This window comes from Rhinopithecus roxellana, chromosome 2 (assembly GCF_007565055.1).
Source record: "Rhinopithecus roxellana isolate Shanxi Qingling chromosome 2, ASM756505v1, whole genome shotgun sequence".
NCBI classification, from domain to species: Eukaryota; Metazoa; Chordata; class Mammalia; order Primates; family Cercopithecidae; genus Rhinopithecus; species Rhinopithecus roxellana.
The window spans coordinates 51,995,163-52,139,341 of NC_044550.1; the positions used below are offsets into that span (position 1 = coordinate 51,995,163).

General features: G+C 41.5%; 2 protein-coding genes and 2 pseudogenes across 2 annotated transcripts; 2 read left to right on the forward strand and 2 right to left on the reverse strand.

Moving 5' to 3' along the window:
* Positions 1-8,370: 8,370 nt before the first annotated feature.
* Positions 8,371-51,871, forward strand: HPSE (heparanase). Its single transcript, XM_010358955.2, has 12 exons — positions 8,371-8,695; positions 21,646-21,791; positions 24,572-24,697; positions 30,752-30,925; positions 32,460-32,628; positions 33,287-33,334; positions 33,871-33,964; positions 34,415-34,521; positions 37,476-37,590; positions 40,562-40,680; positions 41,708-41,854; positions 48,849-51,871. The coding sequence occupies exons 1-12, from the start codon at positions 8,463-8,465 to the stop codon at positions 49,006-49,008; spliced, it is 1,638 nt and encodes a 545-aa protein (XP_010357257.1). The 5' UTR covers positions 8,371-8,462; the 3' UTR covers positions 49,009-51,871.
* An 8,900-nt stretch (positions 51,872-60,771) lies between these two features.
* Positions 60,772-81,643, forward strand: COQ2 (coenzyme Q2, polyprenyltransferase). The gene is given in 8 exon segments (XM_010358954.2): positions 60,772-60,898; positions 60,901-61,173; positions 66,452-66,618; positions 71,853-71,974; positions 73,307-73,392; positions 75,507-75,640; positions 77,723-77,911; positions 81,109-81,643. Coding segments are annotated over 8 exon segments (1,266 nt in total). The 3' UTR covers positions 81,277-81,643.
* A 14,598-nt stretch (positions 81,644-96,241) lies between these two features.
* On the reverse strand, positions 96,242-97,248 carry LOC104658845 (annotated as a pseudogene).
* A 13,531-nt stretch (positions 97,249-110,779) lies between these two features.
* LOC104658844 lies at positions 110,780-111,394 on the reverse strand (annotated as a pseudogene).
* Positions 111,395-144,179: the final 32,785 nt, after the last annotated feature.

Below are 144,179 nucleotides of genomic sequence, written 5' to 3' on the forward strand. Positions count from 1 at the left end.
CTTCAGAAATGAAAACACATTTCACTTCTGTTTTAAATCTTGAGTATCAGACTGAGGATAAAGAATTGTCTATCCTAGCACACTTAATGCTTTTCCACCTGGTTGCAAATGAAGTAAGTTAATGAGACTCATGTTTCTTATCAATAGCATTTTCCATTTTCTATTCATTTTATAAAAGAATGACAAAGTCTAATACGATATTCAAACAATTGAACAATCATGCCTATCTTAGTCTGTTTTATGCTGCTATAACAGCATACCCGAGATTGAGTAATTTATAATGAATAGAAATTGATTTCTCACAATTCTGGAGGTTGAGTAGTCCAAGACTGAGAAGCCCACATCTGGCGAGGGCATTTTTTGTTGCATCGTCCTATGGCGGGAGGTAGAAGGAGAGGGTGAGAGAATGATTAAAGGGAGTTCTACTTGTTCTTTTATAACAAGTCCACTCCTACAATAACAGCATTAATCGATTAATAGTCTAATCGCCTTAAAGTCCCCACCTCCTAATAGTTACAGTGGTGATAAATTTCAACGTGTGTTTTTTTGAGGACACATTCAAACCATAGCAATGCCTGGATCAACTACTCAATTAAAGTTGTAAAAACAATTGCCTATCCAGTTCTTTGGCCACTCCAACAGGCACCTTGGCTGAATCTGGATGCTAAGGGTAGCCACTACAAGGCCTTAGTCACCAGTGATAAAGGAGATCTTTCACCAGCAGTGTTTCCTACACAGTCCACTTCCCTTATTAGCTCCTTATTTGGAGTCCACAAAACCAAAGGTATTTTTGCCCTACTTCAAAGCACATATTTCTTGAGAGGGCCAAAAAACTGACATCTAGCCAAAAGCCAAGCACACAGCAGAAATCTAGTCTACACATAATATCAGGATAGGACACTTTCTCCTAATCTACCCACCCCAACCACTTCTTTATGTTCAACGCACTTAGTAGAATTCTTCCATCTATGCTGTGATGTTATGATATATATTGGTTTTCATTCAAGATTCCTGGCTCATAACTCTGATAGCCCCTCTTAGAGTCTTTTGTTGTAATGTTGGGTGCGTTAGGCTTCAGGGGCAGGCCTCTGACCTTCTCCTGCCCTCTTTTCACCTGCCCCAAGGAAGGACTCTAATTTTTCATAATATGGTTTGGATCTATGCCCCCACCCAAATCTCAGGTCAGATTGTAATCCCCAGTGTTGGAGGTGGTGGCTGGTGGGAGGTGATTGGATCACGGGGCAGTTTCTTATGAGTTGGTTATCACGATCCCCTCAGTGCTGTTCTCATGATAGTGAGTGAGTTCTCCTGAGATCTTGTTATTTAAAAGTCTGTAACTCCTCACCAATCTCTCTCTTCCTCCTACTCCAGTCATGTGAAGTGCCTCGCTCCCCCTTTGCCTTCTGCCATGATTGTAAGTTCCCTGGGTCCTCCCCGGAAGCTGATGCTGCTATGCTTCCTGTACAGCCTACAGAACCACGAGACCATCGAACCTCTTTTCTTTATAAATTACTGAGTCTCAGGTGTTTCTTTTTCCTTTTATTTTCTTTTTCATTCTTAGGTATTTCTTTATAGCAGTGTAAGAATGGACTAATACATTCTGCCTTTCTGATTGTGGGTGTTAAGACCCTCTCCAGAGAGACTTCTGCAGTATACCTTGGGGGAGGGAATCCTGACATCATGAAGTTTCCATAAACACCCAAGAGGACTGTGTTCAGGGAGCTTTCAGATAGCTAAATATGTGAGGGTTCCTGGAGGGTGGCGCCCAGGGAGGGCGTGGAAGCTCTGACCCCTTCCCCGTACTTCACCCTACATATCTCTTCACCTGTATCCTTTGTAATATCCTTTATAATAAACCAATAAATGTAAGTAAGTATTTTCCTGAGTCCTGTGAGCCACTTCAGCAAATTAGTCAAATCCAAAAAGGGGGCCATGGAAACCCCAACTTGAAGCCGGTTGGTGAGAAGTTTCAGAGGCCCAGACCTGGAACTCGTGTGGAAGGGTGAGGCAGTCTTGGGGACTGAGCTCTCAACTTGTGGAATCTCACACTATCTCCAGGTAGATAGCGTCAGAACCGAATTAAAGAACACTCAGCTGGTGTCTGCTCTTGGTGTGGGGAGGAAAACCACACACACCTGTGGTCACAGAAGTGGTCTTATGCTGATGATTGTTGTGGTTTGAGAGTAGAAGAAAAAGCACAGTTAGAGAGAGAGTTTTCCCTACACACATATGCCCTGTGTTTATACTGTATATACCATTTACAGAGCCTGAGGGCAACATAAATAATGTCCCCCTCAATTCACTTTATTATGCTTTTTTTGTAATGAGTATAATTAACATCTTGCAGGGCCTTCATATGCCAGAGACAGGTGACCAAACTCAGGCAGTCAGCCCTTTAGGGACTTTTGAATAACCCCTCAGCCTACAGGATAATAATCTGTCTGGTTAGAGTGTGTGGTCACTGAGTTTATTAGTTCTTGCTCTAGGGACGCTTCCTGCTTTCTCTGGCATCCTCTAGTTCACTTGCTGATACCCAGTACCCAATTGCCCACAGGCACAGAGAGAAATATATATTAACTGTGTGTGTGTGTTTATAAGCTTGTGTGTATAAGCTTATGTGTATATATGTGTATGTAGGCATATATAGAAGCATAATTTAAAAAATAGAAACTCTATATCTATAGAGAAATGCACATCCATGTTCTATGACAGGCATCTATATAGCAGAGGAAACAGAACATTTATAGCTTGCCCTTTAAAAATACGAATCTGAGGCCGAGCATGATGGCTCATACCTGTAATCCCAGTACTTTGGGAGGCCAAGGCAGGCAGATTGCTTGAGTCCAAGAGTTCAAGACCAGCCTGGGCAACATGGCAAGACCATGTCTCTACAAAAAAAACACAAAAATTAGCCAGGTGTGGTAGCATATGCCTGTGGTCACAGCTATTCTGGAGGCTGTGGCAGGAGGATCATTTCATTAATCTGATCCTATCACAGCACCTCTTGAAGCCCTTTCAATGGCTTCTCATTGCTCTAAAAGTACTGCAAGGCTCAGCAATGTTTGTTCCTATATCCCCAGCTGCCCCCTTGTTCTCGCTGATCCAGACACCCCAGCCTTCTCTCAGTCCCCTCACTCTCCATGCTCTCATACACCACAGGACCTTTCCACAGGCCATTCCATTAGCCTTGAATGATTTCCCTCTACCTAGTTGTCTACTCACCTTTCAGATCTTAAGTGTCACATCCTTAATGGCCCCATTCCCCAAATCGAAATTCTCCCTCATACACATGTAAAGCACCATGATCAACTTTGAAGCACCTACCGAACTTGCAATTTCACTTTTGCGTGATATTTTTAAATTTATTATTATTATTACTATTATTATTTTGAAACAGAGTCTCTGTTGCCTAGACTGGAGTGCAATGGCGCTATCTTGGGTCACTGAAACCTCTGCCTCTCGGGCTCAAGCAATACTCCTGACTCAGCCTCCTGAGTAGCTGGGACCATAGGCACATGCCACCACGTCAGCTAATTTTTTGTATTTTGGGGAGAGATGGGGTTTCACTACGTTGCTAATGCTGGTCTTCAACTCTTGGAGTCAAGTGATCCACCTGCCTCAGCAGTGAGATTACAGGTGTGAGCCACCAGCAGCCTGTGATTTTTAAAATACCTTCTACTTCCTCAGTAAAACTTCAGAGCACAGGAACCATCCCTCCTTGCTGCTTACAGTTGCCTAGCTCAGTGCTTGGCACATGGTAGGCACCCAATAACTATTTGAATGAATAGATGAATAAACGAATATGTGAAAGCACCTTGTAGAACACCACGCATGCAACAGATGTTAACTCCCTTCCTTTCACCAAATTTTCAGCAAAAATTTTCGCTTAATTTCTCCTTGCTTTGAAATATAGTTTGATTGGCAAATAATTAAAAGCAAAACTTAACTTTAGAAAGTCATAACCCAGTAACTCAAAACAACACATTTGTAACTATTTATTTGCCTGGAGATAACTACAAATGCCTAAAAGTTTGCCTCCATTCAGAGATTTCTACATTAGAAAAGTCTTAATTTTCTAAACAGACAAGTGATAAGGTTATCATTTTCTGAAAATATCCTGAAATCAGTCTGTTGTTTTACAGGTGTTTGTAATTGTCGACCATGTAAACCTTGTGTGAATCCCTAAAAACCCACTGCCAGTACTGAAAATCAGTCCACAGGCCACATGGAAATGATATCACATTATAATTTTTTTTGTATTTTTATGCATTTATTTTTTATTTATTAATATTCTTTGAGATAGAGTCTCACTTTTTTGCCCAGGCTGGAGTGCAGTGGCATGATCATGGCTCACTCCAATCTCTATCTCTGGGCTCAAGCAAACTTCCCACCTTAGCCTGTGAAGTAGCTGGTATAACAAGTGCATGCCACCACATCCAGCTAATTCAAAAACTTTTTTTTTTTTTTTTAAGAGATGGTGTCTTGCTATGTTGCCCTGGCTGGTTTCAAACTCCTGGGCCCAAGCGATTCTCCCTCCTCAGCCTCCCAAAGCACCGGGATTACAGGTATGAGCCACTGCACCTGGCACTGTAATTAATAAAGAGTTGACATAAACTTTCTAGTTCATTTAAAGTTTTTTATCTCTAAATCATTGTCATCACATAATTTGTAAGTCCGTAAATCTGGGTGAGATAGTGGAAAAACTCTGGGCTTGGAATCAGAAAGCTGTAAACCTACTTTACAAGGTTATTGCAAAGATTAAGTGGGGGTAATAATTTTGTTAAAAATAATCTCTCGGGCCGGGCGCGGTGGCTCAAGCCTGTAATCCCAGCACTTTGGGAGGCCGAGACGGGCGGATCACGAGGTCAGGAGATTGAGACCATCCTGGTTAACACGGTGAAACCCCGTCTCTACTAAAAATACAAAAAACTAGCCGGGCGAGGTGGCGGCGCCTGTAGTCCCAGCTACTCGGGAGGCTGAGGCAGGAGAATGGCGTGAGCCCGGGAGGCAGAGCTTGCAGTGAGCTGAGATCTGGCCACTGCACTCCAGCCTGGGTGACAGAGCGAGACTCCGTCTCAAAAAAAAAAAATAAAATAAAAATAATAATAATAATCTCTCATCTATTAAACACATACCTCACATTGTAGATGGAGCTAACTCTGTTTCATTATTGTCAATTAATTCTTTTAAAAAAGACTATGGGCCAGGCATGGTGGCTCATACCTGTAATCCCAGCACTTTGGGAGGCCGAAGTGGGTGGATCTCTGAGCTCAGGAGTTTGAGACCAGCCTGGGCAACATGGAGAAACCCCATCTCTACCAAAAATGCAAAAAATTAACAGGGCATAGTGGGGCACACCCTTGGTCCCAGCTACTTGGGAGGCTGAGGTATGAGGATTGCTTGAGTGTGGGAGGTGGAGGTTTCAGTGACACAAGATCACACCACTGTATTCCATCCTGGGTGACAGAGTGAGACTCTGCCTCAAACAACAACAACAAAAAAAAAACCTATGAAATATGTATTATTACCCTACTATACAGATGAAGAAATTGAGGCTCTTGGAGATTGACAATCTGGCCCAAGATTGTACATCCCATCAAGCTGCAGGGCTAAGATGCATGAAAAAGGGCTCTAGCTAGGATGTAGGTAGCTGTAACTTGCTATAAAAATTAAGGTGTCTTATTACAAAATATCTCTGAAATGACAGTTCCTATTAATATTCCTATATGTTCCTCCTTCCTATGTATCCATATCAGATATCCTTATCAGACATTGTAAATCAAACCAAATTAGAGGCAGGGAGGAGCCAGATCTCAGCCATCAGATCATCATGTGTGCAAATTGCTTCTCTGTCCCCTCTTTTTTGTTGTCCCAGTTTCTTTTCTTCTCCCTTCCTTTCCCTTCCCTTCCCCTCCCCTCCCCTCCCCTCCGCTCCCCTCCCCTCCCTTCCCTTCCCTTCCCTTCTTCTCTCCCTCCCTCCCTCCCTTCTTTCTTTTCTTTCTCTCTCTCTCTCTCTCTCTCTGTCTCTCGCTCTCTCTCTCTCTCTCTCTTTCTTTCTGACAGGGTCTTGCTCTGTCTCCCAGTGTGCAGCAGCGTGATCTCGGCTCACTGCAATCTCTACCTCCCATGTGATTCTTATGTCTCAGTCTCCTAAGTAGCTTGGATTATAGGTCTACACACCACTCCTGGCTACGCCATGTTGCCCAGGCTGGTCTTGACCTCCTGGGCTCTAGTGATCTGCCTGCCTTGGCCTCCCAAAGTGCTGGGATTACATGTGTGAGCCATCATACCCGGCCCCCAGTTTCCATATTAGTAACTCACATGTAGACCACAAGGATGCACTATTTAGAAAACTTGCAATGGTCCACTTTTCAAATCACCAAAATATGTTAAAGAAATTGGTATGACTGTTGACTCACAACAGGAGGCAGGGGCATGGGGTGGGGTGTAAGATTAATATCGTGACAAATGTGGAAAAGAAACTTCTTCTCCTGTTTTTCCAACTCTATCTCTGCTACCATATTATTACACTCTTCTGGTAGTGTGGTGTTTATGTGTGTTTTTTTTTTTCTTATATATACAGTAATTGTAGGATATGAACCTGATTCCAGTTGCAAACTTCACTGAGCTTAGCTTTTAAGTTGCTTAAGAATAGTTGGATCTATGCAAATAATGATAATTATTATTATTTGAAGAGAGTGGCTCACTTTGTCACACAGGCTGGAGTGCAGTGGTGTGATTAAGGATCACTGCAACCTCCACCTCCCAGGCTCAAATAAACCTCCCACCTCAGCCTCCCAAGTAGCTGGGACCACAGGCACGGCCCACCACACTCGGCTAATTTTTTGTATTTTGTGTAGAGATGGGGTTTCATCACGTTGCCCAGGCTGGTCTTGAATTCCTGGGCTCCAGCAATCCTCCCAACTAGGCCTCCCCAAATGCTAGCATCACAGGCATGATGGCATCACTGGCATCACTTACCATGTCTGGCCTGATCTATGCAAATTTTCAAAATAATCAATTTTTATTTGTTGCTTTATTGGTGGTACAATCTCAAGTGGAAAAATCTAAGGGTTTTGGTGTTATTTGCTTACTCAACCAGTATTTATTAGACTCTTACTAAGCACCAAGCATGGTCACATGCCTGAGCTGTGGCTAGCACAGCGTATAAGACAAACTTAATCTCTGTTTTCGTGGAGCGTATAATCTAGTAGATGAAGCCTATGTTGAGCAATATCACAATACTAACAAACTGAGGATGCTATGAGAGTGTCTAACAAATTGAGTGTAACAAATTGAGGATGCTATGACAGTGTGCCATGGGGACTTCAGCTGCCTGGGGATTGAGAGAAAGCTTCCTTGAGGGAAGGTACATTTCAGCTGAGACACACTGCCGTCTGCTCTAGGTTTTGTAACTGCATTCACATCCCGATTCTGACACTTCACCCAGTTATTGTCTCAGAGCTTGGGTCTGCAGGTGTAAAACAAGGACAGTATGCACCTTGGCAGGGTTGTGAGAAGGGGAGAGAACACAAGTAAAGCACCTGTATCAGGCATACAGTAGGCACTAAGTGTGCAATGCTTGCTATGATTATACATCATTGTAAGCGTCAAGGGAAAGTTGAAGAAAAGTCTGACCAACAGCGAACGATAAATGCGCAGAGGAGAAATTTGTCAAAGGTTCCAAATTCAGGGGCAGTCCGTACACCACATTTTGTTTGGGGGCTTCAGGTCCTGAGTTCCAGACATTGGAGCAATTAACACTTTAAGACTGCTAAATATTGTCTTCATGAGAAGTTGATAAGGAATTTTGGGTGGTTGATCTCTTTCTAGCAGCACTTTAGCGTATGCTGAGGCCAGATTTTTTCAAGCAAAAGTAAAATACCTAAGAAACTGCCTGGCCAGAGGACAATCAGATTTTGGCTGGCTCAAGTGACAAGCGTTGATAAGCTAGATGGGAGAGGAAAGGATGAATACTCCATTGGAGGTTTTACTCGAGGGTCAGAGGGAGACCCGGAGCCACCAGAATGGGACCTGGAAGTGGGAAACGCTGGGTTCCCACGAGAGCGCGCAGAACACGTGCGTCAGGAAGCCGGGTCCGGGATGCCCAGCGCTGCTCCCCGGGCGCTCCTCCCCAGGCCTCCCGGGCGCTTGGATCCCGGCCATCTCCTCACCCTTCAAGTGGGTGTGGGTGATTTCGTAAGTGAACGTGACCGCCACCAGGGGAAAACGAGCAAGGAAGTAGGAGAGAGCCAGGCAGGCGGGGCGGGGTTCGACTGGGAACAGTGGGAGGGATGCAGAAGAGGAGTGGGAGGGATGGAGGGCGCAGTGGGAGGGGTGAGTAGGCGTAACGGGGCGGAGGAAAGGAGAAAAGGGCGCTGGGGCGCCGCGGGAGGAAGTGCTCGAGCTCTCGACTCTCCGCTGCGCGGCCGCTGGCGGGGGAGCTGCCAGGTGAGCCCAAGATGCTGCTGCGCTCGAAGCCTGCGCTGCCGCAGCCGCCGCCGCTGCTGCTGCTGCTCTTGGGGCCGCTGGGTCCCCTCTCCCCGGGGGCCCTGCCCGGACCTGCGCAAGCACAGGACGTCGTGGACCTGGACTTCTTCACTCAGCAGCCGCTGCACCTGGTGAGCCCCTCGTTCCTGTCGGTCACCATCGACGCTAACCTGGCCACGGACCCGCGGTTTCTCATCTTCCTGGGGTAAGCGCCAGACTCCTGGTCCTGTACCCTCTCCTGTCCTCCTGACACCCATGTCTGCCCCGCCAGCCACTCTCCTTTTGCGCGGAAACAACTTCACACCGGAACCTCCCCCGCCTGCCTCTCCCCACCCCACTTCCCGCCTCTCATTCTCCCTCTCCCTCCCTTACTCTCTGACCCCAAACCTCTTTTTGGGGGATATCATTTAAAAAATAGATTTAGGGGTTACAAATGCAATTCTGTTCCATGGGTATATTGCATTGTGGTGACATCTGGGCTCTTAGTGTAACTGTCACCTGAATGGTGTACATTGTATCTAATAGGCAATTTCTCATCCCTCATCCCTCTCCCACCCTCCCACCTTTTGGAGTCTCCAGTGTCTACTATTCCACTAAGTCCGTGTGTACACATTTGTCGCGCCCACTCTAAATGAGCCTTTTTGTTTCATTCATTCTGTAAGTATTGAGTAAGCACCACCTAAGGTCAGGTGTAAGTGGAAATTTGAAAAAAGAAACTGCCCACTTGCCCCAGTACTTCCCTGGCCAGGAGGAGGGAAACCGGGCAGGTGCACCTGGAGGCCTGTGAATGCTTGAATTGCTGTACAGTGTAGGACGAGATTGTGTATAGGCTTCTGTCTTTTAAACTCTGTTAGGTAGATTTCTTTTTCTTTTCTTTCTTTCTTTCCTTCCTTCCTTCCTTCCTTCCTTCCTTCCTTCCTTCCTTCCTTCCTTCCTTCCTTCCTTCCTTCTTTCTTTCTTTCTTTCTTTCTTTCTTTCTTTCTTTCTTTCTTTCTTTTTTGGCAGCTGAAAAGGGCATCTAGAACAAGAATAAAAATCTAAATATTCAATAAATGAGACCTAGGAGACTACTGCAGTGACTTACAAAGTCCTAATAAAAAGATGTCTGTCCAAAATGGGGCTGCGAAATGTGGTGCTGCCTTATTAGCTCCAAGTTTTGTTCTTGCCTGAGAAAGAAGGAACCTGATGCAGGTTCAAAGCTTCTGCCCTATAGCTGTTAGGGAAAATGGGTAAGTTTAGAACTCAATTTAGAATCCAATCCTTAGCTAGGTGCGGTGCCTGTAATGCCAGCACTTTGGGAGGCCGAGACAAGAGGATTGCTTGAGTCCAGGAGATCAAGACCAGCCTAGGCAATGTGGCAAAGCCCCATCTCTACAAAAAATTTAAAAATCAGCCAGATGTGGTGGTGTGTGCCTGAAGTCCTAGCTACTCAAGAGGCTGACACAGGAGCATCGCTTGAGCCCAGCTGGTCAAAGCTGCAGTGAGCTGAGAGTGAGACTGTGTCTCACAAAAATCATCCATTCCTTGAGGATGTGGTCAAAGGTCATCATAGTCCATTTTCTCTCCAAACATTCCTTGGAGTACAACCCTCCTCATTTCTGCATAATCCTGATATCTTCTATATTTTTGCCTTTTTCTTCATATTTTATAATTTCATATAACTGGCAGACTAAGATCCATGACTCCAAGATGGGGAGCTACAGCAACAATCCCAGGTCTTCTAAGTCTCTTATTTAAGCCCTGGGAGCCTCCAGAGTTGGCCACATCTTGACCAGCCCAGATAGAGGGAAAGATCACCACTATCTCACCTCTGTGTTAAATACCTAGGTGCTGTCCTCCCTGAGCCCACACGATAGTTGCCAGTGCTAATTTAATGGGTAGTGTACTGGTTAAGAGATGGACAGACTGTCCTGGCTTGACTCTCAGCTCTGGCAAAGACAAGTGACTTGGTTTTTCCATGTCTCTTGGCCACACCAACCTTGATTTCTTCCACTGTAAAATGGAATTTCTCAAGCTTGCCTCAAGGATTATTGCCCGAAGATTTGATGATATGGTAAGAGCTTCACAGTGTTTGGCCCATAGTAAGTGTTTGACATTCAAACGAATTGTTTCTTCCTAGGACATGGTGAGCATTTGGTAGCCATTCACCAGTTTTCTGTTTTCTTTGGATCATAGTTAACCTCTGCTTTCCCTTGTGGCACTAGAATTTTCTGGTGGGGAAGAATCCTCACTTTTTGCCCTTCCTTTTAAGGATAGGAAGCTGATACTAGGCAGCAACTAGTTAGGGGATAGGAAGATTACTTCAGAGAAATGCTGAACCACAGGGCTCCAGATCTCAGGACCCTGGTCTTAGCTTGCTGGAGTGTGGGGCGGCAGTGGGGGGTTGGGGAGCGGGGTGGGTTTACTGAAAATGGGTGTGAAGTAGATGTCCATTTACTGAAATGTGAGGACCCAAGGCCTCTTCTACTGCTGTAACCAGCATATTCCCCAACCTCTCCCCAAGAAAGGACGATGGGGGTTCACCTCTGGAGTAACAGGTCCAAAAGAAAAAACATACAGTATGACTTCCAGGGTCTGGGCCTGATCATCCAGCAGTCAAGCTCCCTGCAATTGACTGACACCCCTGTAACACGTAGAACTTCCAATCTGCAACTTAGTGAGGATGATACCTTTATTCTTCGTAAATACATCTCTTCATTTCCCAGAGCACCCTTTTTCCCTCCTCCTCTGCACCTTTTTGTTAAAGACTGGAGTATAATGAAATACCAAGAGAGCATAACGTGTGATACATAAAACTTTCTTTCTGGTTTACAAAACAGTTTATTCTTGTCCATATGTGCTTCTCTCCAAGGCTGGCTGCTGTCTAAAAGAGGCAGGAACCCCCTCTCCTCATCTAAGACCTAGCTTCTAAATCGGAGTGTGAGGGTCCGTCTTCCCAGGAGGGGCACAGGGCCCAAGCAGCCCAGCCGTCTCAGAAGACAACACTAAGCTTTGTATGGGTCCACAGTAGAGCAGAGTAAGACGCCTGTTGTTTAATTTATTACAGTTCCTCAAAAGTGAAGATGTGTGGGTGGGATGACAAGAGCTGAGCAGACGAAAGCTGAAGGAATAAGGAAAGAGAGGAGGACACAAACAGCTGACACTTCCTCAGTTCTTGTCATTTGCCAGGCCCTGTTCTAAGCACCTTCTAGGTATTAATCCATTTAGTCTTGGCTACAACACTATGAGGTTGTATCATCCCCATTTTATCATCCCCGTTTTAAACATGAAGAAATGGAGGCTCAGGGAGATTAAGTAACTTGGCTGCCATTTGAAACTAGACTCTGATCACATGAGATAATAGTGCCCATAAAAAGGGAAAGCAGATTATATTTTTTAAAGGAAAGCGAGTAGGATATGGTAGAAAAAGATTGTTTGGAAAGGAATTGAGAGATTGATATAATGAAAAGAAGTATTCACATGAGAGTAACGGTTTCAGGGCCCAAACCTTCATCTAAGGTACTTCAAAGAGGCCTAAGCAAACTTAGTCATATGGTGTGGTTCTAGCCTCCATGAAGGCAAATACATTGTGTACAGTCCAACTGCACACAAAACTGAAATACCAATGATAGAGCAATCTAAAATTTAAAAAATAAAACTTTCAATTTGTCATCTTCCCAGAGGGACTTAATCAAGAAACCAATCAAAATACTTCCTAAGCCCAACTGTTTGCAGAACTCCAAAGAGAGCCTGGCCCTAAATCAACACTGTCCAATGGAAATATAATATGATGTGGGCCTCATATGCAAGGTCATATGTAATTTTAAATTTTCTAGTAGCCATATTAAAAAGGTAAAAGGAAACAAGTGAAATTAATTTAATAATTTTATTTAGTTCAATATATCCAAAATGTTTTCTCAGCATATAATCAATATAAAAATATTAATGAGATATTTATTATTCCTTTCCTCAAACCAATTCTCTATAATCTGGCATGTATTACTTATAGCACTTCTCAGACTATATTTCTTTTTATTTTTCCAAGACAGTTTTGCTCTTGTCGCCCAAGCTGGAGTACAATGGCGTTACCTCGGCTCACTGCAACCTCTGCCTCCCAGGTTCAAGTTATTCTCCTGCCTCAGTCTCCCAAGTATCTGGGACTAGAGGTGTGCGCCACCACGCCTGATTAATTGTGTATTTTTAGTAGAGACAAGGGTTCACCATGTTGGCCAGGCTAGTCTCGAACTCCTGACCTCAGGTGATCTGCCCACCTTGGCCTCCCAAAGTGTTGGGATTACAGGCATGAGTCACTGCACCCAGCCTCAGATTAACTATATTTCAAGCACTCAGTAGCCACATGTAGTTAGTGCTATGGTAGTGGACAGTACAGATCTGCATTTCAGTTAAGACACATATGCAAGCATAGTTCACTAATGCATGGTAAAAAAAAAAAAAAAGTATAGTGCTGAGTTAGTGGTAGAAATACTAACTACTGCAGAGCAAAGTGGTACGAACAGCAATCTCAGTGATAATGCAACCAACCATGTTTGCTTTTCATTGCAATTTGCTTATTTTCCTTCAGCAAAGTTTATCTCTTTTTGCCAATTCAATAAATATTTACTGATAAAAAATTCAATATTAGATTCTTGCATCTTCACAGACAGAGTTGCTTTTCCCATTTGGAAAATTATTTATCAATGTAAACACATGTTTTGAAAACCAGTGTTGGAAAGAGGCGCAGAACCCCCATGTGCCTACTGATGGCAGAAATATCCACGGCCAAAAGGAAACAAAGGGCTGGGGGCAATCACACACCTCATGTCTCCTAACTCCTGGGAAGTGCTGTCCCTCTGATTGAGCTCTTATCATTCCCTTCCCCACTAACCCTATCCACTGTGCCCTGGAGCCCTTTGCGGGGTAACCCTGCTCTGTCCTCCTCACAGAATATCTCCTCTACCTCCTTGTCCAAGCTACAACTTGGTTCTTCTCTGAAGACACTGTCTTCCCTGTAGCCCTTTTGAGTAGCAGCTGCACATTCTCCCATAGTCCAGTTCTTTTCCTGTTCTCCAGTCTGGCTTCTGGATGACAGCCCACTAGTTTGAACTCCACACTGCTGTAGTTCAAATCTCTTTTGACTTGTTACCTTGGGCAAATTACCTCCTTTTGTTCAGATTCCTTGTTTGTAAAATGATGATAATAATGCCACTTGCTTCACTGGATTATGTTGAAATTAAGTGAAAGAAGGCAGGTCAATTCCCTACACACTCAGTTTGGACTAGGCTGATGAGCATTACAGATGACTCCATGATGCGGCGTGTGGTTCCTCATCTCCACATCTGGCTCTCATCCAGTGCTCCTGCTCACAGCACTCTGTCCCCCCCTTACTTACTCCCCCTTATTAACTGAAGACTGGCACTGATCTCACAGTTTCCTCTCCACTTCCAAGTCTCGCCATCATCCTAGATGACTTCAAGTCACCTAGATAAACTGTCTCAGTTTCTTCACTCTCACATTTTTTTTATATGTTGTAACAGATAATGTTACACTCAAGTTGTAACAGAACCAGCTTGTCCAGCTCATGAAATGTATGCGTTTCCTCTCAACTCTGTATTCAGTGACATCCTGTGGGTATCTGCAAATCAGCCATGGTGAGAATATTTACCATGGAAACTGGCAAATACTAAAAAGCAGGGCACCTTTTTTTCTGAGAGCCAGACCACAGCTCCTCTACTCTGTAGCACTCATCATAACAATTTTTAAATACCTCCACTGAACAGCTTCCTCCTCTCTCTACTTCTTCCATATCTGATTTGAGCTTCTTAATTTATCACGTGAACCACTTTTGTGATAATAACCCCAAATCCCTGTTCCATTGTTCTTCCAGCTAAAATCCTAAAATCCTAAACCTGATTTAGTTCAACCGTATTTTCTCTCTTTGGAATCTACAGGGTGGCCCAAAAACCTGGAAATTGAAATATATTACTTATTAATTTTAATGCATATTAATAAGCCATTTTAATGCCTCATTTCCAGTCTCAGTGGCCAACCTGTATAGCTGGGCTATTGAGCTCTGGGGGAGTGGACAGTTTCCCAGCCACACAGACTGATGTTGCACCAAACATTTTTTTAGCTTCCAGACTTCCCTGGCCCTTAGTGTTACCCTTAACTCTCCATTTGTCTGCCTTTCTCATTCTCTACTTTTTAAAAATCTCTGACTCCACCTTCATCTTGTCATTCTTAGCACATCACCATACTTCTGCTTCCCAAAGAAAATGAGCAATTACTTCCTTTTCCTTTTCCTCCTGTCATCAAATCTGCAGACATGTCATGCCTAAGTCCAGCTTTCCTCCTTTCTCTGATCTCAGTCCGCTTCTTCCAGTTCTGGTCTGAATCCCGTCCCCTCCCCAGCCCCCAAGGACTTTGCTCTGTCAGTCACCTCTTCCCTCTCCTGTATCTTCAACCCCTCCCTTTTTTTTTTTTTTTTTTTTTTTTTTTTTTTTTTTTTTTGAGACGGAGTCTGGCTCTGTCGCCCAGGCTGGAGTGCAGTGGCCGGATCTCAGCTCACTGCAAGCTCCGCCTCCCAGGTTCACGCCATTCTCCTGCCTCCGCCTCCCAAGTAGCTGGGACTACAGGCGCCCGCCTCGTCGCCCCTCCCTTTTTACTGGTGTCTTCCTCGCAGCATAGAAGCATCCCCAAACCTTTCCCATCTCAATCACCTCCTCACGTACTGCCTCTGCAGAAACCACCCCATTTCTGCCCTCCCCTTGGCAGCCAGTTCTTGCTGTTCCGCCCTCATGATGCCACCATCGTTGTGTCACTAAAATCAATCTCTCCGACATCATCAATGGCCTTCCTGTATTGGAAAACCTAATAAATACTTTATCTTATTTGGTCTTTGTTATGGGTTGAATGAGGTCACCCGAAATCCATGTTAGAAGTCCTAACCCTGAGTACCTCAGAATGTGACTTTATTTGGGAATAGGGTCATTGCAGATGTTATTAGTTAGGATGAGGTCATACTGGAATGTGGTGGGCTCGTCTTCTAATATGACTGATGGCCTTATAACAAGGAGAAATTTGGAGACAGACACACACATAGGGAGAATACCATGTGATGACAGGAGTTACGGAGTTGGAGTCAAAAAGCTATGGGAACTTAGGAGAAAGACCTGGAACAAATCCTTTCCTGTGCCTTCAGAGGGAGTATGGCCCTGCCACTGCCTTCATTTCAAATTTTTGGCTTTTCAGAACTGTAAGACAATACATTTCTGTTGTTCGAACCAATTAGTTTACAGTAACTCTGCCACTGCTGCCCTAACAAACTAATACAGTCTCTTGGAGGCATTTGGCAAGGTTGACAATGAAAGCACTTTCTTACCTCTTTAGGTCTGTCACCTTTCTGGGGGGGAGTGTTCTCTAACAATTCCTCTCCATCTCTCTCTCTAGCTTGTCTTAAACATCAGTGTTCCTCAGACTTCTGACCTAGACCTTTTTTTCACTTCATGTATTCCCCGGGTGGTCTCACCCACTTCCAGAAATTACTTAAATTACTGGTCATGCAGGGCTATGCTGGAAACTATTTAACAACTGGCTCTCTGGGAGAAGGGGAGACTGGTTGATGGCTTTTGCTGATTTCTATAGTATAAGTACTCCCTCCACGGCCAGTTCCAAACTGCCAACAGTTTAACAACAGGCTCACAAAATTTCTCCAAATTTAGCATTTGGCTTTCACAGGCCGACAACGTGGTACGGCCGACTCCAGCACACCTCTGCTTTCATGTCAGAGAGAAGTAACTTATTTTTGTAAAATAAAAACACCTGCAGGCCCCCCCCTTTTTTTTCCTTAATGAACTGCTCTAGAAATAGAATAGCTGCAGCTTCTTTCATGTGTTCCTCTGTTATTTCCACGTCACTGTGGTGGTGGGATCATTTTTCCTTTATTTTTCTTGTATATGATTGAAATACTGTACCTTTGATCAATTTTAGTTTTATGGCATGTTTTGCAGCCATATTAAATCTAGTTTTTGTCAGAGGGCATCAATATTATTTTTTCAAAACAAGAAAATATTTCATTGCAAAAGAAATAAACACAAAGGTCCTTAATACCCAAACTTTGAAACATGATTTCTTTTACCTGGCAGTGTCCAAGTGGTAAACCCAGACAGCACTGAGTTTTCATTTTGTTCAGGAAACAGTCTTTGTCTGGCCCCGACTTACCCTTACATCAGGCGGGCCTTGCTCATTCATTCACTGAAGTATTTATTCAACACCAGCGGTGTGCCAAGTACTTATCTAGGTATTGGGTGGATTCTGATAAGTCAGTCAGGTCCCTGCTCTCAGGGAGCTTGCAGCAGAGATGGGGGCTGCAGTAGAGAGTAAACCAAGGAAATGAACAAGGAAGCTGATTTCAGAGAGCGACAAATGCTATGAAGAAAATGAAGGCAGGGCAGTGTGATGGAGAGTGAACCAAGGTGGTACAGTTTGTACCTCTAAGGACCAGGCCGTGACCCGGGTCACGCACAGATGCCAGAGCTCATGTCATGTGATGCCAGAGCTCCTTTTCCAGGTGCTCGTTTCCTCCCACTTCCCCATCTCTTGCCCAGCCATGACTGCTTACAAATACAGCTAGAGGAATCTAAATGAGGTTCCTCTATCATCAAACCCAATCAAATGCCAAGGAACAGAATCAGTGCCTGGCGGAAGGCAGTGGAATGGGGCCAGCCTGGAGTGGTTCTCTCTGAGGAAGTTCCTCATCTTGGTTTTAGGGCCATGCCTTGCGACCTGTGAGCTAGGGGTTGCCAGTCCCTGGTATTTCTACAGGACTTGCCTGTCTATATTCCCAGCCTATATGTGTCTCCTGAGTTCAGGCACACAAGGCCAAGCGCCTGATGGATGGAAATACGTTTTTTGGTGTTCCATTGGTATCTCAAATTCTACAAAACTTAGCGCCCCTTCTCCTCCCTGTTCCTCCCCATCTTCAATCTATCACCTATTCCTCATCCAGCAAATGATATTACCATCTTCCAAGGTGCTTCCCAGAAGTAATCCTTGACTCCTCCTCAACATCCAATTAATAATCAAATCTAGGCCGGGTACAGTAGCTCACGCCTGTAATCCTAGCACTTTGGGAGGCCGAAGCAGGTGGATCATTTGAGGCTAGGTGTTCAAGACTAGCCTGGCCAACAAGGTGAAACTTGTCTCATTTAAAAAAAATTATTTGAAAAACCCAAATCTATTATTTCTACTTCTAAGTGTGTCTTGAATTTATCCATCTCTCTCCATCTCTGAGCTGTCACCTTACCTCAGTCCATCATGTTTTGTCTAGATTAACATGACCAGAGTCTTGTTCCTTCTCTTCAGTTATTTGTACTGCAGCCTGTGATTCCTTTCTAAAATAGGTCTGGTGAGGTCACTCCAACTGCTTCAGATCCTTCCATGGCTCCCCGTTGCCCTCATATGAAGCTGGCACTCCTGGACTTGCGGCTTACGGGGCCCTCCATGATGTGGCCCTATTTGCCTCTCCATTCTGTTCTCTCCCAGCCTCTCTGCCCCCCATCTCTAGGTACCAGCTACACCCTTCTGCTCATCAGTGGTGCCAGCTTCTCTTCTATCTCTGGTCTTTGCACAGACTTTTCCCTTCACCTGGATTGCTTTCTTCAATCCTACCCCCCTCTCTTTAATCTAGATAAGGTTTATTCTTTTTGAATGTCTAGCAGTGAAACCATTTCCCCTGAAAAACCTTCGCTAACCAACCCCCTACCCTCGGCCCAAAGTCTAGATTAGGAGCCCCTCTAAATGTGTTCCATAGAATTTTTTAAGAATTGTCTATTTACTTGTTCGTATCTATCACTAAACTATAAATTGTATGAGAACAGCCGCTATCTCTGCCTGGTTCACCATTCATCTCCAGCAACTAGCATAATGCCTGGCGGAGTCGGCCTGCAACAAATATTTGTTGAATAAATTAACAGATGGCTTTACCTCCTTAAAATCTTATTTTTTTCACCTACTAAAACAGACACAAAGGCCAGGTGTGGTGGCCCATGCCTGTAATCCCAGCACTTTAGGAGGCCAAGGCAGCTGAATCATCTGAGGTCAAGAGTTCAAGACCAGCCTGGCCAGTAGAGATCAGTAGAGATGGTGAAACCTCATCTCTACTAAAAATACAAAAATTAGCTAGGCATGGTGGTGGGTGCCTGTAGTCCCAGCTACTAGGGAGGCTGAGGCAAGAGAATCACTTGAACCCAGGTGGCAGAGATGGCAGTGAGCCGAGATTATGCCACCGCACTCCAGCCTGGGGCAACAGAGTGAGACCCTGTCTAAAAAAAAAAAAAAAACCAACACACACACACACACCAACTTGTATAATTTAAAATATCACGTGCTTGTTATGGAACACTTGTAAAATACAGGAAAGCAATGAAAAAGTCTACTATCTAGCTCACCACATAATGACCATTGCTATCATCCAGGCATACTTCTCTCGTATATAAATATATATTCTTTTATTGTTAAAATTACACTACAAGTACTATTTATTTTATTGTGGCAAAATACACAAAACATAAAAACTTGCCATTTTAACCATTTTAAGGTGTGCAGTTTGGTGCATTCACCACACTCGCATTGTTGTGCCAATATCACCACTATCTATCTCAGAAATTTTTCGTCTTCCCACTTGCATTGTTGTGCCAATATCACCACTATCTATCTCAGAACTTTTTCGTCTTCCCAGACTGAAACTCTGTAGTCATTAAACAGTAGTGCCTCCTCTATTTTCCCCTCCCTACAACTTATTTTTATTTGGGTTCATACCAAACTGAAAATAGCTACTTCTTCCTTACCTTAGATCAGCATTTCCATTTATTTAGCCACGGTTTTGAGGATCCTATGGCAGATGCCATCCTTCCTAGAGCTCTTTGGGACTGTCAGGTATTTCAGTCAGGGTGAATTCGGGTTGATAACATTTTAAAATCTCACTTTATTCTGAGGTTCCTAGTGCCAGAGCTCACTGTATTTTTAGGGACTCACAAGTTACAAACAAAAATATGGTAAGGAGGAATCACTGAAGTTTTAACACAAGAGACTTACATTTTGTTCAATTTCTATCTTTTGGTTTATTTCCTAAGCATTCAAAGAAATACTTTGAAATTCTTACATAGCATATTTAATTAAGCATGAGCACATCTTAAAATTTTAAATTTTGGATCAGATCTTTAATTCCTAAGATAATAAGAGGTGCTGGCAATTTGGCCAGGCATGGTGGCTTATGCCTATAATCCCAACACTTTGGGAGGGTGAGGTGAGCAAATTGCTAGAGCCCAGGAGGTGGAGGTTGCAGTGGGCTGAGATCATGCCATCGTACTCCAGCCTGGGCAATGGGAATGAAACCCTGTCTCCAAAAAAAAAAAAAAAAGAAAGAAAGAAAAAAAAGAAAAAAAAGAAGAAGAAGAAGAAGAAGAAAAGAAGAAGAAGAAGTATTGGCAATTAGTGCTCCAAGAATAATTTCCTGACTTGAAATAAACCTACATGTAGACAAACTAATGAGGCCATTCCAAGAGTTACTAGCATTGGTTTAATATGTTTTCAGAACATTCCAGGAAGCAGTGTGGCCAGCCTTGCATGTTTGATATTTCAGAAATGTATGACAGGTGTTTCTCTTACCCAGGTCTTCTGTTCTCTCAGTTTTGCTCATATAAATATTTATGAACATCCTCATCTTTTTGAGGGAGGGGATTACAGATCATTCTAATTCCATTTTCTAGCATTTGGTACCATTCTAAGCACATAATAGGCACCCATTCGGAGCATTTTTGGTTTGACAGAATATGCATTTAGAATTGTTCAAATTAGAGGTGTCAATGATGGGGATTAGAATCCTATATAATTCTAAGTCATTTGACTTAAATACATAATAATGATTTTCCTTGGTGGGGAATGGTGAAGGGAGGTGGGAGTTAAGGAGAGGAGAAGAGATCCTAAGTCATTTATAAACTTCTCTGGAAACACAGGTGTTTGAAGACTTTTTAAAAAGTTTTGCACCAAGTTGTGTGTGTTTTAAATAGACTGTTTTTAGAGCAGTTTTAGGTTCACAGCAAAATTGAATGGAAGGACAGAGATTTCCCATAAACCCCCCGCCCACACACATGCATAGCCTCCCTCATTATCAAAATCCCCACCAGAGAGGTGTTTGTTCTAGTTGATGAACCTACACTGACACATCATTATCACCCAAAGTCCATAGTTCACAGCAGGGTTCACTGTTGGTGTACATTCTATGGGTTTGAGCAATGTACAATGACATGTATCCACCATTATAGTAACATACAGAGTATTTTCAGTGCCCTACAAATCCCCTGTTCTCCACTTATTCATCCCTCCCTCTCTGCATTTCCACCCCCATCCTGTGGTAACCGCTGATCTTTTTACTGTTCCATAGTTTGGGACAATCTGTTTTTCAGACAGACACAGAGCTGTCTTTCCCTTAGTTTCCATTCTGTCATTTCTTTTTCCCCATCAGTCATAAAAGGCTATGAGTTTTTTTAAGTGTTGAACACTATCCTACTTGTCAAGTTAAAACATAAGATCCTGGCTGGGTACAGTGGCTCATGCCAGTAATCTCAGCATTTTGGGAGGCTGTGGCAGAAGCATCACTTGAAGCCAGGAGTTGGAGACCAGCCTGGGCAACATAGCAAGACCCATCCCTACACACACACACACACACACACACGCACACACACACACACACACGAAAGCTCTTGCCAGAGTTACAGCTGCAAGTTGCCCTCAGGTGCCTAGACTATCAGTCTTTCAATTAGATTCAGATTGAGATGCTTCCTGTTTTAAACAATGATTCCCTTTCTATCATGCCCAATAAGAAAAAAGTAAAAATTAAACAATACTGTCTGTAATCTCAGCTACCCAGGAGGCAGAAGCACAAGAATTGCTTGAACCTAGCAAGCAGAGGTTGCAGTGAGCTGAGATCGCGCCACTGCACTCCAGCCTGGGCAATAGAACAAGATTCTGTCTCAAAAACGAAACAATATGATTTCCTCCTCCAAGTCTTCCACAGAGAAATGTTAAGAAATAAGTCCACCAGGAAAGAAGGAAGTAAGAATGTTTGACTAGATAGTCTTGGAAAAAACAGTTATACTTTCTTGCTTGTCTTCCTAACAGTTCTCCAAAGCTTCGTACCTTGGCCAGAGGCTTGTCCCCTGCGTACCTGAGGTTTGGTGGCACCAAGACAGACTTCCTAATTTTCGATCCCAAGAAGGAATCAACCTTTGAAGAGAGAAGTTACTGGCAATCTCAAGTCAACCAGGGTGAAAATTTTTAAGGATTAACTCTATATTTTAATTAACATCAGTCCGTCATGAGAATGCTTTGAGAAAACTGTTATTTCTCACACCTAACAATTAATATAAGAGATAAACTTCCTCTCCCCTCATCTGACCTTTGGAGGAACCTGAAACAAAGGAGGAGGCAGTGGGCAGGTTTTCTCAGCATGATGTTTGTCATGTTCAGTGTGAGACCTCACAAAAAAAAAAAAAAAAGAAAAAAAAAAGGTGTCCTGGATATAACTGAGAGCTCATCGTACTGTAAATATTAATAGAACAGTGATTGTAGCTGAAGGACAGAGCTGCTTGGAGAGAGCAAGTGGGTAGAATCGCATCAAACTAAAGAGAGTATTTCTAGCTGAAGATACAATGATAGATTGAAGGATATTTATTCTAAAAATAGAATGTGGGTGAAAGAGATCCATGATTACCTGGGTGAGTTTAAATATTTGGACTTCTGGGCTCCAACGTTAGATTCTGATTTGAGCAAGCTTCTCAAGGGATTCTGATATTGAAAGTCTGTGGCCTTCACCTGAGAAACCTGTCCTAGGGAGCCATAAAAATTTGTCCTGTTTTTCAGAAGTGCTATCAGACATCAAATGGTAGTTAAATCATATCTTAACAATTACTAGGATGGGCGCAGTGGCTCACACCTGTAATCCAAACACTTTGGGAGGCTGAAGCAGGAGGATCACTTAAGCCTAGGAGTTCAAGCCCAGCCTGGGCAACATAGAGAGACCCTGTCTCTATTTTTCAATAATTTAAAAAGAAAAAAATTACTGAAAATATTGTATACACCATTGAATTATAATAACATGTAAATAATGTATATATTCATTATGAGGAATATTTGAGTATTTCATATATTATACCTTTTCCTTCTGTTTATTTTCTCCAGTTACGAAGTATTTAGAGCAATTCATCAGTAATTGGGGCTAAATTGACAGAACAGTAATTAGAGAAAATAGAAAAAAGACAGATGGGCTCTCCTTGAATACCAGGTTGGAATGTTTATGAGTTTGTGTTTTGTTTTGGGGGTGGTTTTTTTCGACAGAGTCCCACTCTGTTCCCCGGGCTGGAGTGTAGTGGCACAATCATGGCTTACTGCAGCCTTGACCTCTTGGGCTCAAGCAATCTTCCCACTTCAGCCTTCTGAGTAGCTGGGACCACAGGTGCATGCCACCACACCCGACTAATTTTTTAATTTTTTGTAGAGAGAGTCTTTCTATGTGATCCAGGCTGATCTCAAACTCCTGCACTCAAGTGATCCTCCTGCCTTGGCCTCCCAAAGTGTTGGGATTATAGGCATAGCCACCATACCTAACCTAGTTTCTGTTTAGACTTGACCCTTTCCCACCAGCCATGTGTGTCCACAAGATCTCATACGTTTAGACAGGAAATGGTTCTTTGCTCATCAGTTTTCTTCATCCTGTGTCTAGGAGGATGGTTGGTGGGGGAAACTGGGGTTATCCAAGTTCCTCTGAAACATCCTCTGTGAGCCCAGGGATGGTTGAGGCATCAGCCACCAGCAAGTCAGTGTGCAGCTTTCCAGAAAGGAAGTCATCGGCCAGTTAGCCGGCCCTGGCAGCCTGCACCCAGCAACCCTGCTGTCTTGTGATAGAGAAATGATCTGCCTGACAGGATGGGGCGGATTTTTCTTTTTTCTTTCTTTTTTTGAGACAGGGTCTGGCTCTGTCACCCAGGCTGGAGTGCAATGGTGGGATCCTGGCTCACTGCAGCCTCTGCCTCCCAGGCTCATGCCATCCTCCCACTCAGTCTCCCGAGTAGCTGGGACCACAGGCACACACCACCACACCCAGCTAATTTTTTGTATTTTTAGTAGAGACAGGGTTTTACTATGTTTTCCAGGCTAGTCTCGAACTCCTGAGCTCAAGCTATCCATCCACCTCGGCCTCCCAAAGTGCTGGAATTACAGGCGTGAGCCACTGTGCCTGGCCAGGGTGGATTTTTTTCAAGTGCACATGTTGCGGTCCCAGAAGTTTTGATGGTACCAAATTCAAAGGGAAAAAACGTCAACGGTTCCCACCCATCCTACCTCCCATGATGGCAAGAGGAAATCACCACACTGCAGATACAGTCCACATAAAACAAATTGCTATGGATTTTGAAAGTGAACCTTAAGAGAACTGCACGATGTTTTCTTCATTCGAGTTCTCTGGTAATGTCAAGCTTTTTAAATTTTTTTAGACAGAGTCTCGCTTTGTCGTCCAGTGTCACCCAGACTGGAGTGCAGTGACGCGATCTTGGCTCACTGCAGTCTCTGCCTCCTGGATTCAAGCGATTCTCCTGCCTCAGCCTCCCAAGTAGCTGTATTTTAGTAGAGATGAGGTTTCACCATTTGGCCAGGCAGGTCTCGAACTCCTGACCTCAAGTGATTCACCCACCTCAGTCTCCCAAAGTGCTGGGATTACCGGTGTGAGCCACCGCACCCGGCCAGTAATTTTAAGCTTCTGAGGAGCCCTCTGAATTGTTAAATAACTTGGAGCTATGTCCAACATATCCATGTTCAGTGTGTGTTCAGTATTTCTTAGGAAACCTGCCCTTGATTGTTTTCTTTGTGGTGATTCATGAGCCGGCAAATTTGACATGTGTTACAGAATATATCTTTTCTCTGCTCTCCTACCTCATAACCAGAACCTAATTATCCTGCTTTGGTCACATAAATAGCAAACTAAATAAACACATGGGATTTCAGCCTGCTCACTGTGAAAACAGATCCTCTAAATGATCTCTCCCACTTGCAGATATTTGCAAATCTGGATCCATCCCTCCTGATGTGAAGGAGAAGCTACGGTCGGAATGGCCCTACCAGGAGCAAGTGCTACTCCGAGAACACTACCAGAAAAAGTTCAAGAACAGCACCTACTCAAGTAAGAAATGAAAGGCACCCTAGAGGTGTTCCAGCCCCAAAGATATTTGAATAGATTGGACTCGGGCACCAATCCAGCAAGTCCTACAGAAATTGTATAAAACTGAAAATACTGAAGTATTTCCCAAATGGGAAATCCTGAACTCAAAACTTATTTTGTTTTGTTTTCTTCATCTGACATTGCCTAGCAGCCACAGAGTGAAAGATAAATCAATCATTCATGATCTAACAATGACCTTCACTGCTCTAAAAAACTAGGGAGTCAAGGAAAACATGAATATATTCCTTATGTAAAATTAAAATACAGACATATAAAGGGCAAAATGTGAACATCATTCATACCTTGCTGTCCGTCCCCCTCCCAGAAATATCCCCCAGTATGCAGTGGTTTAGAGCATTAGGCAGGAGGGCCCTGAGTCACTCCAGAGAGTCTTGGCCACCAAGCAGCATTCTCTTTTTGTTTCCTCTGTGGCTTCTGCAAACACAGGGCTAGCTCAGCTACCCATTAGTGTATTTTCAGTCACTGAAACAGTCTTCCAGTCTTCAAATTAGGATGACATTGTCACATGGGGCTTTAAAGCAAGTGAAACAAGCAATCCTTTTTTTTTTTTTTTGAGACAGAATCTCGCTTTTGTTGCCCAGCCTGGAGTGCAATGGCGCTATCTCGGCTCACTGCAACCTCTGCCTCCCGGGTTCAAGAGCTTCTCCTGCCTTAGCCTCCTATTCATTATGAAGAATATTTGATTATTCAGTTCCTGTAGGGTAAAGATATTACCCCCGATCATATTATTGATTATTGAGTAGCTGAGATTACAGGTGCCTGCCACCACGACTGGCTAATTTTTTCTGTTTTTTAGTAGAGACAGGGTTTCACCATGGTGGCCAGACTCCAGGCTGGTCTCGAACTCTTGACCTCAGGTGATCCACCCGCCTTGGCCACCCAAAGTGCTGGGATTACAGGCATGAGCCACCGCACCTGGCCACAATCCTTTTTTAACTATGAAATATATTTTTATCTGAAGGTTCATGTTTATACCCAACTAAGGAATGATGTTGCCCCATATCTCAGTTAAAGAAATAACCTGCTCAGATACTTTAAACTGTTCTTTTGACTTTTGAAAATAAATTTTCTTGAAGTTACTGTACTTGTTTTGGTTAGTTAACATTATTTAAAGTATAATAATAATTATACGTTAGTATATGTATATACTTACAAAGATAATAAATTATCCTTGTAAGATTTTGCTATGTACTACCTGGAGTTCAATGTATCAGATGGATTTCAAATTTATATACATTTTTTATGTATATGGTACAGAAAAAAAGGTGATCCATAAGAAATCAGAAAATAGCTCATATGCTAATAGCTAATGTTGTCCTCTAAAAAACTTTTTTTTTTTTTTTTTGCATTTTTAAGAGGGGGATCTACTCTGACACTTTAATAAGTATAATTAATTATTGAATGGAGTTTGGCATAAGGCAGGGCCATTTCAGATCCCATTAAAGGAATGACATGTACCATAGAACCACGGAAGTAAGGTCACATTTGTAATAAATCATTATAGCTCTGCTAGGAGAAGACCCGGTTGTATTAGGTAATTAATGGATTTGCTCTTAAAACACATGTCCCAGAAGATACAGGTAAGTCTTGGGGGGTCATATTAAACATTATACCAATTTATCTTAAATTTCTAAGAAAGTTTTGCTACTTCACACGATCTTTCTGTTACCAAAATGGTGGGTTTCCAACTGCAGGACTTGGCTTTCATAGTTCCTACACCAGGGGAAATGCCTTCCTTTGCTAACTATGCAACTGGGTTAGTTAATGTAAGTCTGACTACCCTGTTGGTAATGCTAAAATATACAACAAATACAGAATTTTATTTGTATTTGTAAACATTTGATTTCTGGCTTGAAATTTTCAGTTTTCATGGGCACGTCATGGAAACAGAAATCTGTGTTTAGTTTGGGCACCTACTCATTGTAGTGACAAATATTTTAGAAGCCAATAGGAGATTCCACACATTGTTGTGAACCTGTGGCTGAGGTTGGTAATGGCTGAGTGACATGGGGACATACCACAAAGGAAGAGGTAGCAAAAGGCTGCGGAGATAAGGACATGCTCATTGCTTAGCTAGTGGCCTGCACCCTTAAAACAGGTGTCCCAGGCTGGGTGCAGTGGCTCACGCCTGTAATCCCAACACTTTGGGAAGCTGAGGCGGGTGGATCACCTGAGGTCAGGAGTTCGAGAGCAGCCTGGCCAACGTGGTGAAACCTCAGCTCTATTAAAAATATAAAAATTAGCCAGGCATGGTGGTGGGTGCCCATAATCCCAGCTACTCAGGAGGCTGAGGCAGGAGAATCACTTGAATCCGGGAGGCAGAGGTTGCAGTGAGCAGAGATTGTGCCACTGCACTCCAGTCTGGGCGACAGAGTGAGACTCTGTCTCAAAAAAACAAAAACAAAAAACAAACAAAAACAATACAAAACAAAAAAGCAAAACACAAAACAAAAAAACAACTGTCCCAGAATATATAGGTACGTTTTCTAACACAGGTCCTCTTGAATGGTGTGTTCCACTTAAGTAGAAGATGATAAAAACATTTGTCATGAGAATATAGACTCACATTTTAAACCTGTTTGAGCACGAAAAGGAAGCAATGTTACAGATGTAATGCTGGGTGTGACTGCAGAAAGGATGACTCCCTTATTAAAGTAATCATCTTGAGTGAGCTAACTCTTTGTAGTTCTTTTCCACCTGTTCCCCTCATCACCCCATTCTTCTGTTGCCTACACCCAGGCCTACACTGGATGCTGACATAGACTTACATGGTACAGTCCAAGGGAAAGAGTCTGCCATTTTTTTCAATGTCTCATCTTGCTTATCTTCATTCCAAGGATCTCTCCACTCTTTATACAGTAAGAGATGAGAGTTTGGAAAAGTATTGGGAATAAGATAATGAATTGTAAGTTTTTAAATTGTTCTTTCTATTTTGGGGAAGGAGTAGGCTAGGTGGCTTTTTTTTTTTCCTTCAGAGTAGATATGGCCAGACATGGTGACTCATGCCTGTAATCCCAGCACTTTGGGAGGCCGAGGCAGGTGGATCACTTGAGGTCAGGAGTTCAAGACCAGCCTGGCCAACACAGTGAAACCCCGTCTCTACTGAAAATACAAAAACCAGCCAGGCTTGGTGCATCCACCTGTAGTCCCAGCTACTCCAGAAGTGGAGGCAAGGAGAATCGGGAGGCAGAGATTGCAGTGAGCCGAGATCATGCCATTACACTCCAGCCTGGGTGACAGAACGAGACTCTGTCTCGAAAAAAAAAAAAAGAAAAAAGAAAAGAAAAGGAAAGAAAAAAAGAATGGATTTGAACTCAGTCGTCAATAGCCTCTATTCCAGGAGATGTTACAGTTTATTATGTTATAGGGGTTGTGTAATAGAATTTCAAGCTATGTAAATTCCAAGCACATTTGGAAGAATGAAGAAATGGAGGAAGGGTAAAGTATGAGTGCAAGCATTCCAGGTTTTGTGAAAATGCTATAATCTTTGTACCGGGCTAGTACAAAGTGCTATTTAACTGTAAGGGTTTTTTGTGATTTACAGACAGTTTTCACATGTCTCATTTCAACCTTGGTTTTACAGGTAGGCATGTGATGGTGCTTGTCTCAGGACTGTAGATCCATAGCTGAGGTTCCTGTCGGGTAAAGATATTACCTGTGATCATATTATAGTCTGTAAGTGGGAGAGCTATGCCTGGAGCTCAAGTCTTATGATTCTTGATCCAGAGCACTTTCTACAACATGATTTTGAAATATAAAAGCCTATAATATGTAACTAAAGCAGGTCACTCACCCCTTGTAACAAGCTCCAGTAATAGTACTGCCACCAAATGGCTGTGTGATATTGGGCAAAGACTTACCTTGTTTGGATCTCAGTTTCCCCCTAGAAAAATGAGGGTGGAGGTTAAGCACAGGCTGGTGATCCCAAAGCCTCCATACTGCCCGAAACTGTGGCTCTAAGATCCAGTAGAATTCTGGGTCACAGGACTCTAGGGAGATTTTCAAACCCAAATGTCTGTCATTCCTTGATGGTAGGCAGCAGTTTATGGAAGTGGGTGACACAGCAAATATCAAAACACCTAAAGCAGCTTGCAAGAGTTGTTTCTGCCTAGTGGTCTTTATAGCTAATATTAAATAGTTAATTTTTTTTTTTTTTTTTGAGACGGAGTCTTGCTTCATCACCCAGGCTACAGCGCAGTGGCGTGATCTCAGCTCACTGCAACCTCTGCCTCCCTAGTTCGAGCAATTCTGTCTCAGCCTCCCAAGTAGCTGGGACTATAGGTGCATGCCACCACACCCAGATAATTTTTGTATTTTTAGTAGAGATGGAGTTTCACCGTATTGGGCAGGCTGGTCTCGAACTCTTGACCTCAGGTGATCCACCTGCCTCAGCCTCTCAAAGTGCTGGGATTACAGGCGTGAGCCATCGTGCCCAGTCTAAATATTTAATATTTAATATTATACTATGTTATTCAGGGCAAAGACTTAAAAACAAAACAAAAACAAAGCCACTTTTAAGGAGAAAGGGTGTAAGTTTGCCAGATAGATAGAGGTCTTTTTTTTTTTTCAACTACAAAAGTTCAGGAATGAATTACTCTTTAACAAATGACTGTAGATATACATGAAAATTGGAAGGATGTATTATGCATATGATAATCAATTTAAAGACAACACTTAAAATTATATTGTTGCCACTCTTGAAATCTGATAATGGAACAGCTAATGGTTTAAAAAGCAGAGTACAGAAGTTCCCAAACTTACGGTACCTTAATATAACAGAAAATTTTTTTACAGCACGCCTAGGCCACAAAAAATACCTGTGTTTTGATTATTAAATTGTAAGATCTACACAACCTAATAGTAATAGGTCTTGTATTGTCCAATAGATGTTGATGCTTCTCCCTTGCAAACTTAAAAGAGCCTACAGTGCCTCTGTGAATAGTATTGCCTGGTTAGAGTTTGAATTTCAGATAAATAATTCTTTTCATTTTAATTATTTTTCTTTTCTTTCTTTTTTTTTTTTTTTTTAATTTTGAGACAGGGTCTCATTCTGTTGCCCAGGCTGGAGTGCAATGGCATGATCAGGGCTCACTGCAGATTTGACCTCCCTGGGCTCAGGTGATCCTCCTACCTCAGCCTCCCAAGTAGCCAGCTGGGACTACAGGGGCTTACCATCATGCCCTGCTAATTTTTTTGCTTTTTGTAGACATGTAGTTTTGCCATGTTGCCCAGGCTGGTCTTGAACTCCTGGGCTCAAGTGATCCACGCGCCTCAGCCTCCCAAAGTGCTAGGATGACAGGCATGAGCCACTGCACCTGGCCCCTGTGTTAAGTATTTCTTAACAGTTACATAGGACATACACTAAAAATTATGTATTGCTTATCTGAAGTTCAAGTTTAGGTGCCCTGCACTTTTAGTTGCTAAATCCTGCAGCTGTACCTATGCATTCACTGGTGCTCCCAAACTTGCCTTGCACAGAGTTTGGAAACCACAGTCCTATAACTCTAGGCCAATTTTTTAATGTAAAATTTGAGTCACTTTAAATTAATAAATCATATACAGGAATTTAAAAATTGTTTTAATATAATGAAAATTATTAAAATATTTTTTAACTTGTGACTAGAGATATTTAGATTACAAAGAGTGGGGTTTATGCTAACTAATGACAGTCTGGCCATGCATGTGGAGCACTGAGCTATGAATTGTGGCTTCCCCAATTCTCCTGATATCACTTGAACAAAACCTAAGTGTCAGACCAGAGCTTCTGGTATCTTCCATGGTATTTCATTCAACAGCTGGAGCAAATGAAGTGAGATTGATTTTTTTTAATTTGTCCAATTTTGTTGTCTCATAAACATAATTATAATCATTTGTTAGAATTAGAATTTCTTCAGTTTAACAACAGAAATAGGTATTCATTACGAAAAGCACATCTGGAGGCCTTCTTCATCATGGTGCCAATCTAACCATTAAATTGTGACATTTTTCTTTTAGGAAGCTCTGTAGATATGCTGTATACTTTTGCAAATTGCTCAGGACTGGACTTGATCTTTGGCCTAAATGCATTATTAAGAACAGCAGATTTGCAGTGGAACAGTTCTAATGCTCAGTTGCTCCTGGACTACTGCTCTTTCAAGAGGTATAACATGTCTTGGGAACTAGGCAATGGTAAGTACCCCAGGGAACAATTCATTAATAAGGAGATTCCCCACTAGCATTATTTCTTATGACACTCTTTTTATTATTAGCAAATATACTTCTGCCTGGGCACATTCTTGCAAGTGCTCAACAATGCAACTTTTGGAAGTGCATATGGCAGAAAACTCCTACTGTATCTCTTCCAGAACCTATTATTGCCAATCCCAGTTTATGTTACATTTGAGGTGAGAACCAGTTGGAGTCAGCAACCTTCCCAGCTCCTAAATTCCCTTGAGATTTTCAGAATCACTTAACCCTATTTTGCTTGGCAGACTGGACTCAGCAAAACTGGGAAGTCAGCAGTTTGTTTTATCCATCCCTTCTTTCCTCAAACGTGTCAGTTAATCTCAGTAACCCCATTGCAACCTTCATTTCTGGACCCAGTGGTCTACAACCTGCCAGTATAGAATCCTACGTGGGTCAAGCTCCTGATTGTCTTCACTCTTTTTTTGTAAAGAACTTGTAAATTTCAACTATAAGTCTTCATGATTCGCCACATTTATTCAAAACATAGAGTGCTTTTTCCACATATCAACCAATGGAAATGAGGATTAAATGTAGTAATAGGGTGAGCACATGTCTTCCTGCTCAAACTTTTTTTTTTTTTTTTCAGACAAGATCTGCCTCTGTTACCCAGACTGGAGTGAAGTGGTGTGTTCATAGCTCACTGTAATCTCCAACTCCTGGGCTCATGCAGTCTCTCACACCTCAGTCCCTGATTAGCTAGGACTACACTATGCCTAGCCAATTTTTTTTTTTCTTTTGTCTGGTTGTGTTGCCCAGGCTGGTCTCAATCTCCTGGCCTCAAGTAATCCTCCTGCCTCGGCCTCCTAAAGTGCTGGGATTATAGGCATTAGCCACTGTGCCCTGTCTCAAACCTTTTTTTTCCAAAGTAAATGAAGTTATTAGATATGGAATACAGGCTAGTTCCCAGATATCCATATCCATTGGTTTATTACCCTCATTATTAACTTCAAATTGTTTAATAGCCCCTCATATCTCTGTTATGCAGTTAAAATTTTTGTTTTGTTTTTCTGGAGTATCTTATTTATAACTATGAGTTTTACTTTACTTATTTATTTTATTTTTTGAGACAGAGCCTTGCTCTGTAACTCAGGCTGGAGTACAGTTGCATGATCATGGCTCACTAAGGCCTCGACCTTCTGGGCTCAAGTGATCCTCTCCCTCAGCCTCCCAAGCTGGATCTACAGGGTGCATCACCACATCCAGCTAATTTTTTTTCCTTCCATGGAACAGGATTTTTTACTGTGTTACCCAGACTGGTCTCAAACTCCTGGCCTCAGGGGATCCTCCCATCTCAGCCTCCCAAAATACTGGGATTACGGGCATGAGCCGTAACGCCAGACCTGGTTTTACTTTTCTTGACTTTGAATTACAAGTTTTTGTAATTTGGAAAATGTTTTGTTGCTTTTATATACTGCTGTATGTTTGCTTTTTAATACAACATTTCTTGATACATATTTTGAGAATTGCTATCTTTCAGAACCTAACAGTTTTCTTAAGAAGGCTGATATTTTCATCAATGGGTCGCAGTTAGGAGAAGATTTTATTCAACTGCATAAACTTCTAAGAAAGTCAACCTTCAAAAATGCAAAACTCTGTGGTCCTGATGTTGGTCAGCCTCGAAGAAAGACTGCTGAGATGCTGAAGAGGTAGGAACTAGAGGATGCAGAATCACTTTACTTTTCCTCTTTTTTCTTTTGAGACAGAGTCTTGCTCTGTCACCCAGACTGGAGTACAGTGGTACAGTCATGGCTTACTGCAGCTTCGACCTCCCAGGCTCAAGCAATCCTCCCATCTCAGCCCCACAAACAGCTGGGATTACAGGTGCACACCACTACACCCGGCTACTTTAAAAGATTTTTTTGGCAGAGATGGGGTCTCCCTATGTTGCCCAGGCTGGTCTCTTGAATTCCTGTGCTCAAGCTATCCTCCCACCTCAGCCTCCCAGAGTGCCAGGATTACAGGCATGAGCCACCACACCCAACTACCACTTTTCTTAAAAAAAAAAAAAAAAAAAAAAAAAAAATCTGATAGACAATCCTCAATAGTCCACATGTTATTAAACAATTTGCTGCCTGAATACATGATTTACCAAAAGAGGAAATTTTGATGGGTTCAGAGTATCAAGGGATCTGAGGCAAATGGCACCTATGATAAAATTTGCTATCAAAATTAGGAGGTTTGTGTTTACCTGATCCTGAAGCAGTAACCAGCCCATTTCTAGGGAATAAAACTCTCATGCGTATATTGTGCATATATATGTATTATCATATGATGACTGAGTGATACTAAAATTTTTTTTTCTAGCTTCCTGAAGGCTGGTGGAGAAGTGATTGATTCAGTTACATGGCATCAGTAAGTATGTCTCCTATTCTTAATACTAGGAAAGTAAGGCTAGCTTTATTTATTATCTAGTATTCAAAAAGTTAGTTCCATTTAACTGCCAATTGACTGCAGTTCAAATAAGAAACAAATAGTGTCTCAAGTAGCACTGTGCTCCAATTTTAATATTAATAAAACAAAAATTTAAAGTTATTTTAAATAATGTAGTAATTTCTATAAAGATCACTTTATACAGAAGAACAGTGCCAATTAACCCATGGAACATATAAGTAGCTAACACCAATTGCTTGCCAAAGAACCAGTAATCCAGGAGTACATGTACTTGCCACTGTGTTTTTTCAAGACAGAGTAACTAATTTCTAGTTACTTGCATAGAATGGATTCCTCCTCATCACCCCCTTCCATCTTGGTCTTTCCCTAGTAGAACTTCTACCTTTTTAAGTAACAGGTGAGTGGGAGAGGTAAGAAGAAGAATAAGGTCAGCAATTAGCTTAAAAGCAGAAAATAAAGTTTGTTATTTTTTTCTGAATATTTTCTGTATAATTTAGCTACTATTTGAATGGACGAACTGCTACCGAAGAAGATTTTCTAAACCCTGATGTATTGGACATTTTTATTTCATCTGTGCAAAAAGTTTTCCAGGTAATAGTCTTTTTAACATTTTTAATGTAAAACTAGAATCCTTATTTTATAGTCTAGCTAGTTCTAAATTCTATAGGTATGTATATTTACATGGTTTTCTAATTTTAGAGAACAAGCATTATGACTTATCCAGTGTTAGTTTCCCCCTTAGCATTGGGTCTTACCCCATGTGTGTGATTAGAAATTTGAAATATTTCCAATAGCCTTTAGTAGAATTAACTCTCATAGATGATAGGAATGGGTTGGTTCCGTTCATATTCCTTCCACAGCCTACTATTTCAATAAAAGAAAATTTCCCAAGACCTAAATGACTGTGAACATATTTTATAACTATATAGGATGGGTGGGTCTAGGAATACAAAGTTTTGAATGTTGTTAATCTTCAACACCACAGTTGAAGCCACAGGTCAGCTTTTTTGCAATTACCATGGATACTTTTCTGTTCTATAGGTGGTTGAGAGCACCAGGCCTGGCAAGAAGGTCTGGTTAGGAGAAACAAGCTCTGCATATGGAGGCGGAGCGCCCTTGCTGTCTGACACCTTTGCAGCTGGCTTTATGTGAGTGAAGCAGCGCTAGCCTTAGGGGTCAGATTGCAGCTCTTCTCCAACCTTCTATTCCGCTGAAATAGCTCCCCAGCCAAAAATCAGATCAAAGACAGTTTCAGTAACTGAGCCCCAAAATTCATGCCAGATTTTGCAAGAAAATGATTTACTAAAGCTTGATAGACATCTTTGACAAGTGTCCTAAATTAATCACTATAAGGATGAATTGTTTTAGAAATTTTGTCCTTTAATTATGGCCCATAAATATGTCAAGCAGTCCTTCCTCTAAAGAAGTACATTGTAAAATAATGCATATAGCCGGATATGGTATTTCCCTGTAATCCCAACACTTTGGGAGGCCAAGGTGGGAGGACTGCTTGAGCCCAGGAGTTTGAGGCTGCAGTGAGTCATGATGGTGCCACTGCACTCTAGCCTGGGCAACAGAGTGAGACCCTGTCTTTTTTTTTTTTTTCCCCTCTATCACCCAGGTTGGAGGGCAGTGTCACGATCTCACCTCACTGCAACCTCTGCCTCCTGGGTTCAAGCAATTCTCCTGCCTCAGCATCCTGAGTAGCTGGGACTACAGAATTCTGTACAGATAATTCTGTACATTCTGTAATAATTCTGTAATATTCTGTAATATTTCTGTAATATTCTGTAATAATTCTGATAATTCTGTAATATTCTACAGATAATTCTGTCTACAGAATTATCACTGCACTAGGCTAATTTTTATATTTTTAGTAGAAACGGGGTTTTGCCATGTTGCCTAGGCTGGTCCGAAACCCCTGAGCTCAAGTGATCTGCCCACCTCAGCCTTCCAAAGTGCTGGGATTACAGACAGGAGCCACCACGCCTGGCCACACCCTGTCTCTTAAAAAAAAAGCAAGTTAGAGCATATTACAGCTTTGTCTCTCAGGAGGATACTTAGTGTATGTAGCTATAATTCATAGATTCCCAAGAAGTTTAGAGCCTAAAGTATGAGGTCCCACCAGAGGGGCTATCACTGAATTTAAAGATTTATTAAATCATCTCATTATCCAACACGACAAACTTGATTGCTTTAAAATACTGGTTTGGTTACATTTAGTAACTCTGTTAGTGCTTTTAATCTGTAGTGCTATATCCTCACATTGAGATTTGTTTCTCGGCTGGGCAAGGTGGTTCATGTCTGTAATCCCAGCACTTTGGGAGGTCGAGGCGGGCGGATCACAAGGTCAGGAGTTCGAGACCATCCTGGCTAACATGGTGAAACCCCGTCTCTACTAAAAATACAAAAAATTAGCCGGGCGTGGTAGCGTGCGCCTGTAGTCCCAGTTACTCAGAAGGCTGAGGCAGGAGAATGGTGTGAACCTGGTGAGCCAAGATTGTGCCACTGCACTCCAGCCTGGGAGACACAGCAAGACTCCGTCTCAAAAAAAAAAAAAAGAAGACATCGAGATTTGCTTCTGTTTTCTCTTCCATCGTCATTCTTTTTTCTCTCATCCTCATTCTTATAAGCCTAGAATAAACCGCAAATCCTTTATGCCCATGGAAGCATGAGGAATAAAGAATGGAGATGTTTGTTTTGCCATTAACTAAAGATCTGGGGTCTCGGGGAGAGGGGGATAGAGAAGAAGTGGAAAGAGGTGCCCATAATAGCTTAGGTGCAATTCTGCTTATTTTACATTTTACCCTTGCTGACTGCAACTTTTTCTTCAGCTCTCACACATTGTTTGTGCAGGGATCTCATAGGACCAGGAATTGTCCGTAGGGGTGGGAATTTGTCTACTTTGCTTTGTGGAAGTTGTCTCACCCTGAAAGGGATACCTCTAGCATGGTAATAGTCTTCTCGGATTTGTTATCGTATGGAAAGATGTAAAGGGAGGGATGCTGCTGCTGCTGCTGCTGCATGCAGTCGCCATTTCATTTAAATGACTTATTTATAATTGATGACACTTTTCTGGCTTCCTGTTAATTCCTCCCACAAAGATGAATAAATCAGAACCGGACATGGTGGCACACACCTGTGGTCCTATAACCGCCCAACGGAATTCACCTTGCCCGCTGTCTAGATAGAGCCGATTATCAAGACGGGAATTGCAATGGAGAAAGAGTAATTTATGCAGAGCCAGCTGTGCAGGAGACCAGAGTTTTATTATTACTCAAATCAGTCTCCCCAAACATTTGAGGATCAGAGTTTTTAAGGATAATTTGGCGGGTAGGGCCTTAGGAAGTGGAGAGTGCTGATTGGTCAGGTTGACGATAGAATCATAGGGAGTGGAAGTGAGGTTTTCTTGCTGTCTTCTGTTCCTGGATGGGATGGCAGAACTGGTTGGGCCAGATTACCAGTCTGGGTGGTCTCAACTGATCCATCCAGTTCAGGGTCTGCAAGATATTTCAAGTGCTGATCTTAGGTTTTACAACAGTGATGTTTTCCCCAGGAACAATTTGGGGAGGTTCACACTCTTGGAGCCAGAGGCTGCATTACCCCTAAACCGTAATCTCTAATGTTGTAGCTAATTTGTTAGTCCTGCAAAGGTAGACTGGTCCCCAGGCAAGAAGGGGGTCTTTTCAGAAAAGGGCTGTTATCAATTTTGTTTCAGAGTCCAACCATGAACTGAATTTCTTCCCAAAGTTAGTTCAGCCTACACCCAGGAATGAACAAGGACAGCTGAAAGGTTAGAAGCAAGATGGAGTCAATTAGGTCTGATCTCTTTCACTGTCAGAATTTCCTCAGTTATAATTTCTGCAAAGGCGGTTTCAGTCTCAGCTACTTGGGAGGCTGAGACGGGAGGATCACTGGAGCCCAGGAGTTTGAGGTTGCAGAGAGCTATGATCACGCCACTGCACTCCAGCCTGGGCAACAGAGTGAGACCCTGTCTCTAAATAAATAAATAAATAAATAAATGAAATCAAGATGGTGTGCAATTAGAATTGAGCAATTTTGTTTCCAAACCTGAAGAAAGCTTGGTCTCACTCTGTCCCAGGTGGCTGGATAAATTGGGCCTGTCAGCCCAAATGGGAATAGAAGTGGTGATGAGGCAAGTATTCTTTGGAGCCGGAAACTACCATTTAGTGGATGAAAACTTCGATCCTTTACCTGTAAGTGACCATTATTTTCCTAATTCTAGTAGAGCAGATTAAAGTCAACTCAGGACCCCTGGTGTTAACCTCCTGTAAATAGTCAATCCTCTCAGTAACTAGCCAAATCATGAGATGATGAATTAGAAGGAGTCTTAGATATCAACCAATCTAATATTTTTTTGTGTGTTTGAAGAGAAGAAATCAAGAGCTAGGAATAACTTTTTAAATGTAAGCCATTTGCGGTATAGTGTGGATTTTGTTTAAAAGGGGATAATTTGAAATTTTATGACTCATTATATAAGATAAAACAAGTTGGATTTTTAAATATTTTACAAAGTAAATCAGTTATAATTGCCTACAGTAATGCAAAGCTTCAAAACATTTTTTGTGTTATGAAATTGTGATTTACTTAACCTAAAAATGAGCCAGTACCATGTATTTGCTTAAAAATCTCATGCTAAGAATTTACTATTTTGTTAATAATCTTCAAGATATTTATGAATAAAGTCTCATGTCTGATCCTTCCTCCAACCGCATCTGGTGCTAAATCAGGAAATGTTTCTTCCCAAAAAGCCTCGTGGAAGATCTGTATGTCTAAATATATGTCAGGGATAATACAGATGTAGCCCTGAGAAGCATGACCTTGATTTTTATAGTCTAAATGTCATTTGCAGATATCTGTTTTCTAAGAATAATTTCTAAAATAATTATTTGAAGGTTGCAAGAAAGCTAAGAAATTCTGCAAAGAGCCTATGTGAAAATATAAGCTAGGCTTTTGTGGTTTGTGGATAGACTTCCCAACAAAATTGCTTTTTATCTATAGTGGCCCAAGCTTGTGGAACACATTACTCATCCTTTTTTAGAAAATTCTTAGAAAAGTGACCTTGCAAAAATGGAATTTATCTTTCCCCAAGTATATTCTGTCATCTATAGAGTTAAACTAAGCATAGTAATTTCACTAGACAAACATTCAATATCTACTCCTCACCTTTTTATCTCATCCAAATTTTCCCAGGGCCCAGACATAAACCTTTGCCTTACAAACTCTTTGTATATGCACTAAATATGCTTCTCCTTCAAGGTTCTCAATCAGCTAGAAAAAGGTGCAAGAGTAAATGGTACCCTTGACACTTGTAGATCCAAGGGGATTAGGCTTAAATTCACTCTACATGTCTGTGAATTTATTTTATTTCCATGACAGTCCTGTGAAGTGGCAAGGCAGGTATCTTGGATCCATTTTTTAGATAAGGAAGTTCAAATTAAGAAGAGGTTACATGATTTACAGGAAGCCACACTGTAGTCCCACGTTACTCTTAAAACTCCCATTCAAATCCTGCCTCTGAGGCCTGCATACTTTCTACCCTACCAGTCACTGACCCATGCGTATGTCTCCTTTGAAAACATTGATTCCACTTTTGTCTCCAGTGAAAAAGTGGAATTTAAGCAGGGAAACAAAAGCCATTTGTCTTGTTAAGTCTACTTTCCCTTTACTTTCAAGAAGGAAAGTTGGGGTATATGTTGAATAGTGATTTATGTATTTATTTATTTATTATTTTTAAAATTGAGACAAGGTCTCACTGTATTGCTCAGGCTGGTCTTGAACTCCTGGGCTCAAGTGATCCTCCCACCTCAGCCTCCCAGTGTTGGGATTACAGGCATGAACCATTGTGCCTGCCACTGATCCGTGGTTTTTTAAGAAAAACTTTTACTATAGAAAATTTTAATCATATACAAAATACAGAGGAAAGTATATGAACCCATTTTAGGAGACTAGAATATGCCACCCCAAAATATGCCACTTTGGCATAAGGATTATTTTGAGCTGAAGGCAACTGGGAAGAAACACATAGAAGAAAAGTTCTGTGTCCTCCTCCATTTGCCTAAGAGCAGGACATAAAATTTAAAAGTCCCCCTCCTTCCCTTTATTAATGTGAAAAAACAGGTAATTTGTTCTATAGTATTTCCTACATTCTGGAGTTTGCTAAATTTATTCGTGTGATATCATTTAGCATGTTCCTCTGTCCCCTATGTTTCCTTTAAACTAGTAGTTATACCTAGAAGCTTGAGTTTATGCAGTTTGTTTTTTTGTTTTTTTGTTTGTTTGTTGCAAGAATGCTTTATTATGTGCTTCTGGAAGCACACAATGTCTGGTTGTGTCTGGTTTTGATCTTGATAGCTAGTGATGACCATTGCCTAATCCATTACTTCATTGGGGTGGGGGGAATAAGGTTTTAAATGAAATTTTTTTTCTTTTATTTTGAGACAGTGTCTCATTTCGTTTCCCAGGCTAGAGTGCAGTGGCGCAATCATGGCTTACTGCAGCCTCGACCTCCTGGGCTCAGGTGATCTTCCCACCTCAGCCTCCCGAGTACCTGGAACTACAGGTGCACACCACCATACTTGGCTAATTTTTTGTATTTTTTTGTACAGAAGGGGTTTCATCATGTTTCCCAGACTGGTCTTGAACTCCTGGGTTCAAGCAATCTACCCACTTCAGCCTCCCAAAATTCTGGAATTACACTTTGGCCACTGTGCCTGGCCTAAATGAAATTATTTTTCTCTTAGACAAAAGTTTTACTTGAAAAATTTGTCTTCGTGAGTGTGTACGTGTGTATGTGTGTGTGTGTGTGTGTCTAAAAGTTTGGCTTTGAGCTTTGCTTTGAATTCTCAGATGAACGATAACCAAGGATACTTAAACTCTGATCATTCCTGACAGATATGCCCTAGAGGATATGGCCTTTTGAATTGTGTCCAGTGCTAAACAGCAGCAAGCAAGATACTGCTGTCAGATTCATGGTGGTCACATGTGAGGAAAAAAAAGAAAATGTGAGGAAAAAAAAGAAAAAAAAGATGAATCCTATTTAAATGCCCCCAGGATAACAGTGATACTGTTTGTAGGATGACTATTTGCTTGCCACTGGTTTTCTTAAATAAGGAAGTAAGTAAAGATCTATTTTTGTCTCTCTTTCTCCCCAACCACCACAACTAGGATTATTGGCTATCTCTTCTGTTCAAGAAATTGGTGGGCACCAAGGTGTTAATGGCAAGTGTGAAAGGCCCAAAGAGAAGGAAACTTCGAGTATACCTTCATTGCACAAACACTGACAAGTAAGTATGAGACACACCCTTTACCAATCATCAAGTTTTAGTGGGTAAGCACGTAACTTTACTTAAACACCCTGTAGCATGTATCTATACATTGCATAAGTGTAGGCGGTTGCAGTTTAGTAAAGTTTTATACAACGATTTCATTTTATTTTATTTTTAAAAGAAAAATGATACTTTTATTGTTGTTGTTTTTTGTCACCCAGGCTGGAGTGCAGTAGTGCAATGTCAGCTCACTGCAACCTCTGCCTCCCAGGTTCAAGTGATTCTTGAAGAGGAGAACAATAATAACTACAATATTATTTTCAAAAGTTGTGACCGCAGTTTCTGGAGTTGAGAAGACATAGACATTTTTGTAGCCTCATACTCTTGCTTTAGGTAGCAAAAAATGTTCCTAAATCTCAGGAATATTCTCTAGATAGGTTTCAATCTATCATTCCTGATAAGACGATACTGAAATACTAATTCTAGCCAAAAAAGACCATCCACCATTTCCGATTGTTGGTGACTGGGAACTCTATGGATAGTGAGGACCCCAGTGGGAAGTAGCAAGGGGAATGGTTTGAATGGATAAATTCATAAGAAACGTCAGTAGATTTAATGTTCTTACTTGTTTCAGTCTTTTCATAAGGCTAGGAAAAGCCGCTGTTTTATTGTTTATAATGTGAATTCACTTGAACCCATAAAATTTGCCTTTTACCTTCCTATGTCTGTAAATGGATTGGCTGGCTGGCTTCCTAGCAACCCAGCTGGCAGAGCTGTGAGGGTCTCAACGTGCTCTAGCCCAGACATTGGTAGCATGAAGGGCAATGTTTTTAATCATGTTTTCAAAATAGGACCACACTAGTGGTCTAATATGATCATAAAAGAAGGATACTAAGAGTGCCCACTGTCATTATGGATCCTAATACTTAGGATGCATTATGGATTGTCATTATGGATACTAATACTTAGGATCACATTTGTAATTGAGTTTTTAATTGCTTAAATTAGATAAATATTTCTATTGAGTTAACCTCTTTGCTTTTAGTCCAATGTATAAAGAAGGAGATTTAACTCTATATGCCATAAACCTCCATAATGTCACCAAGTACTTGCGGTTACCCTATCCTTTTTTTGACAAGCAAGTGGATAAATACCTCCTAAGACCTTTGGGACCTCATGGATTACTTTCCAAGTAAGTAATTTTCCTTATTAAATCCAAACTTTCAATAAATTTATTGGTGTTTATCAGAACAGAGAGTTTGGACAGGGAGCAAAAGACAAAGTCAACTATTTCAAGTTCTAATAATTCTTCATATTCAGGAAATTTATGTATGAATACTTACTAATATGAGTATAACTCACCCTAAGAGTCTAAAGCAAAAGGATGTGAACACAAACTAGCAGTTATCTTAGAGAATAAGTTTGCATTTCAAAATAACTTGACATATCAAGATCCACTCAATGCATTTAAATTATTTACTCTAAAAAGACATAGTTCTTGGTAACACATTCACTAAAGCAAAATATACCTGTATATAATTGCTGTTAAAGGTAGGTGGGTTGGTATAAAATATCATACCATGTGAGATCAGTGTGATTCTTTTATAGCATTAATTTTTATTGGTTAGAGTAAGAAAAAGAATAGCTACAGTGTACTTCTTAAGTAGATTCTCACACATTTTGGTTTCAAAAACCAATTATTGACTACATCTTATAAAAGCCTGTATTCAATGGAGTGCCAAAAATGACGATGAGTCTTGAAGATTTAGACATATAAATATTTTGAGGTTTCTGTTCAATGTATGTTGGAAGGAGTTCCTTTCTCATGACTACTCTCATATTGGAACATAAAAAGAGTTTACAGGCTTGGAGCAGTGGCTCATGCCTGTAATCCCAACACTTTGGGAAGCTGAGGCAGGCAGATCGCTTCAGCCCAGGAGTTTGAGACCAGCCTGGGCGATATGGTGAAACTCTCTCTACAAAAAAATACCAACATGAGCCAGGCATGGTGGCACGTGCCTGTAGTCCCAGCTACTTGGGAAGCTGAGGTGGGAGGATTGCTTGAGCCCAGGGGGTCATGGCTGCAGTGAGCTGTGATGGTGCCTCTGTCACCCAGGCTGGGTGACAGAGTGAGACCCTGTCTCAAAAATAAATAAATACATAAATAAATATTAAGAGTTTACAAAATTCTCACCATCTCCTCCCATCTTTGCAAATGCCACATAAGTGATGTGTTCCAGGACTATTAGCCTCAGAACTTGAGGCAGTACAGTAAGCATGCTTTCTTCAAAGTCCAATCCCCCACAGACAAACATTATTAACACTGGGTACTGCTCTTTTATTTTTTTTCCCTTCTATGCTTTATTTTACTATAACTATAATCATATAACATGTAATAGGAAAAAGGCAGGGTTGGGGGAGAGATCCGAAAGTCTTCCCAAGAGCCTTTCCAACATAGCCTCTGTAGATATTTTTTTCTTTTTTTTTTTTGAGACAGAGTCTCACTGTCACCCAGGCTAGAATGCAATGGTGTGATCTAGGCTCACTGCAACCTCCGCCTCCCAGGTTCAAGCAATTCTCCCACCTCAGCCAGGATCCTTAGTACCTGGGATTACAGGCGTGCATCACCACACCTGGCTAATTTTTGTATTTTTAGTAGAGATGAGGTTTCACCATGTGGGCCAGGCTGGTCTTGAACTCCTGACCTCAGGTGATCCACCTGCCTTGACCTCCCACAGTGCTGGGATTACAGGCGTGAGCCACCATTTCCTGGCCTCTTTGTAGACATTTTTAATGAGCTGTATGTTTTATAAAATACTACCGTGGTTTAGTTAACCATTTTCCTACTGTTTAAATCTTTTCTTCCCCTTGTTGTAAATAATGCATTTTTGGGTAACAGATACTTTTTTCAATTTAGGTTCTGACCCTTTTTGAAATGGTTATTATTATTATTTTTTTTTGCATATTTGTGTTTGCTGCTGATAAAAATCATTTTCTGAAGTAATTGAATAACAGTTGTAGAGTTGGAAGCATCATAAGAGATCATTTTAGTCCAACTACCCATGGAAAGCCCTTCAGGGTGACTACTCTCTCGGGCAAGGATAAAGTGAGCCTCTCGGTGCCTTCGCTTGCTGCTCTTAGCTCTGTTCTCTAGAGGAGAGGTTGGAAACTATATCTCATTCTTGTAGACAAGTTAGTTTGGAGGATTCCCCCCTCCCCTTTTTCTGGTAGGGGAGGTTGTCATGCACTGTGTTTTGTTTTTAGTTAATTGTCAGCATCGAAAAATTGACAGCTATTAAAATATCTGAATCTCCAGCTTTTCTTTAAAAATGGATACTATGGGCCGAGACGGGCGGATCACGAGGTCAGGAGATCAAGACCATCCTGGCTAACATGGTGAAACCCCGTCTCTACTAAAAACACAAAAAACTAGCCGGGCGACCTGGCGGGCGCCTGTAGTCCCAGCTACTCGGGAGGCTGAGGCAGGAGAATGGCGTGAACCCGGGAGGCAGAGCTTGCAGTGAGCTGAGATCCGGCCACTGCACTCCAGCCTGGGCGACAGAGCGAGACTCCGTCTCAAAAAAAAAAAAAAAAAAAAAAAAAAAGGATACTATGGGCCGGGCGCGGTGGCTCAAGCCTGTAAGCACTTTGGGAGGCCGAGACGGGTGGATCACGAGGTCAGGAGATAGAGACCATCCTGGCTAACACGGTGAAACCCCGTCTCTACTAAAAAATACAAAAAACTAGCCGGGCGAGGTGGCGGGCGCCTGTAATCCCAGCTACTGGGGAGGCTGAGGCAGGAGAATGGCGTGAACCTGGGAGGCGGAGTTTGCAGTGAGCTGAGATCCGGCCACTGCGCTTCAGCCTGGACGACAGAGCCAGACTCCGTCTCAAAATAAAAAAAAAAACGGATACTATGGCAACTCTGGGCTTGCTTTCCCAACTAGCTGGAGTTGAATGGGGATTGTATACTTTAGACAGGTCATTCAACTTTGCAACTCTCTGCAATCTCTACCTGACCCTATTATCTTACACCTGTCCTACTGTTCTTGCACCTATCACTTTCTTGGCCTTTGTGTCATTTGAGTTTGCCACCCCTAATTTGGAGCAATGCTGAATACCTCATTTTCTCTGGAATAATTCCCAAATGTTTGAAGGAAAATTAGATTGTCTTCACTTTAGGCTAACTATGACCAATTTATCCAAAGACTCTTCTTTTTGTTGTATTTAGTAGACCCTATTACATTCTTTTTTTTTTTTTTTTTTTTTTGAGGCGGAGTCTCGCTCTGTTGCCCAGGCTGGAGTGCAGTGGAGAGATCATGGCTCACTGCAACATCTGCCTCCTAGTTCAAGAGATTCTCCTGCCTCAGACTGCCAAGTAGCTGGGATTACAGGCACCCACCACCACACCTGGCTAATTTTTGTATTTTTCATAGAGATAGGGTTTCACTATGTTGGCCAGGCTGGTCTCGAACTCCTGAACTCAAATGATCCACCCGCCTCGGCCTCCCAAAGTGCAGGGATTACCTGCGTGAGCCACCGTGCCCTGCCCCTATTACATTCTGATCACACATTTCATGTTTTATAATTGGAAAACTGGTGAAATTATAGACAATGTTTTATTCCCCTAAATTCTCTTTGATGAGTATGTATTACTTACACTCTTCTTATCTTTAAAATTTTGCAAAAAAGTATCCTAGATAAGTTTATGAGTGCACAGTCTGTACGCTTTCTCGTATTAACAACCTCGGAGAGTTAAACAGCAGTCACCTTTAAAAATTATTACTATCATTATTATTATTTTTGAGGCAGGGGTATCATTCTGTCTCCCAGGCTGGAGTGTAGTGTTGCTGTCACAGCTCACTGCAGCCACTGCTGCCTGGGCTCAAGTGATCCTTCCTCCTCAGCCTTCTGAGTATCTGAGACCACAGGCTTATGCTACCACACCTGGCTAATTTTTTAATTTTTTGTAGAGACAAGGTCTCATTATGTTGCCCAGGCTGGTCTCAAACTCCTAAGCTTAAGTGATCTTTCTTGGCCTCCCAAAGTGCTGGGATTACAGGCATGAATAACTGCACCCAGCCCTAAAAATTATTAGAGTCCTGCATAGTAAGTATTTAATAAATATTTAAATGAACTTTTTTTTTAAAATAGAGACGAGGTCTCACTATATTGCCCAAGCTAGTCTTGAACTCCTGGACTCATGCAATCCTGCTGCCTTAGCCTCCCAAAGTGCTGGGATTACAGGCATGACCCACCTCATCTGGGCTGAATGAACATATTTTTAACATAAAGGCAGTATTTTATATTTATCTCATAAATTTTACCCAGCATCCCCACTTCTGCCAAATCTGTTGCTTGCTAATTCCTTCCAGCTTCATTTCATCTGAAATTTGACAAACATCTTCTATTTCTTTGTCATCATGTTATTGACTTCAGAATATAAAATAAGACACTATACCCAAATTAAACCCCATCCTCATTGCCCAGCCTGATGTGAAAATAATCAGCATACATTAAGCGTACCCTTGATATATGTGTAGCATCTTTTAGATAAATGTACAGCTGATTAAAGAATATAGCCTAATGGTATAATATCTTGCCCATCTACCTCATCTTATCCACAGCAGGATTAATTCACAATGACCAGATTTACCTTTAAACTTTGTAGCAAAATATCCTCTCCAAAAGCGTATCTAAAACTTTTGTGTGTACTCTTGCAAGGTTCTTAATTTCATGCAGAACAGGCTCTTAACACTGTCAGTTGGAGATATTTTCAAGACCTATTTTTGTTTGTGGTTTCCTGATGATGGTCATGGCATTTCCTCCTTCTCCCCATCTAAAAATTGAGGTGATACAGGCTTTTAAACAAAACCAACTCATATAGACTGAGTACAACTGCAATGCAGGCATGCTAGCCTCTGCCACAATCATGCACAGGCTATTGATATGTCTTAAGTTACAGAACCCAGGACTGAGCATCTCATTAGGTCAAAATGTAAACCAGTTTTTCTGCTCACTGATGCTTAATGAGGACAGGGTGTGAGAGATTTTTTTAAGTGAAAAAAAATATATAATAATGCTACATGGAAAAATATCTAACATTAGAGAATTAAGTAAATAATAAACTCACACCATGGAATCCTGTGCAGACATTAAAATTAGGTAGTGGATGAATGTTTAATGATGTGAGAAAAAGGATGTGCTGGGGCAGGGGGAAGAATCAAGTTTTAAGAAAATACAGTATACCCATACTTAAGTAGAAAAAAAAAAGGCATGTACAGTGATGTGTTTGTTGCTTAATGATGGGGATACCTTCTGAGAAATGTGTCGATAGGTGATTTCATCCTTGTGTGAACATCATAGAGTGAACTTACACAAACCTAGACGGTCTAGCCTACTATGCATCCAGGCTATATGACTAGCCTGTGGCTCCTAGGCTACAAACCTGTAAAGCATGCTACTGTAGTGAATATACAAGTTACCATTGGGTTAAGTAGTTGTGTATCTAAACATATCTAAACATAGAAAACTAATGTGTTGTGCTACAATATTACAATGGCTATGATATTGCTAGGCAATAGGAATTATAATTTTATATTTTATGGGACCACGTTCATATATGCGGTCCATGGTGGACCAAAACATCCTTATGTGGCATATGACTGTATACATGTACATAAAAAATAGATGAAAGAATGGATATACATCAAAATGTTTAAAATGGTTATGGTGACTTAGGTTACTTTTTGTATATTTATCTGAGTAATAATAATGATGATAGATAATACTTTTATAGTGTTTACTATATAAAGGACACTGTTGTAAATGTTCTGCATACATTATATGTATTACATAAATGATATAAATATAACTCTGACAGTAACTAATCTTATACATTCTCCGTTTCTTTTTTGTTTTTTGTTTTTTGTTTTTTTTTAAACAGAATCTCACTCTACCGCCCAGGCTGGAGCGCAGTGGTGCAATCTCAGCTCACTGCAACCTCCGCCTCCCGGGTTCAAACGATTCTCATGTCTCAGCCTCCTGAGTAGCTGGGACTACAGGCACACACCACCCACCACCATGCCCAGCTAATTTTTGTATTTTTGGGTAGAGATGGAGTTTTGCCATGATGGCCAGGCTGATCTTGAACTCCTGGCCTCAAGCGATCTGCCTGCCTCAGCCTCCCAAAGTGCTGGGATTACAGGTGTGAGACACCGTGCTCAGCCTAATCTTACAAGTTTTCAATAAAGAGTGCTAACTTGGTTCACAATATAAAACATATTGGAGAAAAAGGGATATAAGCATCTTATTTAGAATTACGAAATTATGAAATTCTAATTATGAAATTCTAAATTATGAAATTTAGAATTATGAAAATATCAATAGCTGACTAATCTACAGCTGACTAAAACTTTTCTTCATAAGCTCATGTCCATATTTATTTGCTTCTGTGAATATGCGTTAATTTGAGTTAAATAGTAAGTATGTATAAGAAATAACACTTTTCCTTAATTTTTAAAAACATTCAACAGTTTTTAATTTGAATTCCAATAGTGAAATACACAGGAAATATAAAATGTTCTGTAGTTTAGCCAAATTGTTTTTGGTTCACCACAGTATTCTACCAAAATTTCTTAATAACAGTAAGAAAATGAATGCATTACCTCCTGCAGGGAGAGGGTAGTTAGACAGTTTATGGGCATAGTTGCAAGTGAGAAATTTCATTGGCTACCATTTATGCTAAATTCATAGAAACTGCTTTCTATTCTATATATCTATTTGCTTTATATGGAAATAGTTTCAATTATTGGCCATTAAATAAAATAGCCACCATTCCAGAAGGTGTGTCATGTTTATCCTTTTTATACCGCCATCATATTGCCTAGTATAGATTGTGTGTGTTCCATTTTCTGTAATGGGCCAGACAGTAAGTATTTCTGGCTTTGGGGTCCATATGGTCTCTATCATAACTACTCAACTCTGCCATTGTAGCTTAAAGATTATCTAGTCAAATGCCTAAATGATACAGTGTTGAAATACAAGTTATATAATATTGGCTGCCACACACACACACACACACACACAAAAGTTTATTTGGTCTAATAAAGATTTCATGACTTTTGTAGGGGCATAGGTGGGGCTTGCACCACTTGGTTAACTCGGTGTATCTTTCTCCTTTGCAGATCTGTCCAACTCAATGGTCACACTCTAAAGATGGTGGATGATCAAACCTTGCCACCTTTAATGGAAAAACCTCTCCGGCCAGGAAGTTCACTGGGCTTGCCAGCTTTCTCATATAGTTTTTTTGTGATAAGAAATGCCAAAGTTGCTGCTTGCATCTGAAAATAAAATATACTAGTCCTGACACTGAATTTTTCAAGTGTACTAAGAGTAAAGCAAGTTATAGGAAAGGAAGCAGATACCTTACAAAGCAACTAGTGGGTGCTTGAGAGACACTGGGACACTCTCAGTGCTAGATTTAGCACAGTATTTTGATCTCTCTAGGCAGAACACTGCTAATAATAATAGCTAATAACACCTTGTTCCAAATACTGCTTAGCATTTTGCATGTTTTTTTTAGGTAAAGTTTTGTTTTATTATTTATTTATTTATTTATTTTGAGACAGAGTCTCTCTCTGTCACCCAGGCTAGAGTGCTGTGGTGCAATCTTGGCTCACTGCAACTTCAAGCAATTCTCCTGCTTCAGCCTCCTGAGTAGCTGGGATAATAGGCATGTGCCACCACACCCAGTTACTTTCTGTATTTTTTGTAGAGATGGAGTTTTGCCATATTGGCCAAGCTGGTCTCCAACTCCTGTCCTCAAGTGATCCACCCACCTCAGCCTCTCAAGCCTGCTGGGATTGCAGGCGTGAGCCACCACACCCAGCAGTGTTTTATTTTTGAGACAGGGCCTCACTCTGTTGCCCAGGCTGGAGTACAGTGGTGCAATCATAGTTCACTGCAGCCTTTTAACTCCTGGGCACAAGTCATCCGCCTGCTTAGCCTCGCAAGTAGCTAGGACCCCAGACACATGCCATCACACTTGGCTATTTTAAAAAATTTTTTTGTAGAGATGGGGTCTCGCTATGTTACCCAAGCTGGTCCTGAACTCCTGGACTCAATTGATCCTCCCACCTTGGCCTTCCAGGTGCTGGGATTTCTTTGGGAGTACAACATGGTACAGCAGGAGATCATTTGATGTTACCTCTGTGCAGTGTTGCTAATCAGTGAAAGACTTTAATACCTGTGGGGACAGTGATTAGCCACTGCACCCAGTCTTTATTTAAAGTTATTAAAAATGGCTGGGCACAGTGGCTCACACCTGTAATCCTAGCACTTTGGGAGGTGGAGGCAGACAAATCACCTGATGTCAGGAATTTGAGACCAGCCTGGCCAACTTGGTGAAACCCCATCTCTACTAAAAAATACAAAAATTAGCTGGGTGTGGTGGTGCACACCTGTAGTCCCAGCTACTTGGGAGGCTGGGGCAGTAGAATCCCTTGAAATCAGGAGGCAGAGGTTGCAGTGAGCCGAGATTGTGCCACTGCAGTCCAGCCTGGGTGACAGAGCGAGACTCCATCTCAAAAAAACAAAAGTTATTAGAAATGTATGTGAATGGTCCTAATATGGCCAGGAAGCAAGGAAGTGAAGGATATATTATGAGTTTTAAGAAGGTACTTAGCTGTATATTTATCTTTCAAAATGCATTAGAAGATTCTAGAATTATTTCCTTCATATGCCATCTCTACAGGCTCCCATCAGAAAAAGTGTACTGCCATTACCGTGAAACTGGTTGTAAAAGAGAAACTATCTATTTGCACCTTAAAAGAGAGCTAGATTTTGCTGATTTTCTTCTTTCAGTTTGTCTTTGTCAGCAATACTATGTGAGAGGACAGATTGTTAGATGTGATAGTATAAAAAATGATTAATGACAATTCAGAGGGGAAGACATTCTGTAAACTTAAAATTACTATAAATGAAATTGATTCATCATGAGGATAAATTTTAGAAAACACCCAATACCTTATAACCATCTGTTAATGCTTGCTTTTTCTCTACCTTTAATCCTTGTTTCAGTTGGGAAGCTTTTGGCTGCAAGTAACAGAAACTCCTGATTCAAATGGCTTAAACAATAAGGAAATGTACATTCCCACATAACTAGACGTTCAAACAGGCCAGGCTCCAGCACTTCAGTATGTTACCAGGGATCTGGGTTCTTCCCAGCTCTCTGCTCTGCCATCTTTAGTGTTGGCTTCATTCTCAGAATCTGGTAGCATGATGGCTGTACCTGTTCCAAGGGCCCCTTCAGACCTCGTAGCAACCAGAGGAAGAAAATGAGTCATTTTTTTAGTCTCCTTCATAGACTTGAATAACTCTTTTTCAGAGCTTCTCACAGCAAACCTCTCCTCATGTCTCCTCATGTCTTGTTGTTTAGAAATGGGTAATGTGGCCATTTCACCAGTCACTGCGAACAACAGTGAGGTTCCTATAATCGTCTCTGAGTAATCCTTTGGAATGGAGAGGGTGTTGGTCAGTCTACAAACTGAACACTGCAGTTCTGCACTTTTTAGCAGTGAAAAAATGTAGTATTTTCCCCTCTTAAGGATTAATACTCTTTATATTTATGCCTGTTATTAATATAGTATCTTTTAAATTTTTTATTTTCATAGCTTTAGGGGTACATACTTTTTGGTTACGGGGTGAATTGTATAGTGGTGAAGACTTGGCTTTTAGTGTACCTGTCACCTGAGTGATGTACATTGTACTCAATAGGTAATTTTTCATCCATTACCCCCCTCCATCCTCCTCCCTTCTGAGTCTCCAATGTCCATTATACCACTGTGTATGTCCTTGTGTACCTATAGCTGAGCTTCCACTTATAAGTGAGAACATACAGTATTTGGTTTTCCATTCCTGAGTTACTTTCCTCAGGATAACGGCCCCCAGTTCCATCCAAATTGCTGCAAAATACATTATTTTATTCTTCTTTATGGCTGAGTAATAGTCCATGGTATATATATATACCACATTTTCTTTATCCACTCATCAGCTGATGGACACTTAGGTTAATTCAATTCAATTTAAGTACATTTGTAAGGAGCTAAAGCCGAAAATTAAATTTTAGATCTTTCAATACTCTTAAACTTTATACGTAAGTGGTTTTTATATTTTCACATTTGAAATAAAGTAATTTTTATAACCTTGATATTGTATGACTCTTCTTTTAGTAAAGCTAAAGCCTACAGATTCCTACATTTGGAAGCCTTGTTTTCCTTCACTGCTTTGTTTATACCTGGAAACAGGATATAGAACCACTAGTGTGTTGAGTTTCACCCCTTGTTATACTATTAGGTATCAGAAGTGAGGGTTTTCCGATGCACAGTCTGAGACAAGGACTTGGGGTCAGGTAGGTTATTTGGGAATAAGGAATGAGAGATCAGGGAGCATGAGACGGAGGAGAACAAAGAGTCAGTATTAATTTTTGCTGTTGAGTTTGTTGCCGTAGGCAATGAGTGTTCAGTTCCACCAGCACTACTAAGAAGCGTAGGGGATGCCTCCCAAAATTTGTCTTTTACTATTCTCTTATTTCTCATCGGCTATCATTTTATAGTCACATTATTGTCAATTACAATTTCTATAAAGAACACCAGTTCCACATAAAATTGTTTTAAGGCCTGAAGCAATTATAGTTAATGATTGTATCTGTTAAACTTGAAAGTCACTTTTACATCTCATTTGGGAGTCAAACAATAATTTTTTTTTTCTTTTCTTTTTTTTTTTTTTTTTTTTTTTTTTTGAGAAGGAGTCTCGCTCTGTCACCCAGGCTGGAGTGCAGTGGCCAGATCTCAGCTCACTGCAAACTCTGCCTCCCGGGTTTACGCCATTCTCCTGCCTCAGCCTCCCGAGTAGCTGGGACTACAGGTGCCCGCCACCTCGCCCGGCTAGTTTTTTTGTATTTTTTTAGTAGAGACGGGGTTTCACCGTGTTAGCCAGGATGGTCTCGATCTCCTGACCTCGTGATCCGCCCGCTTCGGCCTCCCAAAGTGCTGGGATTACAGGCTTGAGCCACCGCGCCCGGCCCTCTTTTCTTTTTTCTCTTTTTTTGAGACACGGTCTCACTGTGTCACCCAGTCTGGAGTGCAGTGGCATGGCATGCTCATGGCTCACTGCAGCCTAGGCCTCCTGGGCTCAACCCACCTCAGCCTCCCTAGTAGCTGGGACTATAAGTGTGTGCCACCATGTATTTTTGTATTTTTTGTAAAGACAATGTTTTGCCATGTTGCCCAGGCTGGTCTTGAACTCCGAGGCTCAAACGATCTGCCTGCCTTAGCCTCCCATAGTATTGGGATTACAGGCATAAGCCACCACACCTGGTCAATAAATATTTTTTAAACCTAAAACACCTTCTCTAGGGCCCACCACAAAAATCAGATGAAATACAGTAGAGATAAAAAATATGAATGTAGAAGTGCTTCAAACATGTAAATCTGTTAAAATGAAGGGTATATGTAAAGTGGAATATTCTGGTTGATGCACCATTTAAACAAACATTTGTGGGATGAATGAATTTATTCTCCATCCACTTGGTGCAACATTTCTGCATTAGGGTTCTCTAGAGAAGAGAAACAGTACCAATAGGATAAATATAGATAGATAGATAGATAGATAGATAGATAGATAGATAGATAGATAGATAGATAGATAGATTTTTTTTTTTTGAGAGTCTCACTCTGTCACCTAGGCTGGAGTGCAGTGGTGAGATCTCGGCTCACTGCAAGCTATGCCTCCCAGGTTCACGCCATTCTCCTGCCTCAGCCTCCTGAGTAGCTGGAACTACAGGCACCCACTCCCATGCCCGGCTAATTTTTTGTATTTTTAGTAGAGACGGGGTTTCACCGTGTTAGCCAGGTTGGTCTCGATCTCCTGACCTCGTGATCTGCCCACCTCGGCCTCCCAAAGTGCTGGGATTACAGGCGTGAGTCACCGTGCCTGGCCAATTTATTTTAAGGAATTAGTTCAAGCAATTATGGAGGCTGCAGAATCCAAAATCTGCAGGGTGGGCTAGCTGGCAGGCTGGAGACCCAGGAAATAGCCAATGTTGCAGTTGAAGTCCAAGTCCAAAGGCCATTTGCTAGGAGAATTCCTTCTTGCCTGAGATAGGTCAGTCTTTTGTTCTATTCAGGCCTTTAACAGATTGGATGAAACCCACCCACATTATGGAGGGCAATCTGATTTACTTGAAATCCACCTATTTAAATGTTAATTTCATCCTAAAACATCCTGTATTAGTCTGTTCTCATGCTGCTAATAAGGACATACTGCAAACTGGGTAATTTATAAAGGAAGGATGTTTAATTAACTCACAATTCCACTTGGTTTGGGAGGCCTCACAATCATGCTGGAAGTTGAAGGAGGAGCAAAGGCACATCTTACATGGTGGCAGGCAAGAGAGCTTGTGCTGGGGAACCCCCCTTTATAAAACTGTCAGTTCTCATGAGACATATTCACTATCATGAGAACAACACAGGAAAGACCCACCCCCATTATTCAATTACCTCCCACTGGGTCCCTCCTACAACACATGGGAATTATGAGAGCTACAGTTCAAGATGAGATTTGGGTGGGGACACAGCCAAACCATATCATTCCACCCCTGGCCCCTCCCAAATCTCATGTCCTCACATTTCAAAATCAATCATACCTTCCCACAGTCCCCCAAAGTATTAACTCATTTCAGCATTAACTCAAAAGTCCACAGTCCAAAGTCTCATCTGAGACAAGGTAAGTCCCTTCCCCCCATGAGCCTGTAAAATCAAAAGCAAGTTAGTTATTTCCTAGATATAATGGAGGTACAGGCATTGGATAAACACACCTGTTCCAAATGAAAGAAATTGGCCAAAACAAAGGGCCTACAGGCCCTGTGCAAGTCTGAAATCCAGCAGGGCAGTCAAATCTTAAAGCTCCAAAATGATCTTTGACTCCATGTCTCACATCCAGGTCACACTGATGTAAGAGGTGGGTTCCCATGGTCTCACGCAGCTCCAGCCTGTGGCTTTGCAGGGTGCAACCCCCCTCCTGGCTGCATTCATGAGCTGCCATTAAGTGACTGCAGCTTTTCCAGGTGTGCAGTACAAGCTGTCAGTGGATCTAACATTCTGGGGTCTGGAGGATGGTGGCTCTCTTCTCTCAGCTCCACTAGGCAGTGGCCCAGTGGGGACTCTCTGTGGGTGTCCACACCCCACATTTCCCTTCTGCACTGCCCTAGCAGAAGTTCACTTATGAGGGCTCTGCCCCTGTAGCAGACCTCTGCCTGGACATCCAGGTATTTCCATACATCCTCTGAAATCTAGGCAGAGGTCCACAAACATCAATTCTTGACTTCTGTGCACCCTCAGACACAACACTACATGTAAGCCACCAAGGCTTGGGGCTTGCTCCTTCTGATGCAATGGGTTAAGCTGTACGTTGGGCTCTTTTTGCCACAGCTGGGATGCAAGACACCAAGTCCCAAGACCGCACAAAGCAACAAGGCCCTGGGCCCAGCCCACAAAACCATTTTTTCTTCCTAGGCCTCCTGGCTTGTGATGGGAGGGGCTGCTGTAAAGACCCCTGACATGCCCTGAGACATTTTCCCCATTGTCTTGGTGATTCACATTTGGCTCCTCATCACCTATGCACATTTCTGCAGCCCCCTTGAATTTCTCCTCAGAAAATGGGGTTTTCTTTTCTATTGCATCATCAGGCTGCAAATTTTCTGAACTTTAATGTGCTTCCCTTCTGAACATAAGTTCCAATTCCAAACCCTATCTTTGTGAATACATAAAACTAAATGCTTTTAACAGTACCCAATTTACCTCTGGAATGCCTTGTTGCTTAGAAATTTCTTCTGCCAGATGCCCTAAATCATTTCTCTCAAGTTGAAAGTTTCACAAAACTCTAGGGCAGGGGCAAATGCCACCAGTCTTTTTGCTAAAATATAGCAAGAGTCCTCTTTGCTCCAGTTCCCAAGTTCCTCATCTCCATCTGAGACCACCTCAGCCTGGACTTTACTCTGCATATCACTATCAGAATTTTGGTCAAAGCCATTCAACAAATCTCTAGGAAGTTCCAAATTTTCCCACATCTTTCTGCCTTCTGAGCCCTCCAAACTGCCTGTTACCCAGTTCCAAAGTCGCTTTCACATTTTCGGGTATCTTTACATCAGCACCCCACTCTATCAGCACCAGTTTACTGTATTAGTCTGTTCTGGTGCTGCTAATAAAGACATATCTGAGACTGAATAATTTATAAAGGAAAGAGATTTAAGTGATTCACAGTTCCACATAGCTGGGAAGGCCTCACAATCATGGGGGAAGTTGAAGGAGGAGCAAAGGCACATCTTACATGGTGGCAGGCAAGAGAGCTTGTGTAGGGGAACTCCCCTTTATAAAACCATCAGATCTTGTGAGACTTATTCACTATCTTAAGAACAGCATGGGAAAGACCTGCCCCCATGATTCAATTACCTCCCACTGGGTCCCTCCCATGACAGGTAGGAATTATGGGAGCTACAACTCAAGACGAGATTTGGGTGAGGACACAATCTATTGGGGGAACCTGCCCCCAATATTTCATCGTAGGTTCTTTCTGTTTTCCGTAAGTGTTGGCCGGCTGAGAAATAAAGGGAGACAGTACAAAGAGAGAAATTTTACAGGTGGGCTGCCAGGGGTGACATCACATATCAGTAGGACCGTGATGCCCGCCTGAGTCTCAGACCAGCAAGTTTTTAATAAGAGTTTCAAAAGGGGACGGGGTATAAGAACAGAGAGTAGGCACAAAGATTACATGTTTCAAAGAGCAAAAAGCAGAACCACTGATAAGGGTCTAACAAAGATCACATGCTTCTGAGGGAACAGGGAAAAGGGCAAAAGCAGAACCACTAATAAGGGTCCAACAAAGATCACAGGGCAAGGGCAAAAGCAGAACCACTGATAAGGGTCTATGTTCAGTGGTGCATGTATTGTCTTGGTAAACATCTTAAACAACAGAAAACAGGGTTCGAGAGCAGAGAACCGGTCTGACCACAAATTTACCAGGGCTGAGTTCTCCCAACCCTAGTAAGCCTGAGGGTTCTGCAGGAGACCAGGGCTTATCTCAGTCCTTATCTCAACTGCACAAGACAGACATTCCCAGAGCAGCCATTTATAGACCTCCCTCCAGGAATGCATTCTTTTCCCAGGGTATTATTATTAATATTCTTTGCTAGGAAAAGAATTTACCAATATGTTTCCTACTTGCATGTCCATTTATAGGCTCTCTGAAAGAAGAAAAATATGGCTCTTTTTGCTTGACCCTGCAGGCAGTCAGACCTTATGGTTGTCTTCCCTTGTTCCATAAAAATCACTATTATTCTGTTGTTTTCCAAGGTGTACTGATTTCATGTTGTTCAAACACACATTTTACAATCAATTTGTACAGTTAACACAATTATCACAGTGGTCCTGAAGTGACGTACATCCTCAGCTTATGAAGATAACAGGATTAAGAGATTAAAGACAGGCATAAGAAATTACAAAAGTATTATTTGAGAACTGATAAATGTCCATATTAAGATGAAATCCTCAAAATTTATGTTCCTCTGCCACAGCTCCAGCTGGTCCCTTTGTTTGGGGTCCCTGACTTCCCATAACAACAACCCAACCATATCACACCCTCATAGAAACAACCAGAATAATGGTTTACTTGTCTAGTTTTTTTGAGACAGGGTCTTGATCCATCACCTAAGCTGGAGTGCAGTGGTGTGATCATAGTTCACTGCAACCTTGACCTCTCGGGCTCAAGTGATCCTCCTACCTCAGCCTCCTGAGCAGTTGGGACTAAAGGAGTGCACTACCATGCCCAGTTAATTTTTTTAAAGATTTTTTTGTAGAGATGAGGTCTCACTATGTTGCCTAGGTTGGTCTTGAACTCCTGGGCTCAAGCAATCCCCCTGCCTCAGCTTCCCAAAGTGTTGGGATGACAGGTGTGAGCCACCAACCTGAGCTTCATCAGCCTCTTAACGAATATCCCTACTTCTATCACTACTTGCCTACAGTTTACTCTCAACCCAGTAGTGAGAGTAATTTAAAATATAAGTCAGTATGAGACAAGAACTATGAGAGAAAAATAAAATAAAATAGAAGTCAGGTCATGTCACTGTTCTGTTCACAATCCTCCAATGGCTCCCCCTTATTTCACTTAGAGAAAAGCCAAAGTCCTTACCTTGGTATGTAAGGCCCCACACAACCTGGTCCCTAGTCCTCTCTGCCCTCATCCCTGATCTCCCTCCCTTTTGCTCACTCTACTCTATCCACACTGGCCTCCTTGCTCTTATTAAGAAAACATTTCAAGCTTGCTCCCATCTTAGGGCCTTTGCACTAGCCATCCCTCTAAGAGTATCTAGTGATATTCTTCCCTCAGATCTCCCATAGTTACTCCCTTACCTCCTTCAAGTCTTTGAGAAAGTGACATCAGGGCCGCCCTACCACCCCAATTACTGTATTTAAGTATACATATAACCTGTCCCTACTCTTCCCCCTTACTCTTCTTTTCTCCATACCACTTACCACCTCCGAACATACTGCAAAATCTACTTGATTACCTTTCTCAGTCCTTGTGATGTGGGGAGGGGTTGTCTTGTTTCCAAAGCCTTGTCAGTCATTGTAATTCATTCTTCTGGCCACTATAAAAAAGATGAAAGAGGTTTGTTGTTTATTTTTTTGAGACAGGGTCTCACTCTGTCACCCAGGCTGGAGTGCAGTGGCATGATCATGGCTCACTGAAGCCTCAACCTCCTGGGCTCAAGCAATCCTCCCACTTCAGTCTCCCAAGTAGCTGGGACCACAGGCATATGCCACTAGTCCCAGCTAATTTTTGAATTTTCAGTAGAGATGAGGTCTCACTATGTTGCCCAGGCTGGTCCTGAGTTCCTGGACTCAAGCAATTCTCTCACCTGGGCCTCTCAAAGTGCTGGGATCACAGGTGTGAGCCACGGTACCTGGCCAGAATAATTTTTGACCAAACATTTTGGCACTATGGCCTAGCCAAATTAACATGTAAAACTAACCATTTCAGTTCCTGTGTGTAATAGGTTTAAAACAAAATGAGTTCCTGCCTAATCCAAAATGAGGACTTGGAGCCTTATAGGCCCTTTTAGAGAAAGCCTAGTCTCTGCCTTTTCTGAAGAGTTTGCAGCAGTTAAATGGCTTTCCCAAGAGCATACTGTGCCTTGACATTAGTCCAGAGGAGACTCCTGAAAGTTAGGGCTCTACTCGATGTGACTGTTCTCTTGTTCTACAAATTAGCAGAGTGACGTCTCAGTTTCCCGTGCACTTTAACTGGACCAAATATCTTAGGATTGTATCACTTCTGGGAAGGGTCAGCATCATGGGTACCTGTGCAGTCACCCAGGGCCTACGCTAAGAAGGACCTTGTACTTCGTTTAATGTCCTACTGTTGCCATCTTGAAATTCTTAATATATTTCCTTAAACAAAGAGTTTGGACCTAAATTGGAAAGTCACGGATGCAATACATGACTAATATTACACCCTTTTCAGGTTTGAGTCAGATCTAAATCGTCTCCCATCTAAACAACTAGGAGTGTTACTAAATTTCCTGTTGGCCTTTATTCTTTGCAGGCAGGAGAAAGGCTAGGTACTCCCTGCCTCATTACACCAAAGTGGCCAGGCATCCAACTTGCTGTACTTGAGATGTGCAAGAAGTCACAGAATCATTGTACAGGTTTTATGGAAAGGAGCCTAAAGACTAAGTCAACTTCCTAGAACATTAAAATCCAGACAAGTGACTTGCCTAGGGTTACTCAGTGAGAGGTTAAATGAGATGATACATGTAAAGTGCCTGGCACACAGCAGTATACAGAGTTGCTTATGAAAAAGAGTGCTGATCATCTGAGGCAGGAGGATCGCTTTAGCCCAGGTGTTCCAGACCAGCCTGGGCAATACAGTGAGACCTCCTCTCTATGAAAAATTTAAAAATTAGCCAGCCATGGTGGCTCGTGTCTGTAGGTTCCAGCTATTTAGAATGCTGAGATGGGAGGATTGATTAAGCCCAAGAGGTGGAGGCTGCAGTGAGCCATGATCCCTCCACTGGTCTCCAGCCTGGATGACAGAGCAAGACTCTGTCTCAAAAAAGAGTGCTGACTTTTCAGCTCCAGGTTCTTAGCATCACACACGCTGGTTGTCTGCTGATTACACGAACTCCTTTGAAGGGCTGTCAAATTTAAAATTTTCACTTGTGTAATGAGCATCCCTTAATCCTGAATGTGATTTTAATTAACAGTCTTGTATGTGGCCACTTGGTGCCCTTTTTGTTTTAAAATGGCTAAACGTGTATGCAAATTCTTTTGGATTCAGTACGTTTTTCAAAGCTTTTTTTTTTTTTTTTTTCCTGGTACAACTGTTCCATATGTATAAGCACTATCCTTTTCATTTTATGGAAAAAGCTGATAACAGTTAAATTATAGGGGGCCATTGTTTTGAACTAAGTTCCTGCACTAGGTCTCAACAGATCAGACTAAGAATCAAGAGTCACCCATGCTAAAGTTCCAAGTCACCAAACTAAAACTAAGTTGTATCTGACATTCTGAGAAGTCAGGAAAGAGAGACAACAGCCAATTTTCCAACCAGGCCGTTTCAAAATGCAACCGTCATGACAATTAAGTTTCCTGTTTTAGTCCTTAACCTGGAGTAACCTGATGTCAACCAATCAGTTACTTCTCTACTGTTGTTTCCCTGTCCCCTCCTCGCAGTGAAAGTAATTTGAAGTGACCAATACGCTTTTTGTTCTCCGCTTCTGCTTTCTTCAGCCCTTTTTCTGTCTATAAAGCCAACTTCCTCCGCTCGACTCTTTGGAACACTTATTCTATTTTATGGAATAAGGTGTTGCCCGATTCTATTTTTTGTTTCCTCAGAGACCCCTGTTCTGAGTGTTGCCCGATAACAGAATCACAAAGTCAATCGAGATCGAGTTGTAAAAAATTACAACTAAATTTGTCGTAATTTTTTTGCCTTTTGCCAACAGGAATTCCTTTTACATTAAGTATTCCTTCCTTACAGTAAGCGACCACGATGAGCCCTTTTTCTCAAGTAAGGATGAGGAAAAGTTCTGTCCACACCGCCGCCCTGCCTGGCAGACTTGGATTGCATCCTGCGGATGCCACTGCGCATGCCCGCTGGGGAATGACGTCAATCCGAGCTCTCCCGGCCTCCCCAGCGCCATGCTGGGCTCGCGAGCCGCGGGGTTCGCGCGGGGCCTGCGGTCTGTGGCACTAGCGTCGCTGCCGGGCTGGCGGGGCCGCTCCTTCGCCCTGGCGCATGCGACCGGCGCGCCCCACGGTGGTGATTTGCAGCCCTCTGCCTGTCCCGTGCCGCGCGGGCGCCAGCTCAGCCTGTCCGCGGCGGCGGTGGTGAACTCCGCGCCCCGCCCCCTGCAACCGTACTTGCGCCTCATGCGGTTGGACAAACCCATTGGTGAGTGCGGGGGGGCGGGCAGCCCGGGAATTTGCAAGTAGCAGCCTGCGACTCGGCTCCGCTGAGCTGTCCGCGGCGGCCGGCCCTGGAGTGATGGAAATGAGAGCATGAAAGCTTGGGCTTGGCTGCCGACTGCCGTGCGCCCAGGGACTAGTCGCCTCGGGACACGCAGTCGGGACAGTCTCCTAAAGGACTCGACAGTTTCACGTCTGTCTGCATCCTGAGCACCTGAAGCGGGCAAGATAATTCTCTTTCCACAAATACTTGTTTAAATGGTGACTGAAGCGGAAGGTTCCGTTCTCGTGGCCCTCATTAATTTATTAGAATGTTTGATCCTCCCCGCAATCTTGTAAGGCCCACAAATACAATAATTAAGACAGTTAAGACGCTGCGGAAACTAAGGCTCCTCGTCAGAGCCAGACCAGAAGAACTCTGTGTTTTGATACTGAGTCGGAGCTCTTTTACCTGCGTCACCCATAAGGCAAAGATTTAATTCATTTGAACGCAGCAGAGACAGCGCTTACGGACTGCCTGTCAGCTCACAATCGCCCCCGACAGGAAGATTTCCCTGACTTTCCTATTTTAATTAACACCTACCAACCTCACTTTCTGTTGCTTTATCCGCAATTTTTCTTAATAGCTCCACTAACCTTATGCACTTACTGGTTGATTGGCTTCTCAAGTAGTGTTAAGTGAATTAATAAGTTCCTACTACATTGTCCGGCCATAGAGATAGAAAGAGCTATGGAAACTCCTTGCTTTCAAGGAACTCTGATCTAGTTGAAAAAGACTATTTGGCGAGCTCGGAAAATATGGATCAAATGTGAGTGGTACAGATAGCAAGTGCTACAGGGTAAAAGAGAAATTACTGTGGGTCCCTTGCTGGAAAGTTTCAAGAAGAAATTATACTCCAAAGGACAAGTTGATTTTGCAAAGGAGAGAAGAGATCTTAGTGCGAGAAGTATTTTTGCAAAGAACCAAGGATGGGGTGTTAGAACACTACGATTATGAGCCTAACCTGGAACACCAAGTGGGTGTGGAAAATGGGAAACGAGACTAGACAAGAACGGGTCTGAAGAAGCTGGATAACGTGGAGGGAGAAGTGGAGGATGAACTCCAGCCAATCTAGATGATGACATTTGCCATTGCAGTGTATGGGGATGTATTCAAAGGCCTAGGTACATTCACTCCACTTTTGCCCATACAAGACCCAAATTAGGCCTTGCTTTTGGTATTCTAGATTTATGCACGACCTGTTTGGGATCAGAGCACTAAGTTATAACAGTCAGCTATTAAAGCATAAAAGCCCATTGAACGATAGGTACAGCCCTGCCATCATTGGGAGGCTGTGTATGACCCCCATGCATTTTGGGGAGATTCATGTTGAGAGGCATACGTTTCCAAGCCCAGTTCCAATCTGAAGCCTGACTTCTGTTCTTGGAGTCTGTGGCATGGAGTGGCAGTGTAGGCTTATAGATGAACGTCTGCCATTATTCCCATTTCCCCAGTTAAACCTCTGGCTTCTATCTTAGTGGCTGGACCTTCCGCCGTGTAACAGGAGGCAACAAAGGGGTTATGAGCAAAACTCTGGAGCCAGACCTCTTGGATGTGAACCTCCACCCTGCTTATCTAGGGATCTTGGTTAAATTACTTCACCTCTCTGGGCATCCATTTATCATCTGTAAAATGAAGATACTATTAATGATAATGTGGACTTTGTGAGGTCATGAAAATTTATTAATATATGTTAAGTGCTTAGAACAGTGCCTGTCATAATATGTGCTGAAGAAATAGCCATTATTATCTTAGAAGTGGGGATTGGAGAATATTGTACTTACAGATTGTATATGTTAGGAGGATACTAGCCTGCATGGTTTGGTTCTAAATAAGGTGATCATTACAGGATTTTTCAGAAAACTAAATAGTACAATGTTAGAATTCATTTGAACCCCTAACACATGCCAGGAACAATAATTGACAGGAGTAGAATTCCAGGTTTGATACTTCTTTATTTAAATTCTTATTTTGTGGGGTAATTGTACGTTCATTGTTTTACTTTGTTGAAGTTATAGCTTGTTACCTTCATTGATCAATAGCAGGTTTCATTGTTTTTGAGAAGGCAATAGTTTCTTTCAAATGGGCCAAAGTACCTTATTCCGGGAAATTTCAGCAGGTGGCACTCTTTCCACCAAATTGGAAGTGTAATGTTTTGTTTGACCACATTTATGGGTGATGATGATTGATGTCTTAAAGATCATCTGTCTTTGATCTGCTTATCACCCCTCAGAAGTTCCTCATTTTATTTCATCTCCCATAGAGTTTTTCCTTTTTCTACAAGAAACATTTCTTTTTGCAATCTACTTGTCTCTTGTCTTTGCTACCTCTGCATCTTTCTTCACAGAAAAGTATGGGGAATGAAAGTGTCATATGGAAGACAAAAAAATGTTGCTAGGAATCAGTAGAGACAAAAGAACAGGTGAAACTGAAGTGTATGGAGAGATTTAGGGTGTACAGAATGACAGCATTGGACTTAGGACACAGACTGCAGCCGGACCATCTGGGTTGGAATACCACTGTGGCCACTTTTTACCTGTGTGGTCTTGGGCACAATTACTCCGTCTCTGCATCAGTTTCCGTATTTGTAAAATGGTTGTAATAAAAATAGTGCCTATCTCATAGGCTTGTTGTGAGAGTCAAAAGTGTTCTGTGAAACCACCTGGTACAATAAGGGCCATGTATCTGTTATTATTGTTATCATAACATCATCATTAATATTGTCATCTCATAATGACTCTTTGAGGTAGCTGTTCTCTTCCCTCATTTACAGATGAAACGAAGACTTAAGCCTTAAGATACTTTATTGTCTAGTGTCACTCAACTTACAAGTGGCAGACATAGAACTGAGAAGTCTTACTTTCCCCTTCACTGTAGGAACCCTTGTCATCTGTAGGGGAGCTCTGCAGATTCCTATCAGTAAGTGAATATGGTACTTTTAATACAGATTTTTGGCCAAGCAAGTTTTGTTCCTGATAGAAAACACTATAGGTGGTTACACATCTTTCTGTCTAGAATTTTTTTCTTTTTAGTGGAACCTTTAGTTCTAATTGTACCAGGAAATAATAGCTGTGAAGTGGTATTCTTTCTTCTCTAGCCTAGGAGGATAGGATCAGCTATTCCTCTGTCCCTTGTGAACTATACTCAGAGCTCCAGGGTAAAGAAAGTAGTTACATCTACTATGTTTTACTTAAACCACTCTGTTTATCTGTTTCCTCATCTGTAAGATAGGATTATTAACAATACCTACTATGTAAGGTTGTTACTTGGGAGGCTGAGGCGGAAGTATTGCTTGAGCCTAGGAGTCAGAAGCTGTAGTGAACTATGATCTTGTTACTGCACTCCAGCCTCAGCAACAGAGCCAGACCCTGTCTCTAATATATATATAAATAAATAATTAAGTTTAATATAAAGATGTCATTGAAGATTAAATAAGTTTAGACATACAAAGCATTTAGAACACTGCCTGACACTTCATGAACACTCCGTAAATGTTAACCATTGTTACTGTGGAGTGTACCAAGTATGAGTCTGTCCAGGACAACCTGAATTCAGGTCTGGACTGGCCATTTCTCAAGGTTTTAGCTTGAGGCTTCTTCTTAACTTTTTTTTCTGTTGTGTAAATTTAAATCCCCTTTGGAAAAGGCACTCTGATTCCTCTCTACCCCCTCCTAAAACTAGCTAACTAACTTGGATAGTTTTGTTTTATGCCTTTGAAGGACCCTGTTCTTGTCCTGCTGTTGGATTGATCTTTTATTGTTATTGCTTATTTAACTGCATTTCTTCCTTTTGATTTATGAGCTTCATGAAGGCAGAAGCCACCTCTGTCTTAGCCACCATTGTATTCCCAGTTCTTAGCACAGTTCTGGCACAGAATATGTGCTTCATAAATATGTGTAAATGAATAAAGCTTAAACTTAGTGAAGCTTAAACATGATTACAGGGACTTTAGTCATTTGACCATTTTTCTTCAGGATCTGAACTTTAGCCCCAAATCCCTTTTCTCTTGTATCCCTCCATAGGGAAGGAAAGCTCAGAATGTATCTAATAGGCAGCATATCCAAACATCAGTTGAAAGACTTTCTTTTAGAAGTAGAATATTAAAGTTCATATTTGAAGTCTTTTATATAATCTATTTGTTTTTATCTTAATTTCATCTAGTTTATTGGTTAAGTACTAAGAACTAACCCCATTTGTACATGTAGCTGCAAAGTACTCAGTTCAAAATAACGAAAAATCTAACACTTATAATCCCAGCATTTTGGGAGGCTAAGGTGGGAAGATTACTTGAGGCCAAGAGTTTGGGACTAGCCTGAGCAACATAATTACCTGAGTGTGGTGGCTTGCACCTGTAGTTCTAGCTACTCAGGAGGCGGAGACAGGAGGATCACTTGAGCCCAGGAGTTTGAAGCCACAGTGAGCTACGATTATGCCATTGCACTCTGGCTTGGGTGACAGAGTGAGATGCTGTCTCAAAAAAAATAAATAAATAAAAATAAACTAGACCATCTTAGTGTATTGTACTAACAATAGTAAAGGAAATTTTTGCTTTTTTGAGTAGTTAATGTGTGTATATGATACAATATTCAGAAGGTGCTAGGGTGTAGAGTGAAAGGCAAGTCTCTTACCCCTGTCTCCTGTCCACACAGTTCCCCTCCCCAGAAGCAACCATTATTATCTGTTTCTGGTGTATTCTTCCTGACATGGTCTGTGAGCATATTAACATTTGTGTATGAATGTTTTATATGTAGGTACATATATATATTTATATACATGTATAAACACACAATAAACAATTTTTAAGTTGTCCTTCACAAAGGTGGGGCCATTTTGTAACCTCATTAGAAATACATAAGAGTATTCAATTCCCTAGAGTGTGTTGTCAGACATTGGGTTTTGCCAGTGATAGGTGAAAATTTTTATCTCAATGTAGTTTTCATGTGGTTCTCAAAGTTGAGTATCTTTTCATACGTGTAAGAGCCACTTGTATTTTTTATGTGAATTTTTATTATGTGTTTTGTCTAGTTTTTAATTGAACTGTTGATCTCTTCTCAGCACTCTGCATAGTAACGAGTCCTTTGTGATTTGAGTTGCAAATTTATTCTCTCAGTTTTGTCATTTTTTTTTATAGTGTCTTTATTTCTTTGGTATGTGGTGTTTAAACAAATGAAGACAGTTAACTGACTTAAAATTATACCTTTTTTGTCTTTTTATTTTTGCTTAGGAACCTGGCTGCTGTATTTACCATGTACCTGGAGCATTGGTTTGGCAGCTGAACCAGGTTGTTTTCCAGATTGGTACATGCTCTCCCTCTTTGGCACTGGAGCTATTCTGATGCGTGGAGCAGGCTGTACTATTAATGACATGTGGGACCAGGACTATGATAAAAAGGTAATTTCATCCTGAAAAGGAATAGAGAGGCTCTTCTCAATTCTGCAGAATAACATAGTGGTATCGCTTTTGAATGCCATATAAAGCAACAAGATCATTCAGTGACTACAGAAATCCAGCATAGAAAGTGCCAGGATCAGTTGAATAGCTGGTATTGCAAAGTGCAGAGTACAATACTTCCTTTCTCAACACAAGAGTGGACCCAGGGGCAAGGTGTGTACTTTATTATTATAAAGTGAATTGAGAATTTGGAAGACTGAAGGTGAGGGAGTTAAAGGTTAGGAGTGAAAGTGAAAAATCCATCCTGAACCTTCAAGTGTCCAAAGATCTGTCATCCCTTCCTTTGAGATGTATTTTAGAGCCCTAACTATTCTTACATAAATCAAGTGAATCAAAGCAGCCCTTGTTAGCATTTCCTATAATTGTTTCTTTTAAAAACATAACTTTACCCATTTTTTCTCCTTAGAAAAATAATACATGCTTGTTCTGAAAAATGTAGACAATATAGAATTGCAACCAAGGAAAAGTGCAAGTTGTCCTTATCTTCTCCTCTTATCCCCTAGAGAAAACTTCTGTTAAGAGTTTGATGCATTATTTTTCTCTGGATTTTTTTTGTACCTATTCTAATGCATGTGTATAATTATTTCCTTGTTCTTCAACAGTTATTTTCTCAAGGAAAGGGGCCATCTTATTTGCCTTTTTATCTTAGCAACTATGCCATAATTAGTACAAGATCATTAAATGCTTGAGTAAATAATCAATTGAAATTTGATTTTAAAGGAAACCCACATTGAATTATAAAAAGTGAATAATCTTATATAAACTTATATAAAGTTAATAATCACTCCTAGTTTGCCTTCTATGTAGTCTGAATTTTCCTTAAGCAAGGCATACCTATAATAATTTTTAGTTAATAGAATAGTATTACGTGTATATGTGTGTGTGTGTGTGTGTGTGTGTGTGTGTTTGAGACAGAGTTTCACTCTTGTTGCCCAGGCCTGGAGTGCAGTGGTGTGATCTCAGCTCACCGCAACCTCCGCCTCCCAGGTTCAAGCGATTCTCCTGCCTCAGCCTCCTGACTAGCTGGGATTTCAAGCATGCGCCACCATGCCTGGCTAATTTTGTATTTTTAGTAGAGGCGGTGTTTCTCCATGTTGGTCAGGCTGGTCTCGAACTCCCGACCTCAGGTGATCCATCTGCCTCGGCCTCCCAAAGTGCTGAGATTACAGGTATGAGCCACCGCGCCTGGCCATTAATGTATTTTTAAATTCAAAAGCATTTATTGGGTACTTGCTATGTGGAAGACCCAGTGGCAGGTTCTAGGATTGCATCGATGAAATACAACATTCCTGACATTCAGGGTTTAGTAATTATAGTACAGCAGAAGTCTTTTGAGAACAGTATTCACCAGGGAACTTGCTGAAGACCACTTACCTCAACCTAAGGGAGAGGATTAGAGATAACTTTCCAGGCAGGGGTGACCTTTGAACTCTGAAAGAATAGGATGGCAAAAAAGAGTGGGCTAGAGGGTGAAGGTTTCTCTAGACAGAGGGAACAGCAGGTCCAGAGCCATGGCTGTGAGATGAGTATTTGTTTGATAACAGCAACTACATGGTCTGCGTGTGGCTGGAGGATATGGGATATAGTAGAAGAGTGGCAGGAGCTGTATGGTAAAGCATTTCTCTGACACAATTGGGATGCTTTAATTTGCCAAGAGATGCACACTGTCCTTTTTTCTTTTTCTTTAAAAATGTTTTTGTTTTGATGGATTTAGGGGTACAGTTACAGTTGGGTTACATGGATATAGTGTGTAGTGGTGAAGTCTGGGCTTTTGGTGTACCCATATGTAGTATGACCTAATGGGTAGTATTTCATCCTCCGCTTGCCTCCCACCCTCCCACCTTTTGGAGTCTCCAGTGTCTATTATTCCACTCTGTATGTTTCTGTGTACCCGTTGTTTAGCTCCCACTTATAAGTGAGAGCATGTGGTTTTGACTTTCTGTTTCTGAGTCATTTCACTAATAATAATAGCCTCCAGTTCCATCCATGTTGCTTTTGCAAATGACGTGATTTTATTCTTTTTTATGGCCTTGTATTCCATGGTATATATGTACCACATTTTTTAATCTAGTTATCCATTGATGGACACTTCGGTTGATTCCACGACTTTGCTATTGTGAATAATGCTGTCATAAATGTACGAGTGCAGGTGTCTTTTTGGCAAAATGATTTCTTTTCCTTTGGGTCGATACCCACTAGTGGGATTGTTGAATTAGTTGTTCTGTTTTTAGTTCTTGAGAAATCTTCATGCTTTTTTCCATAGAGATTGTACTAATTTACAGCCCCACCAACCATTTATAAGTGTTCCCCTTTCTCCACATCCTCACCAACATCTGTTTTTTGACTTTCTAATAATAGCCATTCTGACTGGCATAGAAGATGGTATCTCATTGTGGTTTTAATTTGTGTTTCTCTGATGATTAGTGATATCTGACTAAGTCCCCAAAAGGAAACACAACAGAAACAAAAATAGACAAATGAGACTTAATTAAACTAAAAAGCTTCTGCATAGCAAAAGAAATAATCAGCAGAGTAAACAGACCACCTACAGAATGGGAGAAAATATTTACAAACAATGCGTCCAACAAAGGGCTAATGTCTAGAATCTATAAGGAGCTCAAACAACAAGAAAAAATAACCCCATTAAAAAGCAGGCAACGCACATGAACAGACATTTTTCAAAAGAAGACATACAAGAAACCAACAAACATATGAGATACACACTTTCTTGATTTGGAGGTCCACACATCCCGGTCAGTTTTTATTCTGTACACTCTATGAATGAGGCTTCTGGCATATATCACTTCAAGATAACTCTTGAACATGTTAATAGTAGTTCATCACTTAAAAACATTTCTAGCTTAGTATAAGCCTTCCAGAAAATGAAAAATAGTGCCATAAATTAGTAACAGTTTATGAAGCATGGGTCTGTTTAGATAAGTGAACATTTGAGATTAAGTATTTGAAGGCAAACTGCAAAATTCTAAATTGCTTTATCTTATTTAGTAGACAGACTCTCCCCTAAACGTTTACATCCCACACTCTTGACTAGAGTTAAAACTAATTACATAGATTTTGACTTCTGCTTCCAGGAAGATGGACTAGATGGAATAGGTGTATTTTCCCTATTCTTTCCACTAAGTATGACTAAAACCCCTGGACATTATACATAAAAAAAAACAGGAGGACTGTGGAGAAAAGGTGGCAGACTGGCCAGGGACCTCAGGGCCCAAAGAATTTCCTAGATTTTGTTTTTCTTCATATATCCCAGACTTGGAACTGAAGAAGCCGGAAATCTGGAAATGTCATTGGGCACAGACAGGAAAAAAATAAAAATAAAAAGCCTACTGGGCAGGGACCAGTGGAAACCAGGTTGGGAACTTGAACTTGTAACCCCAGCTGGTAGCAATTAGGCACCCCCTTCTTTTGCCAGAGCAGTGTCAAAAAAAGTCAACTGAAATGAAAGGTTTAAATAAGATTCATAGTCTCATGACATAATACTTAAATGTCCAGATTTCAGTTAAGAATCATTTGTCATACCAAGAACTAGGAAAATTTCAACTTGAGTGAAAAAAAGACAATCAGCAGATGAACAACACTGAGATGGCAGAGATGTTAGGATTTCTTAGAAAGATTTTTAAAGCAGCAGTGATAAATATGCTTCAGTGAGCAATTACAAACATGCTTGAAACAAATGAAAAATACCACCTCTCAGCAAAGAAATATAAAATATAAAGGAGAACCAAATGGAAATTTTATAACTGAAAGATAATAATAATTGTAATAATAATTCAGTGGATGGGCCCAACAGCAGAATGGAGGGGACAGAGGAAGGAATCAGTGAACTGGAGACAGAATAATAGAAATGACACCATCTGGAAAACAGAAAATAGACTGAAAAATTGAAGACCTTTGGACTATAACAAATGATCTAATATTTGTTTCATGAGTCTTGGAAAAGCAGGAGAAAGGGGTTGGGGCTGAAAAGTGATTGAAGAAATATTGGCTGTAAAAGCCCCAAATTTAGCAAAAGACTTAAGCCTACATATTTAAGAAGGTGAGCAACCTCCAGACACGATAAACACATAGAATCCTCACCTCAATACATTATAATCAAACTTCTGAAAACTAAAGAAAATTTTAAAATCTTGAAAGCTGTGAGAAATATGAAAAGCACAACCCATAAGAGGAAAAATTGAATTTGCACTTCATCAACAAATTTTTATCTGTTAAGGACCCTGTTAAGAAGATTAAAAGGTCTGGACGCCATGGCTCATGCTTATAATCCTACCACTTTGGGAGGCCGAGGCAGGCGGATCACTTGAGGTCAGGAGTTCAAAACCAACTTGGCCAGTATGGTGAAACCTTGTCTTTACTAAAAATACAAAAAATTCGCCGGGCGTGGTGGTGGATGCCTATAATCCCAGCTACTTGGGAGGCTGAGAATTGCTTGAACCTGGGAGGCAGAGGTTGCAGTGAGCTGAGATTGTGCCAGTTCATAAATATTTTAGGCTTTCTCTGTGGAAATTGAACATGTTATAGCTAAATAGCTGATAAGGAAGTTGCTTTGTCTTTTATTTATTTATTTATTTATTTGACACAGGGTCTTGCTGTGTCACCCATGCTGGAGAGCTTGATGCACTGCAGTTTCATGACTCACTGCAGTTTCAACCTCCTAGGCTCAAGCAGTCCTCCTGCCTCAGCCTCCCCAATAGGTGGGGCTACAGGCACACATCACCATACCTGGCTAATTTTATTTATTTTATTTTATTTTATTTTATTTTATTTTATTTTATTTTATTTTATTTTGTAGAGACAGCACCTCCCTATGTTGCCGAGGCTGGTCTTGAACTCATGGCCTCAAACAATCCTCCCACCTCAGCCTCCCAAAGTGCTGGGATTACAGGCTTGAGCCACACTGCACCCAGCCAGGAATTTCCTTTGTTTTGTTTGTTTAGAGATGGGGATGGGAGAAAAGAGAATTAGTGGTGGGAATTTTTAGTTCTTTTCAAAGCTGTTTTACATATGAAGTTTTGATTCCTGCCAGTACTTAAAATGTTGATTTCTCTCTTCATTTATATTTGTGCCCACCATGGGCCAATCTCTTCACTAAATGTTTAAATAAATGATTGAGTCATTACATGAAGTTCAGGTATCTGTTTTTATGTTTTAAGGTTACAAGAACAGCCAATCGTCCAATAGCCGCTGGAGACATTTCAACTTTTCAGTCCTTTGTTTTTCTTGGGGGACAGCTAACCTTGGCACTGGGTGTTCTTCTGTGTCTGAATTACTACAGGTATATTAAACATGTTTTCCACATCATGTATAAAATCTCTCCTTTGAAATGAAGGAAGTAGGAATAAAATGAAATATCTTTACCAAAAAGTTGTTCATTTGCTACTTATCAAGCAACTGTAAGTTAGCAAGTGTAAGTAACTCACCACACATTTTTAAATCTGCTTCAAGAATGCTTTCAGCCAAAGGAGTTAAGAAATGAACATTTAATTTGTTTTGAACCACCTTCAGTATTTGTACTACTTTCCCTAAGTGACACAAAGCAATTTCATAGGTTTTCTAAGTGCGTGCATGAATGTGTGTGTATACACCTACACATATGTGTGTAATTTTATTCATGCTGACAGTATCTCTAAAGTAGACTTAAAGCAGAAGTGATTATACTCATTTTGCAAAAAGAGGAACTATGTCTTTCCCAGGGTGGTGTTACTAATCAATGACTAAAGAAAGAAGTGGGAGGACTCATTCCTATATCTCTTAAATGAGAAAAAACGAAACTTTTGTGTATCGGATTGCCGTTTACAAAGTACTTCAATGCCAGAGAAGAAAGACAAAAAGAGTTACTTTATAGAGACTAGACTTAATTTTGCTGCCTTGCCCTGATAGCATCAATTACCTGAAAATACCTTTGGAAGGTTATTTCTGGAAGGGGTAGTGTTAGATAAACTTTGAGGTCCTAAGAACATCTTATTGTATCACATTATCACAGGTGTTTCCTTTTTTCTAGAAAAATAACATCGCATCATGCATATAAGGAGGGATATCTTGACTCTAATTATTAGTTAGGACATCTCAGTTTATTAGATGCCTAAATGTTTGCAAACAGTTCAGAGAGGCAGTAACATTTGGTAGTTAACATTTGGTGGTGGATAGGTTGGACTCTGGAGCCAGACTACCTTAGGTTTGAATCTGGGCTCTGCTATGACTAGCTATATAACAGTTAGCAAACTACTTAGTTTCTTTGTGCTTCAGTTTTCCCATCTGCCAAAAAGGAAGAGAATAAACATTCATATTCTAATACCTGCCTTTTGGAGTCATTGTGAAGATTATAATGAATTAACAAATGTGATTCACTTAGAATAGTGCCTAATACCTGAAAGTACTGTATGTGTTAGCTATTATTTTGTTTGGTTGTTTTATAACATTTAAAGTAGTTTTCTACTCATCCTTTATAATAGGGAAAGTGAAAGGCTAGGAAGATAACTTACATAAAATATAATATAAGATAAAATATATTTTCCAATTAGTATTACTTATGTCGTTGTCTTAAAGTATTTCGTGGTTTCTAAGAGGTAGTGGTAATAATCACTTTAATGGTTTTTCCTCTTTTCAGTATAGCTCTGGGAGCAGGATCCTTACTTCTTGTCATCACCTACCCACTAATGAAAAGAATTACATACTGGCCTCAACTAGCCTTGGGTGAGCTTAAAATAACTCTAAGTATTTCCTTTGATACCTGCAAACTACATTTTTATGGAGAGATAGGTAGATAGATAGGTAAAGATGAAATGACAAATCAGTCATGTAATTTTCCTAACCAATAGTAGATTTTCACATTTTAAAGGAGAGCAGTTGGCTATTTTTATTAGCTAAGAAATATTGCATGTTTATTAGGGTTATCATTATCATCATTATTTTTTCCTCTCCTCTCTTGCCCTCTCCTCCCCTCCCCTCCCCTCCCCTCTCCTCTCCCCTCTTCTTCTCTGAGAGAGGGTCTTGATCTGTTGCCCAGGCTGGAGTGCAGTGGCATGATCTCAGCTTACTGCAAACTTGACCTCCCAGGCTCAAGTGATCCTCCCACCTCAGCCTCCTGAGTAGCTAGGATTACAGGCATTCATAACCCTGCCTGGCTAGTTTTTGTATTTTTTTTTTTTGTTGAGACAGGGTTTCGCCATGTCCAGGCTGGTCTCAAACCCCTGAGCTCAAGCGATCTGCCTGCCTTGGCTTCCCAAAGTGCTGGGATTACAGGTGTGTACCAACGCGCCTGGCCATCATTGCTTTCTGAAATGCTGTTTTAAAAATCTCGGTATGTCATGAAAAAATGTTTAATCTAGATGCCCTGAAGAATTTGGGGAATGGGGTAGGAAGCACTCTGTGGCAGGAAAACAAGGGTTAAAGTGTATGTGATAGCTCAGACAGCTCCTGTTCTGTGAAGCCTCTCAGGAAGAAGTTAGACAGTCTCTTCTGGGCTACCGTAGGATTCTAATCCGGCATTACTCATTTCAACAGCATTAATTCAACCAAGAATATGTTGAGAGCCTCCTGTGGTCTCCAGTTAATAAATTGTGGCCCAGCATTTAGCATAGCACTTGGCACAGTGTAGGTACTGAATACATACTTGTTGGTGAAAAAAAAAGGAAGATAGTTAGGTAAGCCAGTATCAGAATCTGTTGCAAAAATATCTATTCCCAGACTTTTCTATTCCTAGAATATTCCTAGAATGACTCTAGTTCTTTGAATCATTATTTTCAGTAAATGAAAGAACTAAAAGCAACTCAGGAAACTGATGTGAGCCTGATTTGCGGGGAAGTTGTGGTAGAATATTTATCTTTTTCTAAGATCCTCTCATTGAATGTTCTCTTTATTAAATTTGAAATTGTATTCTCAATATAAGCATTTCCTATCTGTAAGATAATATTAAGAAGCTGGTATATTTACTCCCAACATTTATTGAACCCGTACATTTACTTTGTGCCAGGAATTGCAGCAGCTACTGGGAAAATAAAAATGACTAAAACACACTGACCATCTTTAAGGAGTTGGAGATGGAGATGACAGATAAACAGGTCATTGCGGTACAACGTGGCAGGCAGGAGCGCTACGGGACCACAAAGGAGAGGCACTTAATCAGTTAAGGAGGGGACATGAGTGGAAATAGGTAATATAGGAGGAGAAAAGGGGTTTCTGAGAAAAGGTACCTGAGACACATTGAGTTTAAGGTACATGAGCAACTTGCAGGCAGAGACGTCCAGCAGACGGTTCAATATGCAGTCTGGAGCTTAGGATAGTGATCAGGCTTGCAAGTGGAGATTTGAGAGCTGTCAACATGTAAGCGTTTGTTTACAGTCCTCAGAGACGATGCCCTTGTGGAATAAATCAGTGTTCTTATGTATATTCTTGTCTCTGTAGCTCGTAGGGGAGGCAGAGTGGTAACAGAAAGAACATGGGTTTTTGAGTCAGATAGATCTAAGTTCAGATCCCAGCATCTACTGTTATTGGTAGTGCCACGCACCATACTAGGTGGGATAAATCTTCTCTTTAAACCTACTATTTACTTAATTAGGGGATATTATTCTTTTTATTAGCTCTGTTACTTTAGTTATTAACCTCTCTGAGCCTGTTTTCTTTTTTGTAAAATGGAGCTAATAATTACCACCGAGGGTTGAAAGGGTTTAAGGAAGGAACCCACAGAAAGCAGCACACACTGAGTCTCATACCCAGGAGCACTGAACGCGCTCCGATGCTACTCCTTCCCTTCAGGATTCTAAAGTACATATAGACTTTTCCCCTTTTTTGTGTTTTGCTAATTGTAGGCTTGACATTTAATTGGGGAGCATTACTTGGATGGTCTGCTATCAAGGGTTCCTGTGATCCATCTGTTTGCCTGCCTCTTTATTTTTCTGGAGTTATGTGGACACTAATATATGATACTATTTATGCCCATCAGGTAAAGAAATTATCTTTTTCTTAACTTTGGTTTAGTTGTTGCTGTTTTTAAAGAACCAAATTAAGGAGAAAACCTTTTTTCTTAAATTTGTTGTTGTTTTTTAAGAACTTTAAGAACCAAATTAAGGAGGAAGAATTTGTTTTCTAAAAAGAAGGTCACTCACAGTTCCATGGCTCCAACAAATTTTTTTTATGTTTATGTGTGTTTACCAAAATTCAACTCATTTATTTTACTTATAAGCAATTAAGTAGTATTTACTATATGCCAGGCACTGTTTTAAGTACTTTACAAACTTAATCCCCCAACAGCCTTGGAGGAAAGTACTTAAACATTAACCTCATTTAACAGAAGAGGAAACATGTGAAGAAGTATTTGTCATGTCAGACAGTTAGTGGGTGGCAGAACTATGATTCAAGCCCAGTGTTCAGAGACTGCTTTTAACCACTACATTTTCCTGTCCCTCTAATCGTTGAATTATGCAACTTTTATACTTGGTGTAGTTAGTGAACATTTTCCTATATTTTTACCAATTCTTTATCATTGTCGCTTTAAGACTGTGGACTGTGAGATAGTCTATGCCCCAATTTAACATGCCACAAATTTGATGTGCCATAATTGAAACAAATGTAACAGTTTCTCCATTTTGACTACTTAAGTTGTTTGAGTTTTCACAATTATAAGTAATATTGTTCTAATCATTAATACTTCTTGAATAGGAGTTTTTCAGTTAAATTTTTAGAAGTGGTATTATTGACGTAAAGGATTATATGCATTTTTATAGCTTTTGATTTTGCCTTTTTGATAAATTCAATTCTAAAAACTGATTTTTTTCTTTTACATTTATAAACTTTCCCCCAGCTTTAATGAGGAGTAATTGACAAATAAAATTATGCATATCCAAGGTATACAGTGTGATGATTTGATAGTACATGTTCTGAGAATACATTTATGAACTTTTCAAAAAAGTTTTTCTCAGTATTTTTCTGAAATATGATTATGTATTCTCAACCATTTACTTGAAGAATATGTCTGGATTTCATCCCGTTTTCTTCCACTAAACCCCCTATGCCCTGCTGCATTTGTAGTATCTTGAAAAGGCAGATCTGTAATCAGCCTTACTTCCAAAGTGAAACTTGACTTGCGGTTAGAAGAGATGCCTGTACTTTTTGCAGTAAAGTCTGGAACCAGTGCTTAGGATACCAGTACTCCAATTAGATTAACAACTTCAGGAAGACACCACATACTCATTGGCACTTTTGTGGTTCACATAATTACAGACAGTTTGCACCCTGAAGGCGATTGTAGTATGAAAGGAAAAACAGAAACAGCCACAGTCATTGTTATTTGGATTTGGGCCCCAAAAGAAAGCCTGTCGGGTTGCTGTCTGCCTGTAGGTCAGTGCAGAGAGTTCAGCATGCAGCCACTGATACCACGTGACCATCATTATTTACAACAGTATATGAAGATGCTTACAAGTTAACTTACTGGGAGAAACCAGGCAGCTACATGTGGTTATATCACCAAGACCTAGCTCTACCTAAACAGGATTTGATAGAAAAGGCAAGGGATAGATTGGGCTAGAAGTGGAAAATGAGTGGATGTGGTTAGGTGGTAAGTGAGCATTTTTCTACATCTGTGACTTTTGCAAGATTGAAACTGAAATGTACGGGAGATTATTGAGATTTGAGAACTCTGAGGTAGAGAGGAGCTATGGGAAGAATTAGAGCTGAATTGTAATCCTAACACTGTAAAAATATAGTTAAGAGTCATTATAGGATTATAACAAATACAATGATTTATAGAAATGAAGCTGGATGGTGGTTTTAGCAGTGGTATTTAACTTTGATTGACCTGCACATTCATTACTGATCAGCCTGTTTCTGAGTTACTGTCATCTTTCACCACTTATGGTATATCTGCATGTTCTTTAAAAGACAACGTCTTCTGAAAGTAGTTAGTGGTAATTGGTTGCACAACCTTGTGAATATACTAAAAAACACTAAATCTGATACTTCAAAATGTGAATTTTATGGTGTGTGAACTAAATCTGAAAAAACAGTTTATTTTTCTTTCTGATATTAGGACAAAAGAGATGATGTTTTGATTGGTCTTAAGTCCACGGCTCTGCGATTTGGAGAAAACACCAAGCTGTGGCTCAGCGGCTTCAGTGTTGCAATGCTGGGGGCGCTGAGCCTAGTGGGTGTGAACAGTGGTCAGACTGCTCCCTACTACACTGCCCTGGGTGCTGTAGGAGCCCATCTGACTCACCAGGTTTGACCTTTTTCTTATTTGTCCCTCATATTTCCTTAGTATAAATTATAAAAATTATTTAAACAGTATGCCCTCTGTGTTTACCTGGCAAGGAGCTTCTTAAACAACTACTTGGCTTGTACTACCTTTAACAGAGCCCCCCTGCCCTCTGGCCTCAACTTATAAGAAAGCTAGCTATAGTATTTTATCTTATTTTAAAACTTTTTTTTGAAACAGGGTTGTCCAGGCTGAAGCGCAATGGTGCAATCACAGCTCACTGCAACCTCTAACTCCTGGGCTGAAGTGATCCTCCCACCTCAGCATCCTAGGTAGCTGGGACTACAGTCATGCATCACCATGCCTGGCTAATTTTTTTTATTTTTTGTAGAAATGGGGTCTTAAGATTTTGCCCAGGCTGGTCTTAAACTCCTGGCTTCAAGCAGTCTTCCTGCCCTGATCTCCCAAAAGTGCTGGGATTACCAGTGTGAGCTACCAACCCCAGCCAAGCTGTATTATTTTAAAAAAAAATACAGGCCTAAATCCAAATTTTCCCCTCTGATTTTCCTGGAATTACTTCTGAATTTTCATGGTTGGAAAAATTTCAGTAATATCTGAAGCTTGTGGTTTGAGTTGAATTACTGTAAAAGCAAACTGACAGATAAAGCTTTAAAAAAAACTGGGTTTCTACTGATGGTTAGTAGACTAATTATTCATAAATTTGGTTTCTGCTGGCATAAAGACCAAGGCCAGATAAGATATGAAATGCAGAACATGTCAAAGATCTGCCAGTAGAGAGCAGGAAGCTGTCATTTCAGGATATTCACCCACACCACATCCCCTACCTGTCACAAACTTACGTTGAGAATCTACATTGTTGACTTGTAAAATGAATGAATTAAATCTAATTTTGATTAAATCACTTGCTAATAAATTGACTATATTTTTATATCAATGTTATTGTTATTTTCATTAAACAGAATCAAAAAGGTATTCATGGTAGATCACCTGAGGTCAGGAGTTTGACCAGCCTGGCCAACATGAACATGGCAAAACCCCATCTCTACTAAAAATACAAAAGTTAGCTGGGCATGGTGGCGGGCACCTGTAACCCCAGCTACTCAAGAGGCTGAGGCAGGAGAATGGCTTGAATCCAGGAGGCAGAGGTTCCAGTGAGCCAAGATCATGCCACTGTACTCTAGCCTGGGTGACAGAGCAAGACTCCATCTCAAAAAAAAAAAAAAAAAGTATTCATGAAGCTATATTTAGATGACTGATTTTATACAGATTATTGTCAGTTACTAGCAGTGTAGGCAAGACTTACATAACATGGTATGAAGGAAATCAGAATTTGATGTCTATAAAGTAAACCATATGCTGTGTCCCCTCCACTGTTTTCCTCACTGTGAAAACTAAAATGTGAATTGGTGACTTTCCAGGATGTCGCCATTTTTCCCTTCAGAATTTCTCAGCATCCCTTTTTGGTCGTAGCTCAGTTCCATGAGGACTGACATTGTCATTTGATTGTCTGGTCTGGATAATGGGTATAGGTTAATATTTAAACACCTGAATATTAAATAGTACAGGAAGGCAAAAATTATTAAGACAATCACAAATATTATAAGAAATACTCAGCCAGGCACAGTGGCTCATGCCTATAATCCCAACACTTTGGGAGGCCGAGGTGGGCAGATCACTTGAGGTCAGCAGTTCAAAATCAGCCTGGCCAACATGGATAAACCCTGTCTCTACTAATAATACAAAACTTAGCTGGGCATGGTGTTGTGCACCTGTAATTCCAGCCACTCGATAGGCTGAGGCAGGAGAATCACTTGAACCCGGGAGGCAGAGGTAACAGTGAGCCAAGATGGTGCCACTGCACTCCAGCCTAGGTGACAGAGGGAAACTGTCTCAAAGGAAGAAAAAAGAAATACGTGGAGCCCACTTTATATTTTAAATTGCATTTATGGTCCTCTGTCCAGTTTTTTGTTGTCGTTGTTGTTTCTTGTTTTGAAACAGAGTCTTCCCTCTGTCACTCAGGCTGGAGTGAAGTGGTACCATCTTGTCTCAGTATAGCCTCCACCACCTCCTGGTTTCAAGCAATTCTTGTTACTCAGCCTCCTTAGTAGCTGGGACCACAGGCACACACCATCATGCCCAGCTCATTTTTGTATTTTTTTAGTAGAGACGGGGTTTTGCCATGTTGGCCAGACTGGTCTCGAACTCTTGGCCTTAAGTGATCCCACCCACCTCAGCCTCCCAAAGTGCTGGGATTACAGGCATGAGCCACCACACCTGGCCTCTCTGTCCAGTTTTCGATACAGTGTTTAGAGATGGTCATAGCTATCTTCTAGTATTTAAAGATAAAGGAAATCATGATGATTGTAAGTCTGCAGACCACATAATAAAGAATAGTCCCCCATGCCTAAGGAAGATAGGAACATACATGAGACTTCCTTAGTGTTATTTGCAGGGCTAGCATGGGGAAAAAGGAGTATGCTTGTTCTAGATTACTAGCAACAGATTTAGGTCTCTAGCTCCCCTTCTCTAAATGTAGGTCCCTGAACAGGAGAGATTTAGAAATGTGGGAGGGCATTTTTGGTTATCATAATAAACTAGGGAGGGGTGACTATATGGATGATGGCCAGATATAGTCAATATCTTGTGTTGCACCAGATTACCCTGCATTTTAGAGAGTTGTCCTGCCCAAATGGTACTTGTTCTCCATTGAGAAACTTTGCTCCAGACACTAAAACCACAACTGGAGGGTAGGAGTTGCAGGGAGACAGATTTTAGATCCGTTAGTATAAGGAAGAACTTCCTAAATAGTTAGAACTAAAATTAGTATGGGTTGCCTCACAAGCATTCATGCAGCCCTCAACTGAAAGTTCTTGGGAAACAGCTTGGATGATTCCAAGTGAAAAATATGGTAAATTTTTCTTTTTCTTGTTCTTGTTTTTGAGATATAGTCTCACTCTCTCACCCAGGCTAGGAGGGTGCAGTAGGGTGATCACGGCTTATTGCAGCCTTGACCTCTTGGCCTCAAGCAATCCTCCCACCTCAGCCTCTTGAGAAGCTGGGACTACAAGCATGTGCCACCATGCCCAGCTAATTTTTTATCTTTTGTATTTGTTGTTTCCTCCTCTGTGTTAACATGTTTATTTGTGATGACCCAAAGTCCAGACTAGGTATTAATACAAATTTCTATTCCTCTCTTGCAGATTTACACTCTAGACATTCACAGACCTGAGGATTGTTGGAATAAATTTATCTCCAACCGAACACTGGGGCTAATAGTTTTTTTAGGGATTGTCCTCGGGAATTTGTGGAAAGAAAAGAAGACAGACAAAACAAAGAAGAGTATAGAGAATAAAATAGAAAATGAATGAATGAAATTTTTCTAGGAATTATTAAAACATTTTTTTCAAAATATAATTAGATTTGAATATAAAATCTGATACAATATGTGAAAGAATTAAGAACCTGAAGATTTAGAGCATATTTACCTGGATTTTAATTCAATTATTTACTAGCAAAATTCCCCTGTGTCACAGAAACCAGGGACTCTTCAGGATTTGAGATGGCCTTGAGTATTTTACTTGATACATTCTTCTGCCCATTATAATTCTCACCTGAAGTTATGGGGATTGTACAAGTTTTGGCACTTTAGAAAAAGCCTGATGTGGGTCTTTCGTAAATGAATGTCTCTATAAGAAAATGGACTCTTTTTTAAGGGAAAAATAAAAGCTGCTCTGGAAAGTTGGGGCTTATTGTTCTTTATTGTGACCTTTAGTCACTGCCAAAAACTGTAATTTAGGAAACCAATTCTGTTTTTTTATGTTTTAGGATAATTTAAATAAGCAAATAGAAGTATTTAGCTGTTATAGCCACACATACCACTCTTTACCAACCCTGACTTTTATTTGGGAGATTTGGTCTTGTGTGCAGTCACAGTGATCAGAACAAACAAGTAGGCAGTCACCAGAGACTACCTTGATTTTCTGTCTATATCTTTTTTATCTTATCCCATTACAGTTTATAGGATAGTGATACTTAAATGTTTACTGTTTTTTCCCTTACCTACCCTCACCTTCAGAATATTCTCAGCACAGCAGCCAGAGTAATTCTCTTAAAACCTAAGTAAGGTCATGTCATTCCTCTCCCCAGAACCCTCCAGGATCTCCCTGGGTCACTCAGTACAAAACAAAAGTCCTACCACCTGCCAGGCCCTCCGTGATCTGGCCTCATGTCTGACTTCTCACACTCACACCTGCAGCCCCACTGGCCTCACTGTTCCTTAATCAGGCTGGGCAGACTCCTACCCCAAGGCCTTTGCATTTACTGTTCACTTTGTCTGGAAAGTTCTCCCCAGATCATGTCTTACTCCTTCACTGCAGAACCTTTCTTAAATGTCACCTTCTCTGAGAAGCTTTTCTTAGCCACCTTCAAAAATCTCACATATACCACCCATACTTCCTGTCCCCTTGCTTTTTTTTTTTTTCTCTTCAGCTCTTAACATTAGCAACCTAAAATATACCTTACTTGATTTAAATTGCTCTCATAGACAGTAGGCTATAGGGCAGACAGTCATTTGTGTATGTGGGTGTGGGCAGCAGTAAATACAAAATTGCGTGATGACGACGAGGATGATGAAGATGATGACGAGGATGATGAAGATGATGCAGCTAACAGCACTTACATATGCCAGACACTGACAAGCATAGGAAAAATGATTTAACTGTTTACTCAGCAAATACTGAGCCACTGAACATGACTTGGGTCAGTTGTTGCAGCTGTAACTTTGCTATAGCAGCAGTGAGTTGAAAGGGAGAAGAAGCCGGGCGCGGTGGCTCAAGCCTGTAATCCCAGCACTTTGGGAGGCCGAGACGGGCGGATCACGAGGTCAGGAGATCGAGACCATCCTGGCTAACACGGTGAAACCCCGTCTCTACTAAAAAATACAAAAACTAGCCGGGCGAGGTGGCGGGCGCCTGTAGTCCCAGCTACTCGGGAGGCTGAGGCAGGAGAATGGCGTAAACCCGGGAGGCGGAGCTTGCAGTGAGCTGAGATCTGGCCACTGCACTCCAGTCCGGGCGACAGAGCGAGACTCCGCCTCAAAAAAAAAAAAAAAAAAAAAAAGAAAGGGAGAAGAATTAGGAACATAGTACCCTACTTTTGAGGAAATATGATTGGCTTTGATTTTAACAGAATAGACAGAGTTTAAATCTGTGTTGGTTTCTGTTTTCTTACAGATATGACCCTATGTTTTAAAATGCTTAAAACATCTTAACCCTTTCCAATTAAAGAAGGGCGAGTACAATGTAGTTCAATTTTACAACATTCTCCTTAGTTTATGAAAGTTAAAAATGGAACAAATTTTTAAATCACTAAAAATCCTGCAACTTTTTTGTGATCCATGGGACAAGAAAACATAACATTAGTTCATACACGCTCAAAAAGCTTATTCTCAAAAAGCTGCTTAAACGTAATTGAATTATTTTAATTCTTTTTCATTTTCCTTCCTTCTCCCAGTAGAAACACTGAAAAAATAATATAAATGGGTAAGGAACAGATTTTTAAAAAAGAAAAAACGATTAAGTACCTGATTAGTCTCTAGAATCACAGACTTACAACTCGAGTTGGAAAGACACAGCAGTCATCCATCTGGATGAGGAGTGTCAGTCCCTGAGAGAGTTGAAAGGAGCATTGCAGGAGTTTGTGATAGTTGAAATGACCAGCATTGCGTTGGTAATTTGTTCAGCGGGGAGGGCCCTTGCCCTACTCTTCTGCGTCAAAGTCACTGTGAGTTTTTCAATAGAAATCATGTGAAAGAACTTTTTAAACTGTGGTCAATTATCTACCACAATTTCATGATGGGGGTGGAGATAGGATGGGAGCCACAGGGTCTAAAAAGTAAATGAATACAACTATTCCAGCTCTGACCTGCCCTCTGAATTCCCAGAGCAGTTGGTGGATGCCAGTGGAGCAGGAGTTATGAACGCCAGTCATGGCCATACCTTGCCAGGGTTGGAATCTGCTCTAACACCTATCAGTTGGGTGACCTTGGGCAAGTTCCCTGACCTCTCTGTGGCTTACTCAGGGATAATCATAGTACCTTTCTCATAGATTTCAAAATGTTCTGTCTTCCCCTGTGAGAATGGAGATTTCATGATAAGTGGGACCTTGTTTGTCTTATTCATTGAAATATCCTCAATATACCACATCACAAGGGCTGCCTCTCCCTCTTCCCAGATTTCTTTGCTAAATTGTTTAACGCCTCTACCAGATTTTTATAATCTGGCCTCACCCTACTGTTTCCTCCAACTAAAAGTACACCCTCCGCCCTCTGGGCTGGTTCTCTCTCTAGGCTGGTAGGTGCCAGTGGAGCAGGAAGTAAGAAAGTTATCATGACGACAGCTTGCCAGGGTTAGAATCTGCTTTAACACCTGCCTACCAGTTGGGTGATCTTGGGAAAGTTTCCTGACCTCTCTGTGGCTCAAATAGGTATAATCGTAATACCTTTCTCATGGATTTAAAAATTATCTGTCTTCCCTTGAGAGAATGGAGATTTCATGATAAGTGGGACCTTGTTTGTCTTAATCATTGAAATACCCCCAATAAACCACGCTGTAAGCACTCAGTAAACATTTGTAATTTTTGTACATCAGGTGAACTAATATTAGAGTTATTTGTCAGACCTGGTGTTAGGTGCAACCATTAGAAATTATTAATGCTGTTCAACAACATATAAAAGGTTGGTTATGTAAGGTAACGTTATAAAAACATTTTCATGTACATATCATCAAAACTATATAAGAATATAAGTAATGCTACTCTCTGCCCACCGGGTGGCCTCGCTCTGCAGGAGCAGTCACAGCTCTAACAACACTGGAGCTAACACTGCCTTTTCCATAAAGGTGTTTTCTTCTACCTCTGGCTTGCCCTTTGCCCTTCTTTCCCCGGGCAAAGCCAAGAACCCTCATGTACTCCACGTTGGGGCTCATTTGCCCTGTATCAATGGTGATGCCTATTTCTTAGGGTTAATGTATAATTTAGAGACTATGCAACACATTTAATATAGGTGCTGGCATACAGTAACTAATTTTTAACTTTAGAAATGAGTCAGGCCAGGAATGGTGGCTTATGCTTGTAATCCCAGCACTTTGGGAGGCTAAGGCAGGTGGATCACTTGAGGTCAGGAGTTTGAGACCAGCCTGGCCAACATGGTGAAACCTTGTCTCTACTAAAAATACAAAAAATATCAGCCGGGCTTGGTAGCACACGCCTGTAATTCAATCCCAGCTGCTCAAGAGGGTGAGTGAAGCATGAGAATTTCTTGAACCTGGGAGGCGGAGGTTATACTATACTTCTTTTTTAAAATCTTTTTTCACTTAATATTTTCCCATTTCATTTATGCTTCTTTCAATATATTGGTGTTTTTTGGCTGCATAGGTTTTTATCATATGTATCCACTGCAATTTAATTAATCCTATCATTGAACACATAGCATTTCAATATTTGCATTTTTTCCTTCTTACAAGCACTAGGGCCATGAATAGATTTGTATCATTGGGCATATCTGTGAATATTTCCTTAGGAAAAATCCTAGAAGCAGAATGTCTTCGTGTATGTGCATGTACATTTCCAGGGACTGGAGGGTAGGTGTGGAGGGTGGAGTATGGTGGTATGCACATTTTAAAGGTTTTGGATTCATTTTCTCAAATTACCCTACAGAAAGGTACACATTGCTAATAGCAGTGCATGAGAGCCTCTTTCTCAGACCTTGGCCAATATGAAGAGATACTATTTTTAAAACCTTGACACGTAGGCAAGAATAATACGTGGTTTCACTCACAACTCTGTGATTATTAAAGTAGTTGATCTTTTTCAAAGTGTTTATAGAGCATTTTTATTTCTTCTTTGTGAGTTGCCTTCATGTCTTTGCCCATTTGGTTATTGTTGATGTACGCTGTCTCGTTCTTTGGTTATATCCCCAAGATCTGATATCTGACATACTTAGACTTGTGCTCTTATTTTACAAGATCATCATTTTATTAACTTTGATGGGATTTTGGATTTCATGCTTTATACTGAACTATCTCTTCCATGAGAAGGCAGCATATTTAACATTTTTATAGTTGTTCCAATTAATATGTATTATTCAGACAGTCATCAAACATTTGTTGAACATCTATGTGCAGGCACAGGCTAGTTGCTGCAGACACAGAGATGAATTAGACAGTTTCTATCTTCAATAAGCTCAGAATCAGTAGCTGGGATTACAGGCATGCGCCACCATGCCTGGCTAATTTTTGTATTTTTAGTAGAGACGGGGTTTCATCATGTTGGCCAGGCTGGTTCCCAACTCCTGACCTCAAGTGATCTGCCCACCTTGGCCTCCCAAAGTGCTGGGATTACAGGCATGAGCCACTGTGCCTGGCCTCTCTCTCTTTCTTTCTTTCTTTTTGTAGAGACAGGGTCTTGCTTTGTTGCCAGGCTGGTCTTGAACTCCTAGGCTCAAGCAGTCCTCCTGCCTCAGCCTCCCAAGTTACTGGGGTTTCAGATGTGAGTCACCTCACTCAGCATAAATACTTTTTTTTTTTTTTTCAAATAAAATCGTACATAAAACCCCAACAAATGCATACAGATGGAAATCAGAGACAGTGCCCTTAAACTGTGCCTTCCTTTCTTTTAGGATTGTCACAGAGCCCAGTTTGAAAACTATCTCTTAGAGATAAGAATGAACATTGAAGTCCCTACTGTTACTAACTGAATGACTTAGAGTGAACTATTTAAACCTCTCCAGCCAGTTTCTTTATATCTAAAATGAGGATTAAAATAGTATCTTCCACATGCTAGTGTTTTAAGAATTGCGTGAGAAAATGATCTCATCTAAACTCCTGACTTTAAATGTCATCTGTACACTGATGACTCGCAAATGTGCACCTCCAGTCTTAACTTCCGTTTTGAACTTGCACTTGGCAGAAATGAATATTGAACTGCCTACTTGATATTTCAACATGAATGCCAAATACGCACCTCCAATTCAATATATTGTGAACTCCTGATCTCAGCCTCAAACCTCCTCCTCCCACCCTCCTCGCCATCTCATTAATGGTATCTACTTTTCCTTTTGCTCTGACCAAAACCTTGGAATCAGCCATAACTCCTTTTTCCCACATTCCATATTCAAGACATTAGAAAAGACTGTTGGTTCTACCTTCAAAACACATGCGGAATCTAATCTTTTCCTACCACCTCCTCAGCTGCCACCCTGGCCAAGTCCCCATCTTCTCCCCACTGGATTAACGCAATAGCCTCCTAACTGGTCTCCCTCCTTCTCCCTTGCCCCCTTTCATGTGTCCTCACCATAGCAGCCAGGCTGATCCTGCTACAACCAAAGCCAATGTATGTCATGCCTCTACTCAGAACCTCCCCATTTCACACCTCCTCATTTCTCCCAGCGTAAAGCCAAAGCCCTTAGCATGGCTGAAGTGAGCTGGCTCCTGCTGTCTCCTGGCTCTTCGTCCATTCCCTGCCTCACCAGTGCCGCTGCAGCCTTCTGGCCTCAGTGGGCTTCCTGGAATGCTTTCTCAGATGTTGCCATAGCTACTTCCTCACCTCCTTCAGTATTTGCCTAAAGGTCACCAACTCAGTGAAACCATTGTCTTCATTTTCTAAAACTTAACACATACGATTACACAAACTTCTTTTTCTCTCTCGCTGCTTTATTTTTCTCCATATTAAAACGTATGATATGCAGTCATGCGTCACTTACAGATGGAGATACTTTCTGAGAAATGCATCATTAGGCAATTTCATCCCTGTGCAAACGTTATGGAGTTCATGCACACAAACCTAGACGGTCTAGCCTACTACACACCTAGGCTATGTGGTATATAGTCTATTGCCCCTAGGCTACAAACCTGTGCAGCATACCTACTTCCTGCTGTAGGTAATTGTAACACAATGGTAAGTATTTGTATATCTAAACATATTTAAACACAGAAAAGGGCTGGGTGTGGTGGCTCACACCTCTAATCCCACCACTTTGGGAGGCCACGGCAGGAGGATCACTTGAACCCAGAAGTTCAAGACCAGCCCAGGCAACATGACTAAACCCCATCTCTACAAACAATACAAAAATTAGCTAGGTGTGATGGCACATGGCTGTAGTCCCAGCTACTTGGGAGGCTGAGATGGGAGTAATACTTGAACACAGGAGGTAGAGGCTGCAGTGATCACAACGCTGCACACCAGTTTGGGCAACAGAGTGAGACCTTGTCTTAAAAAAAAAAAAAAAAAAGAAACACAGAAAAGGTACGGTGAAAATACAATATCATCTTATGGGACCATTGTCCTATATGCATCCCATCATTGACCACAACATTGTTGTGTAGCACATAACTGTAACTTGTTTTACTTATTTTCTTTGGTGTGTGTCCTCCACTAACAGGAACCTAACTTCATGAGGGCACAGCTATTTTCTGTTTGAATCATCATACTTTATTTCCAGTGTCTGGAATACTGCCTAGCACATAGTAAGTTCTCAATAAATATTTGTGGAATGAATCACGTATATAAAGCTTTTGACGGCATAGTATGTGATTCATTGCCTTCAGGCATTTTTATCACTCTTTTTCTTCTCCAAAGGATTTATCTTTCCGGAAACCTTCTATGAGGAACTATTCACTTAAGAGGAAGCTGATTTTTCAGGTTCTATTTCAGGAGAACAATTTTAACATTCAGTTTCTAAGCCTGAGTTTCTGAAATGGTGTCAACTTAAGGTGTGGGGGAAAGCTGGGGACAAACAGTGGAGAATTTGTAAAAATTACAGATGAATTTTAAAAGGGATATCCCACTGGCTACAGTGACTCAGACTTGTCTCAAAAAATAAAAAAAAAAAGGCCAGGCACAGTGGCTCAGGCCTGTAATCCCAGCACTTTGGGAGGCTGAGGCAGGTGGATCACCTGAGGTCAGGAGTTCAAGACCAGCCTGGCCAAACGGTGAAACCCTGTCTCTACTAAAAATATAAAACTTAGCCCAGCGTGATGGCAAGTGCCTGTAATCCCAGCTACTTGGGAGGCTGAGGCAGGAGAATCGCTTGAACCTGGGAGGCAGAGATTGCTGTTAGCCTAGATCATGCCACTGCACTTCAGCCTAAGGGACAGAGCAAGACACCATCTCAAAAAATAAATAAATATTAAGAAATATATATATCTAGGGATATCCTCCCCATTAATAAAGTATAAATTCAGTATAAAGAAATGGAAAGTAGTGCATGCAAATGTTAACTACATTTATATTTGTTTACCTATTTTAAAACTCTCGAACAATTTTGAAAATTCAAGTTAGTAATTTTTTTCTTAGGCAGCATTGGCATAGTAACAAACCGAAATACTCATGGCTTTTACTTGCTTTATACTTAAGCAATAGAAATGTCAACACAGCATCTGTGAAAGAATTATTGGGATCAGAGGTCATGTCCCATTGTAGGAATGCCTCATAAACATAAATTGCTCTCGGTTTACATCATTTCCTTGAAGAGAGGAAAGTGTTGAAGACACACTTTAGAATCTGAAGAAAGTTTATGGCTCTGGTCAGTATTTTTAAAATACTGCTAAAAATACACACTGAATATTTTATTTTATTTTATTTTTGAGACAGAGTCTCACTCTGTGTCCCAGGCTGGATTGCAGTGGCATGATATCGGCTCACTGCAACCTCTGCCTCCAGGATTAAAGCAATTCTTGTGTCTCAGCCTCCCAAGTAGCTGGCATTACAGGTGCCCACCACCATGCCTGGCTAATTTTTGTATTTTTAGTAGAGACGGGGTTTCACCATGTTGGCCAGGCTTGTTTTGAACTCCTGACCTCAGGTGACCTGCCTGCCTCGGCCTCCCAAAGTGCTGGGATTACAGGCATGAACCACCATGCCTGGCCATAATACACACTGAATATTTTAAACAAATCCATTTAAAAACATGCTACAAATAAAAAAGTTTTTAGCACAGATTAATTACTAATTGAAAATTGTTAAGATCTCTGACACATGGTGAAGAATGTAGGGAAAGGCATACAATTTTATAATTTTTCCTCATTCATGTATTTATGTTTCTGATTTTCTTCATTCTGTTTTTAGCTGGTCTTTATGTGTATTTTATGTGTAAAATAAAATGTGAATGGAAGTTACACTAACACATGTGAATGTGTTCCAAGAAGATGGAACAGCAAGTGCATAAGCCTTGACATAGGGATGAATGAAGCAGATTCAGGTAACAAGAAGGCCAGATTTCTAGTCTTGTTTCCAAAGCCCATAGCCATCCCACATTATAGCAAATGGTGGTAAAGATGTAGAGTAACTGGAACTCTTATACATTGCTGGTAGAAATGCAAAATGGTATTGTCACTTTGGAAAACAGTTCAGCAATTCCTTCCTTCCTTCCTTCCTTCCTTCCTTCCTTCCTTCCTTCCTTCCTTCCTTCCTTCCTTCCTTCCTTCCTTTCTTTCTTTCTTTCTCTCGACAGAGTCTTGCTCTGTCACCCAGGCTGGAGTGCAGGGGCGTGATCTCAGCTCACTGTAACCTCCGCCTCCCGGGTTCAAGTGATTCTCCTGCCTCAGCCTCCCAAGTAGCTGGGACCACCCACCTCGAACTCCTCAAGTGATTCACCCACCTCGGCCTCCCAAAGTGCTGGGATTACAGCTGTGAGCCACCGCGCCCGGCCTGGCTTGGCAATTTCTTATCATTGACTATGCACTGAGTACATGACTCAGCAAAATCACTCCTAGGTATTTACCCACGAGGAAAGAAAACTTATGTTCACACAAAAACCTGTCCATGGATGTTATTAATAGCTTGATTCATTATAATCCCAAATTGGAAAAAATAAATAAAACTTTAATGTCCTTCAACTGGTGAAAGAATAAACAAACTACGGTACATAGTTTGTTTTGTATGTATAATGAAATACTATACAGCAGTAAAGAGGAACAGACAGCTGATATATGTAGCAAAATGCATGCATCTCAAATGCATTATGCTAGGTGAAGGAAGGCAGACCCAGAAAACTATATACTACATGATTCCATTTGTGTGATAATCTGAAAAAAGCAAAACTATAAGGACAGAAAACAGATCAGTGGCTGCCAGGGACTGGAGGTCAGAGGAGTATCTGACTACAAAAGGGAAAGAGGAGATCTTGAAGGATGATGGAACTGTTCTATATCTTGATTGCAAAGGTTTTACATAGTTACAGGCATTTGCCAAAACTCTTAGGATGTACCCACACACAAAAGGTGAATTTTACTGTAGGCTAACCATACCACAATTTTTAAAAAGTGAACGAAAGTCATTTTTACCAAGTTAGGGTGAGAATAATCAAAACACAATTATATTGCTGCCATCCTAATTCAGTTAGGGGCTAAATTTCATTGCTGTAGATATGCCTGCATATAGAGTTGTGTTCTGGAAAAACCAATTCTTTTCTGAAACCTACAGTCCTTCACTTAATCAGTATTTATCAAGTACCTATTATATGCCATACACTATTCTAGGTTCTGAGGATACCTCAATGAACGAGACATATCCCTACCCTCCTAGAACTTGCATTTTAATAATAAGTGAATAACTCTGTAGGTAAATAAGTACATAGGCTACTTTAAGTAACATAGCATACTGGTAAGTTGTTATAAAGAAAACTAAAGCCTGGTGAAAGAGAGTTTTGAGGAAATGAGGCTATTTTTGACAAAGTACTAAGGAAGGATTTCCGAGTGACAGTTGAACAGAGGTTTAATTGATGTGATGGAGGAAGTTATGTGAATACCTGATGGAAGAGAGTTCCAGGAAGGAGGAAAAGCAAGTGTATCAGCCTTGAAACAGAAATGAATCAGGCAGATACAAGGAACAACAGAAAAGCTGGATTTCTGGTCTTGTTTCCATAGCCCATTACCATGCCATGCTAAATGGAGATAATTTTAATTTATACTTATCATAATAGTAAAATTCCAGGGAAAATTTGTTTATTCCTCCCAAAATGACAACTTGAAGGTACCATAATGCACAACTACTGTCAAGAAAAAAAGTGGGAAACTACAAATTTGCCAGTGTTCTCAGTTGTAAACCACTCAGTTTAGGCACACATTTTCTCTAGAGGACATTAGAAAACTCACGGAAATGCTGGGAAAGCTGAGGAACCAGTGTGCTAGTTATTAATTTATTGCCTCTTAGCTCTCAATCCGTCCTTCATTATCTACTCTGCAATAGTGGGGTTGAATCCTGCAGAATTTCTCCTTTGCAGTGAGCGGGGTGTCAGACTTTTTCAGTAGAGGGCGCTGGAGGGACACTTGCAGGAGGAATGGGCTTCTTCCTGGTCAGGTGTGCTTCCGTTGGCTTCTTGCTTCTGCTCCTGGCTGTATGCAACATATGGCAGGGACATCCAGTAATGCTCCTCCCCAACTGTTACAGGCTAAATTGTGTCCCCCCAAAATTCATGTTGACATCCTAACCTGCAGTACCTCAGAATGCTACTGTGTTTGGAGATAGGGTCTTTAAAGAGATGATTAAGGTTAAATGAGGTCACTAGTGTGGGCCCTAATTTGATATGCCTCGTGTCCTTACAAGAAGAGGAGATGAGGACACAGACGCATACAAAAGAAACATATGAAGGCACTGGGGGAAGACAAGCCAAGGAAAGATGCCCCCAGAAGAAACCAGCCCCGCCAACACCTTGATCTTGGATTTCTAGTTGCAGATTGTGAGGAAATACATTTCTGTTGTTGAAGCCCCCCAGTCTGTGGTCCTCTGTTGTGGGAGACCTAGCAAACTAACACACCAGTGTGAACAGAGAGGGCACAGTCCCTTGGCAAGCCAGCAGCTCCAACTCTGTGACCACCCGGCTGCAGCCCTCCTAACACCAGGCCTCATGACAAGCAGTCAGTAAAGGGGTTCTTGATGCCCTCAATCCTTGCACAGGTCCATCCACTAGCCTCAGCCCTCCTACACCTTGGAGTGGTTTGCCAACCTTCCCACGTACGTTCCAGAGACATGTTTCCCACTTGCTAGTCCTAACTGTGGTTTTCTGGCCAGCTTCCGTCCCCCTACTCCCTAGAAGAATATTACCTGCCTGTCCAGTGACTTAGACTGGCTCTGGCCTGGGTCAACCCAGCAAACTTGTCCACCCTCCAGTGGACTGCAGCCACACCTTCTCCAGTAGAGCTGGAATTCCAGCTTGACGAGAGGAATCCCTTCCAAGTTTGCTTCTTCCTCAAGTACTTTTCTCAGCTCTAGAGTATTCTTTAGCATTCTGCTTACCCCTTTTAGTTATTTCCCTCCTCTAGTTAATAATTCTATTTATTAAACTTTCCCTGTTCAAATTATACTCTGATTCTGGACTGGCACAGAATCCAACTGCCACAAAATGGTGCTGGGAGTAGTCCTAGGAGATAGACCTGCGGAGATGGGATCTGAGGGTTGACCCCGTCCTTGGAGTTCAGCACAGTACTGAGCTCCTTAGCAGTGGGAAATGGGAAGCTAGTGACCCGTGGTGTGCAGGGATATCACACATCAAGCTAGCGCTTGTGGCTAATTGTAATGAAGTTGTAACTGAAGCAAGTGTCTTAGGAGCCCCAATGGCAGTTGCAACTAACTGTTGCGGCAGTGCATGATGTGCTGTGAGACGGACTTTTCTGAGCATACTTGAGTATTAACAGAAAGAAAAATGACAAGCCCAAATCCTTTAACTCTCAGATCAAGTCATCGTTAGAGGACCACAGAGCTTTGAGGATAGCCCTGAAAGAACCTTTTATTGCTCACAGCCAGAGGGCTGGTACTGCTAAAAAATTAAACATACAATTTAAGAGTGTGGGTTGCTGACTTACAACAATAGTTGAATGTATAGTTTTGAGCTTCCCTCTCCTGTGGAAGTAGCTTGCTCTCGGTAGAAGACTAGCCTTCCTCTGCTTAAATATCTGTGATAAGCTCATCTGGAGACAAATGCCTTAAAAGGAGTTACTCATGATGCTCTAAATCTACCACAACCACCCCGTGTTGCCACTAGACTCATGATTATTGCCAAATCTCAGCATGTTCCAGTAGGACAGGGACCCACCGTGACCCAGGAAGAAATAGTTTATACGCCAAAAGAATTGCCACACTTTTCTAATGTGTATCTTCAGAGACCTGGGGAACATGTGTGGAAGTGCATCCTAAAGATGTTCAAACGAGAATAATGGAATAGAACACTAGAGCAGGCTAAATTCATTCACTTCAGCGCACTTACTAGAGAGCTTTCCTGGCACAATATGGAAGAGAGACTCCAAAGGCTTAGGGAGATAGGCACGTGGGACTGGATTTACCATGTGCAAACTGCACACCAACCTTCCAGCATGTTCCAGGAAAAGAACCAGGAGACAACTTCCTGCACTAAGGCACCTGCAGACTGGAAAAGCTCTGTGGGTGTCTCTTTTGCAGGTTGAGGTGAAAAAACCCTCAACCCTGGTCTGGAGGACCTGGAACTCCAGCTCACGCCCACCACAGTGTGAGTGATGAGGAAAGCACAAGGCAACTGGATCCAGTGGCAAATCTGCCATTTTAGGGGGCTTATTATCTTGTCTTTTCTTCTTTGAGAAAAGAGGCTTCTGGGAAGCTGTACCTGGTGCCTGTTTGTTCATGATGCTACCGTACTGATAAACGCAGACCTTCCTAGGTGGGCATGTAAGGCCTGCTTATCCCCCAGCTAGGGTGACCAAACCTCCTGGTTTGCCAGGGCATGGGAGTTTCTGCACTAAACTATGAAAATCCCGGGCAGACCAGCACCCCCAGAATCCGGCAGTCCAGCCACCACTCAGCTGCTGCATTGTTTGGGAGGGAAGACAGCAAAACAGTTCGGTGATTTGCTCAGATTTTCTCTCTACTATTTTGAATCTATTAAACAAACTACAGAGACTTTTGGCTCCACTTCAGGATAGAATCAGGTATGTTAATGTAAGTGTAATTTTTTTTTGTAAAGCATACATACTTTCGAGTCTACATATTATTTGGCCATTAGTGTAGATTCCAGTTAGAAGATGGTGGAACATTTACCATAAGCTCAATAGATGGAAAGCTCATTGAGGCAGCCTTGTGGCCCAGAACTACATAAGGTCTGTGATACATTTTCTTTGTAAATAAACCTGAGTTAAAAATAACTTTATGGCACCTCTGCTTCTCAAAGGGGTTCATGCCTATAATCCCAGCACTTTGAGAAGCAGAGGCAGTGGATCACTTGAGCCCAGGAATTCAAGACCAACCTGGGTACCCCAAGGAGGTAAAATAGAGTAACAGTTAAGAGTGGAGCCTACAACTCCTGACCACCTACGGTCAAATCCCTGCTCTGCATCTTCCTTAGGAATGGTGGCTTTATCATTGTCAACTTGGCTAGACTTGGCTAGACTGAACTACATGTCCCAGAATTCTCCTGCCTGCATGGCTCTGGTTAGGGTGGACCACCAGAGACATTCTTCAATCAAGGCCCTCTGCATCTGTAAAGTTATTAAGTCTGAAAACTAGGTAAAATGCTGTGACTTTCCACTCTAATGATGCAAGCTACATTTTTGACTACCCATCCATTTTGTTCCTAGGAACACTGTGATCAATTACCACTACAGATCTTTGTGAGCTAAGGCAACTGGTTAGCAATACGTTCCTGCTGCCCTGTATTGTAAATATGCCCACGTTTCTTGTCTTTGGTGGTTAAATGCAGTCACTTTGACTCTGCCTCTCTGGATTCTCTGGGATTCCATTTCTTTGTAAATAAACCTGAGTTAAAAATAACTTTATGGCTGAGTGTGGCGGTTCATGTGGTGGCGCATGCCTGCGAGTCAGGAGTCATTCCTCACTCATAGTAGGGACAATTTGCATTTATGGAAAGCAAACTGGAGGGGTGGCCTGAGCCCACTGCCCATGGTAATGAATCCTTGCAATGCGAATAACCAAGGTGAGGCAGGTTGGGCAGATTTTATCCTCCCCACAAAGGCAAGCCTTTGTTCCACAGCCGGCACCTGGCAGAGTGGGAGAGATGGCAGAACCAGAGCTTCTCATTTCCCTCCATCAGGCTAGAGTGGGTCAGTGGGATCATGGACCGAAAGAAGACATTGAATGGGCTGGTCTGTCACTCAGAAATGGGGTCCTGGAGCTGGAGTGGCATGGGTTGGGTGGGGAGAGTAGGTGGTATGGCCCCCCCCAACCAGACCACTAGAACCAACCTCCCCCTTAGCTGCCCACCCCCAGCGAGTTCTGCCTCAGCTTCCTGTGAAAGCCCTTGTAGGATGCCCTCTAGGGCAAGACTTCTGGAGGGGATGGCCCTGCCTTGAGCCATCCTCACCTGAGGGTAGAGCAGTTCATGGATGCAAAGGGCATCTTGCTGACCGCGCCCATCTGCTGTCTCTGCCGCACCTCTACCAGCAGCATTGTCCCTGGCTGACCACTGGCAGGGCATGTAACCCATTGCCACATTCTTCTTCAGGTTGAGCAAGGGACAGCCACTGGTCACAGTACCAGTCATGGACCCTCAATGCTCAGGTGGGACTGTGTGCCTGCATCAGGACCCCCTCACACATCAACCCCACATGCCTCCACTGCACTTGCCCTTCAGCTGGGGACCAGTGACCTTGGCTCCAGGGAAGTGGAGAGCAGCTTGGTGGCACTTCCCCAATGTCCAACTGAGGCTGCCCTCCACAGGGGTAGTGTGTTCATCAGTGTCACTCCCGTACAGCCAGAGGCCCGCCTCCAGGCACAAGCTGCCAGCACTGTCAGCTTCGCCTCTGGGTTTTCCAGAAGAGCTGATGCCGAGTGAACTGCCCCCACTGCTGGCACCAAGATGTCCATGCCATTCTCTCCTGTGCAGCCACAGTGGATAAGGTGGTGGCCAGACATGTCAAACACCTCCATCACAGCACTAGTCATGAAGGCAGTTTCCTCAGGTCAGCTGCCGCGCCGGCCTATAGCACCTGAGCCACAGGAGGCCCTTGCAGGGCTAGCAGGGCAGTATCTACCACCTCCAGGCCCACATCTCTGCCCTGCCTCTGAAGTTCTCTGACCTTGACCTGCATGAAGGCCAAGTCTTTTTCCCAGCAGCCATTGTTGGATATCACATATAGATGCCCCTCAGAAGTGCTGGTCACAATCAAGTCATCGGTAAACAGCAACAGTGTCCTCTGGTTTGGCCTTAGCTCGGCAATGTCTCCAACCACTAGACTCTGCGTCAGCTTCACCGGGTCGCCACCATGTATCTTGGTCTGTGCACAACTAAGCGGATGACACAAGACAGGAGGGAATGCCTGCAGGAGAAAACCCCGATGGGCCACTGTGCTCACAGCCCACTGCATTGTCACCTCTGACGGGTGCAGACGGTGCACAGAGGCCACCACTCTGCCACACACGCTGGGAGATGTAGTTCTTAGCATATTTAAACACCAGCAAAAACTACAGTTATTAAAGGGAACAGGTAAGTATATAGATAAACTTAATGCACAGGAGGTGAGGAACTCTCTTTTAGACTTTCTTTCAAACACTGCCCACGGAGTGCTTTTTTCTTTAAAAAATTATTGCTCTCTCTTTTTTTTAATTATACTTGAAGTTCTAGGGTACATGTGCACAACGTGCAGGTTTGTTACGTAGGTATACATGTGCCCTGTTGATTTACTGCACCCATTAACTGGTCATTTACATTAGGTATTTCTCCTAATGTTATCCCTCCCCCAGGCCCCCAACCCATGACAGGCCCCGGTGTGTGATGTTCCCCACCCTGTGTCCAAGTGTTCTCATTGTTCAATTCCCACCTATGAGTGAGAACATGCAGTGTTTGGTTTTCTGTCCTTGTGATAGTTTGCTCAGAATGATGGTTTCCAGCTTTATCCATGTCCCGGCAAAGGACACGAACTCATCCTTTTTTATGACTGCATAGTATTCCATGGTATATATGTGCCACGTTTTCTTAATCCAGTCTATTGTTGATGGACATTTGGGTTGGTTCCAAGTCTTTGCTATTGTGAATAGTGCCGCAATAAACATACTTGTGCATGTGTCTTTATATTAGCATGATTTATAATCCTTTGGGTATATACCCAGTAACGGGATCGCTGGGTCAAATGGTAGTTTTAGTTCTAGATCCTTGAGGAATCGCCACACTGTCTTCCACAATGGTTGAACTAGTTTACACTCCCACCAACAGTGTAAAAGTGTTTCCATTTCTCCACGTCCTCTCCAGCATCTGTTGTTTCTGACTTTTTAATGATTGCCATTCTAACTGGTATAAGATGGTATCTCATTGTAGTTTTGATTTGCATTTCTCTGATGGCCAGTGATGATGAGCATTTTTTCATGTGTCTGTTGGCTGCATAAATGTCTTCTTTTGTGAAGTGTCTGTTCATATCCTTTGCCCACTTTTTGATGGAATTGTTTGTTTTATTTTCTTGTAAATTTGTGTAAGTTCTTTGTAGATTCTGGATATTAGCCCTTTGTCAGATGGATAGATTGCAAAAATTTTCTCCCATTCTGTAGGCTGCCTGTTCACTCTGATGGTAGTTTCTTTTGCTGTGCAGAAGCTCTTTAGTTGAATTAGATCCCATTTGTCTCTTTTGGCTTTTGTTGCCATTGCTTTTGGTGTTTTAGTCATGAAGTCCTTGCCCATGTCTATGTCCTGAATGGTATTGCTTAGGTTTTCTTCTAGGGTTTTTATGGTTGTAGGTCTAACATTTAAGTCTTTAATCCATCTTGAATAAATTTTTGTATAAGGTGTAAGGAAGGGATCCAGTTTCAGCTTTCTACATATGGCTAGCCAGTTTTCCCAGCACCATTTGTTAAATAGGGAACCCTTTCCCCATTTCTTGTTTTTGTCAGGTTTATCAAAGATCAGATGGTTGTAGATGTGTGGTGTTATTTCTGAGGCCTCTGTTCTGTTCCATTGGTCTATATCTCTGTTTTGCTACCAGTACCATGCTGTTTTGGTTACCATAGCCTTGTAGCATAGTTTGAAGTCAGGTAGCGTGATGCCTCCTGCTTTGTTCTTTTTGCTTAGGATTGTCTTGGCAATGCAGGCTCTTTTTTGGTTCCATATGAACTTTAAAGTTGTTTTTTTTTTTCCAATTCTGTGAAGAAAGTCATTGGTAGCTTGATGGAGATGGCATTGAATCTATAAATTACCTTGGGCAGTATGGCCATTTTCACAATATTGATTCTTCCTATCCATGAGCATGGAATGTTTTTCCATTTGTTTGTGTCCTCCTTTATTTCATTGAGCAGTGGCTTGTAGTTCTCCTTGAAGAGGTGCTTCACATCCCTTGTAAGTTGGATTCCTAGGAATATTATTCTCTTTGTAGCAATTGTGAATGGGAGTTCACTCATGATTTGGCTCTCTGTTTGTCTGTTATTTGTGTATAGGAATGCTTGTGATTTTTGTACATTGATTTTGTATCCTGAGACTTTGCTGAAGTTGCTTATCAGCTTAAGGAGATTTTGGGCTGAGACAATGGGGTTTCCTAAATATACAATCATGTCATCTGCAAACAGGGACAATTTGACTTCCTCCTTTCCTAATTGAATACCTATTATTTCTTTCTCCTGCCTGTTGCCCTGGCCAGAACTTCCAACACTATGTTGAATAGGAGTGGTGAGACAGGGCATCCCTGTCTTCTGCTAGTTTTCAAAGGGAATGCTTCCAGTTTTTGCCCATTCAGTATGATATTGGCTGTGGGTTTGTCACAAATAGCTCTTATTATTTTGAGATACCTTCCATCAATACCTAGTTTATTGAGCATTTTTAGCATGAAGGGCTGTTGAATTTTGTGGAAGGCTTTTCTGTATCTATTGAGATAATCATGTGGTTTTTGTCATTGGTTCTGTTTATGTGATGGATTACATTTATTGATCTGCGTATGTTGAACCAGCCTTGCATCCCAGGGATGAAGCCAACTTGATTGTGGTGGATAAGCTTTTTGATGTGCTGCTGGATTCAGTTTGCAAGTCTTTTATTGAGGATTTTCTCATTGATGTTCATTAGGAATATTGGTCTAAAATTCTCTTTTTTGTTGTGTCTCTGCCAGACTTTGGTTTCAGGATGATGCTGGCCTCATAAAATGAATTAGGGAGGATTCCCTCTTTTTCTATCGATTGGAATAGTTTCAGAAGGAATAGTACCAGCTCTTCTTTGTACCTCTGGTAGAATTCGGCTGTGAATCCTTCTGGTCCTGGACTTTTTTTGGTTGGTAGGCTATTAACTATTGCCTCAATTTCAGAGCCTGTTATTGGTCTATTCAGAGATTGAACTTCTTCCTGGTTTAGTCTTGGGAGGGTGTATGCATCTAGGAATTTATCCATTTCTTCTAGATTTTCTAGTTTATTTCTAGTTTATAGTATTCTCTGATGGTAGTTTGTATCTCTGTGGGATCGGTGGTGATCCCCTTTCTCATTTTTTATTGCATCTATTTGATTCTTCTCTCTTTTCATCTTCATTAGTCTTGCTAGTGGTCTATTAATTTTGTTGATCTTTTCTAAAAACCAGCTCCTGGATTCATTGATTTTTTGAAGGGTTTTTGTGTCCCTGTCTCCTTCAGTTCTGCTCTGAGCTTAGTTATTTCTTGCCTTCTGCTAGCTTTTGAATTTGTTTGCTCTTGCTTCTCTAGTTCTTTTAATTGTGATGTTAGCATGTTGATTTTAGATCTTTCCTGCTTTCTCTTGTGGGCATTTTAGGGCTATAAATTTCCCTCTACACACTGCTTTAAATGTGTCCCAGAGATTCTGGTATGTTGTGTCTTTGTTCTTATTGGTTTCAAAGAACATCTTTATTTCTGCCTTCATTTCGTTATGTAGTCATTAAGGAGCAGGTTGTTCAGTTTCCATGTAATTGAGTAGTTTTGAGTGAGTTTCTTAATCATGAGTTCTAATTTGATTGCACTGTGGACTGAGAGAAACTTTGTTGTGATTTCTGTTCCTTTACATTTGCTGAGGAGTGCTTTACTTCCAACTATGTGATCAATTTTGGAATACGTGTGATGTGGTGCTGAGAAGAATGTATATTCTGTTGATTTGGGGTGGAGAGTTCTGTATATGTCTATTAGGTCTGCTTGGTACAGAGCTGAGTTCAAGTCCTGGATATCCTTGTTAACTTTTTGTCTCATGGATCTGTCCAATATTGACAGTTGGGTGTTCAAGTCTCCCATTATTATTGTGTGGGAGTCTAAGTCTCTTTGTAGGTCTCTAAGGACTTGCTTTATGAATCTGGGTGCTCCTGTATTGGGTGCATATATATTTAGGAAAGTTAGCTCTTCTTGTTGAATTGATCCCTTTACCATTATGTAATGGCCTTCTTTGTCTCGTTTGATCTTTGTTGGTTTAAAGTCTGTTTAATCAGAGACTAGGATTGCAACCCCTGCTTTTTTTTTGCTTTCCATTTGCTTGGTAGATCTTCCTCCATCCCTTTATTTTGAGCCTATATGTGTCTCTGCACATGAGATCGGTCTCCTGAATACAGCATACTGATGGGTCTTGACTCTTCATCCAATTTGCCAGTCTGTATCTTGTAACTGGGGCCTGTAGCCCATTTATATTTAAGGTTAATATTGTTATGTGTGAATTTGATCCTGTCATTTTGATGTTAGCTGGTTATTTTGCCTGTTTGTTGACATAGTTTCTTCCTAGCATTGATGGTCTTTACAATTTGGCATGTTTTTGCAGTGGCTGGTACCGGTTGTTCCTTTCCATGTTTAGTGCTTCCCTCAGGAGCTCTTGTAAGGCAGGCCTGGTGGTGACAAAATCTCTCAGTGTTTGCTTGTAAAAGGATTTTATTTCTCCTTCACTTATGAAGCTTAGTTTGGCTGGATATGAAATTCTTCGTTGAAAATCCTTTTCTTTAAGAATGTTGAGTATTGGCCCCCACTCTCTTCTGGCTTGTAGAGTTTCTGCCAAGAGATCCGCTGTTAGTCTGATGGGCTTCCCTTTGTGGTTAACCCAACCTTTCTCTCTGGCTGCCCTTAACATTTTTTCCTTCATTTCAACCTTGGTGAATCTGACAATTATATGTCTTGGGGTTGCTCTTCTTGAGGAGTATCTTTGTGGTGTTCTCCGTATTTCCTGAATTTGAATGTTGGCCTGCCTTGCTAGGTTGGGGAAGTTCTCCTGGATAATATCCTGAAGAGTGTGTTCCAACTTGGTTCTATTCTCCCTGTCACTTTCAGGTACACCAATCAAACTTTACTTTGGTCTTTTCACATAGTCCCATATTTCTTGGAGGCTTTGTTCATTTCTTTTTGCTCTTTTTTCTCTAAACTTCTCTCACTTTATTTCATTAATTTGAACTTCAATCACTGATACCCTTTCTTCCACTTGATCGAATTGGTTACTGAAGCTTGTGCATGTGTCACGTAGTTCTCGTGCCATGGTTTTCAGCTCCATCAGGTCATTTAAGGTCTTCTCTACACTGTTTATTCTAGTTAGTCATTCGTCCAATCTTTTTTCAAGGTATTTAGCTTCCTTGTGATGAGTTCAAACATCCTCCTTTAGCTCAGAGAAGTTTGTTATTACCGACCTTCTGAAGCCTACTTCTGTCAACTAGTCAAAGTCATTCTCTCTCCTGCTTTGTTCCATTGTTGGCGAGGAGCTGCAATCCTTTGGAGGAGAAGTGGTGCTCTGGTTTTTAGAATTTTCAGTTTTTCTGCTCTGGTTTCTCCCCATCTTTGTGGTTTTATCTACCTTTGGTCTTTGATGTTGGTGACCTACAGATGGGGTTTTGGTGTGGATGTCCTTTGTGTTGATGTTGATGCTATTCCTTTCTGTTTGTTAGTCTTCCTTCTAACAGTCAGGACCCTCAGCTACAGGTCTGTTGGATTTTGCTGGGGGTCCACTCCAGACCCTGTTTGCCTGAGTATCACCAGTGGAGGCTCAGTTGAAAATGCAGAAATCACCTGTCTTCTGCGTCAGTCACACTGTGAGCTGCAGACCAGAGCTATTCCTATTTGGCCATCTTGGAACAGGAAAAACTCTTTTTTTTGTTTTTAACACCATTTATTCCTTCCTTCACGTAGGAAGACTGATAGTTAAATGTCTAAAAGACAGACAACAGATAAAGGCCAAGAGAAAAGTAATTTTTTTTTTATCCTGGCATCACGGGCTTAATCATGTCAAGTTTCAAGACAACCCCAGCAGCCATCTGACCCTGTTCCTGCAGTTAACTAGTGGAAGGGTAGTGTCAAGAGTGATAAAGTGTAAGAGTATTTACCTGTGGTTTCCTTCTTAAAATAAAGTGGAGGCCAGGCACAGTGGCTCACACCTGTAATGCCAGAGCTTTGGGAGGCCAAGGCAGGATGATCCCTTGAGGCCAGGGGTTCAAGACCAACCTGGACAACATGGCAAGACCTCATCTCTACAAAAATTTAAAAATTAGCTGGGTGAGGTGATGCATGCCTGTAGTCCTAGCTACTTGGGAGACTGAGGCAGGAAGATCACTTGAGCTCAGGTGTTTGAGGTTACAGTGAGCTATGACTGCTTCATTATACTCCAACCTGGACAACAGAGTGAGACTCTGTCTTTTAAAAATAATTAATTATTAATTAAAACAATAAAATAAAGTGAAGAAGATTCAAAGTCCCACTATCTAAGGTCTGTCAAGAGAAACAGATAATAGGGAAATGGTAACAGCCGGCACCCACAGAGTGCTACTTACTACATGCCAGGTGCTGTCCGAAGCACGCTACATCTGCCAACTCATTATTCAGATGAGGGAACTGAAAAAATCTTTGCTTTCAACCATCAGTTATATTGCCTTTTCACAGGCAAGGCAACTGCAGTTATGTTGCAATTTTCAATTGCATCTGCAATCAGATGCAAAGGAATTGCTAAAGACTCAGTAGTTGAGGGCTAACTTTTGATCCAGGACCAAAGCAAAGAAGAACTACTTTCATTTATAACAAGGGCCCAGATCCAGGAAGTAGACCTCTCAAACAGTGTGGTGTGAGAGCAGTATGGGATGGCAAAAATAGGATCCAGGCCATCCTGGAAATAGTCCCCTGGCCACAGAAGTTAATTGTTACCATCAGTGCCTTAGAAAGGAAGAAGTAGCGACTGACATCAGGACTTCAGAATTGCGTCAAGTTCAGAATAGATGCAGTCATTCTTTACTTCTTTTGTCATCTTCACGAAATCGTGAATTATGAAATTCCTCTGGGAATATTTATATGTTGATACCTGCACAAAATAGACCCTACCTAGTAATAATCATCTCTATTTTGGTGCATAGTTTTCTGTATTTCCTGTGTGCGTGTGTGTGTGTATGCGCACACACATGTGTTTGTGTGTGTGCATGCGTATGTGAGTGTGTGTGTGTGGTATGAATGTTTCCAATATGCATAAAGGGCCTGGACAATATGATATATATGCGTGTTTGTTACTTTTAATCTAGAAATAGGAATTTAGCATTTAAAGTGCCCTAATCAGGAATATACTCTCTAGGACAGGTTTGAAATTTTTTTTTTTTTTTTTTTTTTTTTGAGACGGAGTCTCGTTCTGTCACCCAGGCTGAAGTGCAGTGGCGTGATCTCGGCTCACTGCAAGCTCTGCCTCCCAGGTTTGCGCCATTCTCCTGCCTCAGCCTCCCAAATAGCTGGGACTACAGGTGCCCACCACCACGCCTGGCTAGTTTTTTGTATTTTTTTAGTAGAGATGGAGTTTCACCGTGTTAGCCAGGATGGTCTCGATCTCCTGACCTCGTGATCCACCCGTCTCGGCCTCCCAAAGTGCTGGGATTACAGGCATGAGCCACTGTGCCTGACCTTGAAATGTTTTTCTCAGGTCTCCACATTCCAGAGGACCTATTACAAGTGGTTTGACTATTGCTATCTCAATGTACTAGTTGTTAATATACTTTTTAAATGATAGAAATAGTTTTTAGTTGGCAAAATGTGTGGTGTTTAAAATATGTGGATTAGCTAGGCAAAGTGGCATGTGTGTGTGTGATACTACTCAGAAGGCTGAGGTGGGAGGATTCTTTGAGTGCAGGAGGTTTTTGTCTGTTTGTTTTTGTTTTTGTTTTGTAGAGATGGTGTCTTGCTATGTTGCCCAGGCTGGTCTCAAACTCCTGGCCTCAAGCAAGCCTCCTGCCTTGGCTTCCCGAAACACTGGGATTATAGGAATGAACCACCATGCCCAGCCAAGCCCAGAAGTTTGAATCCTGCCTGGGCAACATAGCAAGACCCCATGTCTAAAAAAATTTAATTTAATTTAATTTAAAAAAATAAAATATGTGAGGCCAGGCACAGTGGCTCACGCTTGTAGTCCCAGCACTTTGGGAGGCCAAGGTGAGCGAATCACAAGGTCAGGAGATTGAGACCATCCTGGCTAACATGGTGAAACCCCATCTCTACTAAAAATACCAAAAATTAGCCGAGCGTGGTGCCAGGTGCCTGTAGTCCCAGCTACTCCGGAGGCTGAGACAGGAGAATGGCGTGAACCCAGGAGGCAGAGGTTGCAGTGAGCCGAGATCGCACCACTGCACTCCAGCCTAGGTGACAGAGCGAGACGCCATATAAAAATAAATAAATAAATAAAATATGTGGATTAATAACAATACTGTAGAAGAATTTGTGTCCTTATACGTATAGGAGAGCATAAAATTTATGAGCCCAGCAGCCTATCTATATCTTTCAGAGGGGTCTTCGTGGCTTAGACTCTGATTTGGACCTGAAGATTCTGGTACCTATTCTGAATAGTAAGTGAGCTTAACTTGCCTCTAGAATATTACTGCATCTGCCTTGATTAATTCTTTCCTGCAAGATACTTGGCAGTGTGCCAATGGTAGAGACAACCGGCTTTCTACCAAATAGTCCATTCTCCTCTTCTTCCTAGGGGCTTGGCTACCCCACCCATCCAGCTCACCTAAGAGATAGCTGTAGTCATGTGGCTAAGTTTCACCTGATGGCGTGTGAATAGAAGAATGTATACCTAGATTTCTGGGCCTACACCTTAAGAACATGAATATGCCTCTTTTGAGTTCTTGTTCCCTTCTTGCCATTTGGTTGGCTAGAAATTTGCTATGCAGACAACAAAAGGCCCAGACAGTAGTGCAGAATCATGCTGGAAGGAATCTGAGCCCCTGAGTGGCTCATGAAGCAGACCACCTGCCACCTGGGAACATTCACCTCCGTCTCTTGCTTTAAACCGTTGTATTATTATTACAGCAGCTTTTCCTTATCTCAACTGATACAGTGCCTAAGGGACTGAGCTGAGCTTGTAAGAAGAGGATGCCTGCTTGCTAATGATGACAGAGGTAGCAGAATTCCATCTAGGGCTGGATACCACGGTAACATGCCAACATTTAGTGAATTTGGAGGGAAGAGCAACACAGCCCTACCCCACCTCTTACATGTAGAGGCCTTCAGCATCTCCCAGTAAGAATCTAACAGGTGTTTTAAAATGCGGACTTTGTTCACAGCTAATACTATACACTACAGTGAAAACGGAAAGCCTTTCTTCTAAGATCAGAACAACACAAAGATGTCCATTATTGCCACCTGTATTCAACATATAGTATTGGAAATCCTAGCTACAGCAATTAGGCAAGAGAAATAAATAAAAGACATCTCGCAAATAGGAAAGGGAGAAGCTAAATTACACCTGTTTGCAGAGAACTTGTCCTTGTATGTAGAAAACCCCAGAGACTCCCCCAAAAAACTGTTAAGATAAACAAATATAATAAAGTTGTAGGATCCAAAATCAACACAGAAAAATCAGTACACTGAAAACTATTAAAAAATCATTAGAAAAATAGAAGAAGACACAAATAAATGGAAAGATAGCTCATGCTCATGGACTAGAAGGATTAAAGTTGTTAAAATGTCCATATTACCCAAAGTGATCTATACAATGGAATACTATTCATCTATGTCTGGGTGCCTTAGACCACAGAATTATCTGCCCAACCCACTTGGAGGCTATTTACAGGGCCAGTACAGCCTCTTTCCTGATTAAGTCCTCCTAAGGGCAGAATGCACAGCTGGAGTACACAACCCTAGAGGCTAAGGATGCCCAGGGGACACACATTTTATGAAGTGGGTGTGGTTAGAGCTTAGCTGTGCAGCATCAGGTGTCCACACATGTGTCCACAAAGCCCTTTGTGGTGTAGGATGGGGCATAGGTAGAAATAACAGAGGAACTGCCCTCAGACCAGGGATGGGCAGCCAGGGAGCCAGCTAGCTCCATAATCTGGAGACCCCAAGGAGTCTGAGAATTCTAAATAGGAACCTGCCCTTCCAGATCATTATAAAAGTATATTTGTCAAGATGTGAGGGTAGAACATATTTTATTTAACAGCTTGTTACAAATATTTAGACCTGGCCGGGCACGGTGGCTCACACTTGTAATCCCAGCACTTTGGGAGGCCGAGGCAGATAAGTCACTTAAAGTCAGGAGACCAGCCTGGCCAACACGGTGAAACCCTGTCTCTACTAAAAACACACAAAAAATAAAAAATAAAAACTTAGCTGGGCATGGTGGTGGGCACCTGTAATCTCAGCTACTCGGGAGGCTGAGGTAGGAGAATCACTTGAACCCAGGAGGCAGAGGTCGTAGTGAGCCAAGATCGCGCCACTGCATTCCAACCTGGGTGACAAAGCAAGACTCTGTCTCAAAATAAATAAATAAATATTCAGACCAATGTTATGTTGGCTTATTGCCCTAGACCTAGAGGAGTTGAGGGAAACAAGCTCCCAGAGGAAAGATGGCATTGGTGACCCCTGATTTATAGCATGTGCCAGTTTACACGATATAAATACCCACCGGTGATTTCGCACTATCCACGTGATGTCATTGAACGTGGAATTGACCCAATTGGCTCTCTTGAGCCAGTATGAACAGGCCAAAACTCATAAATAGTAGGGGCTGGTGTCTTAGTCTGTTCCTGCTGCTAACAAAACACCTGAGACTGGGTAATTTATAACAACATACATTCAATACTGACAGCTCTGGAAACTGAGAAGTCCAAGATCAAAGCACCAGCAGGTTCTGTGTCTAATGAGGGTTCAGTCTCAGCTTCCAAGATGGAGCCTTGAATACTGTGTCTTCACATGGTGGAAGGCAGAAGGGCAAAAAGGGCAAATACTGTGTGAAGCCTTTTTTATAAGGCATAAATCCCATTCACAAGCAAGGAGCCCTCATGACTTAATCACTTCCTGAAGAACACACCCCTTGATATTATATATTGGTGACTAAGTTTCAACGTATGATTTTGAGGCACACATTCAGACCATAGCCACCATACTGGCCCTGCATTCTATCCTCTTGCTTGCTTCTCTTCTTCTTATCCAACTTTTTCTCTTCCCTCCTTTTCCATCTCTTTTCCCTCTTAGGAACAACATGGCTTTTTCTCCAGAATGTGCGCAATAATTCTGTAACTATCTTCTGTTGCTTGAGCTGGACCTTGGTCTTATCCTTTACCCTCACTGGTTCTTTAAAGGACTTTTTTTTTAGGATTTCAGGAATGTTGTCATTGATACATAATAATTATACAAATAAGTGATATTTTGATACATGCATACAACGTACAACGATCAAATCAGAGTATTAGGATATCCATCACTTCAAACATTTATCATTTCTTTGTGTTGGGAATATTTCAAATATTCTCTTCTAGATATTTTGAAATATACGATAAATTATTGTTAACTATAGTAACTTTACTCTGCTGTCAAATACTAGAACTTATTCCTTCTGTCTAGCTGTATGTTTGTACCCATTAACCAACTTCTCTTCATCTCCCTACCCACTACCCTCCCCAGCCTTCAGTAACTGTCATTCTACTCTCTACCTTCATGAGATCACCATTTTTATTCCCACATATGAATGAGAACATGTGATATTTGTCTTTCTGTGTTTGGCATATTTTATTTAACATAATGACCTTCAGTTCTATTCATTTTGCTGTGGATGATGGGATTTCTTTTTTTTTTTTTTAATGATCAAATAGTATTTCATTGCATATATATATATATATACACCACATTTTCCTTATCCATTTATCCATTGATGGATAGTGAGGTTGATTCCATATCTTGGCTATTGTGAATAATGATGCAAAAAAACAAGGGTACAGATATCCCTTGTATATACTGATTTCCTTTCCTTTGGATACCCGGTATTCGGATTGCTGCATCGAATAGTAGTTCCAGTTTTAGTTTTTTGAGAAACCGCCATACTGTTTTACATAATGGCTGTAACATTTTATCTTCTCACCAACAGTGTGTGAGTTTCCTTTTCTCCACATCCTCACCAGCATTTTTTTGTTTGTTTTTTATAATAGCCATTCTAATTGGAGTGAGATGTTATCTCATGGCTTTGATTTGCATTTCCCTGATGATTAGTGATGTTCAACTTTTTTTTTTCAAATACCTGTTGGCCATTTGTATGTCTTCTTTTTTTTTGAGACAGGGTCTCACTCTGTCACCCAGGCTGGAGTGCAGTGGCATCATCACGGCTCATTGCAGGCTTGATCTCCCAGGGTTAGCCTCCTAAGTAGCTGGGACCATAAGCATGTACCACCTCAAATGATCTTCCCACCTCATCCTCCCAAACAGCTGGGACCACAGGCACATGCCACCATGCCTTTTTTTTTTTTTTTTTTAATAGAGACAGGGTCTTACTCTGTTGCCCAGGCTGGTCTTGAACTCCTGGGCCCAAGCAGTCCTCCTGCCTTGGCCTCCCAAAGTGCTGGGATTATAGATGTGAGCCACTGTGCCCAGTTTGGATGTCTCCTTTTGAGAAATGTCCATTCAGATCATATGCCCACTTTTTAACAGGATTATTTGAGGGTATTTTTGTTTTATTTTGTTTTTACTATTGAGTTGTTTGATATCCTTATATATTCTGGATATTAGTCCCTTGTCATATGAATAGTTCTCATTTATTTTCTCCCATTCTACAGGTTGTCTCTTCACTCTGTCTTTTCACTCTGTTGATTGTTTCATTTGCAGTGCAGAAGCTTTTTAGTTTAATATAGTCTCATTTGTCTATTTTTTGTTTTTGTTCCCTGTGTTTTTAAAGTCTTAGCCATAAAATCTTTCCCTAGGCCAATGTCCCAAAGCATTCTTCCTATGTTTTGTTCTAGTAGTTTTGTGTTTCAGGTCTTATGCTTAAGTCTTTATTGCATTTTGAGTTGATTTTTGTAAGTAGTGAGAGATAGGAATCTAGTTTCATTCTTATGCATATGACTATCCAGTTTTCTCAGTATCATTTATCGAAGAGGGTGTTCCTTTCCCAGTGCATGTCCTTGGTGCCTTTGTCAAAATCAGTTTGCTGTAAGTACATGGAATGTATTTCTGGTTCTCTATTCTGATCCATTGCTCTATATGTCTATGTGTATACCAATAGCATGTTGTTTTGGCTGCCATAGCTTTGTAGTGCGTTTTGAAGTCAGGTAGTGTGATGCCTCCAGTGTGGCTTTTGTTCAGTATTGCTTTGGCTATTCAGAGTCTTTTGTGGTGCCATATCAATTTTAGGGATTTTTTTTTTCTATTTCTGAAAAGAGTGTCAGTGGTATTTCAATAGGAATTGCATTGAATCTGTAGATTGCTTTGGTAGTATGGTCATTTTAGCAATATTAATTCTACTGATCCATGAGCATGGTATGTTGTTCCATTTTTGTGTTCTCTTCAATTTCATCAGTATTTTACAGTTTTCCTTGTAGAAGTCTTTCACCTCCTTAGTTAAATTTATTCCTAGGTATGTTATTTCTTTCTTTCTTTGGCTATTATAAATGGAATTGCTTTTCTTTTTTTTTTAGTTTAAATACATTTTATTTTTAGACAACCTGACATAGTTTTCTTAAAAACTGCCTTCACTCCAAATAAATCATAGTCAAAATAAATGAAGAGCTCAAGATTATATCAGTCCCATCCATCTTAAGTACTGGTGTTGTATGGATGACAAGCAGCAGCCAGTTATGATGACAGGTGATAGATCCAAAGAAATTGTCAACTTTGTTACCATTTTTTCCATTTCTAAATCATCCTTAAAGAAAATCATATATGAAGTCATACCATTCTCATGGTAGCTCAGTAGGGCAACCATGCCATCTGGATTCATGTTTTCACCAATAAAGAACTGGAGTTTTTGAAATTAGCAAGGGTGTGCTTGATTGGTTCTGTAGCCTCTGTCACAGAACGTTTTACTCTTTCTGGTCTCTATTCTCCAAATTTGCCTTTGATTGATTTCATGTAATCTTTGATGTACTTCTTGTAGGCTTCTTTTGTGAAGCTGGTTTCCTCTAAGTGAGGTTCCTGACAATATCAACACCAGTGATTACTGTGCTTTAGGTACCTTTGCTCTAGGGGGCCTTCAGCAGAGGCATTTCCACCAGTGAACAAGTCATGAGTGTTACCTTCTGTCCTCCTTACCATCTTTCCCTCCACCTCCAGGCAAGCCTGTCTGCAATCTCCCAAATCTTATACATGTTGGAGAACTATTGTGACTGATGACGCCAGGGTAGATAATCATGATAGCGGCTAAAGGGAGACCATGGGGGCACTAACTTAGCAGGAGCCTGGAGCTCAGAGTGAGTGCAGGGTAGCCAGAGTGGCACCGGGTGGGGAAGTGGGTGGAAATGCGGGATTGCTTTCTTAATTTCTTTTTAGTTAGTTCATCTTTGTTGTATGGAAACACTACTGATTTTTGTATATTGGTTTTGTATCCTTCAACTTTACTGGATTTATTGATCATTTGTAAGAGTTTTTTGGTAGAGTCTTTAGGTTTTTCTAGGTATAAGATCATGTCATCTGTAAAGAGGGACACTTTCACTTCTTTTCCAACTTGGATTATGCCTTTATTTCTTCCTCTTTCCTAATCGATCAGGCTAAGACTTCCAGCACAATGTTGAATAAGAATAGTAAAGGTGAGCATCATTGTCTTATTCCAGTTCTTGGAGGAAAGGCTTTCAGCTTTTCCCCAGGTGGTATGATGTTAGCTGTGAGTTTGTCATATATGGCCTTTGTTATTTTGAGGTATGTTTCTTTTATGCCTAATTTGTTGAGAGTTTTTATCATGAAGGATGTTAAATCTTATCAAATGCTTTTTCTGTGTTTATTGAGATAATCATATGGTTTTTGTCCTTCCTTTGGTTAATGTATCACATTTATTGATTTGCATATGTTGAACCATTTTTTGCATTCCTGGGATAAATCCCACTTTATCATAGTGTATTATATTTTTGATGTGTTGTTGGATTTAGTTTGCTAGTATTTTGATGAGGATTTTTACATCTATGTTCCTGAGAGATATTTTTCTCTCATAGATTTCTTTTTTGTGTGTGTCCTTGTCTGGTTTTAGTATCAGATAATGCTGGCCTTACAGAATGAATTAGAAAGATCTCCGTCTTCTTTAATTTTTTGGAATGATTTGAGAAGAATTGGTGTTCTTTATAAGCTTGATAGAATTCAGCAGTAAAGTGATCCAGTTCTGGGCCTTTCTTTGTGGGGAGACTTTTTATTACTGATGTAATCTCATTATTGGTCTGTTCTGTGGGGAAAAGAAAGATATCAGACTGTTACTGTGTCTGTATAGAAAGAAGTAGACTCCATTTTGTTCTGTATTTGAGATGCTGTTAATCTGTGACCGTACCCCCAACCTTGTCCTTGCAAGAGACATGTGCTGTGGTGACTCAAGGTTTAACGGATTTTGGGCTGTGCAGGGTGTGCTTTGTTAAACAAGTGCCTGAAGGCAGTATGCTTGTGAAAAGTCATCACCATTCTCTTAATCTCAAGTACCCAGGGACACGTGCACTGCCAAAGGTCACAGGGACCTCTGCCTAGGAAAGCTAGGTATTGTCCAAGGTTTCTCCCCATGTGATAGTCTGAAATATGGCCTCGTGGGAAGGGAAAGACCTGATGGTCCCCCAGCCTGACACCCGTGAAGGGTCTCTGCTGAGGAGGACTAGTATAAGAGGAAAGAAGGCCTCTTGGCAGTTGAGATAGAGAAAAGCATCTGTCTCCTGCCGGTCCCTGGGCAATGGAATATCTGGTGTAAAACTCGATTGTATGTTCTGTTTGCTGAGAAAGGAGAAAACTGCCTTAGGGCTGAAGGTGGGACGTGCCAGTGGCAATGCTGCTCTTTCTGCACTAAAAAGATTTATGGAGATGTTTATATATGCATATCAAGGCACAGCACTTTTCCTTAAACTTATGTCACAGAGATCTTTATTCATATGTCTTACTGCTGACCTTCTCCCTACGATGATCCTATTATCCTGCCACTTCCCTTTTTCAAAGATGGTAAAGATAATGATCAATAAATACTAAGGGAACTCAGAGACCGGTGCCGGCGTGGGTCCTCTGTATGCCGAGCGCCGGTCCCCTGGGCCCACTTTTTCTTTTTCTATACTTTGTCTCTGTGTCTCATTTCTTTTCTCAAGTCTCTCGTTCCACCTAATGAGAAACGCCCACAGGTGTGAAGGGGCAGGCCACCCCTTCATGCTCAGGTTTTCTGTTTCCTCCTGGTTCAATCTTAGGAGGTAGTATGTTTTCTGGTATTTAATCAATTCCCTCTAGGTTTCCTAGTTTTTGAGCATATAGTTGTTCATAATTCTCTCTGATGACCTTTTGCATTTCTGTGGTATCTGTTGTCATGTCTCCTTTTTCATTTCTGATTATGTTTATTTGGATCTTATCTCTTCTTTTCTTGGTTAATCTAGCTAGCAGTTTATCAGTTTTGTTTTTCTTTGCAAAAAACCAACTTTTTGTTTCATTGATCTTTTTCCTCTTTCATTATTTATCATTGAGGTTTGGTAGTTTTCTGTAGTGGTAAGATTTGATTCCTTTCTCGTTCTCATTTGTGTATCTGCTATGCCAGTGAATTTTACACTCTTGTGTGTTTTCTTGATGGTAGACATCATCCTTTCCGTCATGTGCATCCATGTGAAGAGACCACCAAACAGGCTTTGTGTGAGCAACAAAGCTGTTTATTTCACCTGGGTGCAGGCGGGCTGAGTCCAAAAAGAGAGTCAGCAAAGGGAAATAGGGGTAGGGCTGTTTTATAGGATTTGGGTGAGTAATGGAAAATTATAGTCAAAGGGGGTTTTTCTCTTATGGGCAGGGGTGGGGGTCACAAGATGCTCAGTAGGGGAGGTTCTGAGCCAGGAGAAAGAATTTCACAAGGTTAATCGCTCAGTTAAGGTGGGGCAGGCACAAATCACAATGGTGGAATGTTATCAGTTAAGGTAGGAACCCGGCATTTTCACTTGTTTTGTGGATCTTCAGTTGCTTCAGGCCATCTGGATGTATATGTGCAGGTCACAGGGGAGATGATGGCTTAGCTTGGGCTCAGAGGCCTGACACTTCCACTTCTAGATGAAGGACTCTCAAACATTTCTTGTAAGACTGGTCTAGTTGTGATGAATTCCCTCAGTTTAAAGTATTTCTTTTAAACAAACTAACACTTTTCTCTAGAGAACTTCTTAGTGAATCTAAATCTCCTCCAGCTTGTTCCATTGCAGATTGGCTTATATCATTTGATCTGAAGATAATTCATCTTAGAGAAGATGATGAACTCAAAACAGAGAAGATGTTAAGAAGCTTTTGAAACTATAAAGCAGTCCCACTACTGTTGTCCGAATGTATCAACTCTTTGCAAATTATGTATAAGTCAACACTACTGCTTACCTGGCTTCTACTTTATGAGTAACAGCTAAATAAATGAGTCTAACTTGGAGAAAATCAATGTTCATTTTCTTTTGCAGTTGTCATCTGCAGCAGGACCTCACTTGAGTACTGCCTCTGAGCCTAGGTTCTGAAAGCTAGTTTAAAATTCCCTCTTTAAGTTTGTCTGCTGAATGTTCTGTGACAAATTCCCTACTTCATCTCTCATGCTGAATATAGTCCCTGCAGGGATGCTACGTGGATACTTTAATTTTTTGGAATGATTTTTAAAGATTGGTGTTATTTTGGTAATAATAATTGTTTTTATTTTGGTGAATATTTAACCTTAATCAGGTCTTCATTAAACTTAAACTAGTTGACTTTAATAGTCATGGAATGCCTTTAATACTCAAGAAAATAAAAAATAGGCTGGGCGTGGTGGCTTACGCCTGCAATCCCAGCATTTTGGGAGGCCAAGGCAGGAGGACTGTTTGAGCTCAGAAATTTGAGACCAGTCTGAGCAACATGGCAAAATCCTATATTTACTAAAAATACAAAAATTAGCTAGGAATGGTGGCATGTGCCTGTAGTCCCAGCTACTCAAGAGGCTGAGTATTGCTTGTGCCTGGGAGATCGAGGGTACAGTGAGCCACTGCACTCTAACCTGGGTGACAGAGTGAGACCCTGTCTCAAAAAAAAACAAAAAAACAAAAAAACAAAAAAACAAAAAACAAACCAAAAACTAAAACAAAACAAAACCAAAACCAAAACCAAAAAACTCAGGAAAATAAAGATGAATATAAAATTCTGGAAAAATGCTACAGCTCATATGTTAAATGTAAGTCAATAATAAAGTTTCTATGAAATGTTATCCCTTTTAAAAGACTTCTTCTTATGAATATAGGTTTCTTAGTGTATATTTCAAGAATAGACAGTAAGACAGTTTGTTTCTGCCATCCCAAGTTACTTGAGAGTAAAACCTATATTTTCTAAAATTTGGTTGCTGGCAAGGAGTTTGTCTTATCGTACTTCTTCAGAATTTTTCTAGGCCAGTAATGCCTGTAATCTCAGCACTTTGGGAGACCAAAGTGGGAGGATCACTTGAACCCAGGAATTCAAGCCCTGGGCGACACAGCAAGACCCTGCCACTCTATTATTTTTTTAAATAAAAAAAAAATAAAAATTTGTTTTTCTATAGCCTAAAGAAAAATAATTGCCTCCATTAGTATTACATTTCCAAGAAAAATTGTCTGCAAATAGTTTAATTTTAGATGATTACCCCTCTCCAAAGTAGGGCTGGAAGGAGGATAAATTTGGCAGAGATGTAGGTTGCACATATTGATCTCAGTTTGTGTTAGGTGCATATAAACAAAAAAAATAGTTTCTTCATTTTATTAAAGCCCTGTTTTTGCATCATTTCTAGTAATGTAGACACCAACATAAATGCTTGATCTCAGTCTCTCTTAATTACAAATCAACATATCTAATGCTTAAAATTACTACTGAATTAATGTAGAATTGTCAGGTCTTCATTAGAAGTAGTAAGTAGAACATAGAGATTGCTTAAATTTTTGAGTACTTATAATTTTGAAAAAAAGGAAAGAATATTCTATTCCTGCCAATTAGTATAGTCTTTAACCTGATAAACAATGTCAATATATGTTATGATTTTAATTATAAACCCCCTGAAGACAGCAAGTATGTTTATATTTTATTAGTCATTGTACTTAAGAAGTACCAAAGCTCTCTATTCTTAGTTCAGATTTTCTTTTGTTTGTGTGTTTGTTTGTTTGTTTTTTGGATGACGGTTAAGAGGAAGCTTTCTTTCTTACTTAAAGGTTTGTATGCTGGGCAGATAGTTAATGGTACAGAAATCCCAGCTTTATTTGGGGGAACAAGAGAGCAGACAGGACATAGAGGTCTTATTGGCAGAAGTGGCAAACAAAGTAGGGGACAATCTTTCATAGGATCATAAAATTATAGCCCCCAAACACAATCTAGTGAAACCCACATCTTGTTTCTAAGAAGGTTTTCACAAAGAGCTAATACTAAAGAATTGGAGTTATAGAATATGTGGTATTATCCATGCCAAATACAAACACATGGACATCTTTATTGGAGAAGTTTGTTCTACTCAAGAACATCTTAAAGATTTCTATTTTCCAGTCATTATTCTTTCCCACAGTCCCCTCCCAATAATTAGTCCAGAGGTAGGTCTGGGTTCCCATGATGGCAGGATATTCAAATATCTCAAGATGGCTTACCATGTCATGAATGACACCTTAATTAATCACAGTCTTCAAATCAGGGGACACAGTGAGAATAAAGACTCCATGTTTCCTGATCTCAAAACAGACTTGAGAGTTAAGAGCATGGGAATGACAATTCTGTGAATTACCACTTAGTACCTCTTCATTTTTCTCTGCTGAGCAAAGTCCTCTCTTGTGAAATTCTAATACTGTGCATAGAATATTCAGAATTTCCAGACCTCATCATTGAAGATTTCTTTTCCCTTCACAGTCATAAATATGATGTAAGATTTGTGTTCCCGAGATCAAAGACAGGACCCACAAGGGGTCCCCTGTTCTACTACCAGGACATCAACATTCGTTCTTGGTGTATCTTACATCAGCAATCTTTGAAATCCATTAGGTGAGGTCCTACATCCTTTGTTGTATCAGTCATCATCCCCAGCACAGGTTAAACCTCAGATTTCTCAACTCTGAGTGTCCTTGCCCTCAGGGAGGGTGACAGGATGTGGGGTTTCTTTCCAATGTTTTGGGACAAACTCATAGCAAAACATGTCCACATCTTGTTGCAATCCGTTTGGTCAAATAGTGTGGAACAAATCAGCCCTTCCTGATATCTTCTGGATCTGAGGCAACCATGTTCCTTATATGATGTCTGCAGTCAAAGGTTAGACTAGACTAGACAAAGGTTGGTTAGAAAACCAACCCTCAGCCGGGCGCTGTGGCTCAGGCCTGTAATCCTAGCACTTTGGGAGGCCGAGATGGGCAGATCACGAGGTCAGGAGATCGAGACCATCCTGGCTAACATGGTGAAATCTCATCTCTACTAAAAATACAAAAAATTAGCCGGGAGTGGTGGCAGGCACCTGTAGCCCCAGCTACTCGGGAGGCTGAGGCAGGAGAATGGTGTGAACCTGGGAGGCGGAGCTTGCAGTGAGCCGAGATCATGCCACTGCACTCCAGCCTGGGCGACAGAGCGAGACTCCATCTCAACAAAAAAGAAATAAGAAAAGAAAAGAAAACCAACCCTCAACCACAGACCTTGGTAGTTTCACAACTATTTTTAAATAATCTCTTACTGCCCTCTTTCTCTCCCTTGTCAATGGGGAAATGGTGGGAGTTTCTGGAGCAGAAGCCATAAGCTAATGAAATGTCATGAGGCTGAACACACTAATGTTAAGGTCTGTGGGCTTTATATCCACAGTTCCAAAAGTCTGTCATCTCAGAGCATTAACATCCATCTTTTTTGTTTTTTCTTTTTTTGGAGAGATGGGGTTTCACCATATTGACCAGGCTGGTCTCGAACTCCTGGCCTCAAGTGATCCACCTGTCTCAGCCTCCCAAAGTGCCCTGAACCAGTACGCCTGGCCAAGTATGTCTCTCTTTAAATAACTCTCCCCCTTTTCTTCGTGTTCCACATCATCCTGTTTGAAAGACACAGATTTCATTTTGCAGCATTTCTCCCAAGCACTTGACATCTTCTCTTTGGGAGTCTCTGTCCAGGGAATCTTATTATTTAGGAAAAATTTGTAGATGTGTCTTACCAAAGTCTCGGATATATATCTAATGATGGCCAACTCTCCCTATCATGAACTCTAGAATAACCTGATCACTTTTGCCCATGGGTTTCTGTCACTTCTACTTCTCAGACTAGTTCCTTCTTGTGGCCAGCATTTGGTACTTACTTCCTCCACTTTCTGTGAAGACTCTCATTTAGTTAGGAAAAAAAAAAAAAATTACTGATGCCATGGAGCATAGTATTTGTAGAGAAAAAGGACCTAAGAGGTCAGCCCCTCTCACTTGTTATATGAGGTATCTAAAGTTCTAAGGATGGAGATGTTTGCCCAAGGTCACGTAGTTAATAAATATCATCTCTATCAGGCCACTTCGTATGATTGGGCAGGATGTTTATTACCAAAAAGCAACCACCTGAGGGGTGAGTAGGAACTGAAATCCAGTCTGTGCTCCTCCTGCCTTGCCAAGCTGTGAGTCCTGCTTAGGATTGTATGCCACCCCCCACCACCAGAGAAAAGGGCCTCTCTGTAATTTTTACAAAGGCACTATTTGGCTAATAGTGACGCTAATCTATATGTAAACCTTTCTTCCAATTATCTCCAACCTAAATGTTAGAAAAAAGTGAATTAGGAAGAAATTTTGCATTTTTGTTTTTAAGGAATTAGTATCCTATAACTTTTATGTTCCTAACAGTTCTTACTACATCTTTTTCAAATACTGTTTGTGAATTCTTAAGCAATCTTGGCATTCACAGATTGGGTTGTTTGTTTATTTGTAGAGACAGGGTCTCACTATGTTGCCTAGGCTGGTCTCAGACTCCTGGGCTCAAGCAGTTCTCCCACCTCAGCCTCTCAAAGTGCTGGGATTACAGGCATAAGCCACCATGCCTTGCCAGATTTGATCATATTTGCTTCACCTACTCAAATTATGAGGATGGGGTACAGGTCCAGTCTAGGGTCTCGGGATCCAGGACTCGGCTTGAGAATGAGAAGGGCTGCCCCAGGATCATAGGGTGGAACCAAAGAGAGACTTAAGCCCCCACCCACACAAGGGCAGCTTTCTGTCTGATACAAAGGACCTAGTCCAAGGAGACAAGAAGTTAATCCCAAGGGAAAAGTCTGGAGTAGAGGACAGGACAGAGAGAGGAGTTCAGAGGCAGAGCTTGGAAAGATTTCCTGAGACAAAGGTTTCCTGGAAAGTGTTCTTTTGTAGGGGCCTCCTGTGTGCTTTGGATAAAACTGGAAAGTTCAAAAGGCCTAGTCAGTCTGCAGAGTTCCGAGTCAATACAACAATGCCACTGGAGGTCAAGAGGAGGCAATGACATCAGAGACCAACGCCCTGGTTTCAGTGGGACAAAACACTGCAACCAGAGCCCAAGAAGAGCCCACTGGGCCAAACAAAAGCCCACTGTGAACCAGTCACAACCCCACCAATGCCAGGTGAGTGCGTAAACTTTCCCTCTCCCAGAGGCCATCTTGGCTAACGGAAGGGGAGAGAAGAAAATGCCTAAAACGCAGAGCATGTCCCCAAAAGAGATTAGGTTAACCCCAAAGTAGACTCTGGCTACCTTTACTTGGAAAGTTTCTGTTTGGTGATCTACTTTCACTTCATCACCCTATCTCCCCATCAGAGGAAATGGGGCTTTCTGGACAAAAGAGAGTAGTTACAGAAAACAAAAAGGCTACATGTTCAACCTTTGAGTTCAACTTAACCTGGTCCCTCGAATCCCAGAGAGCATGCTTTGCACATTATTCAGAAGTTACAGAGTTCAAATATAAATGTAGATGAGTCTTTTGATGCCCTTGAGGTTGGCTTTAGGCATAGAAAAAGGTTATTCAGAGGTTACTTAGCTTTAAAAATTAATATTTAATTTACTAAATTTACAACTTAAAAACTTCGTTTACCGCCAGGCGTGGTGGCTCACGCCTATAATCCCAGCACTTTGGGAGGCCGAGGCAGGCAGATCACAAGGTCAGGAGTTCAAGACCAGCCTGGCCAACATGGTGAAACCCCCATCTCTACTAAGAATACAAAAATTAGCTGGGTGTGGTGGCGTGCGCCTGTAATCCCAGCTACTTAGGAGGCTGAGGCAGAAGAACCACTTGAACCTGGGAGGCAGAGGTTGCAGTGAGCAAAGATCACCCCACTGCACTGCAACCTGGGTGACAGACCAAGACTCCATCTCAAAGAAAAACTTGGTTTACCTTAAAATTGAAGTTCAACTTAGAATTCTTGTTGTTCTTTCACAAATATAGCAAATTTTCAAACCACTTGAAGGGCCTAAATATTGTTTGGTTCCATTAACAAATGCTATTAGATAAACTCCTTAAAACCTCTTAAGGTGCTTTTATAAATTTAACATAATTTATTTTTTTTTATTTTTATTTTTTTTCTTGAGACAGAGTCTAGCTCTGTCACCCAGGCTGGAGTGCAGTGGCCGGATCTCAGCTCACTGCAAGCTCCACCTCCCGGGTTCACGCCATTCTCCTGCCTCAGCCTGAGTAGCTGGGACTACAGGCGCCCACCACCTCGCCCAGCTAGGTTTTTGTATTTTTTAGTAGAGACAGGGTTTCACCGGGTTAGCCAGGATGGTCTCGATCTCCTGACCTCGTGATCCGCCCGTCTCGGCCTCCCAAAGTGCTGGGATTACAGGCTTGAGCCACCGCGCCCGGCCTATTTTCTTAATATCAATAATTATTCAATTTAATGTCAAAACTTTCCTGGGAACCTAAATAATGCATACAAATCTAGTAGATCAAGCATATAAATATGGTGATTTTTAAGTTCTTAAGAGATCTTAGTAAGAATCTGACTTAGAATGTAAATCACTTACTCCCTTTGGTGTTTAGGAAACACAAGACTGATCTCTAGTTTCAACAGATCAAATTCTCTTAGACATTACAACTACTTACAGTAAGTAATGTATAGGTTCTGCATTAATACAAAAATATTAATACCATAGGTAATATCCTCTTAAACATTTCTACTCCTAAATCTAAATCTTCGCAAGGTTGAAATATGATTACCCACCATGTTAGTTTGCAAGAACTGCTATAACAAAATACCACAAACTGGGTGGCTTAAACAACAGAAATTTATTTTCTCGTAGTTCTGAAGGCTGGAAAGTCCAAGGAGTCAGCTGGTTTGGTTTCTTCTGAGGCCTCTCTTCCTGGCTTGCAGAGACCAGCCTTCTCACTGTGTTCCCAAGTGGTCTTTCTTCTGTGTGTGTACATCCCTAGTGCCTATTTTTGTGTCCAAATTTCCTCTTTTTTCTTTTTTTTTGAGTTGGGGCCTTGTTCTGCTGCCCAGGCTGGAGTCCGGTGGTGCGATCATAGCTCACTGCAGCCTCAACCTCCAGGGCTCAAGCAACTCCTTCCACTCAGGTTCCTCAGGTGTACACAACCATGTCCAGCTAATTTTTGTATTTTTTATAGAGATAGGGTCTCGCTATGTTGCCCAGGCAGGTCTCAAACTCCTGCCCTCAAACAATCCTCCTACCTCAGCCTCCAAAGTGTTGGGATTACAGACACGAGCCACCACCCCCACCCCAAATTTCTTCTTATTATAAGGACACCAGTCAGGTTGGATTAGGGCTCACCCTAATGGCCTGATTTTAAACCAGTCACCTCTTTAAAGGCCCTATCTCCAGGCCAGGTATAATGGCTCACACCTGAAATTACAGCGCTTTGGGAGGCTGAGATGGGCAGATCACCTGAGGTTAGAAGTTCGAGACCAGCCTGGCCAACATAGTAAAACCTGCTATCTACTACTAAAAACACAAAAATAGCCAGGTATGGTGGCATGTACCTGTAGTCCCAGCTACTTGGGAGGCTGAGGTGGGAGGATCACTTGAACCCGGGAGGCAGAGGTTGCAGTGACCCAAGATTGCACTACCGCACTCCAGTCTGGTCAACAGAGTGAGACTCTGTCTCTGAATAAATAAAAATAAAAAATAAATAAAGACCCTATCTCCAAATAAAGTCCCATTCTGAGATACTCGGAGTTTGGGCTCCAGCATATAAATTTGGAGGGGGAGACGCAATTCAGCCCATAACATTCACCAGGGAGACAGTTGTGCCAACCCAACAATTTGAGAGATGCCTTTCCAGGCAATGCCTTGCCAGGAGGATGACTGAATGTTGCTGGTGATCTTGATGGAACATACCGAGCCCTCCTTTGAGTGACTCTCATGGGGTGGTCCTGTAGCCCTTAGAGTCCACATAGTCTACATCTCTATTTCTCACTTTTGCCTCATTACAGAGGACCACATCCCCACCCAGTCTGCTTGGTCAGCGTCCATATTTCTGCAAGTCTTTAATACAATGTCTTTTATCTAGCTCTGAAGACCATGAGCTAGATGGAATTTTGCAGTTTTTCCATATCCTTCTTTCCTGGTAGAATCACAAAACTCTTTTAGATATTAATTTCTTTCAAATTTTTTATTCTAATAAAAGCTGAAAGAAAATACAATAAAGACCCATATATCCTTTGCTCAGGTTCAATGGTTGTTAACATTTGACCATATTTGCTTTCTCTTTCTCTCTCTGTCTCTCTCTTTCTTTCTCTCTCTGTTTCTTTCTCTCTCTCTCTCTCTCTCTCTGTGTGTGCGTATGCGTGTGTGTGCGTATGTGTATGTGTGTGTCTATGTGTCTGTCTGTTTATGTTTGGCTGAGCCTTTTGAAAGTACTTTGTAGAAATCATGACACTTGCCGGGCGCAGTGGCTCACGCCTATAATCCCAGCACTTTGGGAGGCTGAGGTGGGCAGATCACAAGGTCAAGAGATCAAGACAGGCCGGGCGCGGTGGCTCAAGCCTGTAATCCCAGCACTTTGGGAGGCCGAGATGGGCGGATCACGAGGTCAGGAGATCGAGACCATCCTGGCTAACACGGTGAAACCCCGTCTCTACTAAAAATACAACAAAAAAACCTAGCGGGGCGAGGTGGTGGGCGCCTGTAGTCCCAGCTACTCGGGAGGCTGAGGCAGGAGAATGGCGTAAAACCCGGGAGGCGGAGCTTGCAGTGAGCTGAGATCCGGCCACTGCACTCCAGCCCGGGCGACAGAGCAAGACTCCGTCTCAAAAAAAAAAGAAAAGAAAAGAAAAGAGATCAAGACCATCCTGGCCAACCAACATGATGAAACTTTGTCTCTACTAAAAATACAAAAATTAGCTGGGCGTAGTGGCGCACGCCTGTAGTCCCAGCTACTTGGGAGGCTGAGGCAGGAGAATCACTGGAACCCAGGAGGCAGAAGTTGCAGTGAGCCAAGATCACACCACTCAACTCCAGCCCGGGTGACAGAGTGAGACTCATCTCAAAAAAAAACAAAAGAAAAAAGAAAAGACACTTCACCTTTAAATATTAATATATTAATATCCTAGAAATACAGACAGTCTCATACATAAACAATACCATTTTTATATCTAAAAATTAATAGTAATTTGATAATATCCTCTAATTTACAGTTTATATTCAAATTTCACATATCCCATAAATGTCTTTTATAGGTGTGTTTTTCCAGAGTAGTATCCCATCATACATTTGCGTTTGGTTATTATATCTCTTTAGTTCCCCTGCTTTTTTCCCCATAAGATTGGAATACTCCCTTATGTGTCAAGGATGCTGTTTGAGCACTTGGTTAACATGGTGAGTGCCAGGTCTCCCTATGGTAACAGTTCTTTTCTGTTTGCAATTAGTGAACAATCTGTGGAGTGATTCTTTGTCACCATCGGGAAAGAGAAAGATAGATGATATATACATAGATCCTAGAAAAGTTCTTTAGTTTTCTTTACAAAAAAATAGCAAAATAATTTATTGAGACTTTGTAAATGTTAATATCTTCATTTTATTATACATAATTCAAGGTGTTTTTTCTCAAATGTGGGTAAACATATCCCCAGAGACATGCTGTAAAAGGCTGAGTTAGGCAAAGTGCACAGGACAGATCAGAACTTACAGGAATGATTTTATGTAGTGATATTAACACAATTGTAAAAACACTTTCATGCTGAGACAATTGCAGATGTATTAATGGAGTGAAATGTAAAATCCACACATATTTTTTAAATGAAGCATGCAAATTCAAAGAAAATTTGAGCTTAGGGAGTTTAAAATAGGCTGCTTTGGACTATTTCCCTAGCTTCCCACAAGTCCTTTTCTACTTTTCTGTCCTTAAGGGGATGGCCATAGGAAAGTGTGAGAAGTGCTGGCTTTAGAGTATGTATCTGTATTTTCTGCCTGAGGCACTGGTGGGAACCTCACTTCTAGAGTATCTAAAGGAATCGCCCCTGTTCCCATGTAAGCTACTCCAATTCTGCTGAAACCCCTCTTTGCCACTTTTCAGGGGCATGTTTGTGAAGCTATTCTGGGCTCATGTCAAATGCACTAGTTTCTTGGTTCCTAGTCCTTATTATTATTTTCAGATTGTTCTTGGTCTTTTTTAATGCAATTTGTTCAATGTTTGACTTAAGTATCATTTATTAGTTGATTTTTTACAAAGTTTTCTCCCTTCAATATTCACTAGGCAATGCAGGCAGCCTGTTGTCTCTGTTATCCAGGAATCACACCTTGCTGTAAAGTATGCTTTTCCTTTATTGACCTTCCCTGTCCTTGCAGCCCAACAGATCGCTGATCCAGGAGCACATGTTACAACAAGCTGCCATCATTGGGGTCATCTGCCCCTTTGGGAAGGGAGCTTAATTGGGCTCCAAGGTGAAAATGTATTTCCCTTACTTACAATACTTTAACCAGTGCTGAATTATCCAACAGTCAGACAAAGTATGCATTTGACCAGTGTTAAAGGTAAACTAAGGCACAATAAACTTTTAAAGAGTTTATTTGAGCAAACAGTGATTTGTGAATCAGGAAACACCAAATCAAAGCTGGTTTGGGCTCTGCCAAGGGGATGCAAGAGGAAGTCTTCTATAGGGTGCACATGAAGGTAAAGTGTCTTAATTTTGTGTTGCTTCACAGAATACCACAGACTGAGTAATTAATTTATAAAGTAAAGAAATTTATTTCTCACAGTTCTGGAGACTAGAAAATCCAGTATCAAGGTGCCAGCATCTGGCGAGGGCCTTCTTGCTGCATCACCCCATGGCAGAGGGTGGAAGGGCAAGCAAGCCAGCTTGCAACCTCAAGCATTAATCCATTCATGAGGGTGGAACCCTCCTAGTCTAATCACCTCCCAAAGGTTCCACCTCTTGACATTGTTGCATTGGGGATTAAGTTTCCTACAAATGTTCTTGGGGAAACACATTCAAACTATAGCATAAAGCAAAGGAAATATTTGATTGGTTACAGTTATACAGTTGTCTTATTTGATCTTTCCTACTGGAAATTTCTGGTGGCTTCTGATTGGCTGAACTTAAGTTTCATTTTACTTTAAGGTAGACATTTACAAAACAAATAACCCCAAGCTAAGTTTCACTTACCTTTTCAAATCAAGCATGGTCAGCGTTGCCTCCATGGCTTAACTGCTTTGTTTGCTTTGTTTGCTCAGGAATTCTTCAAGCCTGGTCTCCATTTTAATTTTTAACACCAGTAATAAAGCAGAAGGATCCAAAAATTATTTTTTTGTGAGATAATTAAACATTCCCTCAAAGCATAAAATTTGTCAGCCTAGGCAAAGTAAGAACTTTGTCTGACCACCTTATACTTATTTTACAATTTGCTGTAGTTTTAATTTGTAATTACATACCTGGGGAAGAAGGGAGAAACCATCTCTTCAGTGTTCAAGGTTTCTACTGGTCTCAGTGGGTCTCTGGGCCATGCATGTCCTGACACCACTGCCAGGCATCACCCCCCTTGCTGGCAACAGCTCAGGTCCATCCTGGCATGATTACTCTCTGGCGTGCACTGAAACCATTAGAAAAGCCACAATTTGGGGAACATACCTACATTTCCTTTAATTGTAATCCTTTGTTGGGAATAGACTTGTGGTCTATCACCTTTGGGGTTACCATACTTAGGTACTTCTAACAATGAGAACTAAGCTCAGAGTTCACGGCCACCTTTGTTCCTGACCATGGAAAAGGGAGTATGGCAGTGGCTGAGAATTAAGCTCTAGAGCAGTTTTCCAAACTGGATCCAGAACCTTGGATGGGGGAGTAATATATCTTTGTTTTCACTAACCTTAAAATAAAATTTAGCATTTTGCTTAATTATGAGTGTAGGCAAGAAACCCCAGTAGTTTTAACAAAACCCATGACTTTCCACTAGTAGAAATCACAGATATTTTCAGAGCCAATTCAACTGTTAGACATGCCTTGAAATACCATTTCACTCACTACTGCTTCAAAATTATTGAAGTTTTTTGACCCCTGATAGGTACAGTCTTCTTGTAATCAATGCTATTAAGCAATTATCAGCCTATTTCTCCTGTGTTCTATATTGCTCATTCAGAGACATACATTGTTTCTCTGTAATTCCATGTCTACAAAGTTCTCTGTCCATTTATTTAAGAAGAGAAAGCTAAGTACATATGGAGACACTTAAAACTCTTTCAACAACTATTTCTGTCATAATGGCATCAAAGCTGAACCATGAATTCACAGTCATATCCTTTTTACTATAAGTTGTATTGGTTTGAGACTAGCCTGGCCAGCATGGTGAAACCCCTCTATTAAATCTCTATTAAAAATACAAAATTTCTATTATTACAGAAATCTCTATTAAAAATACAAAAATTAGCCAGGCATGTGATCCCAGGTATTCAGGAGGCTGAGATAGGAGAATTTCTTGAACCCGGGAGGCGGAGGTTGCAGTGAGCCGAGATCATACCACAGCACACCAGTCTGGGCGATAGAGCAAGACTCCGTCTCAAAAACGAAAAAAAGAAAATTAGAGTTGAACTTTAAAAGTCTTAGATAATTCTGGTGTTCCTTGAGAGAAGCCTTGAAAAATGAGATATGAAAGCTGTCATTTCATTTGCAACAAAATATCTTTGTAAAACAAGATTTTTAACACTTGTAATTATCAAAACTAAAAATAAAATAGACAATGTCTACGATGTCATGCATATTGCGTTGTTGTTTTAAAATGTAGGTTTTCATATTATTTAGGTATGGCAAGACCAACAGATCATGAGATGACTGCCATTGACACAACAGTTGGTTATATTCACAGATCCCAAGAGAAGGGGATGCACCATGCCATGGGGGCTGAGGGATGTGACATGTAGAACACTGGGGTCAGTCAGGAGGCAGAGACAGGGGAATACATGGGCAAGAGCCTTTTGTGGTCTCCTTGAGAAGGAACAAAGTGGGCAGCAGGGTAAGTAGGCCTCACATTGGCTGGTTTGAATAATTTCAGTGGGCTCTGAGGTGGAGGGACTGTCTCTAGTTGTCAGGGGCCAGGTACCAAGCCCTGGGGTGATTAGGCCTGGCAGACAGTGGCCTAGAGTGTAAGAAAGCAATAAAGGAGGTGATTGAAGCCAGACACAGTGGTGCACACCTGTAATCCAGCACTTTGGGAGGCCGGGGTGGGCAGATCAGTTGAGCTCCAGGAGTTCAAGACCAGCCTGGGCAACATGGCACGCCCCGTCTCTACTAAAAATACAGAAATTGGCCAGGCGCGGTGGCTCAAGCCTGTAATCCCAGCACTTTGGGAGGCCGAGACGGGCAGATCACGAGGTCAGGAGATCGAGACCATCCTGGCTAATACGGTGAAACCCCGTCTCTACTAAAAAATACAAAAAACTAGCCGGGCGACAAGGCGGGCGCCTGTAGTCCCAGCTACTGGGGAGGCTGAGACAGGAGAATGGCGTGAACCTGGGAGGCGGAGCTTGCAGTGAGCTGAGAGCTGGCCACTGCACTCCAGCCTGGGCGGCAGAGCAAGACTCCGTCTCAAAAAAAAAAAAAAAAAAATACAGAAATTAGCCAGGCATGCAGTGAACTTAAATCACTCTACTGCACTCCAGCCGAGGCAACAGAGTGAGACCCTGTCTCAAAAAAAAAAAAAAAAAAAAAAGACTAGCTGGTTTGCATATGAAACACACACTCCCAGGTGGGTGAATCATTTATTATCTCTAGGCTTTGACTAGCCCTGGGAATGGCAGTCTCTCTAGGGTCACAAGGCCCCAAATGTCAAATATCAAATACAGAAACCAGAAAATGTGGTTATTACACTTGACAACGTTTGTCCCACTTTCTAATCTTCTTATTCAAGCCAAGGAACAAAGCCTTCATGCCAATATGTCTTAAAATACAAAATCTAACTTTAATTTGCCTGTATTTCAGACATGCCTTCTCACTAAGACCATATGTATATATATCCCAAATTTATTTTATTTTAATAGGTTGACATATTATTTATCGCTGCATAGCAAATTGCTTCAACCCAAGTGATTAAAAACAGCAAACATTTATTATCTGTGGTTTGGAAGGCAGGTACAACATAGCCACGTGGTTCTGGGTCCAGTTGTGTCACAAGGCTGTAACAAGGTGTCAACCAGGGCCTCAGTTCTCTAAGGCCACACAAAGTGGGGATCTGCTTCCAAGCTCCCTCACGTGGTTGTTGGAAGGCCTCAGGTCTTAGACACATGGACCTCTCCACCTTACAGCTGCCTTAGGACGTGGCAGCTGGCTTCTTCCAGAGGGATCAACTCAAGAGAGAGGGAGAGAAAGCATTCAAGAAGCCACAATATCTCTGGAACCTAATCTCAGAATTGGCATCCCATCATTTCTCCCATCTGTTCATCAGAAATGAGTCACTAGGGTCCAGCCCCAACTCAAAGGGAGGAGATTACATGAAGGAATAAATATCACGGGTGGGGACCACCTTCGAGGCTGCCTACCACAGTTGAAAACTATACTTCGGTATTTCAAGGCCAGGTGTGATGGCTCACACCTGTAATCCCAGCACTTTGGGAGGCCGAGGCGGGTGGATCACTTGGGGCCAGGAGTTTGAGACCAGCCTGCCCAACATGAAGAAACCCCCTCCCTACCAAAAATACAAAAATTAGCCAGGCATGGTGGCTTGTGCCTGTAGTCCCAGCTACTCAGGAGGCTGAAGCAGAAGAATCGCTTGAACCTGGGAGGTGGAGGTGGAGGTGGCAGTGAGCTGAGATCGTACCACTGCATGCCAGCCTGGGTGACAGAGAATTGCTTTTCTTTGTACTATGTATTTTATCTTTTGCATTTGAAAATCATATTCTGAGAAGAGGTCCAAAGCCTTCACCAGCTGTATAGAACACAGATAAAGAGTCCCTGCTTCAGTGCCAGACAGATTTGGGTCCAAACCCTGCCTCACCCACCAGCCATGTGGACCTTGAGCAGTAACTTCACCTTTGCAGGCATCGGTTGCTCCAGCATAAAATGGACATAATAACAGCATGTACCGTAGACTTGTTGTAAGGGTGAAATGAGATCATGCAAAACATTAACATTCTGCCCAGAATATATTAACAAATGGTAGTTATTATCAGTTTAGAAAAGAGCGTACCTAAATTTCATATGTATGCATAGTGTTCTACTTCACATGATTATAGAAGCCTGGGATCATGTTTATTAATGGTTGGGTTCTACTCTTTCTTCTGTTGTATATTTTAAATATCTTAACAAACGTGATGAAACCCAACGTGTTTGTATCTGCTCCCTTACCAAAAGCACCACATAGGCTGGATGTGGTAGCTCACACCTGTAATCCCAGCACTTTGGGAGACCGAAGCAGGCAGATAACTTGAGGTCAGGAGTTGGAGACCAGCCTGGCCAACATGATGAAACCCTGTCCCTACTAAAAATACAAAATTTAGCTGGGCGTGGTGGTGTGTGCCTGTAATCCCAGCTACTCAGGAGACTGAGGCAGGAAAATCACTTGGACCCAGGAGGCAGAGGTTGCAGTGAGCCAAGATCACGCCACTGCACTCCAGCCTGGGCAACAGTGCAACACTCTGTCTCAAACAAAAACAAACAAACGAAAAACAAGAAAAAAACACACAATAAAAAATACCGAGTATTATTATATCCAGATATATTATATTAACACAAATGACATAAGCATAAGAACCAAATACTGGGCCAAAACGTCCATAGCGGGGAAATGCATAATCCACCAACCTTCTCACCCACAAAATCTCAGTCCTGATGGTTTGCATTTTCAATGCATTGGCCACCTGTTACACAGTATGCAGGGGATTATCGTGGAAGATGAGTCGGACTGGAAAAAGATTAAAACCCCTTTCTTCCAGCCACCTGCTTCAGACCAGGTGTTCCTTCCTGCCAATGCAGTACAAAAAGGAGGAGGCAGACAAGGACTGCAGTTACTCTGTTATCATGTGATCGGTAACACATGAATCACATTTGACAGAGGGCTTGTGCTATCCAGGAATCCAGTGACCATTCAGAGTCAGCGTGGACACCTGAGAGTCAGGAATGGCTTGCTGCCTCCTTTTGTTAGTTCCCCTGAGTCTGGAGACCAGAAAGGCGGGATCTGGAATGGGCAAGTGCAGTGTTTTCTCAAATTCTGACTTGGAGTCAGGACACAGGTAGAAACTGCTGGTTCCACTTTGGTAGAGAGCCTGTCCTCCAGCTGGCCTCCTTTGCCCTAGTATGTCCAGCACACAAAGGAGGACATCATTAATATAAATGAGGGGACAGCATCTGTTGCCAGAGAGACTTAAATTAGTCCCCAGCTGAGACTGTGCCACGGACACATTGCATGTTAGTTGTGATTTCCCAGAAACAATGAGGGAAGACTGAAAACACATTGTTCCTCCACAGCCCCGCCCTCCCCTGCAACCTCACTCTCAATTCTGGATTGCAGTTTTTCAAAACAGTACTGGAGAGTTTGATCTGAAATCTCTTGATTAGTACTGGAATGAAAATAAATTAAAATTAAGCAAATTGTACATGGGATCTCTTGGTACTGTTTCTTACCAACTGCATGTGAATCTACAATTACCTCAAAATAAAAAGTTTAATTTAAAAAAATCAAGCTGCTTCCTGTGACAGGAAGAAAAGAAACTGAAAAGATGGAGGAAGAAGAGGAGGGAAAGAAAGCCCTATTCTGAAAATCAACTTTCTGTTTTTTTCTTAAATGAATTTCCTCAATCAAGCTATACCTATCCAAATGATGTTCTGTGCCTGTTGAAAGGTTGTGGAACAGAAAATAACACCTGCTCTTTTCCTCTCCTTTCCCCTGACCAATCTGACAAGATCCTTAATAGCAACTGTAAAGAGTATCTCTGGTATTATAAATGAGAGCTGGTCAAGGCCACCCACAGTGGCTCAGGCCTATCATCCCAGAACTTTGGGAGGCTGAGACTGGAGGATCAATTGTACCCAGGAGTTTGAGACCAACCTAGGTAACATAAGAAGACCCCATCTCTACAAAAAAATGTTTTTTTAATTATCCAAGCGTGGCGGTGTGCGCCCATAGTCCCAGTGACTTGGGAGACTGAGGCAGGAGGATCACTTGAGCCTGGGAGGTCAAGGCTACAGTGAGCTATGATCGCACTATTGCACTCTAGTCTGGGTGACAGAGTGAGGCCCTGCCTCAAAAAAATAAAAATAAAGAGAGCTGGTCAGAGTTGCTGCCTCCCCTCCAGAGAGAAGGACAGAGAAGATACACTTTTCATGATAAATCCTTTTAGACTTCTAAATTTTGTAGTGTGTATATATATTACCTAGTCCCAAAATATTATTCCTCAAATCTTACATAAGGTCTAGCTCAAACAAGTCCTTCTTGATTAAGCCTTTCCCGTTTTACCACTTAGAATTCACCACTAACAGAAGGGTAGTGCTCAAGCCTGGCTGCCCGTAGAAAAACCTGAGAGCTTTTTAAAAGATGCCGAAACTCAGCGTCCTCCCCAGACCAGCAGACTGAGAATCTTGGAGGGGAGGAGGTCAATCTGGGTATTTTTCAAAGCTCCTCAGGTAATGTTAATATGTACTCGGGGTTGGAACTTTTGCCCTGACCCTTTATGGAGTCCATATTTAAGCACTCACCCTACGAGTAAACTGAGTGATTGATTAAAAAGTAAAAAACACTTTCACACCTTTTATCTCATTTTGTCTCTACCACAACAACATGTAAACTGGGCTTCATTTTCCCACAGCACAGAGGAGGAAGTGGAGAGTTGACCTGCTAGAAGTTACCAAGGTCCCTTTGAGATCTTCTGTTCTGCACTTCTTTGTATTTGATCATCTCCCCTGAGATTAACAGATTTTGCTCTCCCCACTCAGAGCCCAGTGTCGTACCTTTCATTCAAGTAGTTCAACTTCAATAACCAACACTGTCAGGAGCCGTGAGGCCCGGAATTGCCGCGGCCTCTGTTGCTTAAGCTCCGCATTGTGGAGACAAGATGGCGCACTTCCTGGTTCTTTATCATCAACTTTTCCCTCGCGTGGAACTTTTCCCGACCACGCGTAGATAACCTCCCGCGCCAGGGAAAGACTATGTCTACCGAGCATGCGCCTGGTGACGTGTCTCATTATTCTCCTCCCCGCCTGCTCTGAGCCTTTCCTCTTCCCTGCCAGCCTATATAAGGCATTGCACCGCCGACATTAAACGAGACTTGATCAGGATACTGTCTTGTCTCCATTTCTTGTGTCTCTTGTCTCTCTAAATTCCCACCCCCTCCTCCAAGGTCTGTGTTAACGATCCCGCTGGACGGGACAAACACAGTGAAAAATGAGTAGCTCAACAGGACACCAGGAAGTCACTCCCAGCGACAGAACCCCACAGGGTGGTTCAGCTTCCTCCGAGATTTCTCACATTGTGGGTAACAGTTCATGTTCCTGTTTCTCTCACTTCTTGTTTACCCCATCAAAATCAATTCAGTTGCATGTTTGAAATGCATTTTCCCAAGCCCCAGATTAATCAGGATCCTTGGGGGTGGTGTTCAAGGTTATCTTGTGTGTATGTGTGTATCTGTGGGAAAATATACATAAAATTCACCATCTTAGCCCATTTTGTGTGTGATTTAAGCAACAAATATTCATTTTCTCACGGTTCTGGAGGCTGGAAGTCTGCAATCAGAGCAGCAGCATGGTCAGGTGAGGGGACGGCAGCATGGTCAGGTGAGGGTCCTCATCCCGGCTAGCAGGGGCCCACCATCTCAAGGTGTCCTCACTTGATCTATTTGGCCTTTGCAGAAGACAGGCAGATCTGGAGAATGAGAGATGACTACAAACTTAATCAGGTGGTGGCCTCAATTGTAACTGCTGTTCCTGATGTGGACTCATTCTGGAGCAATCAGCCCAGCCCCTGGTGCCTAGCAGGCAGCTATTGGTAGGCGAAGGCTTTCTTCTCCATCCCAGCATCTTGTAGCTCACTAACATGCATGTGAGCCTGGCATGCCAGGGCCACATGCTGCGCCAGTGGCTGGGCTTCCAGCGAGGTACAGAGAGGAGGCACACGCCTTTCAGGGGGAGAAAGGGGCAGGGAGGGCCTCTAGTAACACCACATCAGGATCCTCCCACTGCACCCAGGCCTTGGAGTGGGCCCACCTGCCCGGGACCCATCTTAACCATTTTTCAGTGCACTGTTCAGTGGCAGTAAGTACATTCACATGTTGTGCTGTCATCACCACCATCTATCTCCAGAACTTTTTAATCTTCCCATACTGAAACGCTTATTAAACAACTTCCTATTCCCCTCTCCCCAGCCCGTTAACCACCATTCCGCTTTCTGTTTCTAGGAGTTTGACTACGTCATTAGATTGCTGCAAAAGTAATTGTGGTTTCGATATTTTTAAAAAAAAAATGGCAAAAGCTGAAATAACTTTTTTTTTTACTTTTTTTTTTTTTTTTGAGACAGAGTTTCGCTCTTGTTGCCCAGGCTGAAGTGCAATGGCACAATCTCAGCTTACTGCAACCCCCGCCTCCTGAGTTCAAGCGATTCTCCTGCCTCAGTCTCCTGAGTAGCTGGGATTACAGGCATGCGCCACCACGCCTGGCTAATTTTGTATTGTTAGTAGAGACAGGGTTTCTCCATGTTGGTCAGGCTGGTCTCGAACTCCCGACCTCAGATGATCCACCTGCCTCCACCTCCCAAAGTGCTGGGATTACAGGCATGAACCACTGTACCCAGCCTGCCTATTTTTTAATTGAATTATTTGTTTTTATGTGGTTGAGTTGGAGAAGTTCTTTATATATAGTGGATATTAACTCCTTATCAGATCTATGGTTTACAGATTTTTGCTCCCATTCTGCAGGTTGCCTTTCCACTCTGTTGGTTGTTTCCTTTCCTGCACAAAAGTTTTTGCAGTCCCATTTGTCTATTTTTGCTTTTGTTGCCTGTGCTTTTGTGTCATACGCTAGACATCATTGCCAAATCCAATGTCATGAAGATTTCCTCCTGTATTTTCTTCTAAGAGTTTTATAGCTTCAGGTCTTACATTTAAGTCTTTAATACATTTTCAGTTAATTTTTGTACATTCAAGAGTCCAGTTTCATTCTTTTGCAGGTGGATATCCAGTTTTCCCAATTGCATTTGTTGAGAAACTATCCTTTCCCCGTTGTGCTGTCTTGACACTCTTGTTGAAGATCATTTGATGATATACATGAGAGTTTATTTCTGGGCTCCTTATTCCATCCCGTTGGTCTATATGTCTGTCTTTATGTCAGTGACATTCTGTTTTAATTACTCTACCTCTGTAATGCTTTAAAATCAGGAAGTGTGAGGCTTCCAGCCTTGTTTTCCTTTCTCAAGATGTTTCAGCTCTTTTTGAGATTCTATATGGATTTTAGTACTTTTTTCTATTTCTGTAAAGAATGACATTGGAATCTTTGATTAGTATTGCATTGGATCTGTATCTTGCTTTGTGTAGTATGGATATTTTAATGCTTCCAATCCGTGAACATGAGATGTCTTTCTGTTTATTTGTGTCTTCTTTAATTTCATTTAGCAATGTTTTACAGTTTACTGTATGCCTTTCACTTTCTTAGGTAAGTATTTTATTTATTTCATGCTATTGTAAATGGGATTGTTATATTAATTTTTTTCAAATTAATCATTGTCAGTCTTTAAAAATGCAGCTGATTTTTGTGCGCTGAATTTGTATCCTCCAACTTTTGCTAAATTTATTAGTTCTAACGGTTTTTTATTTTTCTGGAATATTTCAGATTTTCTACATATAAGGTTATATTATTTGCAAAGATACATAATTTTTTTCTTCCTTTCTAATTTGAGTGCTTTTTATTTCTTTTTCTTACCTAATTGTTTGGGCTAGTACTACCAGTAGTATGCTGAGTAGAAATGTAGACTGTCTTGTTTCTGATCTTGAAAGAAAGGCTTCAGTTTTTCACCACTGAGTATGATTATTAGCTATAGCCTTTATTATGTCAAGATAATTTCCTTCCATTTCTAATTTACTGAATGAGACACAGCTGAGTCTGTACCTGCTCCCGTACCTACTCCTGTACCTGTTCTCAGAAAAAGCCAGCTATGAGTGGAGAGAGGCCCACCAAATACCTCACAGGCTTCAGAGCTTTCTAGTGCTGAGTGGTCAAGTGTCCCTCTGGTCTGCTTATCACTTCCTCTACCTGATGCTTCCTCAGAAATCACTGTCTTCCCTCATTGAAGAGGAGGAGAGAGTGAACAGTGTACCAAGTGCTGACATGCATTATCTCGTTGAAGCCTCACTAAGTATTACTATCTCCATTTTGTAGATGACAGAAGTGAGGCTCATAAAGTTTAAGCAACTGAGACAACCAGCATCAAATAAGTGGACAATTAGAAGCGGTGGAGATTGGACCCCAAAATGAGTCTCTCCAGACATAATACCCAGGTTCTTCCCACTGTAGCTACTTCTCTCATTCATTCAACAAATGCCTACTACATGCCTTTCCCTGTGCTAGGAGCTCAGAGAACTACAAGGAAAAGCAAGATATGGCACCTGCATTCAAGGAAACCACTGCTAAGAGAGGATATAAATGCCAAATCTGTAATTATAACAGATGGAAAAAAGTGCTAGGGGGTGTAAACACTATGGGAGCACAGACAAGCAGGGATTCTGGGGTATGAGTTGAGATCCGCTCACCCAAAGCAATGTCCAGTCCTGTAAGTTCCATTTACGGTAAGTACCCTATACAGGTGTACCATTTTTAATATTTTATACTGTATTTGTATTGTACTTTTCCTATGTTTAAATACACAAATACCATTGTGTTATAGTTGCCTAGAGTATTCAGTATAGTAACATGCTGTATAGGTTTGTACCTAGGAGAAATAGGCTATATCATATAGCCTAGGTGTGTTGTAGGCTGTACCATCTAGGTTTGTGTAAGTCCGCTCTATGATGTTCATACAAGGATGAAATTGCTTACCAATGCATTTTTCAGAGTGTATTCCTGTTGTTAAACGATGCATGACTATATTATCATCATTATTATCCTCTGATCAAACTCTCCAATGCCTTCCACTCTGACTCAGATAAAAGCTGAAGTCTTCACAATGGCCTATGAAACCCAACATCGGGGTGTCCCATCTTTTGGCTTCCCTGGGTCATATTGGAAGAATAATAGTCTTGGGCCACATATAAAATACACTAACTCTAATGATAGCTGAGAAGCTAAAAGAAAAAAAAATTCTCATAATGTTTTAAGAAAGTTTACGTATTTGTGTTGGCCGCATTCAAAGCCATCCTGGACTGTATGAGGCCTGTGGGTACCTGCGGGTTGGACAAGCTTGCCCTACGTGTTCTGCCCCCAGTTATCTCCTGTTTCTCTCACTCATGTTTTCTCTACTTAAGCCATCCTGACCTCTTTGCTCTTCCTTGAAAGTGCCAGGCGTGCTCCCACCTCAGGACCTTTGCACATGCAGTACCTTGCCTGGGGGGCTCTTCCCCAGGTCTCTGCCTAACTCACTGTTTTTTCTTACCTAATTGTTTGGGCTAGTACTACCAGTACTATGGTGACATCTCCACATTCCTGCTCAAATGTCACTTTCCCTGACTACCCTATCAAAAATTGCAAACAACCCCACTCCAATACTTCCCTATTGTATTTTTCTCCATATTTTCTATTACCATCTAATATACCTATTTATCTGTTTCCCTCACTTAAGCTCTACCAGGGCAGAATTTTTGCCTGTTTCATTCGCTTCTGTAACCCCAGCATCTACAACAGTGCCCGACACAGAGCAGGCATTCAATAACTGTTTATTCATTATATCAGTTAATTAATTAATGGCAAGTCTGCACTGACACTCCAACATCTCTGGCTTTATTAAATGTCTCTCATAACTGTGGTGATTATTTCTGTATTGGCAGACATGCATTTCATCCATTATGTCCAATATGCAAACACTCTGTTGGAGACAGATACAGTGACATATGAGACACGGCAGTCCCTTGTCTCCAAGAAGCTGTGGTTTGACCATAAACGGAATATCTGAAATTGAGACAGTTCTCAAAAGTCTGGAAACCGTGGTTCCCGGTATCTCAGACTGGAATCTGCAGAAAGAGCAGCAGAGAAAAAGTCTTTGCCATGTCTTCATAATTAACTGTCTGGTCCAGTGGTCCACGGAGCATGTTGTTCATTCTGGGCCTGAGAACATCTAGTGAAGATGGCTAACGTTCATACAGTTCAGTGAAATTAATACTAGCTAATTAACAACCAGGTACACCATGCAAATATCTGAAGAAACCTGCTCCCTGGTTTTAATAGAGGAGTGGGTTCTTGCCTGTGTTACTGTTAACTTTTGCAATTGTGTCTTGTTAATGCTTTCCTGTCCATTTTTCCCATGATTGTGTCAATTTAGGGGAAGAGAGCAGAGTAGACATCATTTTCTCAAGATTTACATCAAGTCAAACGGCATTTTTTTCCCCCTCACAAACAGGACCATACTTGTCCTTTCCTTTGCTTAAAGTAGCATAACATAGTAAGTGATAGATCAGGTGTTACTTCCTTGCCCAGGTGTTAATTCTAATTTTTGCACCAACTTGACTATATTTAAGCAGAAACCTCATAGAGGGTGTGTTTCACACTGTGCACATACTAAAGCCGGTTTCAGCCGGTGTGGGTGCCCACAATTCAGTTTAATCCACCTGGGCAGTAACTACATCCTCCCACAGAACAAAACCAACTTGAATGGCTGCAGTCAACATGGTCCTGAAACTGTTTTCAGAAGGAAAATTCTTGTCTGTCACACCCTCCACCACCCACACCCACACCCACAACTCAGCCTAGGTGGGGTTCTTGAGTTTCATTCTCCCAAAGCACCCCTTTGCAGTACTTAGCATGTCTGTAGTTGTGTGTTCGATTGTGATTATCTGCCTTCCCTCACTATAGTGTCAGCTCAGTAAGGGACTGTATTTTCGCACTTGCTGCAGCATTCAAATGCCTTGCTCAGTAAGTGTGCAATACACATGCGCATTGATGAGTGACTGACAACTTTCTAGCTGTGCCAAATGTATGGGGACATAAAGAGGATCTCCATATTTAACCAGAACACCCACCTTTAATCCAAACTCTGCCCCCTTCTAGCTTTGTGACTCTGGAAGTCCTTCAGCCTCTCTGAGCTTCTATGTCTTCATCTGCAAAATAAAAATGATAATGATATTCTCCTCTGAGGCATTTCTAAGGAGTAAATAAGACTGACTTCTAAGTGCTTAGTAGACATTCAATGGTCATAAGACAGATTCATTTAAATGGCAAACATGTTAAGCACTAATGTTACAAAATAACTGTATAGTGGCAAATAAGATGAGATTTTAAAATTGAGGATATGGTCATCTATATCTTTGCCATTTAAAATAAGTTTGAGGGAAAAAAGGATACCCATAAGCATGTAGGAAATTGTGGAAGTGGCTGCAAATAAACAGGTATTTATTGTCTGCTTTATATTTTCTAGACTACAAGTGCCTTGTGCCAGAGATCCTACTTTATTTTCGAGAGCCGAATCCAGCCTGGGCACAGTTGATACATATTAACTAAATGGATGACCACCTGACCTATATCATTTCTAAGTTTCCTCCAGCTGTTAATCTGCCCACTCCTTCAAGCACAAGGCATTTGGCTAATACCTGGGAATTAAATTGCTTTACCTGGATTCAGACAGTCTTATGATGTTTATGAATCCAGCCCTGAATACTGCTTTCTCTTTGTTTAAGGTTGTATGAAGCTACTGATTCTGTGGATTAGCCAAAAGACTGCCCTAATTCTATGGGTACCTAGTGACTCTGGATTCTGACTTAAGTCTCAGGGATGTGGTAAGGTCACCCACCACCCGGGCAGGTGAGGACAGAGAAAGACCCTCTCATATTGTTTTATATTGTTTTATACTCAGTACCTGTTTTAAGAAAAAAACAAGGAAGTAAAACCAAAGACAGGTAGCCTGGTGCCAGGCCCAAAACCAGGCCTGGGCCTGCCTGGCCTAAACCCGTAGTTAAAAATCAACTCATAACTTAGAAACTGATATTATTCATAGATTCCAGGCATTGTATAAAAGAACGTAGTGAAACTCCCAGCCATGTTTTGTTTCTCTCTGACCACCAGTGCATGCAACCCCTGTCACATTTCATGTGAAATCTTTAGTGTTGTGAGCCCTTAAAAGGGACAGAAATTGTGCGCTCTGGGAGCTCGGATTTTAAGGTAGTAGCTTGGTGATGCTCCAGCTGAATAAAGCCCTTCCTTCTACAACTCGGTGTCTAAGAGGTTTTGTCTGCGGCTCGTCCTGCTACGTAGGGACCAGTCCAAAAAAAATAAAAGTAGGACCAGGCGCGGTGGCTCATGCCTGTAATCCCAACACTTTGGGAGGTCGAGGCCGGCAGATCACCTGAGGCTGGTAGTTCAAGACCAGCCTGACCAACATGGAGAAACCCCGTAAAAATACAAAATTATCCGGGTGTGGTGGTGCATGCCTGTAATCCCAGTTACTCGGGAGGCTGAGGCAGGAGAATCACTTGAACCCTGGAGGCAGAGGTTGCAGTGAGCCAAGATCATGCAACTGCACTCCAGCCTGGGCAACAAGAGTGAAACTCCATCTCAAAAAATAAATAAGTAAGTATGTAAGTAAGTAAGTAAGTAAATAAATAAATAAAAGTAACCATCAGGATTGTGGTCGGCCTAGGGGAGGAGGAAAGGGGGAGTTGTGGTTTTCTGGGTACAGCATTTCAGTTTTGCAAGATGAAAAAGTTCTGGAGATTGGTGGCACGGCAATATAAGTTTACTTAACATTAGTGAGCTATACACTAAAAATGATTAAGGTACATTTTTTGTGTTTTCTACCATCATTTAAAAAATGTAACTATCAGAGTCTCTACAATACACTGAGGAAGCCACCATGAAATAAAGATGCTATATTTTATTTTATGGCCATGTATGGAAAACTTGGGGTGTCCTTCACTCCAGAATTCTTGCAAACATAAGAACAGGTCTGTAGGACCAAATAGGAATAAAATATCTTCCAAATATTTCACATTGCAAAGATGAAAACTGAGCTTACAAAATGACTGTCTACACTATGAAATAGTGTGTTGAAGTTGTTAAATATTTGTACAAAATACATGAACCCCAATTAACTCTGCTTTTTCACCAGAGACAAATCAAAGTAATTGAACTGAAATTTATTGCAGCGCTTGGGGTTTGAACAAAGGCCTAGCAATGATAAAGCTTCTCTAGCAATGACTACAGACCTGTTGGGGTGAATACACACCTGGTTTCGGCTCACAGAGTTCTCCAGCTCCATTCAAATTACTCTGCTGAAGTAATAAGCCTTTTGTCTTCTTGCTTCACAAAGCAAGGTTACCTAGGGTTCAATGCCTAATGGTAGTAGAATGGGTTTTCAATATCTACGTATACCTTCTTTAGAAATCAGACTAGCCTCATCCAACAGCTTTGTCTCTTGTCATATTTCAGCCATTGTTTTAGGCAGCAACATTTTAAATACAGTTAATCCAGAGCTTTTCAAATTCCTCATTTGCGTTTGTTTCTTAAAGCATTCAATACTGCTGATCGTGTCTCCTTTTCAAAAAGTTCTCTACAGCTTTGTCTCTAGCTGTGGTTTTCTGGTTTTCTTCCTCCTCTGACTCCATACTTCTTGCTGCCTTTGATCCCTTGCTTCTTTCTCTTCTATTCATTCAATGAATATGATGGAGTGAGGCACTCTCAGTGAGGAGCAAAACAGATGTGAAGCCTGCTCCCGGGGGTGCAACTGAGAAATGAGAGACAGGTGTGGATCAAATCATCACAGTAACAAGAGTCAACTTGCAATGAGTGCCCATGCTGAGGACACTGGGCCATGAGTGGTCAAGGAAGGCTGCTGGGGCTGAGATTTGAAGCACGAATGGGTGTGTACTGATGAGGTGAAAAGGCAAGGTCATAACCCCAGTGTTCACTCCCTAGGCAGGCTCCATCCTTTACCAAAAGCCTTAATTTGCATTGTGCTTACTGATTTGCAAATCACTTCCACCTATATCTTGTCATGCTAATATTCTGAATGAGGAAAGATGGGTATTATTAGCCCTTCATAAAATTGAAGACACAAGGTTAGAGCCCTTAAATGGCATACCCAGAGCCAAGAGGTCAGTAAGTAGCACCACTGGACTGACCATGAATCCTGGGAGTACCACATCTCTTTCTTAGTGACTCATTCACTCACTGTCATGACCTCAACTCTCACCTCAACAGAAAACTCTTAGATTCCCCCTCTCTGTCCAGATGTACATTTCGTATTAGCTGCTAAATATTTCCACCTGGACATTCCAATAATGTCACCTAAATAAAATATCTAAAACTGTTAGTCTTCTACAAAAGCCAGTTTTGCTTTTGAAATTTCTTACATTTGTTCTAATGGTATTGTTCTGCCAGCTAGTTGGGGCCAAAGCCTGGAATTCATTCTCTTCTCTTTCTCATTTCACCATGGCTCCTGGGTGAGTCACCAAATCCACTGAGGATCCCTTCACAAAGATGTGTCCATCTATCTGTCCAATTTCATCTCCATTTCTGTTTCTACTCCCTGCATCAGTGTGTCATTCACAACTGTTGGGCAGCAATCATCTGTTGCTCCTACTCTGTCTGTGATACCATCTTCCCCTCAAGGAGTTTACAGCCAATAGGGAAGATTACACATCCACAAACACCCAGAGATCATAATCCAAAGTTGAAAATGCTGTGTCATTACATAAATGCTTATTAACCGCCTAATGTGTGTCAGAAATTCTTCTGGAATTCCTGCTGCGATTCTTGCTGCAAGCTAATTCTTCCTTTGCTCTGGAGCACTGGACATATAAGAATAAGAAGAAGACTGGAATAACAAGAAGACATGCTTTCTGTGCTTGAAGGGGAAAGAAAGAACCAGAACATAAGCTCCTTGAAGGCAGAGAGTTTTGTCTGTTTTGATTCACCACTGTATCCTCAGCTTTTAGAACAGTGCTGGACACTTGGTAGGCTATTAGTGAATATTTGCTGAATGAAAGACTGAATGAGCAAATTTGTAACTGCACTTCTGGCTTCACTTGGCCATGTCTTAGAGGTCCCCTCCCTAGAATGCAAACATTGATTAAGGCTGAACTGGTTATTCATTTGCAAGATAGATACCATGAACTCGTAATTTTCCCTCCCCTCTCATACTGAGACACTGTTCTTGACCCCAACATAGGACCCCTAATTCTTTTTCTCTTGGAAGGAGTTATTCCCTAGGGGGCTTTTTGAGTCCTCATGAGAATAGATTCTTGTAGGCCCACCCCATCAGTTCTCCTGAGTAAATGTGGACTGAAAACAGCTGCCTACAATCCTAAAATAGGATTCCCCAACCACACCCCAAAACTTCAGATCACCTGGATTCTCCTCACCTGAGATAAACCTTATTAACATTTTGATGGCATTTCCTTGATGCATCTCACTATATATTCATATATCTATCTATAATTTTACATAAAAGGAATCATACTATATGTAAGAGTTAAGAGGAAAGAAACAAGAAAAGTGGCTCAACAGTCAAAGGCAGGTTTACTTTGGAGAATAAACCTGAGAGGGGCTTCTGGCCAATTTCAGTCAGGAGCATTCTCTTTTAAAGACTAAGGGTATTTAAGGGTTTAGGAAGAGGGGAGCTTATCGCAGGCTCAGAATGTTTGTTTGTGAGGGAAAGTTTATTGCAGGATTGGAATGTCTCTGGTCGGTGGGGAGGCTATCTTGGTGGTGGCATGTTTGTGGTCAGAGGGGGGTTTATCTTAGGGCTGGAATGTTTTTGGTTATGCTGACATCAGCCATTAGGCTGATGTTCTGGGGCTGGATTTAGGTGTTTTTTTTAAATCAAGAGGAACTTAAAATGGTGGCGTTTGTCCAAGATGGCAATGCTACTGCTCTGTCAATCCAGTCCCTGTAGTTATAAAAAGAACAAGGGGCGGCATTTTCTTTTTGGCTACTTCCTGCTGAGGGGCGGCAGGCAGAGAGTTCTTTGGTCTGGGATTGATTACAGGAGTAAGACTGTCTGTAGATGTTTTTGGGTAATTGTCTGTGAGATGGCCATGACCCTATCAGATAAAAATCTTTGAAAAGGGTTAATTAAGCAGGATAAGAACATTAGTCCTAGGTGTATCATTAGGAAAGGCCCCAGGAATGGGATGACCCATGTTAGGATTTTGTTCCTAAAACAAAAATCTATTTGTTTTTTTTTGGTATTCCCTTAGCTTTTTAGCCCTTTCCTTAAGTTTTTCAGCAGTGTCTCTTACTAGGCCCGATTGGTTGAGATAGAAGCAGTGTTCCTCACTCAATGAGAGACAGGAGCTCCTTTTTCAGTCGTTATAAGATCTAATCCCCATCTATTTTGGAGGACTACTCCAGCCAAGGAGTGTAGTTGGTCTTGGACTCTTATAAGACTTCAGGCTATATCTTCTAATGAACCCTGTAGTTCTGTTGAAAGAGGTTTAAAGTATGTTAAGAAGGTGACCAATCTGCCTACTCCCAATCCAAGCCCAGAGGTTATACCTAAGGCAGCCATTGAAGAAA

Bases quoted from the DNA above. Each gene is read 5' to 3' on its own strand.
- HPSE (XM_010358955.2), top strand. From the start codon at position 8,463: ATGCTGCTGCGCTCGAAGCCTGCGCTGCCGCAGCCGCCGCCGCTGCTG. The intron at 33,965-34,414 runs GTAATAGTCTTT...TCTGTTCTATAG, and splicing joins CTGTGCAAAAAGTTTTCCAG to GTGGTTGAGAGCACCAGGCC. The intron at 37,591-40,561 runs GTAAGTGACCAT...CACCACAACTAG, and splicing joins AAAACTTCGATCCTTTACCT to GATTATTGGCTATCTCTTCT.